The sequence below is a fragment of the Pongo abelii genome, chromosome 6, assembly GCF_028885655.2.
Source record: "Pongo abelii isolate AG06213 chromosome 6, NHGRI_mPonAbe1-v2.0_pri, whole genome shotgun sequence".
Taxonomy (NCBI): Eukaryota; Metazoa; Chordata; class Mammalia; order Primates; family Hominidae; genus Pongo; species Pongo abelii.
Window position 1 is genome coordinate 127,355,822 of NC_071991.2, and position 144,179 is coordinate 127,500,000.

General features: G+C 41.5%; 3 protein-coding genes across 10 annotated transcripts in view; 2 read left to right on the forward strand and 1 right to left on the reverse strand.

Annotated features, from left to right (window-relative positions):
* Positions 1 to 6,463: 6,463 nt before the first annotated feature.
* KLHDC10 (kelch domain containing 10) lies at positions 6,464 to 67,189 on the forward strand. Of its 2 annotated transcripts, XM_002818444.4 has the most exons (10): positions 6,464 to 6,740; positions 28,991 to 29,077; positions 48,633 to 48,854; positions 52,802 to 52,956; positions 54,113 to 54,261; positions 56,509 to 56,593; positions 57,928 to 57,994; positions 59,465 to 59,512; positions 61,457 to 61,596; positions 62,556 to 67,189. In XM_002818444.4, exons 1-10 carry the CDS (start codon positions 6,575 to 6,577, stop codon positions 62,763 to 62,765), a joined length of 1,329 nt encoding a protein of 442 aa, XP_002818490.1. In that variant the 5' UTR covers positions 6,464 to 6,574; the 3' UTR covers positions 62,766 to 67,189. The 2 variants fall into 2 exon arrangements, with proteins under 2 accessions (XP_002818490.1, XP_063582235.1); XM_063726165.1 differs by lacking the exon at positions 28,991 to 29,077 and having other exon boundaries at positions 6,465 to 6,740.
* Positions 67,190 to 97,069: 29,880 nt separating this feature from the next.
* On the reverse strand, positions 97,070 to 138,716 carry TMEM209 (transmembrane protein 209). 7 transcript variants are annotated; one of them, XR_008527585.1, is made up of 15 exons: positions 137,623 to 138,716; positions 136,226 to 136,362; positions 136,041 to 136,099; positions 134,769 to 134,900; positions 134,086 to 134,327; positions 124,853 to 125,054; positions 117,455 to 117,630; positions 116,449 to 116,520; positions 113,879 to 113,975; positions 110,762 to 110,887; positions 107,905 to 108,002; positions 106,210 to 106,324; positions 106,017 to 106,079; positions 102,740 to 102,813; positions 97,070 to 98,910 (listed from the first exon to the last, which is right to left on the reverse strand). XR_008527585.1 is itself a non-coding variant. In XM_024250326.2 (15 exons), exons 1-15 carry the CDS (start codon positions 137,623 to 137,625, stop codon positions 98,856 to 98,858), a joined length of 1,686 nt encoding a protein of 561 aa, XP_024106094.2. In that variant the 5' UTR covers positions 137,626 to 138,716; the 3' UTR covers positions 97,070 to 98,855. The 7 variants fall into 7 exon arrangements, 6 of the variants coding, with proteins under 6 accessions (XP_024106094.2, XP_024106095.2, XP_009241502.3 ...); XM_024250326.2 differs by having other exon boundaries at positions 106,017 to 106,114; XM_024250327.2 differs by having other exon boundaries at positions 106,017 to 106,114; positions 137,332 to 137,657.
* Positions 138,717 to 140,129: 1,413 nt separating this feature from the next.
* The window catches only part of SSMEM1 (serine rich single-pass membrane protein 1), an 8,977-nt gene continuing 4,927 nt past the window's right edge, over positions 140,130 to 144,179 (forward strand). Inside the window, exon 1 of the mRNA XM_002818447.4 lies at positions 140,130 to 140,388. Within this exon, the coding sequence (XP_002818493.2) occupies positions 140,206 to 140,388 (183 nt within the window). The 5' untranslated portion in view covers positions 140,130 to 140,205. The remainder of the gene's footprint in view (positions 140,389 to 144,179) is intronic.

Below are 144,179 nucleotides of genomic sequence, written 5' to 3' on the forward strand. Positions count from 1 at the left end.
ATTTGTTTGAGTTCATTGTAGATTCTGGATATTAGCCCTTTGTCAGATGAGTAGGTTGCGAAAATTTTCTCCCATTTTGTAGGTTGCCTGTTCACTCTGATGGTAGTTTCTTTTGCTGTGCAGAACTCTTTAGTTTAATTAGATCCCATTTGTCAATTTTGGCTTTTGTTGCCATTGCTTTTGGTGTTTTAGACATGAAGTCCTTGCCCATGCCTATGTCCTGAATGGTAATGCCTAGGTTTTCTTCTAGGGTTTTTATGGTTTTAGGTCTAACGTTCAAGTCTTTAATCCATCTTTAATTAATTTTTGTATAAGGTGTAAGGAAGGGATCCAGTTGCAGCTTTCTACATATGGCTAGCCAGTTTTCCCAGCACCATTTATTAAATAGGGAATCCTTTCCCCATTGCTTGTTTTTCTCAGGTTTGTCAAAGATCAGATAGTTGTAGATATGTGGCATTATTTCTGAGGGCTCTGTTCTGTTCCATTGATCTATATCTCTGTTTTGGTACCAGTACCATGCTGTCTTGGTTACTGTAGCCTTGTAGTATAGTTTGAAGTCAGGTAGCATGATGCCTCCAGCTTTGTTCTTTTGGCTTAGGATTGACTTGGCGATGCGGGCTCTTTTTTGGTTCCATATGAACTTTAAAGTAGTTTTTTCCAATTCAGTGAAGAAAGTCATTGGTAGCTTGATGGGGATGGCATTGAATCTATAAATTACCTTGAGCAGTATGGCCATTTTCACAATATTGATTCTTCCTACCCATGAGCATGGAATGTTCTTTCATTTGTTTGTATCCTCTTTTATTTCATTGAGCAGTGGTTTATAGTTCTCTTTGAAGAGGTCCTTCACGTCCCTTGTAAGTTGGATTCCTAAGTATTTTATTCTCTTTGAAGCAATTGTGTGAAAAATGCTTCAATTAAAAGACACAGACTGGCAAATTGGATAAAGAGTCAAGACCCATCAGTGTGCTGTATTCAGGAAACCCATCTCACGTGCAGAGACACACATAGGCTCATCAAGGATATTGGTCTAAAATTCTCTTTTTTGGTTGTGTCTCTGCCAGGCTTTGGTATCAGGATGATGCTGGCCTCATAAAATGAGTTAGGGAGGATTCCCTCTTTTTCTATTGATTGGAATAGTTTCAGAAGGAATGGTACCAGTTCCTCCTTGTACCTCTGGTAGAATTCGGCTGTGAATCCATCTGGTCCTGGACTCTTTTTGGTTGGTAAGCTATTGATTCTTGCCACAATTTCAGATCCTGTTATTGGTCTATTCAGAGATTCAACTTCTTCCTGGTTTAGTCTTGGGAGAGTGTATGTGTCGAGGAATTTATCCATTTCTTCTAGATTTTCTAGTTTATTTGCATAGAGGTGTTTGTAGTATTCTCTGATGGTAGTTTGTATTTCTGTGGGATCAGTGGTGATATCCCCTTTATCATTTTTTATTGCATCTATTTGATTCTTCTCTCTTTTTTTCTTTATTAGTCTTGCTAGCGGTCTATCAATTTGGTTGATCCTTTCAAAAAACCAGCTCCTGGATTCATTAATTTTTTGAAGGTTTTTTTGGTCTCTATTTCCTTCAGTTCTGCTCTGATTTTAGTTATTTGTTGCCTTCTGCTAGCTTTTGAATGTGTTTGCTCTTGCTTTTCTAGTTCTTTTAATTGTGATGTTAGGGTGTCAATTTTGGATCTTTCCTGCTTTCTCTTGTGGGCATTTAGTGCTATAAATTTCCCTCTACACACTGCTTTGAATGTATCACAGAGATTCTGGTACATTGTGTCTTTGTTCTCGTTGGTTTCAAAGAACATCTTTATTTCTGCCTTCATTTCGTTATGTACCCAGTAGTCATTCAGGAGCAGGTTGTTCAGTTTCCATGTAGTTGAGCGGTTTTGAGTGAGTTTCTTAATCCTGAGTTCTAGTTTGATTGCAGTGTGGTCTGAGAGACAGTTTGTTATAATTTCTGTTCTTTTACATTTGCTGAGGAGAGCTTTACTTCCAACTATGTGGTCAATTTTGGAATAGATGTGGTGTGGTGCTGAAAAAAATGTATATTCTGTTGATTTGGGGTGAAGAGTTCTGTAGATGTCTATTAGGTCCGCTTGGTGCAGAGCTGAGTTCAATTCCTGGGTAGCCTTGTTAACTTTCTGTCTCGTTGATCTGTCTAATGTTGACAGTTGGGTGTTAAAGTCTCCCATTATTATTGTGTGGGAGTCTAAATCTCTTTGTAGGTCACTCAAGACTTGCGTTATGAATCTGGGTGCTCCTGTATTGGGTGCATTTATATTTAGGATAGTTAGCTCTTCTTGTTGAATTGATCCCTTTACCATTATGTAATGGCCTTCTTTGTGTCTTTTGATATTTGTTGGTTTAAAGTCTGTTTTATCAGAGTCTAGGATTGCAGCCCCTGCCTTTTTTTTGTTTTCCATTTGCTTGGTAGATCTTCCTCCATCTGTCTCTGCATGTGAGATGGGTTTCCTGAATACAGCACACTGATGGGTCTTGACTCTTTATCCAATTTGCCAGTCTGTGTCTTTTAATTGGAGCATTTTTTTTTTTTGAGACAGGATCTCATTCTGACACCCAGGCTGGAGTGCAGTGGTGTGATCTCGGCTCACTGCAGCCTCGACTTCCTGGGCTCAAGCAATCCTCCTACCTCTGCCTCCTGAGTAGCTGGGACCACAGGCACATGCCACCATGCCTGGCTAACTTTTGTAGAGGTGGGATTTCACTATGTTCCCCAGGCTGGTCTGGAACTCCTGACCTCAAGCGATCTGTCTGCCTCGGCCTCCCAAAGTGCTAGGATTACTGGAATGAGCCACTGAGCCCAGCCATCAAACTGCTAATAGTCTTTCCAAGAGGAGAATAAGACTAGGGGAAGGGTGAAGTGGAAAGTTTCACTTTTTCTCTATATTCCTCTGTTTATTTAAGATTATACAATAAGGATGTACTTTTTTTTTTGAGACAGAGTTTCACTCTTGTTGCCCAGGCTGGAGTGCAATGGAGGGATCTTGGCTTACTGCAACCTCGGCTTCCTGTGTTCAAGCGATTCTCCTGCCTCAGCCTCCTGAGTAGCTGGGATTACAGGTGAGCACCACCATGCCCGGCTAATTTTGTATTTTTAGTAGAGACAGGGTTTCTCCATGTTGGTCAGGCTGGTCTCGAACTCCCGATCTCAGGTGATCCACCCACCTCGGCCTCCCAAAGTGCTGGGATTACAGGTGTGAGCCACCGTGCCTGGCCATTATTTTTAACACTAGGATTAACTTTAAAGACAGTAGAGTTACTGTCTTAGTCCATTTTATGCTGCTATAAGAGAATACCACAGACTGAACAATTTATAATGAACAGAAATTTATTAGGCTCATGGTTCTAGAGGCTTAGAAGTCCAAGATCCCGGAGCCATATCTGGAAAGGGCCTTCTTGCTGCATCTTAACATGGCAGAAAGCATCACACTGGGTGAGAGAGAGTGAAAGGGAAAGGCAGAGAGGAGGAAGAGAGAGAGAGAGAAAGGGAGAGAGAGAGAGAGAGAGCCACCAAAGTTATCCTTTTATTGGGAACCCACTCCTGAGATAACTAAGCCATTCCTGCCATAACAGCATTAATCCATTCATGAGGGCAGAACCCTCGGGTAGTAATCACTCTTAAAGGTTCCACTTCTCCAGATTGTTGCATTGGGGATTAAGTTTCCAACACATGAGCTGTGGGAGACACATTCGAATCATAGCAGTTACCCATATAGCCATTGAGCCAAATCTTGGGACTACTAAAACTTTTTATGTTATGTTATTTTATTTTATTTTTATTTATTTATTTTTTTTGAGATGAGTCTCTCTCTGTTGCCCGGGTCGGAGTGCCGCGGCGCTATCTTGGCTCACTGAACTTCTGCCTCCCAGGTTCAAGTGATTCCTCTGCCTCAGCCTCCAGAGTAGCTGGGCGTGCCACCACGCCAGACTAATTTTTTTTTTTTTTTAATATTTTTAGTAGAGACGGGGTTTCACCGTATTAGCCAGGATGGTCTCCCTCTCCTGACCTCGTGATCCGCCCCCTCGGCCTCCCAAAGTGCTGGGATTACAGGCGTAAGCCTCAGCACCCGGCCCTTTTATGTATGTATGTATGTATGTATGTATGCATGTATGCATGTATGTATGTATGTATGTATTTTATGTATGTATGTATTTTTGAGACGGAGTCTTGCTCTGTCGCCTAGGCTGGAGTGAAAATGGCACGATCTCGGCTCACTGCAACCTCTGCCTCCCCGGTTCAAGCAATTCTCATGCCTCAGCCTCCCGAGTAGCTGGGATTACAGGCACCCACCACCATGCCTGGCTAATTTTTTTGAATTTTTCGTAGAGACCGGGTTTCACCATGTTGGCCAGGCGGTCTTGAACTCCTGACCTCAGGTGATCCACCCACCTCGGCCTCCCAAAGGGTTGGGATTACAAAAAGTGTTAGGATTACAGGCATGAGCCACCGCTCCTGGCCAAAACTTTATATGTTATTTTCTTATTTCATCTCTCCCAGTTGATTAACTAAAAAGTGTTACTTAAGAATCTACTTTGGCTGGGCGTGGTGGCTCATGCCTATAACCCAATGCTTTAGAAGGCCAAGGCAGGAGGATGGCTTGAGGCCAGGAGTTCTAGACTAGCCGGAGCAACAAGGTAAAACCACCCCCTCATCCCCACACACTGCCCTATCTCTACAAATTCTCTTTGCAAATTGGGAAAACAGCATTTCGTAGGATTTCTGTGAGGATTAGACAGGTTAAACATGTAAAATGTGTAAGACTGCATTTTGCCTATATACATAAAAAATTGGCCAGACGCAGCGGCTCACACCTGTAATCCCATCACTTTGGGAGGCCGAGGCGGGTGGATTACCTGAGATCGGGAGTTGGAGATCAGCCTGGCCAACATAGTGAAAACCCATCTCTACTAAAAATATAATTAGCAGAGTGTGGTGGCACATGCCTGTAATCCCAGCTACTTGGGAGGCTGAGGCAGGAGAATTGTTTGAACCTGGGAGGCAGAGGTTGCAGTGAACCGAGATCATGCCTTTGCACTCCAGTTTCGGCGACAGAGTAAGACTCCGTCTCAAAAAAAAAAGAGTTAACATATATTAATTTTGGTTTTTATATTTTAGAACGTAGGCTTTTTTTTTTTCAAGTCGCAAACATTTTCATAAGCAGTGTGCTATGGTGCTAGTGGCTAAAACATTTCTGCCTACAGGGACTGGAAGTAGGAAAACAAGGAGGCAGTGCCAGTGGCGACCAGAAATTTGCACATCAGGTACAAAGGGTATTTGTCCTTAGCTCCGGCAGACTTTCTCTCTTTTTTTCCTTTGCAACCGTGTAAGGTTCTTCTAATGCAAAAGAAAAAAAATCTATCACATCTAAGGACCTTGAAAAGTTTTGTTTCCCTTGAGGAATTTGATATGCTTTTTCCTTATCATTCAGAAACATCAGTGTATAGTCTGTTTTCCCAGTTTGCATCGCGCCCATTAAGTTTCAACCCAAAATTTCTGTTTAATTTTGGAACAATAGAAACTCCTGATCGGCACATCTAAAATTTTCTTTGATCTTGATCTTCCATACCCGTTGCTGCCTTTTATTTAATTTTACATTTCCTTTTGATTATATATCTTCCAAGCTGATTAAAATTTTCTACTAGCCAAAAGGAGTTTGAGCGAACAAAAATATTTACAGAGCCATCAGCCATCTATGAGAATACCTTTTTCTTGGCATTCCACACACTGCCAGGTGTTATTTGAAAAGTCTTTACTGATGTAATAAACCAGAAATGGTTTCTCATTGGGGTTTTATTTTGTATTTCTAAGATTACAGGTGAAAGTGAACATTTTCCCATATTTGTTAACCAGGTTTAAAACTGTTTGATTGGGACGTGGCTTATACAGGGACGAGTGCAGTTAATCCAACTGAAAGACAAATGAAACCCATGAATATCTGGTTCTTACATTTTAGCTTTGACTCCGCCCCTGGGTCCCCTCACCTACCCCGACCCCAAGCAAGCCCTTTGTGTGTTTCAACCGTCAGGGAATGGGATCTCAGTCTGAAAAGCTGGCAGAATACCGTCTTGCCCCCAAATATGTGTATTATGCGTATATCCAGTGTCTGATTGCAATGTTTATCGGAGAGTTCCTGAATCCTAACTAAGCCTGAAGCACTGGCAGTCCCCGGGAGTCTTTCCGCAGGCGCGGCCTCTGACACTCGGCCTTCGACTGGCCCGCCTGGCCCCGCAGGAGTCGGGGTGACGCTGGCCAGCCCAGCGCGGACGATGAGAGCTAGGAGTGGCTGCTTCTGCCTTTCTCTCCCCCCACTTTTTTTTTTAGCCATAGCTATGGTTACCACGTTTCTCTCCGCCTCCCGCCACCTACCAAGAAAACGACTGACCATTGGCTGCCTTTCACCAAGGCGGTAAGTCATTGGTCTCTGGTGGGGCCGGGCGCTGCCCCCTTCCCCTGTCTCCCGGGTCTCTGGAGGAGCCCAGGAAGGAGGCTCCGCTGGTGCCGCTGGGTCAGGCGCTGACGGGACCGGGCTGCGGCAGTCGTTAGCGGGTCATGTCGGCCGCCCAGGGCTGGGACAGGAACCGCCGGAGGGGAGGAGGCGCCGCCGGCGCTGGTGGCGGAGGTAGCGGGGCCGGCGGGGGCAGTGGGGGCAGCGGGGGTCGGGGGACTGGCCAGCTCAACCGCTTCGTGCAACTCTCCGGGCGGCCGCACCTGCCAGGTGAGTCGTGGGACAGGGTCCTGACCGCTTGCGGGCGCGGCGGGCGGGAAGGTGACTGCTACCTTTTCTTTTTCTCCCTGGCTTTCTTTTCCTTGGGAGGAGGAAAGGCAGGCCCCACGCATAGCAGAGGGACTGGGGATCAGAGAAAAGGGAAGGTGTCTTTGAGGTCAGGGAGGGAACGGGAGCACAGGGAAGAAAAGTATCTGTGCTCTGTTGAAAGCTCTGTGCTGAGAGTTGTGTTTTCTTTTCAAAGGAGAGGCCACTGTCTCATTGACATTTCCAAATGTTTCGGTTACTCGATTCCCAATCTCTTCCCCTTCCGCAGTTTGATCTTGTAAATGAAAGACATTGGCGCCTAGCTGTGGGAAATTATTTCAAAAAGGGTGCCAAGTTAAGGAGAGAAGAGGGAAGCGCATTCCGAGGAGTGATTTTGTAAAAACTACGCGGGGTGTGTGTGTTCTGAAACGGAAGAAAGGGGTGGGGGAGTGTTGGCTGGGGAGTGTATGGGAAAGAGAACCTAGAGGATTAGGGAAAACTAGTTGGATTATTAATATTTTGGAATGTTCAGAGACAGAAAGGATAATGGTGCCTAGGTTTTAAGGGGAGAAAGTGAAGATAAAAAATATACTTGGTGACACAATTATGCTGTGTTTACAATATAAAAACAACTGAGAATTGGAAAAATGTAACCAATACAATTATTTGACATTTTGGTCTACAGTGCCCTAGCCTTGAGTTCAGATGCTTTTGAAAACAAAATAAAATCAAGTGGATATGTATGTGTAGACAATTTTAAAGAGGTACGTTTGTAATTGAATATTCAATCTAGTAGAAGGAAGGTAGGGAATTAAATAATGCAGAGAACGTCAAATATCCCACTGGGCAAGCTTATTTTTACTATGAAAAGAACTATCAGGAATGATGTGTTAATTATTCATCGTGTTTTTTGTGAATAGTATTGATTATATTAGTGATATATTTGTTTAGCTGATGAGTTTTGAGAACATGATGAATTGGTTTTTTTGAATTGTGCTTAAGACTGTGCCTTATACTTCTAAGTAGTCAAAAATTATTATTTGATTAAATTGAAGATGACAAAGGGAATTTAGCACATTCAATGAGACAATTGCTTATGTTTGTGATGAGGTTATTGATGTGTGCTGGAAATGTACACTACCCCATTTACATGCATTAAATCGAGGCATTTGTAAGTAGTCATATAATATACCAGAAGTTGGGTTTGAGACGTTAATATCAGACTGGGCATCCTAGAATTGCTAAATATATGATCTTTAACATGAAAAAGAAAAAAGGAGCAATCTTTTTTCTTACTCCCAATTAATAATAAAAACTTAGATTTTTGTGTATTGACAGCTTAGAAGATGAATCTCTTAGCAAACACTGTCACCAGTTTGCCCTCCACTACCGCAATCTTTAGGTCTTTGATCACTGATTAATTATACCATGGGCTTCAAGTAGGCATTCCTAGGTTCCTAGAACCTGCTTGGTGCACTTCCTCACTGCAACCACGTGATGGCGGTGGAAGCCATGATTTCTGCTAAGGGGCTTCAGTGTGGAGCTATTTCTGCATTCCCTTAGCACACAAGACCAAGAACAGCCGTTTATCCAGAGGTAAAGATAAACGTGTCTGAACTGTGAAAATTTGTAAAGCGGGGTCATCAGTCTCTTTTTTCTGCTTCCCTTTTCTCTTGACTGACACTTCATTGCTCCTTTACTCATTCTCAAAGTTGGGACACATCTGATACCTCAATGTATTATGTAGTTTGAAATTCTTTCATACCAATTCTTTATTCTCCTAGGTATTGCATTTTAAGCCTCTCCTTTTTCTTGCATTTTGATAGATTTTAAAAGATTTTAGGTGATGGGGAGGAATAGGATGTCTAGGCTTGGTTGATGGGCCTTGGAGATAAAACCTTTTATTTTAAATGTATTTATTTATTTATTGAGATGGAGTCTCGCTCTGTCCTCCAGGCTGGAGTGCAGTGTTGCGATCTCCGCTCACTGCAACTCCACTTAAGCAATTCTCCTGCCTCAGCCTCCTGAGTAGCTGAAATTAAAGGTGCCCACCACCACGCCCGGCTAGTTTTTGTATTTTTAGTAGAGACAGGATTTTATCATGTTGGCCAGGCTGGTCTTGAACTCCTGATCTCAGGTGATTTGCCTGTCTCAGCTTCCCAAAGTGCTGGGATTACAGGCGTGAGCCACCTCGCCCAGCCAATTTTTTTTTTTTTTTTTTTGAGTATACTATAGTGGCTGGTCGTGGTGGCTCACATCTGTAACCCCAGCACTTTGAAAGTCCAAGGTGGGAGGATCACTTGAGCCTAGGAGTTCAAGGCCAGCCTGGGCAACAAAGCAAGACCATATCTCAAGTTAAAAATTAAAAAAAAAACCACACACACAAAAAAACTATACTATAGCTCACTGTCTCTCTCTTTTGACCTCTAAATCCCATTTGTCTTTTTTTTTTTTTTTTTTTTTTTTTTTTGAGACAGAGCCTCACTCTGTGGCCCAGGCTGGAGTGTGGTGGCATGGTCTTGGCTTACTGCAACCTTTGCCTCCTGAACTCTAGCAATTCCCCTGTCTCAGTCTGCCAAGTAGCTGGGATTAGAGGTGCGGGCCACCACGTCCGGCTAATTTTTTGTATTTTTGGTAGAAATGGGGTTTTGCCATGTTGGCCAGGCTGGGCTCGAACTCCTGGCCTCAAGTGATCCTTCCGCCTCAGCCTCCCAAAGTACTGGGATTACAGGCGTGAGTCACAGCGCCCAGCCAGCCCCATGTTCCATTTTTCATCCTTCTCTACCAAGACTTTCAGTTACTGATACTTAGAACCTTTTCTTACTTTTTACATCTCAACCCTCCATCCAGTCGCCAATGAAACCAAACAAAACAACCTGGTCTTCCTGGAGTGTTCTCATTCTCTTTCAGTGATAGCTTCTTTATCCATCCAGTTATGCAAACTTGAAACTTGGGCATCCTCCTCAATATTTTCTTCTCCCTTGCACTTCAGGTGTAATCATTTACCAGGTCCTGTTTCTTTTACTCCTGCCATAACTCCAATCCACGGTGCCACCATCCCTCACTTAGGTCTCTTGCAGGAGCTTTTTAAGCAGTATTCCTGCTTCTACTCTTGCCCTTCAATTCATATAGCACACCAGTCTTTTTGCAAGCCCAAATACATTCTCATCCCTGCTCACAACCTTTTTATTGCTCTTAGGATAAGGCAAAAATCTTTAACATGGCCTCAAAGGCACTGTGTCCTCTGACTCCTCTCTAACTCTACAGTTAATCTTGTGTTACGTTCTCTTGGTCGTTGATCTTTTTCTGCCCCCTTGGATGTTTCATGCTTCCTCCTGCCCCAGGTCCATTGCATAAGCTTTTCCATCATCCAAGAACCTTCTTACTCCTCATTCCATTCTCTTGTTTTAACTTCTCTTCCATTAGATCTCAGTTTGATCAAAATGTTTTTTACACAGAAGCCTTCCGTGACCTTTCTGACTTGGTCTCTTCTCTCTGTAACACTCATAGCATCATGTGGCTCTCCTTGGGCATACTTTACCATTTGTGTGTGATACCTTGATATGCATGATTTGATACTCTTGAGATGTATGTGCGTATACATATACACACATATATGTATATATATGCCATATACATATACATATATTTTTAAAATTCTAAATTAACGCATTGGCATTATATATAACATGTTAGTATCTAGTGAGTTTGATTAGTGTGGTTCAGTCCTCTAGCCACATTGACTCTGGATAGATGGTTAAAATCAGGTTCTCTCTCTTTTTTTTTTTTCTGAGATGGAATCATGCTCTGTCGCCCAGGCTAGAGTGGAGTGGCGCAATGTCACTGCAACCTCTGCCTCCTGGGTTCAAGCAGTTCTCCTGCCTCAGCCTCCTGAGTAGTTGGGATTATAGGCGTGAGCCATTGTGCTACTTTTTGTATTTTTAGTAGAGACGGGGTTTCATCATGTTGGCCAGGCTGGTCTCGAACTCCTGATCTTGTGATCCACCTGCCTTGGCCTCTCAAAGTGTTGGGATTACAGGCATGAGCCACCGTGCCTGCCCAAAATCAGGTTCTTTAATGTAAAGTAGTGGATTAGAGTCTGCATCCATTGCGACAGCACAAACGATAGTTTGTGAAACCTTTTTTTAAGCACTTGCCTTTCTGCTGTTTTCTAAAGTTCACTAGTGATTATGTGTTTGCCTCATAGGCCAAGAAATTAATAGCTTTTTACTCCTGGATTTTTACTAACTCATAATTTCTATACACCCAGTAACGAACAGGGAATTGTGCTTTTTGTAGAATAAGTATGCAGAGAGAGCTCAGGAGCACGGGGTTCATGGGGCAATGGAATTCAGGTAGCTGTTGTGATTTAACTGTGTGAGTTTGATTAAATACCATGATTAGCTGGGAAAACAGTTAAACATTGTTGCTAACATGGGAACTGGAAAACTGACAAAGAAAAAGAAGGAAAAATGTAACAGTTGGTAAAGCTGGGTAAAAATAATACTGTAGTCTTAACTTAAAATTTTTAAGTAAGTAATGTGTATAAAATCCAAATGGTACAAAAAAGTATATGGTAAAAGACAAGTTTTTCTTCTTCCTTTGACCCCAGCTAATTGACTGCCTTCCCTAGAAGCAACCAATGATACATTTCCTGTATATTTTTTCCAGGTGCAGGGGGGACGGGAGGGACTTTGTGGAGATGGTAGCATTCCTTTGTTTGGGTGGGTATTTAAGATGTTTACAATCTTGCTAATACAAATAGTGATACAATGAATATCCCTATACATATATAATTTTTGCACATGAGAGAGTCTCTCTTCAGGATAAATTTGTAGAAGTACAGTTTCTGGGTCAAAGGATATATGTTTACTGCTTAAACTTTGATAGATACTGTCCAATTTCAAATTTATGTTTCCCTGTTGGTGTTTGAGTGCTGTCTTCCTTGTTCTCTTGGTAATGGAGTGGGTTATCAAACGTTAATTTAAATTGTCAGTTTAATAGGAATATTTTTCTTAAGTATCTTTTCAATAGGTAGATATAAGAGCCATTTATTTGTTTCCTTTATCTATAGACCTGTTTATATTTTTTGTTCATTTTTTGTTCATCCCATATGGGATGGTTCATATTGTTTATAAAGGCGGTCCCCAAGCTTTTTGGCACCAGGGACCAGTTTCGTGGAAGGCAATTTTTCCATGGACGGGGATGGCGGGGTGGAGGAGTGGGGGGAATGGTTTCGGGATGAAACTGTTCCACCTCAGGTCATCAGGCGCTAGAGACTCAAAAGGAGCACACAGCCTAGATCCCTTGCATGCACAGTTCACCGTAGAGTTGGCACTCCTATGAGAATCTAATGCTTCATCTGACAGGAGGCCGAGCTCTGGCGGGAATGCTCACTCACCCACCACTCACCTCCTGCTGTGTGGCCAGGTTCCTAACAGGCCATGGACCGGTACCAGGGGTCCATGGCCTGGGGGTTGCGGACCCCTGGTTTATAGGAACTCTGTATTTTAATGAAATCGGTTCTTAGTCTTTGACATATGTTGCAGATATTTTTCACAGTTTTTCGTTTGCATTTTGACTTTGTTTATGGTCTATTTTTTCATCAGAAATTTAATGTTTTGTTGTTAAATTTATCAGTCTTTTCAGAGTCTAGGTTTTGTGTCATAAGAAAGGCCTTTCCTATTTTATTCTTATTTCTAATTCAAATTAAATATTCTTGTGTTTTCTCCAGGTACTTCTGTAATTTTATTTTTAAGTTAAATGCACTTACCCACACAAAATGTAAGTTAAATAAAGTGTCGAGGTGGGCATCCAACTTTACTTTTCCTCCAGATGGCTGCCCAGTTATGGCAGTGTCCTTAATTTGTTCAGCTTTGCCCTGCTGATTGAAATGTTGTCTATAGGTGTACTTAGTTCTTACAATTTGAGGTTATTACTGGACTTTTACTCTGTTTCATTGATCAGATTACCTTTTTATACCTAATGACTCCATTCCTTGGTTATCATCTTCCCTCATTCTACTTCCCAGAGTTTTCCAGGGAAGTTTTCTTTGTTTATTTTTCTATATGACTTAGAATTAGCTAAGTCAGAAAAATTATTTGTGTGAATTGACCAAGGTATTCTTTTATGATTAAACAATTATTTCCTGGGTTTGCAACTACTCATTATCATTTCTTATTTTGTATTATGTGAGGCTTTGCCCTTTCTTGTTCATAATCGGCTCTTGGATTTTTAAAACTTAGTTCCACTATTTTCTTTTTTTATTAATTTTTTTCTTTCAGTTTTTTTTTTTTTGAGATGGAGTCTCGCTCTGTTGCCCAGGCTGGAGTGCAGTGGCGTGATCTCGGCTCACTGCAAACTCTGCCCCCTGGGTTCACGCCATTCTCCTGCCTCAGCCTCTTGAGTAGCTGGGAATATAGGCGCCCGCCACTACGCCCGGCTAATTTTTTGTATATTTAGTAGAGACGGTGTTTCACTGTGTTAGCCAGGATGGTCTCGATCTCCTGACCTCGTGATCCACCCGCCTCGGCCTCCCAAAGTGCTGGGATTACAGGCGTGAGCCACTGCGCCTGGCCTCTTTTAATTTTTTTTTGTTTTTTATTTTTGAGACAGAGTCTCTGTCTTGTCACCCAGGCTGGAGTGCAGTGGCGTGATCTTGGCTCGCTGCAACCTCTGCCTCCCAGGTTCAAGCGATTCTCCTGTCTCAGCCTCCCTAGTAGCTGGGATTACAGGCGCACGCTGCCACGGCTCGCTAATTTTTTGTATTTTAGTAGAGACAGGGTTTCACCGTGTTGCCCAGGCTGGTCCTGAACTCCTGAGCTCAGGCAGTCCACCTGCCTCGGCCTCCCAAAGTGCTGAGATTACATGCATGAGCCACTGCACCCGGCATTTTGATAATGTTAAATCTTCTAGGTCTGTGAACATGTTGTATTTCCATTTATTTAGATCTTGAATTTATGTCAACAATGTTTTGGGTTTTCACAGGTCATTTATGCTTTGCCTGCCTTTCTCAATTCTGTCATCTATTAATGTGCCCCTTACTATATTTTCAGTAGTCTCTGGTACTCCTTTGTGCTACTTTCAGTGAAGATTTCATTTCTGCGTTGGTTTTATTTTTCCCTTCCATTTCTTTTCTGTTCTCTGTTTATATTTCTTTCTGTTGTCTGCCTTTCTAAAGCTAGAATCTCTTTTCTTTTCTGGACTTGAGACATTAGTTTTTGTAAAACCTGTTGTCTCCCACCCCCTACCACAGCCACTATATAAAAGGAATACAAACTCATTAATTAAAATTTGGATAATGGGCTGGGTGTGGTGGCTCTCACCTATAATCCCAGCACTTTGGAAGGCCGAGGCGGGCAAATGGCTTAAGTCCAGGAGTTTGAGACCAGCATGGGTAACATAGTAAGACCTTGTCTTTACAAAAAATAAACAATATTTGCCAGCTAGTGGGCACATGCTTGTAATCCCAGCTAATCCCAGCTACTTGGGGTGCTGAGGCAGGATTGTCTGAGCCCAAAAGGTTGGGGCTGTAGTGAGCCGAGATCATGCCACTGCACTCTAGCCTGGGCAACAGAGCGAGACCCTGCCTCAAAAAACCCCCCAAAATTGGAAAATGTAGAAAAATTGAGACAAGGAGAAAATCACTTAAAGACAGCTAATCAACATTTTGATATTTTACTTTCCTTTTAGTTCTTTATCAAGTGTTTCATTTAATACTGTATAAATAGTTACTTATCACCTGTAGGAATTTGGGATTCTCTTAAAACTGTTCTGTATTTAAATGTTTTACTCACAAGGCTTGCTTATGTTTTCTGTTGTTTTATTAGGTGGAATCTCTTTCTCCTCAGTTTACCATATGAATAACATTTTAGGTTTTTTCCTAGCTGGTGGCCTATTTTACTTCTCTCTGTTACAGCCAGGCTTTCAGAAAGAATAGACTCTGTTGTTTATATTTTAATTTCTTTTTTTTTCTTCTCTTCAGTCTTTTGCAGTCTCACTTCTGCCTCCATCGTTCTACTCAAGTGCTCTTACTAAGGTAATAACGTCCTAATTGCTAACTCCAGTAGATAGCTCTTAGTTTTCATCCTACCCATCTTCTCTAGAATTTGGTTTTAACTGTCTCCTATGCTAGACCCTAGGAATACCTAATTAACTAAAGTTCCTTTTCCTAAAGAGCTCTTAGTTATTCTTTTATCTCTTGAACTTCCTATTAGTTTTCCTTTATCTGCCACTTAATATTGGTATCCAAGAGTATATCTTTGTTTTTTTCCCCTTCTTACTCTTAGTAAGATATCATTAATGTCCTGACCAAACCTATATCTATGTCTAACCCACATCTCTCTTTCTGGCCTGTTTGTCAACAGCCTCTAGATGTTTCTACCAACTGACTGATGAGTACCTCAAATACAACATTTTCAAAAGACAATTTCATCATTTTTCCTGGCAAACCTGTTACTTCACCCTGTGCTCCTTATCCTGACTAATTTAATGGCTATATTATCAATTTAGTGAGTCAAGCCAGAAATGTGGGAATCATATTAGATTCCTTCCTTTTACTCATTCCTCATAGAATTGGTCACAATTCGATAAGGAATTGTGTTGTTGATTCTTCCTCCTTACCCTCACTCTATTTGTCCCTTTCTACCTCTTTACCCTCCCCATTTATGTCTTTCATTTTATATTTCAGCTATACAGAAGTATTTTCAGTTAGTTGCCTTAAATTCTTGGAACAAGGTAGGTTGAGAGGAGAGATTTTTTAAAAACTTGGAATTTCCTGTGCTACACTGTTTCTTGATTCTGTACATACCATTTCTTCTTTCTAAAGTGCCATTCTCCTAGTCATCTTCTTAGACCCACCCATGTATACTTTAATCTACATAGCATTTTTTCCTATTCTCTCTTTTAATCCCAGCACTTTGGGAGGCCGAGGCAGGAGAATCGCTTGAACCCGGGAGGTGGAGGTTGTAGTGAGCTGAGATTGCGTCACTGCACTCCAGCCTGGGCGACAGTGAGACTCCATCTCAAAAACAAACAAACCCACAAATGACTTATGTGTGTCAAGTCAAAGGGACATTTTAAAATCTCCATCTGCCTTGATCTCCCTTCATTTTTAAACATCCTTTTCCCTTTTGGCTTCCTGGGTGTCAGGTGTCATTTTCCGTTTATGTGTCTGGCCTCATCCTTAGTCGTCTTTGTCAACTCTTTCCCTTTTACCAGGAGTTTATGTATGAGAGTTCTCAATTCTTGGTTCTGTGTCCCCACCCTTCTCTTTTCAACTTACTTGAGGTGTTCTCTTCCAAATCTGTGATTTTCAATATCTATCCATATGCCAATAAGTTACGCCACTTTGTAATTTCAGCCCAAATCTCTTTTGAGGGCAATTTCCTTGCTTTCTCCATATCTACAATTACATGCTTCATATTTCTGAAGCTCAACAAGCCTAAAACTGAATTTGTGATCTTTATTATAAAATTGAAGGGTAACTATTGGGTAATTTTAAGCACAGGAGTGATGTGATATGATTTATTATTTTCTAAAGCTCCCTCTAGCTGCTGGTTGGAGAATGGCTAATGGGATATGGTAACACGGATGCATGGAGGTCATTTAGAAGACTATAGAAGTACTTTCCTAAAAAGATTGTGGTGGCTTGGACTAGGGTATGGTGGTATATCAGTGGTTGGAAGTGGTTGAATATGAAATGTATTTTGAAAGTAGCATTAATAGGATTTGCTGTGAGGTGTGAAGGAGAGAGAAGAATCAAGATGATTGCTAACAAGGTTAGATGCGGTGGTTGACGCCTGTAATCCCAGCACTTTGGGAGGCCAAGGTGGGTGGATCACTTGAGGTCAGGAGTTTGAGGCCAGCCTGGCCAACATGGCGAAAACCCGTCTCTACTAAAAATAAAAAATAAGCGGGCGTGGTGGCGTGTGCCTTTAGTCCCAGCTACTTGGGGGGCTGAGGCACAAGAATTGCTTGAACCCAGGAGGCGGAGGTTGCAGTGAGTCGTGATTGCACCACGGCACTCCAGTCTAGGTGACAGAGCGAGACTCTGAAAAAAAAAAGACTCCTAAGTTTTTGTTTTGAGCAATTGGATAGATGACAGTCTCATCAAATGTGATAGAACAGATCTGAAGCAGCAGGATTGTAGGGGGCAAATCAAGAGTGTTGTTTTGGCAGTGTTAAGCTTGAGATGCCTGTTTGACCTCCAAGTAAGGATATAGAGTAAGTAATATTTACATTAAAAAAATCGAACTCAAGGGAGATGGTGAGGCTCACAATGTTTTTTGGAATTATTAGCAAGCCATTGGACAGGATGAGTTCACCAAAGAATATTTTTAGCCAGGTGCGGTGGCTCATGCCTGTAATCCCAGCACTTTGGGAGGCCGAGACGAGGTTGGGAGTTTGAGACCAGCCTGGCCAACATGGTGAAACCCCGTCTCTACTAAAAATACAAAAATTAGCCGGATGTGGTTGTGGGTGCCTGTAATTCCAGCTACTAGGGAGGCTGAGGCAGGAGAATTGCTTGAACCCAGGAGGTGAAAGTTGCAGTGAGCCGAGATCATGCCACTGCACTCCAGCTTGGAGGACAGAGCAAGACTCCATCTCAGGAAAAAAAAAAAAAAGAATATTTTTAAAAATTGGGCAGAAGACTATATAACTCTTGAAAGTGAGAAGGAAAGGAGAAGCAAGCAAAGGTCAGTGAGGTAGGAGGAAGACCAAGACTGCTTGGTTTCACAAGAGTCAAGAGAAAAACATGTTTCAAGAAGGAGGGAGAGGTTACCTTGTCAGATGTACCTGAGAGCTTGAGTAGGATAAGGTTTTAAAATGGTAGACTCAGCTGGGTGCAGTGGCTCCTGTCTGTAATCCCAGCACTTTGGGAGGCTGCGGTGGGTGGATCACCTGAGGTCAGGAGTTCGAGACCAGCCTGGTCAACATGGCAAAACCCCATCTCTACTAAAAATACAAAAAACAGCTGGGCGTGGTGGCTTGGGCCCGTAGTCCCAGCTACTTGGGAGGCTGAGACATGAGAATCGCTTGAACCCGGGAAGTGAAGGTTGCAGTGAGCCGACATTGCACCACTGCACTCCTGCCTGGATGACAGAGTGAGACTCTTTCTCAAAAAAAAAAAAAAAAAAATTAACAACAACAATAAAATAAAATGGGGGACTTTGTACTACCATTAGTACAGTACTATAAGTAATCTTATAGGTAGGCCTTTGTGGGCTGAGTAGGGACTGACCTATTAACTATTTATAACATTGGAAAATATATTAAGAATTTCAAATGACAAATTGACGTAATTACTTAGAATTTTGAGGTGCAGCCTAATTTTTATTAGCCTGCATATTTTTTAAGGCTTCATTTTCCCCAAATTATTTTTAAGGCCATTCCCTTACATTTTAAAGTAAGCAGTCCTTGTCTTCCTCCTACTTTATTGACCTTCTTTGCTTCTTTCCTTCTCACTTTCAAGAGTTCTATAGTCTTCTGCCCAATTTTTAAGTGGTTTTGAACACTCTGTATCATTAGACTTTTACCAGTATCAGTATTGGGCAAGCTTGTAGAACACATAAAGGTTACGCTTACTTAAAATATGTAAGTATGATTTCCTATGATTGAATGCATACAGCTTTCCTCCTAAAAGTCTTTTTCATTAATTTTTTAAATGGAAAAACATTACATAAACTTGGTAAAATCAAACAGTATGCGAGAAGAGAAAGTGTCCCTTCCACTTGAGATCCCTTGTTTATCAAGTGTCCCTTCCACTTGAGATCCCTCGTTTTGCAGTCTATCTCCCTAGCAGTATCATCTCCCTAGAGTTTCTGGTGTGTCTTTCCAGAAATAGAATTTGCATATATGTGCATATAGGTGTATGTTATCTTTATATTACAACAGAGTGCAACAACAAAGTATTCTTTCTGCATCTGTCTTTTTTTTAACTTAAAAAAGTATTTTGGGGATTGTTCTGTGTTAGCACATTTAGACTTATTTCATGCTTCTTCATGGCTGAAAGTACTGTGTTGTGTGAATGTGCTGTAATTTACCAGCCACCCAATTGATGGATATTTAGCTTGTTTCTGGTTTCTGTTATTTAAGAACATCACTGCAATGCATAGTGATAAATATTGCTAATTTGCCTTTTAATATCTGTGTTTTTAAAGTTTTCCTCAAGTTGTAGAACTTAAAAACTCACACTTATCCCCTTATTTTACTCCACTTTCCCATTCAGCTAGTCTTTTACATCCTTATGTTTTATCCCTATAATAATATTAGCCAGGGATTTATTTAAACATTTACTCATAACCCAGTAAGGGAACAGATACTATTGCTGTCCCCTTTTTTATAGTTAAGGAAGCTGGGGTACCCAGGACAAAACCTTGTCCAAGGACATACAGCTAGCAAGGGACAGAGCTAGGATTTAGACCAGGCAATGTGGTTCTAAAGTCCATGCACCATGCTGCACTCCCCTCTGCTTCCTGTCCTTCCCAGTTCTTTTTGTTACTAGTACTGTAATTGAGGTCCTCACTGCTGTAAACTGGACTACACTAAAAACGTTTTTTTGCTATTCCTAGTCTTACTTTCCTAACCCATTCTCTATATTTAAACAAGATTAATCTTCCTAATGCACAGCTATGGTTGTGTTGCTTGCCAGATCAGAATCCTTCAGTAGCTTCCTGCTGCATTTAGAATCCAGCCCAATCTCATGCTCTTCCCTTTTATATTTGCTATATGTCCCTGAATTTATTCCAAGCTTTATCTAGGATGTGAGCATTAAAGCATCATAAGACATAATAAGACTAGATAGTGAAGTGAAATTAGAAGTATTATGACTCGCAAAAAAATGAGATAAGTGATCTTTGGAGTTGAATGGTGTTTTTTCTTTTGAGTTTTTTCCCTTTTTACCCATAGTAGCTCCTGCCATATGGTTACATCAACAAACTTTCAACTCAATTAATTTCAATCAGATGTGTAATTGATCAAATGCTAACCACAAATATTTTGGTGTCACATAAAACAAATTCCTTAAAACACACACATACGCACAAACCTAAAACAGAAATATGGAATTTCTTTTTTTCTTTTTTTTTTTTGAGATGGAGTCTCGCTCTTGTCGCCCAGGCTGGAGTGCAATGGCACAGTCTCGGCTCACTGCAACCTCCACCTCCCGGGTTCAAGCGATTCTCCTGCCTCAGCCTCCCGAGTAGCTGGGATTACAGGTGCTCGCTACCACGCCTGGCTAATTTTTGTATTTTTAGTAGTGACAGGGTATCACCATGTTGGCCAGGCCTGGTCTCGAACTCCTGACCTCAAGTGATCCACCCGCCTCGGCCTCACAAAGTGCTGGGATTACAGGTGTGAGCCACTGCGCCTGGCCATATTATACTTTTTAAAGTAACTTTAAAAATATCAGATATTAGATATTAAAAATTTGCTAATTAGTGACTATTACTTGCTTTTTGCTGGGTTTAGTCCAATATAAGCTTTTATATCCTTCAGTCAGATCTAGGTATTTTCCTGGAAGGCATTGCATTTGCCAACAGAAAATGACCTGAGAGAAGGGAAAGTGAGTTCATAAAGAAAAGTTGTGTCTTCACTTTTTTTTTTTTTGAGACTTAGTCTGGCTCTGTCCCCAGGCTCGGGTGCAGTGGTGCAATCTTGGCTCATTGCAACCTCTGCCTCCTGGGTTCAAGCAATTCTCCTGCCTCAGCCTCCTGAGTAGCTGGGATTGCAGGCATGCACCACCACACATGGCTAATTTTTGTATTTTTAGTAGAGACGGGGGTTTTACCATGTTGGCCAGGCTGGTCTCGAACTCCTGACCTCAAATGACCCACCTTCCCCAGCTTCCCAAAGTGCTGGGATTACAGGCTTGAGCCACCAGTCCCGGCCGTGTCTTCACTTTCAAAATTGATCACTTCTCTAGTTTGGTTTTTTGTTTGTCTTTTTCTTTCTTTCTTTTTTTTTTTTGAGACAGAGTCTCACTCTGTGACCCAAACTGGAGTGCAGTGGCACAATCTCGGCTCACTGCAACCTCTGCCTCCCAGGTTCAAGCGATTCTCCTGCCTCAGCCTCCCGAGTAGCTGGGATTACAGGGACCCGCCACCACACCCAGCTATTTTAGTAAAGACAGGATTTCACCATGTTGGCCAGGCTGGTCTTGAACTCCTGACCTCAAGTGATCCACCTTCCTCGGCCTCCCAAAATGCTGGCATTACAGGCCTGAGCCACTGCCCCTGGCCTCAATTTATTTTTCTAAGTGAAGTTTTGCTGGAGATAAAAAGGAAGGAGATGATACTCAATTAAGAAAAACAATCTCTGGCTATAGTTAGTATTTCAAGATAGGCACATTCACATCGAGACATATAAAGTACAAACGCAGGCAAGATTTTTGGTAAATCTTACAGAAAAAAACCCATGTACAGTAAAGAAATAAGAGTTTAAAATGAACTTTTATCTTTTAAATTATTCTCCTTGTCTGTAACTTCTTAGAATCATAAAATGTTAAAATTGAAAAAGACTGCTGGGCGTGGTGGCTCATGTCTGTAATCTCAGGAGTTTGAGACTAGCTTGGGTAACATGGTGAAACCCCAGCCGCATCTCTACAAAATAAACAAAAATGAGCCAGGTGTGATGGCACATGCCTGTTGTCTCCCTATTGGGAGACAGAAGCAGGAGGATTTCTTGAGTCCAGGAGTTCAAGACGAGCTTGAGCAACATAGCTAGACCCTGTGTCTACTTCTCCCACGCCCCGCCAAAAAAAAGAGTATTTATAAGTGCTAAGCATAGAGTAGATACTCAGTATATAAAGGTGTTGGGCATAGAGTAGATAGTAAATGTCGATTATCCTAAATTTAAAAGAAAGTCGTTTACTTAACAAGTAGGTCACTGTTAGCTCAAAGTATGCCATTGTGAAATTTTAAAAGGGTTCCTCTTCCAGGTAGACATAGTCCCATGGGTACATTGGAGAATAGAGTGAAGGCTAGATTTAGCCTCCCTTAGACACTTTGCCTGGAGCTCTTATGCAGTAAGCAATCTGTGCAACTGTGCAGTGATTCCAAATACAGTATTAATTTGCTTCTCTTTTGAAATTCTTTATAGATCCTGAATTGTATATAGGAGTAGGACTGTACCACATGTTGTAGCCACCTAAGTCAGAATTCTTGGATCATTTTCTCTGATTCAATAGTTCTAATTTTTTTTTTTTTTTTTGAGATGGAGTTTCGCTCTTGTTGCCCAGGCTGGAGTGCAATGGTGCGATCTTGGCTCACCGCAACCTCTGCCTCCTAGGTTCAAGCAATTCTCCTGCCTCAGCCTCCCGAGTAGCTGGGATTACAGGCATGCACCACCACTCCCGGCTAATTTTGTATTTTTTTTAGTAGAGAAGGAGTTTCTCCATGTTGAGGCTGGTCTCGAACTCCTGACCTCAGGTGATCTGTCCACCTTGGCTTAATAGTTCTAATTGTTAAATATTCATAATTGTTTTAGATATATCATTTTGAATGTAAGCCATATTGGCACCATCTTTTTTTTCTTCCTTTTGGTTTTTATTTAATTTTTATGCCTTTTACTTTGAGAATTGTAGATTCATTTACAGTTTTAAGAAATAATATTGGCTGGGTGCAGTGGCTCACACCTGTGATCCCAGCACTTGGGAGACCGAGGCGGGCGAATCACTGGAGCCCAGGAGTTTGAGACCAGCCTGGGCAACATGGTGAGACCCTATCTCTACAAAAAATACAAAAATTAGCCAGTTGTGGTGGCACATACCTGTAGTCCCAGCTACTTGAGAGGCTGAGGTAGGAGGATCGCTTGAGCCCAGGAGGTGGAGGTTACACTGAGCCAAGATCATGCCACTGCACTCTAGCCTGGGTGACAGAGCAAGACTCTGTCTTAAAGAAAAAAAAAAAAGAGAAGGGAAGGAAATAATATTGAGAGATCCATATACCCTTCCCCAGGCAATTTCTTGGAATGATAACATCCTGTTACTATTGTACGATAACACAACTAGGAAATTGACATTGATACAATCCAGTGACCTTACTCAGATTTCATCAGTTTTACATGTACTTGTGTGTGTGTGTGTGTATCATATTCTGTACAATTTTATTTCATGTTAGATTCTTGTGGCCACCACAGTCAAGATACAGAACAGTTCCATCACAAGGCTCCCTGGTGGTACCCTGATACGGTCACAGCCACCTTCCCTGGCAAACCCCTAGTGACCACTAATCTGTTCTCTAAAATTTTGTCATTTCAAGAATGTTATGTGAGTAAAATCATACAGTATGTAACCTTTTGACACTATTTTTTTTTTCCTATTGGTTGCATGAATAGTTCATGGTTGTACCACAGGTTTAACCGTTCATTTCACTGAAGGATATTGGGATTGTTTCCATGTTTCGGCTATTGTGAATAAAGCTGTTAGGGACGTTTGTGTACAGGTTTTTGTGTGGACATAAGTTTTCATTTCTCTGGGGTAAATGGCCAAGAATGTAATTGTTGAGTTGTACGGTAAGCATATGTTTAGTTTTGTAGGAAACTGCCATACTGTCTCTCAGAGTATGTGTGTATCATTTTACATTCCTTCCAGCAAAGTACAACTCATCCAATTCCTCTGCATCCTTGCCACCATGATCAGTTTTGATAAAACACTTTGGCAACTACTGTTACTAGTCTCTCTCATTTTTAGAAAATTAGAACTGACTTCTTACATGTGTCTTCAGGTTCTCTAGAATGAGACCTTTGGTTACTTATATCAATTTGACTTGGCAATTGGCTCTTAAATGTTTGGAGGAATTCACCAGTGAAGCCAGCTAGTATTCTTAAATCTTTTACACAATACTTCAATTTATATTTTTTCATCAACATCTATGTTAGTCATTTTCTATATCCTTCATCTGAATAAGACATATACTTTAATGTTCTTCTGGTTTTCCTTCTCTCAGCCTCCCTTCCTACCCTTATAAATATTCCTGTTGATAGCATCTGAGATTATAGTTTTGAATGTTAGTAATGTTTTTTTCCCCAGTCAGAGCATATTTAGACTTAAAGGTTTTACTGGTTTCTCTTCTTACTCTTTTCTTTGGCCTTGTTATTCTTGCATTAATTTTTTTAAAAAAACAATCCAGTTATATATCTTTGAGTAATTATTTCATCAGAAGTCTGAAGGAAGCAAACTTTTTGGGTCCTTGCATATAAAAAAATTTCTTTATTTCACTCTCCTTAAGCAAGAGGTGGAGTAGGTATAGAATTCTAAATGTAAAACTATATCCAAGTGTCCCAGTACAATTTGTTGAAAAGACTATTTATTCCCCACTGAATAGTCTTGTCACCCTTGTCAAAAAAATCAATTGACTATGGATGTTAGGATTTACTTTTGGACTCTCAATTTCATTCATTTAATCTGTATGTCCATCCATATACCAGTACCACAGTTTTTGAATACTGTATCTTTGCAGAAAGTTTTGAAATGAGGAAGTATGAGTCTTCTTTCACTTCTTTTTCAAGATTGTTTTGATATTCTGGGTTTCTTGCTTTTTTCCATCTGAAATATAGGATTAGCTTGTTCATTTTGGCAAAACAAACAAAAAGGTAGTTGAAATTTTAATATTGTTCGATTTTCTTTTGTGTCTTAACTTTTTAATATACTTTTCTATAATACTTCTTCATGCTTGGGCCTTAGTTTTATGCTCAATCATCTTTATCTGTGAGTCCTAGTTAGCCTTGCTGTGAGTGTTACATCTATTTATTGCAGCAGGTCTCCACAGATTGTGGATAGGGATGGAATAAGCAATGAGATGAAGTGTACTAGTTGCCAGACTCCTTCAGTGTGACTGTCCCCTCTTCTGCCTGGGTGTTAGTATCCCCACAGGGTTCTACCTTCTCTCTCTGATCCCAGTGTTCACACTCATTGTTGTAGCTGGAGAGTGACACCTTTGTTGTTTTTGCCACTGTTCCCATCTGGGAGCAAATACCTCTATTCTATAATGCTTGACTCAAAGAGGTAAATGGCTGGGAGGGGTTAACCTGCTATGTAACTTCTGTGCTACATTCCAATCACTTAGGCTGTAAATGTTTAAAATGGTTTCACTTCTTCCTGCTGTCTTTTACCTTGGGGCTTAGTTGACCCTGAGAGTTGGTCCCTCCACTTGCCCTGGTCCTCTGCTCTTGGTGTGCAGGACTGTGGTGTCTTCTTTAGTCTGATTCTATCTGCTTTTCATCTTCTAGTGATTCCTCATAGTATTAGTCCACTAAGGGCATTTCTTGTTTTCTTTTAATTATGTCTTTTTTTTTTAATGACTTTTTTTGTTATTTGGGAGATTTTAGGGGAAGGTGAGCTTGCTCACACTGTGCTCAGCCTACCATCTTAATTCAGCCAATGACTGTTATATTTATAGCAAAGTAAACATAGTAAAAAAGAGAAAAAAATTAAAAACTAGCAAAAAAAATTGATGAAATTATTGAAGAAATTATTATTATTATTATTTTTGTGGAGACAGAGTCTTACTCTGTCATCCAGGCTGGAGTGCAGTGGCGTGATCTTGGCTTACTGCAACCTCGGCCTCCTGGGCTCAAGCAGTTCTCCTGCCCTCAAGCAGGTCTCCTGCCTCAGCCTCCTGAGTAGCCAGGACTACAGGTGCATGACACCATGCCCAGCAAATTTTTTTTGTATTTTAGTAGAGATGAGGTTTCGCCATGTTGGCCAGGCTGGTCTCGAACTCCTGGCCTCAGGTGATCTGCCGATCTCAGCCTCCCAAAGTGCTGGGAGTACAGGCGTGAGCCACCACACCCGGCCTATATTTTTGTTTTGAAGAGTCGAAGCTATCACTTAGGAAGGTTGGCACTTTGAATATATAAAAATTAAAACTTCAATGAATAAAAGTTCAGACCAGTAATATATTTATATGAAACTGGAGAGGCATACATTTATTTAAAAATTTAAGAAGTACATTTGTGTTGGTGTCACACTGTTACGTTGCTAGTTTCTCTTTTTTCTGCTGTTTGGATGAAAGAATAAAATGGGTTTTGAAGTCAGTGCCTGCCTTGATTGAATAACCTCCGCAGAGTCAACAGGAGTCTATGCATACAGACTTATGCTGGTTGCTGAGAGAGAGACATGCCAAAGATGTTTGATAGAAGCCCTGAGAAGACATAAAAAGGGTTTTTTATTACAGTTTTGGTTTGTTAATTATTTTTGTTTGTTTTTGTTTTTGAGACAGAGTCTCGCTCTGTCGCCCAGGGTGGAGTTCAGTGGCACGATCTCAGCTCACTGCAACCTCCGCCTCTTGGGTTCCAGTGATTCTCCTGTCTCAGCCTCCTGAGTAGCTGGGTTTACAGGCACCTGCCACCACGCCTGACTAATTTTTATATATTTTTAGTAGAGATGGGGTTTTGGCATGTTGGCCAGGCTGGTCTCAAACTCCTGGCCTCAAGTGATCTGCCCACCTTGGCCTCGTAAAGCGCGGGGATTACAGGCGTGAGCCACCACGCCAGGTCCGGTTTGGTAATTTTTAATGTTATTCCCTCAGTGTTACTCCAAAGTAGTTTTTTATATTTTTCCATTATAAAATCATATATCGTAGAATTTATGGATAACATAAAAGGGATAATAACCTCAAGCCCAATCATAACCAGTATTAAGACTTTGGTATGTTTCTTTCCAGTATTTTTTTCTAATCACTTTTTTAAAAAATTAAAATAATACAGTATTGTTTTTCTTCCAGTCTAAAAGTAATGCCTACTCAGAGAGCTTGGAAAATAAAGACCATCATAAAGGGGAAAAAACAAAAATAATTCATTAGAAACATCCAAAGATAACTACAGTCAAATACATTAATTTGACGTACTCTTTTGTGTATTTTTTCTGAATATATAAAAATAGTTTTTTCTTTACTAAAATGGTATCATACTTTAATACTATTTTGTACATTGTATTTTTCATTTGCAATATATTGTGAATGTTTTGTCATGTTAATAGTTTTGTATATACTCTTCAGTGGTATGTAGAATATGAGCATATTTAAGTATGTTTATTTAGCATACTTAACCATCCCCTATCATTGGACATTGAAAGTGTTTCTAATTTTTTACCATTATAAATAATACCATAGTTAATATCTTTGTCCATACATCTTTCCATGCATCTATGATTGTTTCTTTAGGAATAGATTCCTAGAAGTGGAATAGCTGGGTCAAAGGGTATGTACATTTTAATGCTTTTGATACATAAAAATGTCAAATTTTAAGCTAATCACTTGTTATATTCTGTCTTGTATTGCTAATTGTTTTGTGTGTCTGTCTTGTCTCCCTAATTAGAATGTAAACTTAAGGGCAAGGGAGGTTTCTTATATATTTAATGTATCCTTTGACAGTGTGGTTTACAGTTTTGGACTCTGGAGTCATCTCAACACATACTGTATTGATTTAAAACAATGGTTCTCTAGACTGTTGAATGTCATAAACCTGTACATTAAAAAATATATATATACTTATATTTGTCCATATATGTATATTTATAGTAGATATGGGCTTGCAAATTTTCAGTTTTTCCACGAAAGAATATTAAAAAGAAAACCAACTACCATTTTCTTATCAGCATCATTTCATAAAGTAAAGAATATTTAACAACAAAAAGGTTCTAATCTCTGAAAAAACAGCAGACCTTTAAATGGAACATTTTAGCTTTTTGAAAAACTTATTGCCTTGTCCATATTTTTCTCATTTTGTGTTGGACTGGTGAATCTTCACCTTAGCCTAGCAGTGGTCTGTAGACCAGCATTTGAGAATCATTGATTTAAAATGATTTAAATTGATTTAAAATGATTTAGAATATTAAAAGATAAATCATTTTGCAAAATAAGTAATTCTCCTTTTCCATGAGTCTGTATTCTCTACAAAATTAAGTGCAAATGTGCAGGTGATGCCATTTCATTATACAGAATTTGTATATCTCTATGTACAAGTTCTGTAGTAAGCAAACTAGACCCTGCTGATGGACATCTGAATATATATTTCCAGTTGCCGAAAATAAAAACTGTTCTTTTTCTAGGGAATTTAAGACAGGATAAAATATGGTGTAGTGGGAAGAGGCAAGTTTTTAGAGTCAGAAGGCCTCGCTTGAATCCTGGCTCTGGCATTAAGTCATTTAATTTAATTTTCCTTTAGCTTCCTTGCTTGAAAAATTATGATGATACTATCTTCTTCAAAGTGTTTTGGTAGCTCCTGTTACAGCAGTTCCTTCACTGTAATGTAATTATTTGTTTACACATCTGCCTTCCTCATGAGACCATGGGCTCTGAAGAGCAGGAATCATGTCCTTGTTTTGCAATCTCAGGTCCTAGCATAGGGCTCCAGGCATAGCAGATGCTTAATAAAATGATTGTTGAATCAATACAGGATTGTTGTGAGAATTATATGAGGTAATATATGTGAAAGCTCTTTGTAAACCCTCAACATTATGCAAGTGTTAATTGTTTTTATTGTCAATAAGAGCTATCTTTGGGAGCGATCAAAACTTTGGGAAAAGAGATAATTACCCCATAATAGTTCCATTAATTTAATTAGGTTTTTATTCTATTTTATAAGAAAACATATTTTAATTGGGGTTAACATGGAGGTAATTTGCTTCCTGGGAAGGCAGATGAGCCCCTTCCCTCCCTTCCCCCATGGAAGTGCCAAGATATTAAATGTTTGTTTAATTTGGTTGCTGTTTTAAAATTTAATTATAGTAGAGTCAGCTTATTTCATATTTAAAGAATGGTGCCCATTGCTTTATCTTCTTAACCATATAATTAATATAACCTTGAAGAGAACAGGAGCCTCTGTTATGTCCAATTAGTTTCAGAGCTCCATTTTGAAATTAACTGACTTAAAAATGTCATCGTTTCTAGTCTGTTCATAAAGCTCCTGGTGAATTTTTGCCACAAGATGGCATTGGTGATTATTGAGTGCACATACTATTGAACCAGAATTCCCAAAAACGGTGCACAGAATTGTATTCTTTTGGGGGTAAGAGTTGAAAACCTTCATCACTGCTTATATGTTAATTTAATTTTGACTTCCAAAACAGGGTTAAATGCTACTTTACGTCACTTTCTTTCTGTATTCAAGTATTGTTTTGTTTCCTGTTTTTCTGTCTTTATAACTACAGTAACTATGTATTATTTGCCATGTGTTGTATGTGTCTGACTTATTGCTGATAATTGTGGTAACAGGTAAGAAGAAAATACGATGGGACCCAGTTAGGAGGCGCTTCATTCAGTCCTGTCCCATCATAAGGATCCCTAACAGGTTTTTGAGAGGTGGGTGATAACTAGCAAGAGATCTGTGCTTCGTATGGGTTAAAGGGAACTTTGAATGAATTTTCTAAGCTCAAAACTCTGGTTTTTAAAAATCATCTAAACAGCTAATGAAACAGTTGGAATAAGAAAAATCTAGAACTTAATTTTAAACCTGTTTCTTGTTGGCCACTTTGGGATTGTAATTGTAAGTTTCAGGGAGTCAGAATCACTTAGTGTATTATTAGATCGTAGAGATAAATCATCTCACTGATATAAATGGTATTCTACAGTAGCCATATTAGAAAGAATTTTGAGTGAATAATCTATAAAATATGGATGTGGGAAAGATAAATATGATTCTAAGGAAGAAATAAAAGATTATGTAATGGTATAAAATAAAAAACCTCTTATGTCAAATGTCTTATATTAAAAGATAAAAAAGAGAATTATTTGTAACAAAGGGGTAATATGAATATATAAAGAGTTCTTATAAACCAATAGGTTAAAAACAAATGCCCACTAGAAAAATAGGTAAAAGGATATAGAATTATCAATTTGTTAAAAAGAAGTGCCAATAATTATGAACAGTATTTATTTTTGCTATTATTATAAACACACAACAATTAAAACAATAAGATGTTTTTACCTATTAGATGAGCAAAGACCAAAAATAAGAATACCCAATGTTGGCAAGGGTATGGGCAGATAAAGCTCATATATTGAAGGAAGTGTAAATTTTATACAGCTTTTCTGAAACCAGTTTGGTAATATGTATTAAAAACCTTAGAAATATTCATACCCTTTGACCTAGCAGTTTTTACTTTTAGAAATGTTGCATTCCTTCTACTTTTTATTTTTTCTACTAATACATACTCCATACTGAAAAAAGAAAATCTCAAAAGAGGGTTGAAAACTCTGGTTCACACTATTTTTCTAGATATAACAAATTATCACACAAGCATACTTAATGTTGTAATTTAGACTGTATTAAATTATTTACAACCCAGTGTATCTAATTTTAACTGGAGTTTTTTTTTTTTTTTTTTTTTTTTAACCTAGGAAAAAATCCTGCAACTGCTATAGATGTTTGTATATCTAGTTCCTAACCTATTTTTGGCACCTGAGCTCCAGAGCATGCATAAAATCAACCGTAAAATGGGTCAAGATAAGATTCTTAAGATGGTGTACTACCTTTTAGCATGAGTAAATTTTGTTAGTAAAAATTAAGGGCCAGGCTGGGTGGCTCATACCTGTAATCCCAGCTCTTTGGGAGGCCAAGGTGGGCAGATTGCGTGAGCCCAGGAGTTCAAGAGAAACCTGGACAACACAGTGAAACCCTGTCTCTGTAAAAAATACAAAAATTAGCTGGGCATTGTGGTGCACACTTATAGTCCCAGCTACGTGGGAGGCTGAGGTGGGAGGATCACTTGAGCCCAGGAGGCAGAGGTTGCAGTGAGCCATGATTGCGCCACTGCATTCCAGCCTGAGCGATAGAGTGAGACTTTTCTCAAAAAAAAAAGAAAAAAATCAGATGATTTTAGTATTATATGACAGGAAAGCCATTGTACACACATGGCCAAGCAGGCATGTCTAATTCTATAGCATTTTTTCTTTTTTCTATTTATAAATTAGAATGCTAATTTACCAATTTCCAATGAGAAATCTAACTTGTGCTGAATAAAGCATAAATTAAACTTCATTTTAGTTATATTAATATAATTAATTATACATATTAAATATAAGCATAATTAAGGAATTGTTTAGGATATATAATTCAACATAATAACAATGATATAAAACATATAAACATAAAAAACAAATAGTGACATAACAGGTTGTATCTGTATGATGGGGATTTTATTTTCTTTTGTATGGTGTTTGTTTTTCAATTTTTTGATTGTGGAGAAAAAAGATTGCACAGGTAAGTTTTATACCATTGGTTATTTGTAAGCCCTCAATAGCCTCAATCAGTGGTTGAGAAAGGTGGCCCCTGGCAGTGCTGGAATTGAGGTGGGAGTTAACTCAGCATCAGCAACATCAGGATCACTAGTGGCCTTCTATTAGTTCTCACCTTCTTTAACCTCTATGTAGTGTTTGAGGCTGTTGACTACTTGCCCTTCTTAAATTTTTCTCTTTTTTTGGGTTGCTTTACTGTATAGTTCTAGATGTTTTCTTCCTACCTCTTTGATTGTTCATTCTGTTTCCTTCACTAGCTTCTTTCTTCCTGCCTCCTCAAGGTGGGTATTGTTCCAGTGTTCTGTCCTCTCCATTATCTCCTTTAGTTGTCTCATCAACTTTCACAGGCTTAAGTCTCTTCGTTTGTTCGTTCGTTCATTCTTTCGTTCTTTCAGTATTTCTTGATTGCTTCCTATGTACTGTGCTAGCCTGATGATCTAAGTAATAGAGAATCAGGTAAACAGACGATTACAGAATAATTTGAGTATAATTATTTGTGGTAAGTGTTCTGATGAGGTAGCATGCTATGGGAGCACACAGGAGAGGTATCTGACTCAACTTGGCTGAAGGAGGCTGACAGAGGAGTGGCCATGAGGATGACATCAGAAGGGATGTGCTTAAAGGCTGAGTAGGTGTCAGCAAAGGAGGGTTGGATCCTCTCAAACCATGGGGATCAGGCAGCTTGAGTGAAGGCATTTAGGCAAAACAGGACATGGTGTTTTTAGAGATCTAGAGAAAGTTCAGCACAGTGGGAAAGAAGTGGACAAAAGAGGCTGGAGAGGGCCCAGATCAAGTGGGCACCACCCAAGTGGAGTTTTCAGGATCAGATTTGGTTTTTTAGCTAGTGAAGAAATTTAATTAAAGGCTAATTATGAGATTATTATAGTTGTCAGTGTGCAAAATGATGGAGACTGAAATGAGGGTAGTTGTAATAGGAATGGAGAATAGGGGCCGGGCATGGTGGCCTACACCTGCAATCCTAGCAGAGTGAAACCCTGTCTGTCTACATACACACACATGCACGCATGTACAATTAGCCAGGTGTGGTGGGGGCATGCCTGTAGTCCCAGCTACTTGGGAGGCTGACGCAGGAGGATTGCTTGCAACTAAGAGTTCGAGGCTGCAGTGAGCTATAATCTTGCCACTGCATTCCAGCCTGGGTGAAAGAGTGAGGCCCTGTCTCATTTAAAAAAAAAAAAAAAAAAAAGTAGGGAATCGATTTGACATATAAGGAAGTGGAAGTGAAATTAGATGTAGATTTTAGGCAAAGGATAATAAATTCAGTTTAGTCTCTCCAGAACAACCAATAATAGCATTAATAGCATATCCTTTAACACTCAGTCCAAGAGTATTTCCAGGGAAACTTCCTTGGCAGGCCTCTCCCCTCTTTGTTCTGATGGCACCCTCTGTGTACCTACCTATATCATAGCACTTATTGCACTGAATTGTAGTTGTTTACTTGTCTGTGCCTCCCATTAGACTGTAAGCTCTGTAAGGGCAGGGACAATAGGACAGTGCCTTTCATATTTTTACTCCAGTTTGTAGCATAATGCATGTAGCAGGTATATCATATGTATTTGACCTTGAATTAAAGTATTGTAAAGGCCACTGTCAGGAAATAGGATGGGACTAACATTTTATTACGTTCTCAACTTCTCTCTGGTATTGGTGACAGTGAACTAATGAATTGTTGAGAACATGAAAATGCTATTGTTGAATGCTTCAATAGGTTGTGTGGTTTTGCTTGTTTGTTTTTAACTTATCTATACTTTTGAAATAGCCACTTTCAAGCCTCATATTTTGGAATTCTTTATATCACCTCTCTTGGTTCAGATTGTAGACAGTTTCATAGGGCCCATTTTCTGTCACTAGATTCCTCTTCACTAGGTCCTACATCTTCTCTAAAACATATTTCTACCAACTAAAATTGTGGTGTAGTGAAAACAGTAATGGTGTAATGAAAACAATGGTTCTTATTATAAAATGGCAGACTTGACATACCCATTTACTTTTCCCTACTTCTCAGATGTCATTGAAAATGACAAAACAGACATAAGACAAAGAATAAATCATTGTAATAAAAAAAAAAAACAGAAAAGGGAGACTTTAAAACTAGATTACTTGTGTCTGAATCCAGGCTCTGTCATTTAGCAATTGTATGACCTTGGGCAAGTTGCTTATTCTTTTTTTGCCTCAGTTGCCTCATCTGTAAAATTAGAATGATGATAATAGTATCTACTTCCTAGAGTTACTGTGGAGATCAAGAGAGACAGTATCTACAGAGCACTTAGGAGAGTTTCTTTACGTATAGCAAATGTTGAATTAGTGTTAGCTATCATTATTGTTATTGTTATAATGCCAGAAGTTTTTAGAAAGTTTAGGGTACTAGAAAACAATTGGAATTATAATGATGGAGGAACCAGCACAGAATAAAATGCAACCCAGAATAGATGCTCCTGTTGCATGGTGGAAGTCAGAGAGTGTCTTAGTAGGGCTCTTTTCTTAAACTCTTAAGCATAGAGGCGGCAAGTATAGGAAGATGGAGCAGTTTGGGGGGAAGGTGGAATATCAGGGCAGGTAATGAAAGAATTGCCTTCAAAACAGTTACTTCCCCTACTCCTTCTCTGCCTTCATATAAAGCGCCCTAGCAATGGCATTAGTTCCAGGATAAAGCCATGAGAACATTTCAAGGAAAGTAGAAGATTTGCCTTGGGGAGGATTAGGCAGGCATTGTGAGCATGGATTAAGACTGGAAGAAGAAGGCCGGGCGCAGTGGCTCACGCCTGTAATGCCAGCACTTTGGGAGGCTGAGATGGGCCGATCACGAGGTCAGGAGATCGAGACCATCCTAGCTAACACGGTGAAACCCTGTCTCTACTAAAAATACAAAAAATTAGCCAGGCGTGGTGGCAGGTGCCTGTAGTCCCAGCTACTCGGGAGGCTGAGGCAGGAGAATGGCATGAACCCGGGAGGCAGAGCTTGCAGTGAGCCGAGATCATGCCACTGCACTCCAGTCTGGGCGACAGAGCGAGACTCCCTCTTAAAAAAAAAAAAAAAAGACTGGAGGAAGAGTGCACAAAGCAGAGCCTTAGCGAATGGACTTCTGTAGTAGATGGATGAGGAGAGTGGAATGAGGAGAACAAGAAGAGGAGCTCTATCAAGGATCCATATGCATTAAAGCACAATACCGTCAAAATACAGCCTGCCAATTTGGGCAATAATAAGGTCAGACTGCTTTCTTTTTCTCCACTTGTAAAGGGAAATCTGTCTGTCAGTGTGCCACTTATCTGCAGAGACCCACACTCAGACAGACCTTCCATTTGGGTTTTGGAGGCAGATTAATACAACTTTTGAGGAAACACATATTTCTTATAATAACTAACCAATGTAGCCCTTCATTTATTAATATGAGTAGGTGATAAAGGCTCACCATACATTTGAGGGAAACTAACAAGAGACTAAAATAAACAAAACAGCTGCCTGTGGTAGAAACAGAGATAATGAACAAGTGGAGTGGAACTTAAGGAAGTTCTAATCACAGAATGTATCTTTACAGAGCCAAGAGTGAATTAGATCCATAAATTAAAAAAAAAAACAGCTTCCTGGCAGGGCGTGGTGGCTCACACTTGTAATCCCAGCACTTTGGGAGGCCGAGATAGGTGGATCACTTGAGGCCAGGAGTTCAAGACCAGCCTGGCCAACCAACATGGTGAAGCCCCATCTCTACTAAAAATACTAAAGTTAGCTGGGCATGGTGGCACACGCCTGTAATCCTAGCTATTCGTGAGGCTGAGGCATGGGAATCACTTGAACCTGGGAGGCAAAGGTTGCAGTGAGATGAGATCGCGCCATTGCACTCCAGTCTGGACAACAGAGCGAGACTCTGTCTTAACAAAAACAAAACAAAACAAAACAAAAAATGCTTCCATGGATAAAAAGTAATGATTAATGAATTAGTTTTATATTGAAGAATTGATTGCTGAAATTAAAACTCAGTTGGAGGGTTAAACAATACACTTAAGACCAGTTACTTTTCATAAAAATAAAATAGAGGAAATTTGCAGACTCTAAAGAAGACCTACAGATAGAAAGTACATGAGGAAAATTATCCTTTGAGGATAGATCTGAGTGATCAACTACCCATTTCACAGGAGTTACAGAAGGAAAGATCAGACAATGGAAGGGAGAAAATTTAAAAATCTGAGTTTTGGCCAGGCACGGTAGCTGTAATCCCAGCACTTTGGGAGGCCTGTAATCCCAGCACTTTGGGAGGCCAAGGCGGGTGAACCACGAGGTCAGTTCAAAACCAGCCTGGCCAATATGGTGAAACCCTGTCTCTGCTAAAAATACAAAAAAATTAGCCAGGCGTGGTGGCAGGTGCCTGTAATCCCCGCTACTCGGGAGGCTGAGGCAGGGAATTGCTTGAACCCGGGAGGCAGAGGTTGTCGAGATCATGTCACTGCACTCCAGCCTGGGTTACAGAGCAAGACTCAAAAAAAAAAAAAAAAAAAAAAATCTGAGTTTTCACGTATAAAGGGCACGCCTTTCATGTATAAAGGACCAAACAGGAAAAAATGCAAAAACAAACCAACAAAAAGTACCTCCCTATACGTTACTAAAGTACTTACTATTTCAGAGGTAGAAAACAAGTTACACAGACTCAAAACTGAAAATCAGACTGGCATGGATTTCTCACCTGCAGCATGGTTTGCTAGAAGATAAATGCCTTCAGTGTTCTGAGGGGAAATTATTCTCAAGACAATTCAGTACCCAGCCTCACTAATGTTTAAGTGGGGAGTCAAAATAAGATTTCTGAAAGTTTGTGACATACCTCATTTTGATAAAATTACTTGAAGATATACTCTGGTTAAATGAAAAATCCAGGCCAGGAGTGGTAGCTTACACCTGTAATCCCAGCACTTTGGGAGGCTGAGGCGGGTGGATCACGAGGTCAGGAGTTTGAGACCAGTCTGGCCAACATGATGAAACCCCCCTCTCTACTAAAAATACAAAAATTAGCCGGGCATGGTGGTGGGTGTCTATAATCCCAGCTACTCAAGAGGCTGAGGCAGAAGAATCGCTTAAACCCAGGAAGCAGAGGTTGCAGTGAGCCAAGATCGTGCCACTGCACTCCAGCCTGGGCAACAGAGCAAGACTCCATCTCAAAAAAAAAATTATAAGAAAAATAAAATACACTTACCATTCATCAAGTGGAAGTGGATCATCATAAAGGTCTTCATCCTTACTGTCTTTACATTGAGAAAGCTGAGGAGGAAGAGGAAAAGGAGGACTTGGGCTTGCTGTCTCAGGAATGGCAGAGGCAGAGGAAAATCTGCATATAAATAGACTTGTGCAGTTCAAATTCATTTTGTTCAAGGGTCAACTGTATAACATTCTGTAACTAAAATTAAATTGAGAGTTATACTAAAGGTCCTAGAATTTTTTGTTTTAAAATTTACAGGTGTAATATTATCTACTTACTAAAAGAAAAATTCAAATAATACAGAAATACATAGGGGAAAAGTCAGGATCCTTATTGCAAGCATATATCACATTTCTACAAATTCAGTTCAAAAAAGACAGTTCAGTGAGAGAATGTATGTAAGAGGCTTAAGCAGGTGTTCTTAATCTGTTCTTGCACTGGTATAAATAAATACCTGAGACTGGGTACTTTATAAAGAAGAGGTTTAATTGACTCACAGTTCTGCAGGCTGTATAGGAAGCATGGTAGCATCTGCTTCTGGAGAGGCCTCAGAAAGCTTTTACTCATGGCAAGAGGCAAAGTGGGAGCAGGTGTCTTACATGGCAGGAGCAGGACCAAGAGGAGTTGAGGGGAGGTGCTACGCACTTTTAACCAGATCGCACTTTTAACCAGATCATGTGAGAACTCACTCACTCTACAGTACCAAGGAGGTATGGTGCTAAAGCATTCACGAGAACTTCGCCCCCACGATCCAGTCACCTCCCACCATCTCCAACACTGGAGATTACAATTGAACATGAGATTTGTGTGGGGACACAGATCCAAACCATATCAGCAGGCATTTCCCAAAAGAAAAATTCAAATGGCCAATAAACATGAAAAGGCACTCACCCTCACTGCAATGAGAGAAATGAATATTAAAACCACGAGAGCTCTACAAACTCACAGGAACTGCTAAATTAAAAAGACTGACAATGGCAATACCAAATATTGGCAAGGATGTGGAACAACAGGAATTCTCACATGCTGCCCTTGGATATGTAAAGTGGTATAACCATTTTGAAAACAATTTGGCTTTGCCAAATGAAGGTGAAGATTTACATACATTAAGATTCAGAAATTCCATGTTTAGATTTGTAGCCAACAGAAATGCGAGCCCCTGTGCACTTGCAACATGTGCAAAAATGTTTGTAGCAACATTAAGAACCACAAATTTGAAACAACCCAAAATGCCTCTTCACACAACTTAGACTGGATAAATAGATTGTGATATATATTCATACAAATAAATAATATTTGGCAAGGGAAATGAACAGACCACCTCTTTTCCCCTGGAACAGGGATGAATCTCAAAAACATAATTGTGAATAAAAGAGCCCGGAGAGAAAATATACTATGTTATTCTACATATATTATTCTATTCAAATACACTTTAAAACTAGGCCAAAATAAACAGTATTGTTTAGAGATGCATACCTAGGTATAATAAAGCTATAAAAAGACAACAGATTTTTATGATTGCCCTAAAAATCAGGAAGTAGGATACTCTAGAAGTGAAGGGAGGTTGGAGGGTGTGATCAGGATGGGCAGTCAAAGGGTTTCTGGGTGCTGGCTGTATTCTGTTTCTTGACCTGGATGATGATGATATGATCCTATTTTAATAATTTATTAAGCACTTTATGCAGTATTGTGTTTCTTGAGCTGGATGGTGGTTATGTGTTCTCTTTTTAATAATTTGTACATTTAAGGCCGGGCGCGGTGGCTCACGCCTGTAATCCCAACACTTTGGGAAGCCAAAGTGGGTGGATCACCTGAGTTCAGGAGTTTGAGACTAGCCTGACCAACATGGTGAAATCCCACCTCCCAGGAGGCAGAGGTTGCAGTGAGCCAAGATCGTGCCACTGCACTCCAGCCTGGGCAACAGAGCAAGACTCCATCTCAAAAAAAAAATTATAAGAAAAATAAAATACAAAATTAGCTGGGCGTGGTGGTGCATGCCTGTAATCCCAGCTACTCGGGAGACTGAGGCAGGAGACTCGCTTGAACCCAGGAGGCGGAGGCGGTGAGCCAAGATCATGCCATTGCACTCCAGCCTGGGCAACAAGAGCGAAACTCTGTCTCAAAATAAATAAATAAAATAAATAATAATAATAATTTGTACATTTATATTTATGTAAATTCTAATGCATGCCATATTTAACAATAAAAGGAGTTAAATTTCAAAAGCAAAGATCCTGCCTCACATCTTCACTCAACCACCATTAACAGGCGAGTCTTTCCAGATGTGGTTCTTTCTGAAGAGTGTTAAAAAATAAAAGTTTGTTTTTCAGCAAGTGTTAGGGGTAATAAGATACAGATCTTTGTAGGGGAAAAAAGAAAGCTTATTTCAATAAAATCAGAAAAGTGGGAAAATAAAGCGAGAAAGAGCAGTAAATAAAAAATACATAAGATTGCAGGGACACATCTAAATAAGAAGAAATCAAGATCAAATGGACCTTATCTGTGGAATGTATTTAGTTTACTACTTTAATTGGCTTAAAGAAAAAGTGTGACTTTGCTGTATTAAATAAAGCATTTAATAAAATTTGATATTTAATGTGTTCATTTTGTTACAATGCATCCAGTACCCTTATGACATATGTGCTTTTCTGTATGTTACATTTGAATACAAACTTTGTGTTGGGCGCACAGTGGCTCATGCCTGTAATCCCAGCACTTTGGGAGGCTGAGGTGGGAGGATCTCTTGAGCCTGAGTTGGAGACCAGCCTGGGCAACACTCTGTCTCTAAAAAAAATTTAAAAATTAGCCAGGCGTGGTGGCACACACCTGTGGTCCCAGCTACTTGGGAGGATGAGATGAGAGGATTGCTTGAACCCGGGAGGTCAAGTCTGCAGTGAGCAGTGATTACACTGCTACGTTCCAGCCTGGGCAATAGAGCAAGACCCTGTCTCAAAAATAAATAAATAAACCCCACATCCATTCCTGGTAAGGGAAAACATTCTTACGCATCCAGGGATAAAAGAAGATTTATTTTATGACAGAATACTATAAGAAACCAGTAGTAAATATCATATATGATGTATCATTTATTGATAAGAAACCAGTAGCAAACATAATACATAACGGCAAAACCTTACCAGTATCCTCATTAAAGTAAAAAAACGAGACAAAGATGTCCACTGTCATCTCCACTATTCAACCTTATTCTGGAGTTTTCAGCCAATACAGTAGAAGACCAGAAAAAAGAAAAAAGAGAAGTACACATATTGGAAAAGAAGACTTAAAGTTGGCATTAATAACAGATGATCTGATTGTCTACCTACAAAATTCAAGATAATTCGTGATAACTAATACTAGAGTTCAGAAAATTGGCTGGACAAAATTTAAACTTGCAAAAATAAACCACCTTCCTATATATTAACAGCAACCAATTACAAAATAAAAGAGGTATCTAGTTACAATTGTATGGAAATTTATAAAGTACTTAGAAATAAAGAAACAATAAAACAATGAAACTTGATGAAATACAAAACTAGCTGGGCGAACAGGTGCCATGGTTCATGCCTGTAATCCCAGCGCTTTAGGAGGCCGAGGTGGGCGGTTCACCTGGGGTCAAGAGTTCAAGACCAGCCTGGCCAACATGACGAAACCCAGTCTCTACTAAAAATACAAAAATTAGCCGGGCGTCGTGGCCCACGCCTGTAATCCCAGCTACTCGGGAGGCTGAGGCAGGAGAATTGCTCGAACCCAGGAGGCGGAGGTTGCAGTGAGCCAAGATCGTGCCACTGCACTCTAGCCTGGGCGACAGAGTGAGACTCCGTCTCAAAAAAGAAGAAAAAAAAAAAAGCCGGACACAGTGGCCCGTACCTGTAGTCCCAGCTATTCTGGAGCCTGAGGGTGGAGAATGGCTGGAACCCGGGAGGCGGAGGTTGCAGTGAGGTGAGACCGCGCCATTGCACCCCAGCCTGGGGGACAGAGCAAGACTCCGTCTCCAAAACAAAACAAAAAAAAACCCCTCCCCGGGGAAAAAAAAAAAAAAAAAAAAAAAACTAGCTGATTGAGGTCGTGTGCGCCTGTAGTCCCAGCTACTCCAGACGCTGAGGTGGGAGAATCGCCTGAACCCGGAGGCGGAAGTTGCAGTGAGCCGAGATCGCGCCACTGTACACCAGCCTGGGCGACAGAGCGAGACTCGTCTCAAAAAAAAAAAAAAAAAAAAGAAACTATACTCATGGACATCAAAAAAGACAAGAATAAATGGCTAGGGATTATGTTCCTTAATGGGTTATCCCAGATAAAATCCTCAAGGGACTTTTTAAAAATTGAATTTTAATTCCCTTAGAACTTCCGGTTTAATTGCAAAAATTGCAGAAATGGTAGAAATTCTCCTGTATCCTGGCCCGGCGCGGTGGCTCACGCCTGTAATCCCAGCACTGTGGGAGGCCGAGGTGGGTGGATCGCTTAAACTCAGGAGTTAGCCACCTCAAGACCAGCCTGGGCAACGAGGCGAAACGCCGTCTCTACCAAATATACAAAAAAAAAAAAAAAATAGCTGGGCGTGGTGGTGCGCGCCTGTGGTCCCAGCACTTATCAGGATGCTGAGGTGGAAGGATCGCTTGAGCTCGAGAGGTGGAGGTTGCCGTGAGCCGAGATTGCGCCATTGCACTCCAGCCTGGGTGACGAGCGAGACCCCATCTCAAAAAAAAAAAAAGAAAAAAAAAGAAAAAGAAAAAAGGAAAAAAATTTCTACTGTATCCTTTACCCAGATTCCCCAAATGTTATTTTGTCTTTCACTTTATCCTGCTCCCTCTCCTCTCTCCCTTCCCCGCTTTATACACAATACGTACATACATATTCTTCTGTTTCAACCATTTGAAAATTGCAGACATGATGTCTTGCTCTCTCTCTTTTTTTTTTTTTGAGACAGGCTCTCACCCTGTCGCCCAGGCTGGAGTGCAACAGCGCCATCTCAGCTCACTGCAGCCTCCGCCTCCGGGGTCTAAGTGAGTCTTCCGCCTCAGCCTCCCGAGTAGCTGGGACTGCAGGTGTGTGCCACCACACCCTGTATTTTTTTTAGTAGGGTCAGGGTTTCACCATGTTGACCAGGCTGGTCTCGAACTCCTAACCTCAAGTGATCCACCCGCCTTGGCCTCCCACAGTGCTGGGATTACAGATGTGAGCCACTGAGCCCAGCAGGTCTCTTTTTTTTTTTTTAAATTTTTTAAAATTTATTTTTTTTTGGAGATGAAGTTTTGTTCTATCACCCAGGCTGAAGTGCAGGGGTGCAATCATAGCTTACTGCACTCAAGTGATCCTCCAGCCTACCTCAGCCACCCATATAGCTGGGACTACAGGAATGCACCACCATGCCTGGCTAATTTTTTTTGGCGGGGTCGGTAGAGATAGGGTTTCACTATTTTGCCATATCTCTTTATGTCTATGTACCAAAGTGTTTGCTCCTGAAAAACAGACATTCTCTTCCATAACTGTAGAACCTGTATCAAAATTAGGCATCAACACTGATTATTAACCCTATGAATAATGGGTAAAATTAATACTAGTATATAAGTTAAGACCTTGTTTCAGATTTTGCCATTATTATTTTGCCACTATCCTAATAATGTTCTTTTTGTTTGTTTGTTTGTTTGTTTTGAGATGGAGTCTCACTCTGTTGCCCAGGCTGGAGTGCACTGGTGCAATCTCAGCTCATTGCAACTTCCACCTCTCAGTTTCAAGTGATTCTCATGCCTCAGCCTCCTGAGTAGCTGGGATCACAGGTGCCCACCACCACGCCTGGCTAATTTTTGTATTTTTAGTAGAGATAGGATTTCACCGTGTTAGTCAGGCTGGTCTCAAACTGCTGACCTCAGGCAACCTGCCTGCCTCGGCCTCCCATAGTGCTGGGATTACAGGCATGACCCACCATGCTGGGCCAATAATGTTCTTTAATAGCAGTAGAAAATCTGAGATTATGTGTTGCATTCTGTTGTCATGTATCTTTAGCCTCCTTCAGTGTTGAACAGTTTCTCAGCATTTGTCTTTTTGACATTGATATTTTTGAACAGTTGCAGACTAGGTATATTGTAAAACGTCCCTTTGTTTGGGTTTCTCCCCATTTTCTCATAGTTACATTCAGCTTATATATTTTTGGCAGGACTACCACTGAAATAATATTGTGATCATCTCATTGCACATGATGTTGATTGATTTGCCTCATTACTGGTGATGTTAATTTTGATCACCTGGATAAGATGCTGTCTGTCCATGGGACTTTTTATAGACTTAACAAACTCATTCTAAAATTCATTGCAAAAGTAAATGGAGAAAAATAACTAGAAGTTTTTGGGAAAAAGTAATACAAAAGGGAATTTGTTCTAAATATTGAAAGATAGTTCAAAGCTATAATAATTAAAACAATGTGGTAATGAGGGCCAGGCATGGTGACTCACACCTGTAATCCCAGCACTTTGGGAGGCCCTGTGGTAGGAGATGCTTATGTAACCAACAAGTAATATTGTGGGCTGGTGTGAATGGATTGCTTTGGTCTGAGCAACTTGGGCTCTGGGAATAGTAAAAAGTTCTGCCTGCTGTTTGAGGGATATGGGAGAGCTAACTGGATCAAACTTCTTTGGCTTTCCTTGAGGCTTCTAGGTCCAACAGAAGACCTGTCTTTTGTGGTAGAGGTAATTGTGGCCTTTATATTTGGAAAGAAGTAACCAGTTAAATTGATTAATCATTTAGGCTGTTTGATATTTATAACTAATGAATACTTTTAACAATAAGTTTTTTTTTTTAAATGGCCTCCCCACCAATGTTCATTAGCACATCTGTAGGTGGCTACATCTTGTAAGTAATAGACTTACTAAGCAGTAAATGTTATGTACTACTTTATTTACAAGCTTTTGCATTTAAGCTTCTGTGATGTTCTTTTATATATTTACATATTGTTTATATATATTTACATTCATATATTCTTAAAGAGCAATAAATTTTGTGTCCAAGGGGATTAGACCTGAATATTGGGATTTTCCTAATTCGACTCTAGAACATGTCGATTTAGTATATGATAAAGGTGGCATTTCAAATAAGTATAGGAGGGGTGGCTTTCTTTAACTGGTTTGGGGACAGTAGCCTGTTGATTTTTGGGAGGAAAAATTAGAGCCCTACCTTATACAACACACAAAAATATAAATTTTGATTATTCAAATTCTGAATATAAAAAATCAAAACATGAAATTATTCAAAATAAATGAGAATATCTTAATCATTTTATAATGACGCAGAGGTGAATGAAATATAGAACAAGGGAGCTGTAAAAGACAAGATTGAGAGACTCAACACCTCTGTATGTTAATAGATGCCGTAAACAAAAGACAAGGAGCAGGCTGGAAGAAATACATATAAAATAAAGAATTTGGGGCCGGGCAAGGTGGCTTATGCCTGTAATCCCAGCACTTTGGATGGCTGGGGCAGTAGGATCATTTGAGCTTAGATTAGAAGTTCAAGACCAGCATGGGCAACATAATGATGCTTCATCTCTACAAAAAAAATAAAAGAAGTAGCTAGGTGTGGTGGCTCATGCCTATAGTCCTAACTACTTTAGATGCTGAGGTGGGAGGATCACTTGAGGAAGAGAGGTTGAAGCTGCAGTGTGCTGTGATTATGTTACCACAGGTAGGTCTCACTCAGCCTGAGCGACAGAGTAAGACCTGTCTCAAAGGAAAAAGAAAAAAAAATTACACAATGGTGAGAAGACAACCTAATAGATCTAAAAAGCAGGCAAAGGAGATGATCCGGCAGTTCCAAAAAGAAGAAATACAAATGGGCCAATAAACATGTGAACTAGTAAAATAAGGGAAATGCAGATTAACCTGACACCAGTTTGTACCCATCAGATTGGCACAAATTTGAGAAGGTTAAAGAAAGCATGAAGAAGTAGGTGCTTGCATAACATTGCTGGGAGTAGAAATTGGTCCATTCTGTCTGGAAAGCAGTATGGCCCTATAACAGTATTGTATCTATTAAAAAATTTTTGTTTTGTATTTTTTATTTTTTCTATAAAAATTTTAAATGCATATTCCTTTGACCTAGAAATTTTACCTCCAGAAATTCTCATACATTTGCATACAAATATATGTAGAGGAAGCTTTGTTACAATATTATTTGTAATAGTGAAAACACTGGAAACAACTTAACCTTCTGTCACATTATCTCAGACAGCTAGCTTCTTTCTGCCTTTGGGCTAGAAACTAAAACCCGTTTCCCTGGTTACCGTAAGTTCCTGCTTGCTCCCTGGGTAAAGAGCAAGTCCTTGTGACATGGAAGAGAGGATGGGTCCCACATAACAGGGACATAATCCTTTAGCTTCATGTTCCCTTCTGGATATTAAGTGTTTACCTGTGAATACAGGTTCTGTTTTAATTTTTTGCTTTTACATTTTCCACTGGGAGTTCCTGAATCAGGTAAACCAATTCTATGGTAGATTTTATTAGCAGCAAGTAATTTTTAGGAAAATGGGATTTGCACATGGAGAATTTGGGGGAGAATTTATAGAGCTACTTTAGACCCTGAAACACAATTTCAGTTTTGTCAAGGTTGAGGAGCCTATGCTGTATTTCACCTAATAAAAATTAATGCTTAGTCTCCGTGGCATTAACCCAGACAGACAAATTCCCATGGTTTATCCAAAATGGAATTGCTTTTTTTAATATGTTAGTCACTCTTGGGTTATAAATATGAGAAAGAAATCTGTAGTTGCTGGTGAGAGAGAATGAGGAGTTGCCTTTTTACTCTCAGCTATGAGATTCCTTGACAGGATGTTTAATATTTATCAAATATTGATTAGATACTCCTTACCCAAAAGTGTGATTTGCAGAGATTGTGAAATTATTAACAGAAGCCAACAGTTGGGCTGGATCAGCACTGTGTCAGAAATAGGTGAACCACAAAATTAAATTTTTCCAGTACCCACATTTAAAAAAGTAAAACAGACAGGTAACATTAATTTTAATATTTATATTTAACCCAGTATATTAAAAATATCATTTCAACATACAATCAATATGAAAACTAATAATTTCACATTCATTTTTGGGTACTAAGTTTTTGAAATCCAGTGAGTATTTTACATGTAAAGCACAGCTCAGTTTGGACCACCCACATTTCAAGTGCTCAGGAGCCATATGTTATGGCTCATGGCTACTGACTTGGGCTGTGCAGGCTGGACTGTAAGCTCCCGAGGACAGAGGTAGTCATTGCCTTATCACTGTATCCCCAGCACCTAGCACAGTACATGGTACTTAGCCCATAGCCAGCATCCAATAATAACTTTTTTTTTTGAGACGGAGTTTCGCTCTTGTCACCCAGGCTGGAGTGCAGTGGCACGATCTTGGCTCACTGCAACCTCCACCTCCCAGGTTCAAGCAATTCTTCTGCCTCAGCCTTCCGAGTAGCTGGGATTACACCTGCCTGCCACCACACCTGGCTAGTTTTCATATTGTTAGTAGAGACGGGGTTTCACCATGTTGACCAGGCTGGTCTCAAAATCCGGACCTCAGGTCATCCACCCGCCTTGGCCTCCCAAAGTGCTTGGATTACAGGTGTGAGCCACAGTGCCTGGCCCAATATTTTTGACCTGAGTGAGTGAGTAGAGAAATACGAAACCGTCTTTTCACAGACCCCTGAACTGTGTAATACATGTGAATTGTATTTGTCACAGAGATAGTTGGCAATAAACTTATAACATCACCTTCCCTGCTGTACAGCCATTTAGAGAAAATGTAGAATAGACTGCATTTCTTTTCATATTTGCCCAAAAGCAGCTTTAAAAATTATCTATTGGCTTCAGGTAATACAGCAAATGACAGAGATTTTTAGAGTTCCTGTCTGCTGACCATAGCAACTCTGTTAGATTTCTTCTTTGAATTTGTCTTGCTAATTCTTAGAAAGAAGCATTTGTGTCTTGAGAAGAACATTGCATAATCCAACACCCATTCCTTAAACCATGTATCTGTTAGGCATAATAATACCAAAGTCCACTGAGAGTTAGACACTGTTTTAATCTTCCCTGTCACTGTTTACTTTGGCCTGACGTTAAAGTCAACCAAACTTTTAGTACCTGTTTTAGGTACTAACTGTTTTAGGTGTTGTGGGTGATACAGGATAATTATTATACATGACCTTTGCCCTTGAGGAGCTTATAATCTATTTGGAAAAGAAAAACAAACTGACAAAATGTGTAGAAAAAATTAAATGCCAAATAAGTTGATTCCCCATTTATTTAGTGTTTGTTGTGTGCCCGAGGCTTGGTTATAGAAAGGTAAATACAAATGTATTCCTTTTCCCTCAAATAGCTCAAAGCCTCCTGGAAAGTTACATGTATAAGCCAATAAACATTTCAACATGACAAATCTAACAAATCTTTGAAGTGCAGTAATAATATCCCAATATGCAAATGAGGAAGCTGAGACTAAGTGAGGGTCAGTGACTTGCTCAAAGTAGCAATTAGAAAGATCCTGGATTCAAACTTAGACATTTATAGGAGCTCTTATTTTTTCTTCCACACCACACTTTCTGTTTCAAGAGTCCTAAAAAGAGAAATTGAGTTCTTCATTTAAGGTAAATCATAGCTCAGTAAATTTGCCAACTGATTATAGTTTGCCTGATATTCATGTATTTACATAGTTAAGGTGTGATCTTATTAATTGTACATGTATACGCTAATATATGAGTAGTATGGTACTGAACTGGAAGGGTTCAGTTGATGAAAAGGGTGGTGTACACTAGACTTAGGTATTTCCACAAGTAGGGATTGATGGGTAGGTAGGTAGACTAGGCCAAGGTGTAAGGGAGGAACTCTGGGCTTTCCAAGCAGAGAGAAGTGTGAGAAATTGACAGTAGGACAAGGTTAGTAGGAGAAAAGCTCTAACATGTTGGGCAGGGGACTTGGTGCTTCAGTGGTAAGGAACCATCAAAGACTTTCAAACACGACTAACAGGTTGGACATCAGTGACTCAGTGATTCATTGTTTTTTATTGCTCTCAATCTGTGCACAATTTCAGCTCTTATTTAAAAATATAACCTTAGAAAGTGGGATTTTTAAAAAGTAAATATAGAAGGCTTGTATTAGGTTGGTAATAAATGTATAACATGTTTATTAGGTGTCTAGTGTTGTCCTAAATATTAACTTTATACTAGTATCTATTACCAACATAAAAAAGTATGTTCATCTTTAGGGTCACAACTATAGTAGCTTCTTATTCCATCCAATATGTATTTAAGCATCTTTGGTTCTGAAGTTAGGCAAGGGTTTGTATAGATTGGTATAAACATTTTAAGGATAACAGAAATTACAATAAAGTTTTTTTTTTTTTTTAATCTAAAATAACCTTGAAGTAATTTTTAGTAAACTAGTTGAGGCCGGGCGCAGTAGCTCATGCCTGTAATCCCAGGACGTTGGGAGGCCAAGGCAGGCGGATCACCTGAGGTCAGGAGTTCAAGACCAGCCTGACCAACATGGAGAAACCCTGTCTCTACTAAAAACACAAAATTAGCCGGGCATGGTGGCGGGCACCTATAATCCCAGCTACTTGGGAGGCTGAGGCAGGACAATCGCTTGAACCTGGGAGGCAGAGTTTGCAGTGAGCTGAGATTGCGCCACTGCACTCCAGCCTGGGTGACAGAGTGAGACTTGGTCTCAAAAAAAAAAAATAGTTGATATAATTTAGACTTCAGGACACTTTCAAATTTAAATTGTAGAAATAGCTTTTCTTAGTAAAGCTCTTAATAGGACGAAAGATGCTCTCTGAGATAAATATAAGGAGATTCTTTGTTAACCACCATAATATCCGGGATGTTATTTAAAGTCAAAATTTTACTGTAACTCCTTAACAGCCAGTTTTCATTTTAAGTGTATAATTATATCTTGTGGAAAAATCATAGATTTTATGTGTGTGTATTTTTATTTATACATGACTCATTCATATTCGTGATTATATTTATTTAGTTCTCTAATATTCACAGTTTAATTTAGTTGGCCTGTGTTTTTTTCTCCTCTAAGGAAATAAGAAAACTTGTCCTGTTAGCTTTTGGATTATTAAACCTTTCCTCCTTCTTTTCTTGAAAATTTCAAGTTGTCAGCCATTTTCTTGAATTTATCATGCTTTTTACAGTTATCAAAATCTGAAGGTAGTCATAAAAAATAGAAGTAGAGACTAGCTCCTTAAAATCTTAAGTAGTGTATGTGAATAAGAAGTATTATTAAGAAGTATATACATGTTATAAATCTAAACAAATAAGAAGTATATCCATGTTATAAATCTTTCCTGATCCCCTTTTAAGGCTAAAATGGTTGTTACCTAATTTTGTTTGTGCTTTTAAACTGGTAGGACACCTGTGGAAAACTGTCCTCTTCTCTCCTAGGCCACAGACCTCCACCAGCACGAAGTGGACATCGTTGCGTGGCAGATAATACCAACCTATATGTGTTTGGAGGTTATAACCCAGATTATGATGAATCAGGAGGGCCTGATAATGAAGACTATCCTCTCTTCAGGGAACTCTGGAGGTATCATTTTGCTACAGGAGTATGGCACCAGATGGGCACAGATGGCTACATGCCCCGGGAATTGGCATCTATGTCACGTGAGTGCAAGCAGTTCGTAACTCCTGACTTTATGAAATGTCTGAGAAGCCAGGCTCAATGTCCCATATTCCTCGTTAATAATTTATAACACTATAATGTGATTTCGCCCTGTGGGTGAATAGGCTTTTTACTAGGGTAATAACCTAGCATGGTGATTCCAAATTATTTGGGTCCTGAGTTTGAATTCGGCTTGTCAGGTGAGTTTTAGCTTTAATTTCCTAACTTGTAAAATGGGATTAATAATATCTTAGAGGGTTTAATATAAAGTATCACATATATGCTAGGCAAAATGTAGTAGAAGGTCAACAAATGGGGCTTATGACGATGACAGTTAATAGCTATTGAGCAAAGTACAGGCATACCTCAGAGATGTCCTGGGTTTAGTTCCAAACCACCAAAATAAAGCGAGTCACACGACATTTTTGGTTTCCTAGTGCATATAAAGTTATGTTTACACTATGCACTAGTCTCTTTAGGTGCAATAGCATTATCTCTAAAAAAGTACATACCTTAATTAAAAATACTTTATTGCTAAAAAGTGCTAACAACCATCTGAGCCTTCAGCGAGTTGTAATCTTTTTGCTGGTGGAGGGTTTTGTCTCGATGTTGGTGGCAGCTGACTTATCAGGGTGGTGGTTGCTGAAGGTTGGGGTGATTGTGGCAATTTCTTAAGACAACATTGAAGTTTGCTGCATCAATTGGCTCTTCCTTTCACAAAGGATTTCTCTGTAGCATTTAATGCTGTTTGATAGCATTTTACCCAGAGTAGAACTTCTTTCGAAATTGGAGTCAAATCCTCTCAAACCCTGCCACTGCTTAATCAACTAAGTTTAAGTGATATTCTAAATCCTTTCTTGTCATTTCAACAGCGTTCACAGCATCTTCACTAGGAGTAGATTCTATCTCAAGAAACCACTTTCACTGAGCACAGTGACTCATGCCTGTAATCCCAGCACTTTGGGAGGCCGAGGCAGGAGGATCACTGGAGCCCAGGAGTTGAAGACCAGCTTGGGCAACATAGTGAGACCTTTTCTCTACAAAAAATACAAAAATTAACCAGGCATGGTGTTGCACGACTGTATTCCCAGCTACTTGGGAGGCTGAGGTGGGAGAATGGCTGGAGCCCAGGAGGGTGAGGCTGCAGAAACTGTGATCATGCCACTGCATTCCAGCCTGGGTGACAGAGTAAGACCCTGTCTCAAAAAAAAAAAAAAGAAAAAGAGGCCGGGCATGGTGGCTTAACACCTGTAATCCCAGCACTTTGGGAGGCTGAGGCAGGCGGATCACGAGGTCAGGAGTTTGAGACCCAGCCTGACCGACATGGTGAAACCCTGCCTCTACAAAAAATAAAAATAAAAATAAAAAAAAAATTAGCTGGGCATGGTGGCAGGCACCAGTAATCCCAGCTACTCAGGAGGCTGAGGCAGGAGAATCCCTTGAATCTGGGAAGGTGGGGGTTGCAATAAGCCAAGATTGCCCCACTGCACTCCAGCCTGGGCAATAAGAGTGAGACTCCATTTCAAAAAAAATAAAAATAAAAAAAATTAAAAATCTGTTGTTTAGTGTAGCCACTTAGCTAGATCTTCTGGATAACTTGCTGTAGCTTCTGTATCAGCACTTGCTGCTTCACTTTGTACTTTTATGTTATGGAGATGGCTTCTTTCCTTAAACCTCTTGAACCAACCTCTGCTAGCTTCCAACATTTCTTCTGCAGCTTCCTTACCTCTCCCCACCTTCATAGAATCGAAGAGAGTCAGGGCCTTGCTCTGAATTAGGCTTTGGCCTAAAGGAAATGTTGTAGTTGATCTTCTGTCCAGACCACTTAAACTTTCTGCGTATCAGCAATAAGGCTGTTTTGCTTCCTTATCATTCATGTGTTCACTGGAGTAGTACTTTTAATTTCCATCAAGAACTTTTCCTTTGCATTCACAATTCGGCTAACTGTTGAAAGAGGCCTAGCTTTTGCCTGCCTTTGCTTTCCACATGCCTTCCTCACTAAGCTTAGTCAATTCTAGCTTTTGATTTAAAGTTAGATACGGTAGACCTTTCCTTTCACTTCAATACTCAGAGGCCATTGTAAGGTTATTCACTGGCCTAATTTCAATCTTGTTGTGTCTTAGGGAATAGGGAGGCCTGAGGAGAGGGAAAAAGATGAGGGAATGACTGATTGGTGCAGTCAAAACTCTCACAGCATTTATTGATTAAGTTCACTGTCTTATATGGGCGTGGTTCATGGCACCTCAAAACAGTTACAATAGTAACATCAAAGATCACTGATCAGTGCTGGCGTGGTGGCTCAGGCCTGTAATCCCAGCAATTTAGGAGGCCAAGGCGGAAGGATCACTTGAGGCTAGGAGTTTAAGACCAGCCTGGGCAATGTAGCAAGACCCTGTCTCTTAAAAAAAAAAATTAGCTGGGCATAGTGGCCTGTACATATAGTCCCAGCTACCTGGACATCTGAGGTGGGAGGATCACTTAAGCCCAGGAGTTCAAGGCTGCAGTGAGCCATGTTCATGCCACTGCACTCCAGCTAGGCAACACAGCAAGACTCCGACTCAAAAAAATAATAAATAAAGGCTAGGTGTGGTGCCTCACCCCTATAATCCCAGCACTTTGGGAGGCTGACATGGGTGGATTGCTTGAGCCCAGGAGTTCAAGACTAGCCTGGCCAAGTTAGCAAAACCCCGTCTCTACAAAAAAATACAAAAGTTAGCCAGGCATGGTGGCACACACCTGTAGTCCCAGCTACTTGGGAAATTGAGGCAGGAGGATCACTTGAGTCCTGGAGGTCAAGGCTGCAGTAAGCTGTGATCGTGTCACTGAACTCCAGCCTGGGTGACAGAGTGAGACCCTGCCTCTCAAACAAACAAACAAAAAAAGAGTTTAAAAAAAAAAAAAAAGCCGGCCGAGTGTGGTGGCTCACGCCTATAATCCCAGCTACTAGGGAGGCTGAGGCAGTGAGAATCACTTGAACCCGGGAGGTGGAGGTTGCAGTGAGCTGAGATCACGCCACTACACTCCAGCCCGGGAGACAGAGCAAGACTCCGTCTTAAAAAAAAAAAAAAAAAAAGCCACTGAAATAACATAGGAGCACTATTTTGAGAGAGAGAAAGAGCATATATGAGTGAAGAGAATACATGTGTACAGTGTGCATGTGTATGTTTGTGTGTGTGGTGGCAGGAACAAAAGAGCTACAGGAGGAAGAACACCAAAGTTACCTGCAGGATATTGGTGTGTTTTGTTTTATCTGGTAAAGGATTAAAATAACAGAAACCATAATTGTAAATTTAGAGATCATTCTCCTGGCAAAAACAGAATGTCCCTTTAATCCCTTTATTCTGAGTCCCCTTGGATCTTTGCTAAGGCAAAGATGATGCTCCATTTTTCTCTGCTTTGCTGCATACTTGAACTGTCTTCAGCAGCAGTGGTATACTGGGTAGACTGTAGTTCATAGAACTCAATATTGTTATACACAGTATTTAGTGAATTCCATAAATATGTATTGAATACGTTATATATGCCTAGCAATGAACTATGTGATAGAGCCCATATAGTGGAATTAGATCCTTTTCTGCAGAACTTTTTAGTATAGGCTATGTATCCCTTATCTGAAATGCTTGGGACCAGAAGTGTTTCACATTTCAAAATTTTTTTTGAATATTTGCATTGTACTTAGCATACCAAATCCAAAACTTTGAAATCCAACATGTTCCCGTGAGCATTTCCTTTAAGCATCATTGTTGGTGTGCAAAAAGTTTCGGATTTTGAATTAGATTTCAGATTTTCAGATTTGGTACGCTCAGCTACTAGTTAGATGTCAGTGGTCTGAGCTATCTTATGAGATCATTAAAGCAGATATGTGTAGCTTCTCAGATATTCTGGGTTTATGTGGGAACAAATTGCAGGTAGCCATTTGTGAATGGAACTTGTGCTTCTCCTTCCTCAGTTGTGCTGCATGGAAACAACCTGTTAGTGTTTGGAGGTACGGGCATCCCATTTGGAGAGAGCAACGGCAATGACGTCCATGTGTGTAATGTGAAGTATAAGCGGTGGGCTTTGCTCAGCTGTCGGGGGAAGAAACCCAGTCGTATATATGGACAGGTACCAGTCTGTGGCCAGTCATGGTGTATTTGTTCATATTTTTCTAGTCTGGGGATGGTGTTAGAATATTTGTAATTGTTACCATTTTATTTTAATGGAGAAGAGTTCTTTGTGGTTAGTACTTGATTTTTTGGTTCTGATATGAAATTATAATTTGCAAATCTGGTTACTTGCCATGTTCTTTTCTTTTCCCTTCCTTTCTTTTCTTTTTTTTTTTTTTTCACTTTCTGCTTCTAATTCAATTTAGGTCAGGATATAGACCTGTATGGAAGTTCCTTTAAATGTTAGAACCCCACCTCCACCTCCACCCTCACCCCCTGTGAGAGATTGGGCTTCACTATGGTCTGGGTCCTGGTCATTTTTAGAGTGATTCTTGAGTAGATGAGAAAGCACTTGGTGAAGAAACTTTTACATGGATCTGAGCTAAAACATACATTATGTAGAGATTAATTTAGGTTCCAGTGCTTCAAACCTTAGGTCTGAAAAGTTATATCCAGAAAGATAGGGAGCAACCCACCATACATCAGAGACTCTTTGAGAGTCTAAGCTTAAAACAACCAAGCGTTGACTTCTTTCTTGACTCGCTGGCATTAGTACTGATAAACAGCTTCTGAGCTTAACTTCAGAGGAGCACATACTGGATAACTTTGTTGCTTCCACAGGAGGCATTTAAATTTAAGAAGTGGCCATAACAATAGCTGAAACTTTCATTGAAAAGAGTCCAGTGGAAAACATCAGGTTCCTTGAACTGCTAACTAGGGTTTCTACTTAGCAGATTGTGGTGGCTTATTCTCATATCTGCTGCTTCTTGAGAGCATTTTTCTTCAGACTGCTTATAGAGAGAAGCAGCTTTCAACGGAAATGCTTATGCCCATGGGCTAGAAATTATTTGATCAGCCAGGACCCTTAAGAATCATCTTGGTAGGTAGGACTTGCTTTCCAGTTGAGTAAAGCTTCACCTTTCTAAAGGTGTTTTCCAGGTTCTTAAAATAATCTCTGGGTTCTCTAAAATCTTTATTCTTTTAAGAGTCTGATACATTAAAAGATTAAAATACAAGAGAATTTCATAAAACCTGATTTGGAGGTATCTGGTAAGTTTACATTCTTTAATCAAGTGTTAACAAGTCGATCTTATTCACCTTTCCTTGTTATCCAGGCTATGGCCATCATCAATGGCTCCCTTTATGTCTTTGGAGGTACAACCGGCTATATTTACAGCACAGACCTGCACAAGTTAGATCTCAATACCAGAGAGTGGACACAACTGAAACCAAACAACCTATCCTGTGATCTACCAGAAGAGAGGTGAGGTTCTAGGATTCAAACATATTTATTCTTTCATGCTAACATTTGACCTCTTTCAGAGTGTTGGCAATATGAAGAAAACCCTTTGGCCCCAGTTAGAATAACTAACTGGCTGTTGGATGTTAGATCTCAGGTAAGTAGTAAAGAAAGGTCTATAGTAAAAAAAGTTCTTCTAGTGAGGAAATAATATTTCCTTCTAAACTATAGAATTTTTTTCCATGTCATTTCCTCTTATACTTTAGTCTCTCTGCATTAGGAAGATAGTAACACTTTGAAGAAGAAACCAGTGGTAGCAACTATAACCAAATTTCATATTACAGGCAAAACAGTTACTGTCCAGTTACTTTTTGATTTCCCTTTTTTTGAGAAAGGGTCTCACTCTGTCACCTAGGCTGGAGTACAGTGACATAATCATGGCTCACTGCAACCTTGAGCTCCTGGGCTCAAGGCATTCTCCCATCTCAGCCCTCTGCCCAAGTAGCTGGGAATACAGGCATGTGCCACCACGTCTGGCTAATTTTTTGTACAGATGAGGTTGTACCATGTTGCCCAGGCTACTTCTCAAACTCCTAGGCTCAAGCGATTTGCCTGCCCTTGGCTTCCCAGAGTGTTGGGATTACAGGTGTGAGCCACCATGCTGAGCCCGATTTCCCTTCTTAACTTGCATATTAGAATTCTTTGGCTCATTCTCTCACAGACATATCCTCAGTACAGGGCACAGGGCCATCCCCACAGTGATGCCCAGTGAATGTTGATTGGATAGATGGAAGGAAGCTTGCATGGATGGATGGGTGATGAATGATGAATGGATGGATGGATGGATGGATGGATGGATGGATGGATGGAAAGGTCATTCATTTTAAGTGCTGTGTTAAACACTCAAACATCACATGGTTCCCTCTAGTTGCCTTCTAGTAGCAGATTTATATCTTTCACTTTTCTTTCCTAATAGCAGTTGCCTCTTCATAGAATTAAACTCACTGTGGCTGGGCGTGGCCTGTAATCCCAGCACTTTGGGAGGCTGAGGCGGGCGGATCACGAGGTCAGGAGTTCGAGACCAGCCTGGCCAACATGGTGAAACCCTGTCTCTACTAAAAATACAAAAAAAGTTAGCTGGGTGTGGTGGTGGGCACCTGTAATCCCAGCTACTCGGGAGGCTGAGGCAGGAGAATTGCTTGAACCCGGGAGGCAGAGGTTGCAGTGAGCTGAGATCGCGCCACTGCACTCCAGCCTGGGCGACAGAGCAAGACTCCGTCTCGAAACAAAAAGAAAAAAGAAAAAAGAATTAAACTCACTGAAACACTTGAAGAGATTTTTTTTCCCCTCCAGTTTGAAAGCAAAGACAGTAAACCATTTTTTATTAACTCTATTTAGATGAATCCAGTGTCTCTTTGTTGCCTCTTTAAACAAAATAGCATATAGGTGCTAAGAAAGAATATATCTTAATTGTAGACTGTTAGTGGACTGATCATTATAAAACTACCATGAGAGGACTTGGGAGTTGGCCTCTTACTGGAATGATTTTGATGTAGTTTATTTTATCAGCAATAAGGCCTTCAGGTAAAGATGGAAATAGATTAAGTTTTCAAAGCATTTTCACATGGTTGCTTTCTTTAAGTCATTTTATGGACATATCATAAATTATTTTAGCTTTTAGCTAGACTGCCTGGATGAAAGTTCTGAGGTGTTTTATGTTATATCCACAGTTTTGTGTAGCATAATTTTCTGCTAAATAAGTATCTTAATTTGCAAACTCATAGTCTTAAGTTCTCTAAATGTAGGCAGATCACTTTTTAAAACTATGTAATAATTTCCCCTTTATATAAAGTTATCACAAAAGATTATAGAAAAATCTACAAAATACAAATTAGCAAAATGAAGAAAATAAAAATCCAAGTCTAAACTCAAAGATACCAGGTTTAATGTTTTGGATTATATCCTAATAGCCATTTTCTGTACATATTTATGTATCTATAACTTTTTGATGCAATTGATTAAAAAAATAATGATACAAAAAAGTTCTCAATACATTAACCACCATCTGGTGCCTACTCTGTTACTGGTTGCATACTAATCCATTTTATGTATATTCTGTAAGTCATATAACCAATTCACTATTGTTAAACACTTAGGTTATTTCCAATAATTTATTATTATAAATAATGATGTAATAAAAAACCTTATAGCTAAATCTTAGGTAGGTCATTTTTCACTTAATTATAAATGAATTTTATTGTAAATTTTCAGATACCGACATGAAATTGCACATGACGGGCAGAGGATTTACATCTTGGGAGGTGGTACTTCCTGGACAGCATATTCCTTAAACAAGGTATATTTTTTAAAAAAGAAAAAAAGGGAGAGGGAGAAGAATAGAAACAGGCTTGCATCAACTAAGCAAGATAATTCTGTTACTTTGGATATTTTAATTTTTGAGCACATTCCTCATTAACACCTATTTTGTGTTGGATGCACTTTATAAGGTCGAACCCTGTGCCCCAAAATGCTTTCAGTTGACAGGTGTTATTTATCACACACTGAAAATACTTTATAAAAATTATCCCCTTATGCTGGAAAGGGAAAGTGACTAAAAGGAAGGCACAGTAGCTTGAATGGAGCAACTAATTAGAATTGGAACCAGCATTATCAGAATGTCACATCCACATCATCATCACTGCTGTGTATCTAAAAAGAACGGGCTTGTTTAGGGTTGCACGTCACGAACTTGAGAAAGCTGAGCTCTAAAGGGCTGTTATTCATCCATCCCTGTGGCATTTCTAAAATGTCATAGTCACACATCCCAGGGGAACCTAGATTAGGCTGTAGAGCTCCTGTACTGCTTGGAACCTTAATGGTCTTTTTCAAGTTTTGTCAAAACTGAATTCCCACATTCCCTTACAAACACTTGCTTTTTTCTGTTATAAAAATGATACATGCCCCTTGTAGAAAATGTGGAAGTTGCAGAACAACATATAGAAGAAAATCAAGCATCACATGCACTGCAGCTTCTCATTCCAACCTTTTTCTTCATTTTTTCTGTGAATTTTAAAAAGTGGGCTGGGTGCGGTGGCTCATGCCTGTAATCCCAGCTCTTTGGGAGGCCGAGGCGGGCGGATCACCTGAGGTTGGGAGTTCGAGACCAGCCTGGCCAACATGGTGAAACTCCATCTCTATTAAAAACACAAAAAATTAGCTGGGCGTGTTGGCGGGCACCTGTAGTCTCAGCTACTCGGGAGGCTGAGGCAGGAGAATTGCTTGAACCTGGGAGGTAGAGGCTGCAGTGAGCCAAGATCGTGTCACTATACTCCAGCCTGGGAGACAAAGTAAGTCTCCATCTCAAAAAAAATAAAAAAAATAAAAAAAGTGAAATCATATATGTGTTTAATTTTCAACTGCCTCATTTAATGTTTTCCCTTGTATTTGGAAAGATCAGAAAAAAAGCAAAAGAAAAGAAAGACTTTTCAACTAAGAATATATGTTTACGCAGGCTGCTGCTGTTAAAAGTCCAGTTTTCTATATGGAAAATCACTGTACCTTCTGCTCAGTTTTGCTGTGAACCTAAAACTGCTTTAAAAAACAAAGTCTATTTTTTAAAAAAATCTTTTTTCAGGCAAGCTAAAATTACAATTATTTATGTATGTGTATATGTTCTTTTTTTTCTCCAAGATCCATGCATACAACCTTGAAACAAATGCCTGGGAGGAAATTGCAACAAAACCCCATGAAAAAATAGGTAAATTTAAAGTATTGATTAATTTATCTTTAACAAACATGTATTATACTTTTACTCATTTTGAAAGGAAAAAGTAATTTTACTGAGTTTTATGGCAAGTTAAATACCTGTTGGGCCGGGCACAGTGGCTCACGCCTATAATCTCAGCACTTTGGGAGGCCAAGGCTTGAGCCCAGGAGTTTGAGACCAGCCCGAGCAACATGGTGAGACCCTGTCTCTACAAAAAATACAAAAAAATTTGCTGGGCCTGGTGGTGTACACCTGTAGCCCCAGCTACTCCGGAGGCTGAGGTGGGAGAATCACCTGAGCTTGGGAAATAGAGGCTGTAGTTAGCCATGATTGAGCCACTACACTCCAGCCTGGGCATCAAAGTGAGACCCTATCTCAAAAAAAGAGAAAAATCTGTTGAACTGGTATTAAAAAATACTTGTATTCCTTAGCCCAATTATAATTTTTCCTTATGGCTGGGCGTGGTGGCTCATGCCTATAATCCCAGCACTTTGGGAGGCCGAGGTGGGTGGATCATTTGAGGTCAGGAGTTCGAGACGAGCCTGGCTTACATGGTGAAACCCCATCTCTACTAAAAATGTAAAAATTAGCTGGACCTGGTGGCATGTACCTGTCATCCCAGCTACTTGGGAGGCTGAGGCAGGAGAATTGTTTGAACCTGGGCGGCAGAGATTGCAGTGAGCCAAGATCACGCCATGGCACTCCAGCCTGGGAGGCAGAGCAAGACTCTGTCAAAAAAATAAATAAATAAATAACAAAAACAAAAACAAACAAAAAAACACAGTAATTCTCCTTAGCAATTGAGCAAAGAGACTTTTAATCCTCTTTGTTGAATTCTTTGGCAGAAGTTGGGAAATATGGGTGATATAAGAAATTGGAGCCTAAATAAAGATCTACCAGCTGGGTATGGTGGCTTATGCCTATAATCCCAGCACTTTGGGAGGCTGAGCCCAGGAGTTTGAGACCAGCCTGGGCAACATGGTGAAACCCTGTGTCCACTAAAAATACAAAAAATTAGCTGGGTGTGGTGGTATGCACCTGTAGTCCCAGTTACTGAGGAGGCTGAAGTGGGAGGATCACTTGAGCCCAGGAGGCGGAGGCTGCAGTGAGCCAAGACTGCACTGCTGCATTCCAGCCTGGGCAACAGAGTGAGACCCTGTCTCTAAATTAAATAAATAATAAAGATCTACCTATCTCCTTGTGGGTAAAAGGGCTTGGGAAAGCCACTAGCAACTCCTGTCCTTTCCCTCTGTTTCTGGCACCTTAGCATTGTACTGTTATGATGAGACTCCTGATGGCTTTTGAAATAAGGAGGGAGTGGAAGGACTAGTCAATGTTTGCTTAACATGTGACAAAGGAATTGTTTTGAGTTACACATAGTGTGTCTTTCACTGTGTTATATCAGTGTGGTTCCCAGTCTTTCTGTAAGTAATGGAACTTCTGTGTTTGTGTGTTTGGCAGGCTTTCCTGCAGCCCGAAGGTGTCACAGTTGTGTTCAAATAAAAAATGGTAAGGATTCTAAATAACATTTTGCTTCCATTTCTGTAATTGTATCTTCTGAAAATGTCTTATTTCCTAAGATAGCCCCCTCAAAAAAGGCTCATAACTTTGAGAAAAGTCTATTTCTTGTAAACTTAAAGGGAAATTCATAGTTATGCCTCTGTCAGCCATTTTCATAATGTAAACTAGTATGGTGTTTGGGTTCCTTCAGTTATTAGAGAACTCAAAAAATGGTGATAAATAAGCTTTTATTGTAGCACTTGATCTTTCAGCATCCCACACCTCAACAGATGTCTGTGGTTATGGTGGCTAATACTAATAATCTTGACTGTTTATACTGTAGAGACCTCAGCGAACATTGTATTAAAATTGTAATAACTCCTTCAGAGTGTTATTTCATAAAGTTGATTCTGTTCTCTCTCTGATGCCAAATGGAACTCTTCACTCATTCTTTGGCCATATTACAACAAAGGCATTGTATGGCTTCAGAAAGCAGCTGCAGCTACTTTAACTAAATGTGATAAGTGACTCCTCTCTGGATAACCTTCCTGTCTTTTAATTTACAACTTATTTCATCTTTTGATATAGCTCTTAAATTTTTTCTGGGAGGAGAGCATGTATAAATGAGTTAGATAGCCTGTATGCTTTTAGCAACTTAGTTCAGATACAACTAGGATTATTCTGCCGTCTCTGGTTCAGAGGGATTTTTTATTGTGCTCCTGCTTTCTGGATAAGATTTATAGATAATGACATTGCTCACATTTCTCTCTCTGAGACTGGAACTGTACTCTAAGTTTTCCTTGAATCCTAGCCAAAAAAGTTTCCAGTGCATTTTATAGCTTAAGTATTGGCTTAAACTTGGTCTAGACCTGAGTTAAGAAATTTATTCATTTAATTCTTTGAGGCCAAGCACCATACAAACAGAATTCAACCTTAGTTCTAGGCATTTCATTTGAAGGTTCACATAGCCTTTGTTACAAGTTGTCTAATTAGTTATAACTAACTGATTTTACCAGAAAACCCACACCTTTCATTTTGGGAAAATTATTCCTAATAACTGTACAGATCAAACAGAGCTTCAGTTTGTCCTCTTCTCACTGAAGAAAGCTTGGAAGAGCCTCTTTTGTGTTCCTAAACTGAACATTGCAGTGAACGTTCCTCCTCAGGTTAAATGTCTACATAGAAACTTTAGTCTCTATGAGCAGATAAATGTATATTCTTTCCAGGACATTATTTAAAGAAGAGTTTGCAAACTGGTGGCCTGCAAATGTGTTTTATTTGGCTCATATGTGTATTAAAATTTTTTTTGAGGCCAGGCGTGGTGGCTCATGCCTGTAATCCTAGCACTTTGGGAGGCTGAGGTGGGAGGGTCACTTGAGCCCAGGAGTTCAAGACCAGCCTGGGTAATAGAGTGAGACCTTCTCTCTTAAAAAAAAAAATAGTAGCCAAAACTTAAAAATCGAAATGTTTCATTTTTAAAAACATAACCAGATTTCCAACTTGCCTTGAAAAAAATGTACAATCTGGCAATTGCCAGCCTTAAGTCTGTTATAGTACCAAACAGCTGGGGCTGCATAGCTGTCACCTCTTTTAGAGCATGAGCATTCCTGTCTGTTTTCCTGAGACTTCTGTTTGTTTATGTTCCCTAGACCCCCTTGCTCATTCACTTTCTGTGCCTGGAATCTGTAGGTATGTGTTTGAATTTGGAAACTTTGACATGAAGTCTCCTTAGAGGCTTGCATTCTTAGTCCCAGTGAAGACCCTGACATAGTGTCTCAGTTCTGTTGAGGGACAAGACAACAGCATGAGAGGATGCACAGCAGAAGTCGTCTGTGTCATGGGGCAATCCACTTCACTGGCCACATGTCAGCTGGCTGTGTGACCTACTCTAAAACACTCCATAGCTTTGGCTCTTTTCCTTTGTGTGATCTTGGCTTTCTCTTTTCTTCATAGATGTATTTATTTGTGGGGGCTATAACGGAGAGGTGATCCTGGGAGATATCTGGAAGTTGAATCTGCAGACTTTCCAATGGGTGAAGCTCCCAGCTACCATGCCAGAGCCAGTTTATTTTCACTGTGCAGCTGTTACACCAGTAAGTTTTTATTTTCATATCTTCCTTATGTAGTTACAGATGATAAGGAAATCTTTTAGAGATATTAGCAAGAAAAAAACCCAGATATGGGCAAACCTTAGATGATTAATAACGTATTTTTAAAACTTCCTTCCAAAGCTAGGCCCTCCTCTGAGAAAAGAGGAGAAAAATCATCACACCCAAATTTGAGAGAATAACATAAATGTAAAAGAAATGCTACCTGTGGCATTCCGGCCCTGACTGTGATGTCAAAGCTGTTTCCTGGGAGGGCGGAATAGTTTTACCCCCTTGATACCATATTATTGATACCTGCTCATTTCTTGAAGGCAAAGGCCTTTATTTTCATCTTTGTATTCCCAGTATTTGGCATCTTGGTTACTTAATATAGGTTTAGTTTAATGTTAGTTAATAGTGAAATTGTTGTTGAAGTAAAAAAAATTCATATATATAGGCCGGGCGCGGTGGCTCACGCCTGTAATCCCAGCACTTTGGGAGGCCAAGGTGGGCAGATCATGAGGTCGGGAGATCGAGACCATCCTGGCTAACACGGGTGAAACCCCATCTCTACTAAAAATACAAAAAAAAATTAGTCGGACGTGGTGGCGGGTGCCTGTATTCCCAGCTACTAGGGAGGCTGAAGCAGGAGAATGGCGTGAACTCGGGAGGCAGAGAGCTTGCAGTGAGCTGAAATTTCATCACTGTACTCCAGCCTGGGTGACAGAGCAAGACTCTGTCTCAAAAAAAAAAAAAAAATGTGTGTATATATATATATATATAGTTTTTCCGTTAGTAATTCATGAATTATTTAAACCCTTTTGATCTCCACATGATATTGGGATCAGTGAGGAATTCTTGTTTCATTTCATTTTGATTCCATCTACTATGCTTTTTCCCCACTGAGTCTTCAGCCTTGTGTGTTTCTCTCCCATTTGAATTTGTCCTCTTTTGACTACTCATAGGCTGGTTGCATGTACATTCATGGAGGAGTGGTGAACATCCATGAAAACAAACGAACTGGGTCATTGTTTAAGATCTGGCTGGTGGTACCTAGCCTGCTGGAACTGGCATGGGAGAAGCTGCTTGCGGCCTTCCCTAACCTTGCAAACCTCTCCCGAACACAACTTCTGCACCTTGGACTCACACAGGGACTCATCGAACGCTTGAAATGAGGATTTCTGGACTGTTCATTGATACTGGAAATGTTAATTTAAAGAGACTCCTTTATTTATGGGCAGTGTAGAACGTGCTACAAAGAGGATTGGTTACCCTGATCAAGGCCTTATTTAGAAAATACATCAGATGCCTTTCTGTAAATTGGTTTTTCAGTTTATGGACATGTCACTTTCCCATGTGCTTCCTTCTTTGCTTCTGTTCCTCCTGACCCATTACATGCACATGTACTCACATACTCCCTCTTCCTTCTTGATGGAGTTAAGGGAAAGCCTGAAAGTACCTTAATAATGTTATTAATCAAGACAGATTCCTTTTTAAAGGAATTCTGAACAGTTCCATGTCATACAATGTTCTAGAAATTAAAACATCATCAACATAAAGAAAAATGAAATTAAAAAATTTTTACGTCTAGCAACAGCAACAACCACAAGTTTAGGGGAAGCTGAGAAGGCTAACCTTGGGAATCTTGCAGGTTATACTTAAACCTAGATGTTTAACTTAGTGTTTTCAAGATGTGTCTAATTGAGTAGTAGCTGGGTCTGATGGCAGCAGTGGTTGCTATCTTGTTGCACAGATAACTCAGACCTAGCCTTTGGCTTTGAAGGAAGGTTAAGCAGCCCAGCAACTCTTGGTTAGTGATTTCTTTCTCATCCTCATGGTGCCAGCAGTGGTTAGAGTTGGCTTGTCAAAAGACTTACATGTGTGTCGTGGTCGTGCTCTTTGTAGTTGCTCTTAGAAATTATGGCACCAAGAATGTTTCAAACGGAAAAACTTGTGGTGGCCAAAGTTCTTCATTCTGGCAGTTTTGAAACTCTCTTATGCTTATTAATGGTTTTAAATATCTCTTTGACTTCTTCATGGGGAATTGTAGACCCTAAATATGTGGTGTAAATGCCATGTAACATGAACACAAGCTCCTGAGGGAGGCCAGAGAAGAGCCAGGCAGAGAAAACCTGCATCCTCTGGGCTTGTTAACTTGGCTTCTGTTTGGGCTGTGGTCTTTGGCTATCATCTTGGCCATTTCCTTTTGAGAACTTGTTTCTTTCCTAATCTCTGGGCCAGGTACCTGCCATTTTCTCAGGCAGTTGGTCCTTGATTTTTCCCTTAGCTTGTTGCCTTCTTTTCTGTCTGCTTTAATGTGCATGGTGCTGTGAATAATTGTCTAGTAATTGGATACAAGGTCTTGGGGGTAAAGCCACAGGTCATCCTTCCTGAAGAACCGAGTATCATTTAAAAACTAGCATGAGGAAGGAATGAAACTGAGTAGCATTCATTTTTTATGTGTGAAATTTTAGTTCTGGTTTGTTTGATTTGTTTTTTTTTAATTCTAAAAAGAATGACATAAATTTTCACTCGCTTTGCCATCTGGCTGCTAGGGGAGCTCAGCAAGAGGCTCACCATGCGCATGTGTAAGCCGCAGGTGTACTCAAGGTGCTGAAGGCGTGCAAGGGGCAGCGCTGGTCCTCCCGGGGCCACCTCACAGCAGGAGACTCGCATGGGAGAGTTGGAACACATCTTTCCTTTAAGTGCCTCTTTTTTCACCTAGCTTTTAAAGTTATTCTTTTTCCTTCATCTCAGAAGGGATCTCTTTAGCTTATGTGTGGATTTAAAATGACCTTTGAGCTACGGTTAAAAAGCTACCATCTGGTGTTCAGTTCTGGGAAAGAGAAAACCGCAGCCTCCAGACATGCTCCTGATCTCTAGGCCTTATCATACCATCCCCTCTGTGATGGGTTGAGTTCATGGAGCCTGCATTCTGGGAAGTCTTATAATAACCACGCACCTGTGAACTTGGGTCCTTTCTGGGGAGTGAGGAATGTGGGAGAGAGGCAGGAAAAGGAGCAGCTCCTCTAGGGGCCCATCCTCCCACGTCTTGCCATTACCAGTCTGTGTAGCACTTAACCTCCTGCCACAACTGCCAGGCTTGCTCCTTCGTGCTCTCCCAGAGCAAGTCAGTCTGAGCAGCTCCATTAGTCCAAAACAGAGCTTTGCTGCATGACTCCAGCCTGGCCTCTGGATATTTGGTGGAAATATATTCCAAATTGAACAAGCCAGGCTGTCTAGGGTGGCAAGAGGATTTTTGGCCTGGATTTATACAGGGACCAAAGACTGAATGCTCAGCCTCTGTGCTTAGACTTTCACGGTCCTTAGGATAGAAGTGAGTCTCTAGCTCTGCTACACCGGAGAGCTGAAGAGAGATGTGGTCTGGTTCCATCCACACTTGCTGGCATCCTTTGTTAAGCCTTCTGAGGGCAGTCTTCTTTGAGGTAGACCTTGGAGGCCTGACATTGAAGACCTGTGTGTTTTATTTTCATAAAAGTATATATCCTTGGTCTAAAGTGTCTTCTTTTAATATAACACTAGTAAAATGACGTGGTATGACCAGCACTGAGTGCTATAGAACCACACATGTGCCACATGTTCTGGATGCCAAGTGAGACTGTGTGTGAATGACTAAGTGTAGATAACTAGAAATTAGATAGGGGTCATCAGGCATTTCCGTATACCTATAACCAGCACTTGGAATTCCTGACACTGTTTACTTGATTTAGGAAAGTTTATGCCTGCTGCTTCTCTGCCTCTTTGAGGTACTCCCAGCCGTCTTACTACAGTCCTGTAAATTTAAGTGCAATATATAGAAACATATGGATATATACAGATTATATATAGGGTGTAACTATAAAGCAGGTAGACTACTTTTTTGCATCTTGGGGAAGCGAGCTCATTACTTTAGGGTCAAATTATGCCAAGAATTTTAGATGTGATCAGCTGGCTTAAGCCAACTCATGGTAAAGCTGGATTTTCAAGTCCATGTTTTCTTACTCCAACTCTTAGAGACTCATTGTTCCTTAGGTTTGTTAAGAGTTGAGATTTTTTTTCTCCCTGTCATCTTTGTACTCTCTCATGTTTGCATGTCTTACATTTTGTTGCCCGAGAACAAGGAAGTCCATCTGTAAGGAGTTTCCTAAACGGAGAGTTAAAACCTAGTATTTAACACTATCCATTCTCCTATGTATATACTAATTTATCTGGGAATGTAATACTTTATTAAATGAAGAAAATGATGCTTTCTTCATTTAATATTTTCCACATCCTGGAAAAACTATAAACTGACACAGAATAGATTGAAATCTTAACTATCCTTCAGGGGCTAAACAAAACCCTTTCCATTGGCAGAATCTCCTTTTTCAGGGCCATAATGACATGATGTAAAAATTTGCTTTAAACCGTTCACGCCCTTAAATAGCTAGATTTTAAAGCATAATAAGCATATTAACATTTTTAAGCAAAAGATATGTTAACAGTGACCTTTGGTTATCCACAGTAGCAAGAGTAAAGCACAGATCATTGAACTCCATAGATAATCAGTGAATCAACTTTTCTACGAAACAATAGATTCATTTACATTTCTTTTTCCTCCCTATCCTTTCCTGTAAGCACCTGTTTTTCCATGGAATGGGGCTAATGAGTAGGTAGAAAAGGAAAAGGAACAATCAGTAGGAGCTGACAACCAGTGACCATATAAGCAGCTGATTGCCTGTAATTAGTCAGTCTGAACAATTAGAGTTGAATGCTGAAATTAGGAACCACAGGTGGTAATCCTGAGTAGATGTAACTCTTCAGCGTCATCTCCTGCCCTGAGCTCCAGGCCATCTCTCCTCTAACCACCAAAGAACTCTTAGTACCTACGGGAAGGAAAAGCTGTGTGCGACACAGATGAAACTCCATTATTTGAACACATTTCTTTGGCTCTTGACAAATACTTGCTTTTCCTCTAATCTAACAAGAGCTATGGCTCTTCTATTTTCCAGTCACACAGCTTGGCATGTAGGAAAGGTTGAATGATCCTCTAAGACTGTGTTGGTCTTCATATTCTGTAAAACCTATTTTTTTTTTTTTTTTGTGGTCTTACAGATGTTTAGAAAGTGGCACAGGTTACTGAACTGTCTACCTGCCAGCATTCTGATGTAGCACAAAAAGCTATTTTCCTTTATTTTTTGTATTATTTTTTATTTTTCTGGCATTGAGCTCTAGGGTGGATGAGGGTTTATGGTCCTCTGATCATAAGCTCCATTCTAAAAACTAGTCACTGTTAGCTGAAATTGCTTTGGTTCTCCAAATGCCTTGGAACTCCAGACGCACCCGCAGGGCCTGAGGTAGGCTTCATAGAGTTCTAGGACCTCCGTGTGCGTTGCCACCAGATCCTGCCCAGCAATGGCCTTTCCCTTCTAAGGTCATTAGATTCAGCCAAAAGCGACCTCTTCCCTAGTCTGGTGTTACGAACAGAAGTTCTGAGTTGTGCTACAAAAGTAGTTCCATCTTTTTGGTGTAATTTTCATGTTTTTAATCTGAAAAAAAAAAAAAAAAAAAACAACTCAACTTTTTATAAGTTTTTTAAGGGCCCTGCTTAGTCAGTGTACAGGGTGGAGTCAGAGGCAGTTTTCAGAAAAAAAAAACAAACAAAAAAAAACAATTTCACCAAGCGGTAGTAATTGTTGTTTTACTAGTTATACATTTAGAATATAAAGGAGGCATCAGAAAACACACTCTCTAAAGTCACTTCCTTGTGCACAGAGTCTGCACAGGGAGAGCACAGGCATCTCCCTGGAAAAGCACCTCCCAATGACGAATTTCCTGGAAGAACCTAGGCAAGAAAGGAAGCCTCTTTCTGAGATGCAGTCTCTGAGAGGTGAGCCTAGCTTTGCTCTTCCTACAGGGTATGCTTGGGCCATACACAATGCTCGCCTTACTTTAAAGCTATTTTGCCACAGTCCTGTTAAATAGTGTGGACGTCCTTTTGCAGTCTGGTGTGCATGCCATATGATCAGGACAGCTTTTCCACTTTACTCGGTTTCCTACAAGCAAGTAGGAAATATAGTGAATTTACCCTAAAATGTCCAATCTGTATTTATGTACCTTGTCAGTGTTTTGCTGTTGGTTTTCTAAAACAATCTGATCAATAAATCTTATCCAAATCAGTTTGGTTCAAGGCCACCTTGATTGTCTGATGGTAATTTGTGTTTACGTGAGCGCACCTAGGTGACAGAAGCGTCAGTCCTGCCCACCTCCACCACCCCCACCAGGCTCAGCTTTTCTCTGTAACATCTGTGAGTCATCTGCCTTCCACCCCCACTCCGCTGTGGGTTCTTTATCTGCTCACTATCTGGAGCTCCTGAACACACAAGAGTTCCCTCACCAGCACACTGCTCCCTCCACAAAGACATCAGCAAGGGAGCAACTGTCGGGCAGCCCACACTCCCTCTCACCGCCCCACCCCATGTTCCCCAAACCACTGCTAGACAAGTTTGCATAGGTATATCAAGACTTTTCTGAAGGGTTGGAAGAGCTACAGAGAGTTCAAAGGGAAAATGTGAACCTGTATATATAGTCATATGACTGTCTTCATGATCTGAAGGAAGAGTCCCAGGAGCTGCTGAGCCCTGTGCAGGGGTCCTCTGGGGGTGAAACTACACTTCCTAGCTCTGCCCTTGGTCTTCCAGATGCTTCCCTCACCAAAACAAACCTCTGTTTTGTGATGCTGCGATCTCTAATCCTCTAATCCTTCTCCATGCAGTACTTTTCTCCATGTCTGTTTAGTCCAGAGTAGGTAGGGAAGGATACTCCCAAGTCTGGTCACTTTTAAGGTCTCCCTTCTAGAATTGCACAGATGCCTCTTATTTTTCAGTGTTTCTGTTGGTTAACTATTGGATTGAACACACCTTCCATGGACAAATAATCTTAGATATTATAATATACATCTACAAGGAAGAAGAGAAACAATTTCTACCCATTCATCCACCTTACAGTTAATACTTTATTATGCAGAGCAGTCTTCTTTCCTTGGGTTTATTTCTCCTAACTATACTCCTCTCCAACCTACCAGATATAAGAAATGCACGCTATACCTTTCAGTCTTCAGACCAGCCAGAGCTTTGAAAGGGACTCTTATGTGCATCTGATTTGGTTCTTAGATAAGGCATCTAAGACCCATCTTGGCCTAGTGGGAGGAGTTTCAGTGGCCTAGTTGGTTTGCATGGTTTTGTTCTTCCAGTTTATGTGTATGTAATTCTAGTTTGTTAAAATGATGTTGTTAAGCTACTTTAACAACAACCACATTCTCTTGTAGTTAATCTTCTGCAGTAATTGCTTGAGGGAAGAAAACATTGGTAAAACCATCCAGTTTCCCTACTGCCTTCAAATGAAAGGCCAGGTTCTAGCCCAGTGCTAGAGCAATAGAGCTTTCTGCAATGGTGGAAATGTTCTGTATCTGCACCATCCAATATGGTGGTAGCCATAAGCCACATGGGGCTTTTGAATACTTCAAATGTGGCTAGTATGGCTGAGGAACTGAATTTTTAATTTGATTTAATTTTCATGTATTTATAGGGAAATAACCACACATGGCTAGTGGCTACCTCTTAGTGCAATTCTGGAAAGAGATGACCTGGGGGTTAGGCGACGAGGGCTCTGCTCTTGGCTCAGTCCATAGTAGCCCTGTTCTGTATGCAACTTGCTTTTCTTTGGGTCTTGGTTTACTTATCTGTCAAATGTGAGGAGGTTGGCTAGATAATCCCCAAGATCTAACGTTCTTTATTTAGGATGTTTGGCCAAAAGCCTGCAGCATAATGGTGAGTACCATAGGTGTGCAGTGCTAGGACTAGAGTTACCTCTTAAACTTGATCCTCATCTTAAGATCACTGATCCCACCATGGTGGGAGGTCTGCTGCCCGCTCCAGGTGGTTCCTTAGTGAGTGGCACTGTCAGGATTTCCACTTGCATAGTGCAGGCTCCAGGAAAAAGTATTGAAAATGGAATAGGGACTAGAACACGGCCACTGCCAAGCCACCTGTAACCCACTGGTTTCAAAACCGTGATCCATACTTGTTAACAATACAGATTCCTGGGCCCAAACCCCAAGGATTAGATTTTAATAGGTGTGTAATTTTAATAAACTCTTTCGTTGATTCCAATTCAGCTGGTTTAAGACATTTGGGAACCCCTGTCCCACAGCTGAGCTAACTGGCCAGTGCCGTCCAAGATGAGAGATTTTGTTACCTTACTTTTTATTGTTATATTTCATTGTCCAGCAGAGGACATCACTGCAAAGGCCAGAATTAACGTTTCCCAATCCTTGCCCATTAGAACTCAGTGGCAGACTGAGTACACACGTATTCTCCGCTCCTTCTTGGAGAACCACTAAAATAATAACAAAATGCGGCTAGTTTCCTTTTCTCTGAAATGGGGCTAATAATACTAACCTCTCTCCATACTACTGTGTGGCTGAAATAAGTAGATATGGGTAGAGTGCTTCAAATGACGCCTGGCATATAGTAAGCATTATGGAGATATTGACTGTGATTGCTCTCTAGTTGATGGAATAAATAAAAGTGAAGGCTGGGCATGGTGGCTCACACCTGTAATCCCAGCACTTTGGGAGGCCGAGGTAGGCCGACCACCTGAGGTCAGGAGTTCGAGACCAGCCTGATCAACATGGAGAAATCCCGTCTCTACTAAAAATACAAAATTAGCTGGGCATGGTGGCGCACGCCTGTAATCCCAGCTACTCGGGAGGCTGAGGCAGAAGAATAGTTTGAACCCAGGAGGCGGAGGTTGCAGTGAGTCAAGATCACACCATTGCACTCCAGCCTGGGCAACAAGAGCGAAACTCCAACTCAAAAAAAAAAAAAAAATTTACTAAAAATTACAAAGTTAACCAATAAAGAAGAAACTAAATGTAGGACAAGGGAGGGAGGGTGGTGATGCAAGTGAGCTGAGTCCTGCTCTCCATAGCAGGAAGGGGATAAACAGAATGTCTCAGATTGAAGCAACAGCCAGGTACACGTGTAAATTAGAGAGTAATGGTGGGTATCAGGCCAGGCATGGTGGCTCACACCTGTGATCCCAGCACTTTGAGAGGCTGAGATGGGCAGATCACCTGAGGTCAGGAGTTTGAGACCAGCTTGGCCAACATGGCGAAACCCTGTCTCTACTAAAAATACAAAAATTAGCCGGGCATAGTGGTGGGTGCCTGTAATCCCAGCCACCCGGGAGGTTGAGGCAGGAGAATTGCTTGAACCTGGGAGGCGAAGGTTGCAGTGAGCTGAGATAGTGCCATTGCACTCCAGCCTGGGTGACAGAGCAAGACTCCATCTCAAAAAAAAAAAAAAAAAAAGGTGAGTATCCAAAAAAAAACAGCTGCAAGAGCTCATGGTAGTAAGACAGGTGACGACACAGAGGGGCTGTGGCAGTGACTGCTGGTTTTTGAGTGTGATCCTGATTTTTTGTTTTTTTACTTTTTCCACCTTCCTAAAGCAGAACCTTCTGTAGCTCTTTCAGTCTAGCTCTTCTTCAGAATATGGCGAGTCTGAGTCTCTTCTGACCACATAAGACGGGGCGATTCAAAGCGTGCAGCTAGAGTATTTGTATTTTCAAGTTCTTCCCTGATTCAGCTGTAGCCTCACGGGTACTTGGGAATCTTTGGTTTAAAAGCCAATCCTAGAGGCTAGTGGAAGGAAAAAATGGAAGAGAGGGAGGAGGTTTTTAAAAAATACACACTCTGTCAGTTTTAGGTGTGGGGTTTTTGTTTGTTTTTGTTTTGTTTTATTTGAGACAGGGTCTCGCTGTGCTGCCCAGGCTGAAGTGCAGTGGCTCGATCACAGTTCCCGGGCTCAAGTGATCCTCTTACCTCAGCCTCTCAAGTAGCTTGGACCACAGGCATGTACCACCACACCTGGCTTAGCTGTGATTTATCCTGTTGCCCAAAGCCTATTCCTTACCATCCTGTCCATTCATAAAATCAAGCAAGAACATTATTGTAGAGCAGGGGTTTTTTCTTTCATCCACAGCCAGGTGAGAGGAGGTAGTTTTGAGTGACATACAAAGCCAACCCAGCCAATCTGCTCACCCTGCACTGGCCTTGCAGCCTCAAATGCAAAAGCAAGAGGCTTCTCAGATTCTCCAGCAGACAGCTCAGCAGGGGAGCTCAGCTGCCCATGCAGGAAGGTAGGTGCCACACACCACTCAGGGAGGTCAGGAGCCACCACAGCCCAGCTCCAGGACTTGGGAAGAGAGGGCAGAGACAGCCGGGAGCTCTGGCCACTTACTATTTGGGGGCCCCACAGCAGGCCAGGAGCTTTGGAGTATTGCAAATGACATCCATGAAAAGAGAAAGCAGCTGCCATGCAGCCTGTGTCACCTTAGAGGGGTCAGACTGGTCAGTTTATCCTCCTTGAACCTGCCACCTAGAACCTCGAGGCTCTGGGAGTGGAGGAGGCTCTCACCATGACTGCTAAGTATGTGTTCAAAATCCCCACCCCACTGTCAGGGAGCAAACTTTGTTACTCTCCCAGCCCCAGAAAAATACATCCAGGCCATCCAGGCATCTCCTGCACCTGGGTTATTTACTACCCAAACCTCACCTTGAAACAGCTAAGATCAGGTTATAGTTTGGGATGTCGGCCTCTGCCTGGGCTCACCCTGCACTGCACAGGCTTGCTGCCCACAAAGACGCGGTTTATAAGAACAATAGGCACGGGGGTGTCTCAGAGCTACTTGCATACTAGGACATCCAGGATGAGAACTCAGCTTTACACCGGATCTAACCCCGGACCCCAAACACACATACTACCCCAGAGCCCAGCCTCTGCAGCCCCTGCCATGTCAGCCAAGCATTTTCAGTTCATTTTCTCCTCGGCAAGCCTGTATTGAATCGCAGGGCTAGAAGTTGTATCCCCGTTTCACAGATTGGCAGGCCAAGACAAGACAAATTCAGTAGTTTGCCAAGGGCCAGAGAAGGGAGTCCAAGTCTGCAAGCTTGCAAGGTCGCGTTCATGAGAACTTTCATCCTCCTGGGACCCGGCGGCAGGCACATGGGCCTGGGTAGTTACTGAGAAAATTCTTTCAGAAGGGCTTTCGGGGACGTGAAGTCACCCCTGGCTTCCCGGGGATTCGGGGTGGGGAGCAGCCGCGCAGAGGCGGTGAAGCCAGGGGCCAGGGCGGTCCGTGCTGCGGGTGGCTCCCCAAGGCCCGGTGCGCTGGGCTACCCGCCCGCTGGCCATGGACTTGCCGCCTGCAGCGCACATGGCTGGGGAGGAAGAGCGGTGGATTTCAGTCTGTACACCCAGACGACTAAGAAGCTGCCGCCCGCTAGCGGGGAGGGGACTCGGCCAGGAGGTGGCCCCCGCAGCCCGGCGCCGCCGCGCGTCCCATCCTCGAGGCCACCGTCGCTCACCGAACATCTGGCACGTGCCGTTGGTGCTGGGGTGCTGCGTGAGCGGGCCCTGCCTTCGGGAAGCTTCCATAGGGGAGGAGGCGATCAATCAGACCACAGCAAACGAGCAAGATGACCACAGTGGCCCATGGAGGGAGAATAGGAACTGTGTGGCGTAGAAACAAGGAAAGCCTCCCGCCCGGTGTGCACGGGGAGCTAGAAAGTGTGACCAGAGTGTTCGGGGCAGGGACAAAACCCAGCTTCTGGTGTCTTCTGCAAGGGGAAGAAGCCTTGTGGTGGGAGCCAGGGGAATCCCCGCGAAGAGGCGGCCCCGCACCTATCCCGGGGCTGGGACCGAAGGGTTTGGTTTCTCTAAACGCAGCGGGAAGCTTTAAGCCAGAGCCACACAGACCATCCCTGTAGCTGCCGCAGGAGAGTGCCCGGGGGTCCCAGCAGGGCGAAAGCACCTTTGGGGCCAGGACACTTCTGCTCCTATCACCCCCGCCCCAGCAGGGCGCCCCTGTGCGGGGAACAGCCAGCAATCAGGGAGAGCGCCCCAGGCCCCGCTAGCGCCAGCACTGGCAGGAGGGACGCATGGAGGCCGGACGGAACTGGGGAGGGGGCGCTGGCCAGGGTGGTCTCAGGCCCTCCCCACTAAAGCCAGCTCGGCCCAGGGCCTCCCTGCGCAGCCTAGCGCGCCTTGCCGGAGAGGCTCCTAGGAGCGGAGGGGAAGCCACTCTGAACCGGCATGATCTGGTTTGGAGCGGGTTGGCAACCTCCCTGCTCCCCCGCCCACCTGCTCTCCCTCTCCTTCAGCGACGGGCTGGTTTTTGCCGCAGTCCCTGACCAAGGTAAACAGGAGGGAAGAGGAAAGAAGGTTCTGTTTCCATGGCAACCCAAAGGCTAGGAGCTGTGGCTCTCCGGGATATGCGGGGGTGACTTCGGGGAGAAGAAAAGGCTCCCCGGAAAAGCCACAGGGAGGAAGGACCCTCCCATGCACACGGTGGAGTGCGTTCAGAAGTGGGGGATGGAGGGAAAAGGAGAGGGGTCAGGCACCCTCGGTGAAGTGGAGAATTGAGCAGGGGCCTGGGGACACAGAGACACATAAGGGCCAGGGGTCATACCGAAAATGCAAGCACACACGCTCTTCTGGCCACTCAACCCAGGGAGGAGAAAACAGAGGTGCCAGAGCGCTCAGAGCTTCCGAAATCCACACCTCCCCGGTCCTTTCCAGAAAACCCTTCCGGGGGCAGTTCAGCCTGGGGACAACCACAGAAGTGGGACTTGGGCCCAAAGACAGGTGTCACCTGAAACAGGCCACTGTTGTCCGGCCGCAGTATGCTGGGAGGACCAGCTCCCCCTCCACCCTGCTCCCCCTGGGAGGAAGGCTGACCCCTGCGTGGGAGCGTGACTGCTGGAAAGGCATCCTTGCTGCAGCTGTGAGTGTGATGGGACAGCAGAGTCACTCCTGCATGGGATTCTAGGGCTGGGGGTCCCAGAGGGGTGGCCTCCGCCCCTCCTGGGGTCCAAGGACTGTCACCATGTCACTACGGCACTCTCCAGCTGCTGACCAAAGCCCTTGCTGACCACAGCCCTGCCATACTCCGGGTCTTTCCTCTGGAGCAAGGTGAAGAGACTGCAGCGAGGCGTGGAATCGGGAAGCTCTTCTGGTTTCATTAAAAACTCGTTCCACCACAGGAGTCAGCCTGGCCACTCAGGTGTGGGGCAGGTCTCTCCTCATTTAGCTTTCCTCTGTGTGCCCAGGGATAGGAGAAAAACGGCACAGAGGGAGGTTGTAGGGAGTAATCATCCTGCCCTGGCAAAGCTGAGTGAACGTGGGTAGCTTCAGCCCAGTGAAGCAGTGGCAGGGACGCCTGTGGGAACCTGTGTGGAGGTGCCCTCTGACCTTGGTTTCTCTGGGCCAGGGGGGCGAATGCTTCTGGCAGTGGAGCTTCCAGGCCCAGAAAACCCAGGCCTCTTCTCCTCACGTGGGCCCTCAGGTGCTTGTGGACTGCCCGGAGACAGAAAAGAACTGAGGGTGGGAGGGCCTGCTTTTGCCTGCAGAACACCCTGAAATGTCCCATTTACCCAGCTCTCTCTGGGGCCCGCACAGTCCGAACTTCTCTGGCCTCAACTCCTACTATTGTGCCTTTGCTCACTCTCGACCAGCCACGGTGGCTTCCGTGCTGCTCCTTGAGCGGTCAGGTGTGCTCCCTCTTTCTGGAGGTCTCCTCCTCCAGTATCCACACGGCTCTATGCCTGGCCTCCTTCAGTTTTTTAATGTGGTCTTCTCAATGAGGCAGAGCCAGGGCTAGGGTGAGGTGAGTGAGGCAGCAAGGGCTTTCCTGCCCTCTCTGGTTAAAACTGTATACTCTCCCCTCTGCTCAGGACTCTCCACTCCCTGGTCCTCTTCCCAAAGAATGGAGCACCATCTTGTTTAGTACACACCTTGTTTATTGCCGGACTTTCTCCATTAGAATGGAAGTGCCATGAGGAATGGAATCATCTCTGCCTTGCTCTTGTTCTGTCTGTATTCTTCAGAGCCTAGCACATAGTAGGTGCTCAGGGTACACTGTCAGATGGAGGGGTGGATGGAGGGATAAATGGGGCCATGGGGTCAGTAGGCTGTGTCCTTCCCCAGTTCCACTTCCAACAAGTGGGAAGTGTGCTGCAGCCTTAGAAGAGGCTGGCAGAGTGGCGTAACACACTCCTGGTGAAGCATGCAACGTGAGGCACAGAGGTTACAACTAGAAAGAAAGACAGACTGGCCTTAAAAAAATAACGAGGGTGGATGCTGTTACTTCCGCCAGGCGCAGTAGCCCCAGCCAGGCTTTAAGAGTCCTTCTACGTCGACCAGGTGAGGTGGCTCAGGCCTGTAATCCCAGCACTTTGGGAGGCCGAGGTGGGCGGATCACTTGAGGTCAGGAGTTCAAGACCAGCCTGGCCAACATGACAAAACCCTATCTCTACCAAAACTACAAAAAAAAAAAAAAAACTAGCCAGGTGTGGTGGCACGTGCCTGTAATTCCAGCTACTTGGGAGGCTGAGGCAGGAGAATCGCTTGAACCCGGGAGGTGGAGGTTGCAGTGAGCCGAGATCGGGCCACTGCACTTCAGACTGGGTGACAGAGCGAGACTCTGTCTCAAATAGAAAAAAAAAAAAAGAGTCTTCTTCTACATGCCAACCGCTAGCACAATTGTAGAAATTAAATTCATCCTGAGGCCAAGACTCTGCCCGCTGGGAAAAGCAATAGCCCAGGTGTGCTCCCTGCCCCTACCCCACACCAAGGACTTCTGGGGATTGTGCAGGGGCAGTGGCAATGAGGCAGTTCTTTGTGGGTTCAGCCCAAGTGGGATGTGCTGGAGGCCTCCACCACTACGGATGGGCTCAGCCTGGCAGCGCACTGGGAGGGGTTGGGGGAGAGGAAAGAGGAGAGAAGACCCTCTTAGAACCGCACTAGCCCTTCTCTCAGACAGGCAGCCCTGACACCTGCACCGGGGGCCCCGTGCGCCTTTCTGCTTGCTGTTCCTCGCTGTGTGTAACCAGCAACAACAGGTTTCACAGTCCATCCGTCGAAACCCCCACTTGCAGAGAGAGTCACCTTCAATTTCCTGCCCGTCTGCCTCTTTCCTGATTGACCTGATAAATTCAGGACAGCTTTTATTGCTTTTGGCGAAAAACTGCCATTAAAATTTACAGAGCCGAAAGCTGGTACAATGTAATCTTCAGAGTAATTTACACAGTGAGTTTCAAAAGATGAAAAGTTAGCATTTCAGAGGTAATTTCATAAAAAGGATTATCAGATTAATCACTATGTCAATTTAATAGCGGTGTCTCAAATAATTAATTTGCTTTCTTGAAGTCAGCAATGCAAGAAAGGACTCTAAAAGGAATACAAATGGCTGTGTCAGACAGTAAGTATGTTTTGGGCAATTGATCTTGAGAGAATTCTTCCTGGAATTACACCGGTGGAATGTCAGGCGTGGGCTCATTGGCACAGAGACAAAACCAGAAAGTGAAAAGCTCTTGGTACGCCCAGGTCTCCCGGAGAGCCTTGGGACGTGACTGCTGCGGGCTTGTCTGTACCCACAGAGTGAAAGCTGACCTGCCACGTGTTGAATTGTCCTGTGTCACCTGGAAAATGTGTCTAACCGAGCAAGCCACTGACAGGTTGCTCTAATGGGAGATCCAGGTGTGAATTGCAGCCTGCTTGTGAAATTACCCATGGGTGCTCCGAGGTGGAATATAATCAATGCCTGGGCTGGTTATAAACACAGCCCTCCCTGTTTCATAGCAACACCACTCCAATCAGCTGCCACATGGCAGGGCAGGGCTGTGTCCTTAGTGGATGCTATGGATTGAATTGTGTCCCCCCAATCCCCCCAAAAAATATATATGTTGGAATCCTAGCCTACAGAACCTCAGAATGTAACCTTATTTGGAAATAGGGTCTCTACAGAGGTAAATTAAAATGAGGTTCACGCCTATAATCCCCGCACTTTGGGAAGCCAAGGCGGGTGGATCACCTGAGGTCAGGAGTTCGAGACCAAACTGGCCAACATGGCGAAAACCTGTTTCTACTGAAAATACAAAAATTAGCTGGGCATGGTCGTGCGTGCCTGTAATCCCTGCCACTTGGGAGGCTGAGGCAGGAGAATCACTTGAACCCGGGAGGCATAGGTTGCAGTGAGCTGAGATTGTGCCACTGCACTCCAGCCTGGGCAACAGAGCAAGACTCTGTCTCAAAAAAACAAAAACAAAATGAGGTTATTAGATTGGGCCTTAATCTAATACGACTGGTATCCCTATGAGAAGGGGAAATTTGAACCAAGACACACACACAGAATACCATGTGAAGATGAAGGCAGAGATCTAGCTGACAGGTCTGTCTATAAGCCGAGAAATAGCAAGGCTTGCCACTAGACCACCAGAGCCCGGAGAGAAGCGTGGCAGATTCTCCCTCACAGCCCTCAGAGGAAGCTGACTCTGCTGGCACCTTTACCTCAACGGCCAGGCCCCAGAACTGTGAAATAATACATCTCTCTTGGTTGAGCCACTCAGTGTGCGATACTTTGTTTTTGTAGCCCTAGGGAACTCACACAGTGGGGCCTCGTGGAAAGAGTCGACTTGAGTGTCTTTGTTCTTAATGTTCCTATGTTTCTTTAAACTTGTTTTATACACAGGCTCGGGGCAGAATGTGAAGATATGACACATCTCAGTAGGTACAAGCGTATTCTCTATGTTAATCACTATTTCTTTTTCTTTGTTTTCTTTTTTCTTTTTCTTTCTTTTTTTTTTTTTTTTTTTAATTGAAACAGAGTCTTGCTCTGTCACCCAGGATGGAGTGCAGTGGTGCGATCTCGGCTCACTGCAACCTCACCCTCCTGGGTTCAAGCGATTCTCCTGCCTCAGCCTCCCGAGTAGCTGGGATTACAGGTGCCTGTCACCATGCCTGGCTAATTTTTTTTTTTTTTGTATTTTTAGTAGAGACAGGGTTTCACCATGTTGGCCAAGCTGATCTTGAACTCCTGATCTCTGGTAATCTGCCCAAATCAGCCTCCCAAAGTGCAGAGATTACAGACATGAGCCACTGCACCCTGCCCACTATACTTTTTCCTAAAGAACTGAAAGGGCGTGGTGGCTCACACTCAGCACCTAGGGAGACATGCTGGCGGATCACTTGAGCCCAGGAGTTCGAAGCCAGCCTGGGTAACATGGCGATACCCCATCTCTATAAAAAAAATACAAAAGAGTTTGCTGGGCCTGGTGGTGCACTCCTGTAGTCCCAGCTCCTTGGGAGGCTGAGGTGAGTGAATCACTTGAGCCTGAGAGGTCAAGGCTGCAGTGAGCCAAGATCACTCCACTGCACTCCAGCCTGGGTGACATGAGCAAGACCTAAAGAAAAAAGACTCAGATTCTTTCTCCTGGGGTTGCTGACCTAAAGCTCTGAGCCTGGAGCTGACAGGAGCCCTGTGACCTCTGCCTGGGGACAGCCTGCCCTAAAGAGAACAAGCCAGCAAGGCAGAGTGGACTCTGGCGACACATGCATACCTGGATCCACACACTTGGCCAGGTGTTTTAGCTGCACAAGCTCTGCAGAAAAGCCCCCTTGGCTTTAAACAATACATGGTTTTGGGTCTCAGCAATTCTGCTTAGAAATGTAATATTCTGGCCTGGCGCAGTGACTCACTCCTGTAATCCCAACACTTTGGGAGACTGAGGCAGGTGGATCACTTGAGCCCAGGAGTTCAGGAGCAGCCTGGGCAACATGGCAAAAACCCATCTCTACAAAAAAAATATAAAAATTAGCTGGGTGCAGTGGTATGCTCCTGTACTCCCAGCTGCTAGGGGGCTGAGGCGGGAGGATTGCTTCAGCCTGGGAGGCAGAGGCTGCGGTGAGCCGAGATGGTGCCACTGCACTTCAGCGTGGGCAGCAGAGTGAAACCCTGTCTCAAAAAAAAAAAGAAATATTTTGGTCCTTGCCTTCCTCCTCGCCAAAGAGAAAATCCACACTCAAAAGGTTGTGCTAATCAAGCACAAGGATAAAGTCAGGGTGACCAGGAGGAGAGTGCCAGAGCAATGGCAGGTGTTTGATTAGATACCCCTGGGGCCACTGATGCTACATTTAACAGCCTGAAAGGAGCCGTGGTGCCAGCCTCCTGAGTGGCACCACCCACCCGGGTGCCTCCAGCCCTCTCTGCCATTACAGGGGGCTTTTCCCAGGGTGCTCTTCTCACCCTTCAGGGAGCAGGCTGTCTCCTCAACACCACCTCTTCCCACCAGTTTGGCTTCCGCCGTCTTTGTAGTCTGGAGTGCTCCCTGGGAGGATGACGGTTAGTCCCTTCAGGAAGGGCATCGGTGCCCAAGAGGCTGATGACCCCTGGGGTGTGCGTGTGACACCCAACCGGTACCCAGGGTGAAGCTTCCGTGGCTAGGGAGCTTCCATAGGAGTCTGAGGCGGGCAGCGGGGTGTAAGGGGAGCCAGCCTAGTTGGCTCAAGGCTGCTAGCAAGCCCTTCAGTGGGGAGATCTACCTCCAACAGCTTCCTCCTCAACAGCCCTCTCGGGGAAGAAGAGCCCAGCTGCTCCCTCACTGCACTTCCAAGAGCGGAGCACAAGCCCCAGCTGTGGTTTCCACTCTGCCACCCCATCCAGTCTTCCCGCCTGCCTTGGCCTCTTTTTCACAGGGCCACACCAAATGGGGCAGGAGCCACTCCACCATTGCCAGAGGAGAACGTATGGGAACCTTCCACGGAGGCACTGCCCTCCCGGCTCCAGAAGCCTAGGCTCCCTTGCAGTGGCTCCTTGAAAAAGGGACAGCCAGCACGAGCCCCCAAAGCTCTCTCCTCTGCTTGAATGTCACCGTGGGCAGTGTGCCTCTTCCCCGCCTTTCCACCATAGACTAAGGTTCATGCTCTACCTGGTGAGAGCAAGGTGGCTCCAGGAAGAAGAAGTGTAAATTGTAGACTTGGGCTTGTAGGAAGAATTAGACCTTTTTTTTTTTTTGCCTTTTCCACCAGCGTAATTTATTTCCTGCTCCCAGACTTCTGCACATTTCTGCAATGGGGGCCTCCTGTGGTACCTTGACCTGCCAGCCCTTCCTGAAGATGCTGCGTCGTAACGTTTGGCCTGGAATAGGGGACAGAGGGCTGGCTTGGGGCGGCGGCAGTGGGATGCAGGAAGCAAATGGTATTTTAAACCTAAGCTGCTTAGGGGCATAACTCTTCCTCATTTGGAAAGTCTGTTTTTTGTTTTTGTTTTTGTTTTTGTTTTTAAACTTGGGTCCTCGAATGGTGGAATTGCTCACTCTTCCCTGGGAGGAAAGTCAGGTCCAGATGGTGTCATCCATTTCCCATCCAGTCTGGCAAGATCACAGAAGGGCCAGCTGGTGGCTTCCTTGTTATTGTAAAGGTTATTTAAATTTTTTTTTGAGAAGGAATCTCGCTCTGTCGCCAGGCTGCAGTGCAGTGGCACGATCTTAGCTCATTGCAACCTCTGTCTCCTGGGTTTAAGCAATTCTGCCTCAGCCTCCTGAGTAGCTGAAGTTACAGGCACGCACCAGTGTGCCTGGCTAATTTTTGTATTTTTAGTAGAGAAGGGATTTCACCATGTTGGCCAGGCTGGTCTTGAACTCCTGACCTCAGGTGATCCACCCGCCTCGGCCTCCCAAAGTGTTGGGGTTACAGGCGTGAGCCACTGAGCCCGGCCTAACTTTTTTTAACATTCTACTGATTAAAGTTTTGAAATTTCGAGAGGCCAGATGGGAACCAAATAATATGGCCCTTTTGGTTTTCTTTTAATGAGACCAGGTTTGGGAGAGACCTTGGAGACACCTGAGATGGTGAAGCTGTCTGCTGGGTACCCTGGGACCTATTGCCCAGAGGGCTTGGCAAGCCGTGAGTGCTTTCATCCTCCTTCCTACAGGGAGTATTGCCTCTGTTTTTCCAGAAGATTCTTGTAATGGTTTCTGTAGGACCGTGCACTTCATAGGCTTCAGTTAAAATTGGACTCAGCTTGTGGGTGGAGAGACTAAAGCCTTGTGAAGACGTTTGATCCTGCAAGTCCTCAAAGCTCCTGCTCCCCCAGGGGCGACTGGGCACATGAATATGTAGAGCGGCATTGAAGATGTGCTGTCCCCTTCCCAGATCCTGCTGCCTGGGGACCAGCAGTGAGGCCCTCTTCCTGCAGAAGGGCACTCTCAGTCTTGCTGGGCTAGAGGAGGAAGCCGCGGGGGTGGTGGCTGCAAAGGGCTGGGCACAGAGAGAGACCTGGCGAGGTGACTGGGGGAGGTGACTGGGCTCAGGCTGGCACCTGTCCCACCTCACTGTCAGCCAAGCACATGGAGAGGTGGGTGCTCTGCCCGCTGTAGCCACCTGCCCCGCGGCCTCGGCTGTGCCCGTTTCTACTCTGGGTCTGCCAGCAGGAGCTCAGCCCTCATCCTCATGTTCATCTAGTGAGGCGGGGGTAGGCGGTCACCCCAGGCAGGTGTGGGTGCAGAAGAGGCAGCCGCAGGTGTGGGGCCATTGCAGCGAGGGGCCCTGCCCTGACTCCAGGAACTCCCACGGGCTCTTAGAGTCTCTCTAGGTTGTCGCCATTTCATTTCCGCCTGCAGTTGGGCATGGGCTGTGTACGGAACACACATTAGACTCTGGAGAGCAAAAAGGAAACAAAAACAGGAAATGTGTCTGCTCGCAAGGATATTACTAAAATGGTGAGAGGCCCGGCGTGGTGGCTCACAGCTGTAATCCCAGCACTTTGGGAGGCCGAGGCAGGTGGATCACAAGGTCAGTAGATCGAGACCATCCTGGCTAACACGGTGAAACCCCGTCTCTACTAAAAATATTTTTTAAAAAATTAGCCGGGCGTGGTGGCGGGCGCCTGTAGTCCCAGCTACTTGGGAGGTTGAGGCAGGAGAATGGCGTGAACCCAGGAGGTGGAGCTTGCTGTGAGCCAAGATCGTGCCACTGCACTCCAGCCTGGGAGACAGAGCGAGACTCCGTCTCAAAAAAAAAATAAATAAATAAAATAATAATAAAATAAATAAATAAATAAATAAAATAAAATAAAATGGTGAGAAAACACAAATCTACCCATGAAATGGCCTGAGAACAAAACGCACCCAGTGGCTGTGATATTCATGCTACTTAAACCAGAAGGCTTCGAATGGGCACAGTGCAGTGGGGCTGAGGGGGCTAATCAGAGAGACATTAAATGTTCAAGAACACTAGCGTGCAAGAACAACTGTGACCCAGGGAGACGTTTGCTACTAAGTATACTGCGGGGCCCCACCACCCCGGAAAGGCGCATCAGCAGGTACTAAGGAAGACCGGGCCATGGCTCCCCGAGGTCACGCTGTGTGAACTCACTGGCTGCAGTTACCGGGAAAGCTTGTTAAAAAGGGCAGGTTAGGAGGCCCCAGGCCTACAGGTTCTGATTCAGTAAATCAGCGTGGGCCCAGACCTGCATTTTAAGGAAGGGCCAAGGTGGCTGTGCTGTAAGAGGGGCTGAAACCACACTTTTTTTTTTTTTGAGTCTCGCTCTGTTGCCCAGGCTGGAGTGCAGTGGCGTGATCTCGGCTCACTGCAGCCTCTGCTTCCCGGGTTCAAGTGATTCTCCTGCCTCAGTCTCCCAAGTAGCTGGGATAAGAGGTGCCCACCACCATGCCCAGCTAATTTTGTATTTTTAGTAGAGATGAGATTTCACCATGTTTGCCAGGCTGGTCTCGAACTCCTGGCCTCAAGTGATCTACCTGCCTCAGCCTCCCGCGGGGCTGGGATTACAGGCATGAGCCACCGTGCTCAGCCGAAACCATACTTCTTCTTCTTCTTTTCTTTTTTTTTTTTTGTTGAGACAGTTTCACTCTTGTCACCCAGGCTGGAGTGCAATGGCATGATCTTGGCTCACTGCAACCTCTGGGTTGAAGTGATTCTCCTCTCTCAGCCTCCCTACTAGCTGGGATTATAGGCGCATGCCACCACACTGGGCTAATTTTTGTATTTTTTTTTTAAGACAGAGTCTCGCTCTGTCGCCCAGGCTGGAGTGTAGTGGTGCGATCTCAGCTCACTGCAAGCTCCCCCTCCTGGGTTCAGCCATTCTCCTGCCTCGGCTTCTCCGAGTAGCTGGGACTACAGGCTAATTTTTAAAAATATTTTTAGTAGAGACGGGGTTTCACCGTGGTCTCGATCTCCTGACCTTGTGATCCGCCCGCCTCGGCCTCCCAAAGTGCTGGGATTACAAGCGTGAGCCACCGCGCCCAGCCTAATTTTTGTATTTTTAGTAGAGACGGGGTTTCACCATGTTGGCCAGGCTGGTCTCGAACTCCTGACCTCAGGTGATCTGCCCACCTCGGCATCCCAAAGTAGTGGGATTACAGGCGAGAGCCACCGCGTCGGGCCTGGAAACCACACTTCTAAGAAAATTGCTTTTAGTTGTTCTTAAGAAGGCACCAAGGCCCTTCCCTGCAGCAGCCCTAGGAAGTACTGTACATCAGGTTTCCTTTAGGGAACACCACTCCAGGGCAGTGGAGGCACAAGCCGCATTGCATCATATCACACAAACCGCAGGACACACAAACCACATCACACACGCCACAGGCCACACACACCACATCACACACACACACGCCACAGGCCACACCACATCACACCACAAACCACACACAGCACATCACACACACCACGTCACACACATTACACACACCACAAGCCACACACATTACACACACCACAAGCCACACACATCACACACACAACACCACAAACCACACACACCACAGGCCACACACACATCACACATACCACAAGCCACACACACCACATCACACACACCCCACAGGCCACACACACCACCTCACACAAACATGCCACATCACACACACCATACAAACACTACAAACCACACACCACATCACACACACAAGCCACACACACCACAAGCCCCACACACACATCACACACACAAGCCACACACACATCACACACCACATCACACACACACAAGCCACACACACCTCACACACACCACAGACCGCAAACCACACACAAGCCACACACACATCACACACACCACAAGCCACACACACATACCACATCACACACACACCACAAGCCACACACACATCACACACACACACCATAAGCCACATACACCACATCACACAAACACACACACCACAGGCCACACACACCACAAATAAAAAACCACACACTACAAGCCACACATACCACAAGCCACACACACATCACACACCACAAGCCACCCACATCACAGAAACACACAACACAAACAACATACCACATCACACACACACCACAAGCCGCACACACCACATCACACACACACACCACAAACCACACAAACATACCACAAAACAAACACACGCCACACAAATACACATCACACACCACAAGCCACACACACTGCAGACCACACACATACACCACAAGCCACAGATACCACAAACCACACACACCACACATCACACAAACACCACCCAACACTCACCCATACACCCTGCTAACCCCCACACACCATATACCACGCATACACATTAGAGCTACACATACCATATACACCACAAACCAGAAACACACACACACCATATACACAGCCCCATACATGTATTGCACACACCATATGCACCACACAAATACACCCTCACACCCCTCCACACACCCCACACCTACACAAACCAATACACCCCACACAAACGTAACATGCACCACACACCACACCCACACACTGCACCCACGTTCCCCAGATGCACCAGAGGCCCATGGCCCCCTGCCCTGGGTGGGAGTCTGTGACAGGGACTTAGGAACTGTGACTCCAGGCAGGGCACATTTGCCACGCACGCAGGCAGGCAGCACGGGCAGGAGCAGACAGTGGCTCACTGGGCCCGTTTCCGCCATTGGAGACAAACTGCGTCCCTGCCTCCTGCGGGCCGTGCTGTGCGGAGGAGCAGAGGCCCCTGGTTACGGCCCCCTGACTCAGAGCCGGGGACTATTGATCTCGTTTTGCAGACGGAGAACATGGATGCGGGGAAGAAAAGAGTTCAGCCAGGGGTGGCAGCCACTGGGCCCCGAGCAGACTCTGCCTGCGGTCCCCACTGGGAGTGGCTCCGGCGGGGAAGGGGGCTGGCGCGCTGGCAGCCAGGGTCTTCCTGGGGGGCACTCGGACAGAGGCCGGAGCCGGGCCAGACCACACCGACCCTTCCCTCCCCACCCCAGCCAGGGCAGAGAAGCTGCTGGCAGGAGAACCGCAAACCTAAGTGACCACCACAGGGGTGTGAGCCTCCCCGGCCTCTGGGGCCATAGGCACAGCCGCGGAGAGGCTGGGCCTGGTGCTGGTACCCGGGAACCGCCTGGCTCCAAAGAGCAGCTCAGAAAAGTCAGTGGAGCCAGTACCTGAACAGCCACGGGGACCGGGAGGAGGAAGGAGAGGCCGTTTTTGACCTTTCTCCCTCTCCCTTCCCGGTCCAGGCGCACAACGGCAGCGGCCCGTGTGGAGGGCAGGGTTTAGGCACAGGGCCCCTTACAGGCCTGCGGGTCTCCCTCAGCTCCAGGCAGGCGCTGGCCTCGGCCTGCCATCTTCTCGCGGGTCCCAGGCCCTCTCTCTGCCCACGGCCACCCTGCCTCCCTCCACCTGAGCCCTGTCAGGCCCTCTCTCCAGAGCTCAGGGAGATGCCGTGGGGGAGGAAGGAGAGTGGCAATCAATTCTGCAAAGCATCTTCTAGAAAGGGGCCACAGAGTCCGCCGATCAAGGGCTGTGGGCACCCAGGCACCGTGGGCTGAGGGTCCCTGGCCGCTTGGCAAACACCTCACAGCTCTCGAGCCCACGGGAGCAGGTGAGAAACAGTTGCGTTTCTTTTGCCCACAACTCCGCATGTTACAGGAAACTAGTGATCATCGGCCTCCATGTCCCCAGTGAGGCAGGGACAGCTGTGTTGGTGTGGCCCTGGAGCCTTTGGGACGACCCTAGCAGGGCCACAGTGCTTCAAGGTGAGACAGAAAAAGGTGCCTTCTCACGCCTGGCTTCCAGGTTCTAATGCATACACATTAGAGCTACACATACCACATACACCACAAATCCAGGGTGTGGGTTTGGCCTGGGCTGTGTGCTCCACCTGGGGGCTGTCCCAGGCCGAGGCAGTGCTGCCACGGTGTGAAGGGGACACGGGGCCCGACTGCTTCTGCTTTGCTCACAGCTCTCAGCACCTCAGGAGCCAGAACCCCTCAGTGTGTGGTGGGGACAGGGGGGTGGCGGGGAGGGCCAGGCCTGGTCAGAAGCCAGGAGGCGAGCCAGGCCCAAGGCTGACACCAGCTGGCTCTGGGCTCCAGCCAGGAGCAGGTGGCCATGAGGAGCCAGGCTCCCTGCCCCTTCTCAGGAGGCCCCGCAGGAGCCCTGGCACCTTTCCCAGTGCCAGCTGCACAGCCTGGCCCGGAGTCCGGGCCGAGGAGGGCCCGCAGCGCCTGCAGCTGCCTGGGGACCACATGCGTGACTGGCTGGCCGCGTGCTCATCCCGCCTCTCTCCTCCGCCTGGCTTCGTGCCGCCTGCGTGCCCTCGGGGACAAGCGTGCCCATCTGACACCTCAGCGCCTGCCCATTCCCCGGGACCAGGCCATCTGGCCTCGCTGCTGCCTCTGCTCCGTGCAACCCCCATGCCCCAGCCCGTCGCCTCCTGCTCCAGCCTCCGCCAGGACTGTCCTGTGCGCCCATCAGGGTGTCCTTGGTACCTGGCTGGCAGGCTGTGCCTAGCCAGGAAGTCCTCCTGTAAGCTCTCCACGCATCTCAGTGCCAAGGGGCACAGCCCTCAGCATGGAGGTGGCCGTGGAGGGGATTATCAGAGCGCAGGGGCCCAGCTTTCCCTTGTCAGGCCACCATCAGGCCTTCCTGTTACCCTCCCAATGGCGGGACCTCTTGTCTCCGCTTTGACCAGAGGCTGGAAGAAGAGTCTGACCCAAGCAGGCAACAGGAGGTGCAGGGAGGGTTAGAGGAGCCAGCCTGGGAGGGAAAGCCAGGAGGAAACAAGCCCTCTAGCAGCGCCGCCCACTGCTCCTGTTACAGCAGTGTCCTGAGGCCATGCTTCTAGAAAGGCCTCGGACCCCAGCACCAGCAGGGCCCGAGCACTCACAGGCCCACTCTGGGCTTCCGGGCCATCTGTAAAACAAGACAGTTCAACTGTTTGATCTCCAAGGCCCCTTCTAAGATTTTCTGAGCTGTGACAAGGACAAAATCTCACCGAAAACCTGAAGCAGCTGGAAAAATCAACGCTACTGGCATGGGGTGCTTCATATTATAAACCACACCTATGTGTGTGATGTGGGGCGGGCCGCAGGGCTGGATTCACAGGCCTGCAGCCTGCACTCTCATGGGCCCTTAGGAGGGCTCTGTGCTGGGTGTAATGCCCTGCTGTGGCTGTCTTGAAATTCTTGAACAGAGGGCCCCACATTTTCATTTTGCTCTGGTTCTCTTGCAAATTATGTAGTTGGTGCTGGCTAAAAATACTTGGAATGTTGCTCCAGAAGCACTGTGGACATGTCTACATTGTTTTTGCTCTGCAGGATTTATTGAACATTTCATTTCTAGTGCCTGGGGAAGGGACAGAAGATGAATCAATTGGCTGGGCGCGGCGGCTCACGCCTGTAGTCCCAGCACTTTGGGAGGTCAAGGTGGGCGGATCATGAGGTCAGAAGTTTGAGACCAGCTTGACCAACATAGTGAAACCTCGTCTCTACTAAAAATACAAAAATTAGCCGGGCATGGTGGTGTGCGCCTGTAGTCCCAGCTACTCGGGAGGCTGAGGCAGGAGAATTGCTTGAACCCAGGAGGCAGAGGTTGTAGTGAGCCAAGACTGCTCCACTGCACTCCAGCCTGGGAAACAGAGCGAGACTCCGTCTCAGCAACAGCAACAACAACAACAACAACAAAGATGAACCACTTAAGGAAGCGCTTGGTGAGAGTAAGAGGTTTCAAGGGAACTGATGAGTCTTCCATCCGCAGCAGTGACTATCCCCAGAGTCAGGTGTAGCCAAGGCTCTGTGGGCTTATTTAAACATCTCCTGCAGGGTTGGACTGCTGCTTTTGATTCATAGCCATCCTCTTCTTCCTTTGTGTTAGATTCTTAGCTGGACACAGCCACAGAGAACCAAAATTACTTTGCCCAGGTTCCCTTGCAGCTAGAAGTGTTCATGTGATCAAGTGCTGGCCACACGGGATGTATGTGGAAGCATCTGCCACCACTCAGGAACCTTCCTTCAGAAAGAGCTGGTGTGGGCCTGGCACGGTGGCTCACACCCGTAGTCCCAACATTTTGAGAGGCTGAGGCAGGAGGATTATTTGAGCCTGGGAGTTCAAGATCAGCCTGGGCAGTAAAGTGAGAACCCCATCTTTACAAAAAATACAAAAATTAGCCGGACATGGTGGCATATGCCTGTGGTCCCATCTACTCCAGAGGCTGAGGCAGGAGTATCACCTGAGCTCAGGAGGTTGAGGTTTGCAGTGAGCCGTGATTGTGCCACAGCACTCCAGCCTGGGTGACAGAATGAGACCTCGTCTCAAAAAACAAAACAAAATAAATAAAATTTAAATTTAATTAATTTTTTTTTGAGATGGAATTTCGCTCTTGTTGCCCAGGAGGAGTACAATGGCGTGATCTCGGCTCACTGCAACCTCCACCTCTGGGGTTCAAGCGATTCTCATGCCTCAGCCTCCCAAGTAGCTGGGATTACAGGCGCCCGCCACCACGCCCGGCTAATTTTTGTATTTTTAGTAGAGACGGGGTTTTACCATGTTGGCCAGGCTGGTCTTGAACTCCTGACTTCGGGCGATCCGCCTGCATCGGCCTCCCAAAGTATTGGGATTACAGGTGTGAGCCACTGCGCCAGGCCAAATTTTTTTTTTTTTTAAACAAAGAGCTGGTTTGTATCCTTCCTTCTGAGTTGTATTTTAAACCCTTAAGACTAAAGGAGTCAGAAAAACATGTTATTTGTTGTATCAATTCACAGTAGAAATTTTTGTTAAGAGTGAATTGGTTGCTTTTTACTTTTTTGTTTTTTAATCCTGAATATTCTTTTCTTTTCTTTTTCTTTTTGGGACAGAGTCTTGCTCTGTCACCCAGGCTGGAGTGCAGTGGCACCATCACAGCTCACTGCAGCCTTGACCTCCCAGGCTCAAGCGATCCTCCCACCTCAGCCTCCCTGGTAGCTGGGACTATAGGCACGCACCTTCCCAGCGGCGTCTTCTTGCCATGTTGCCCAGGCTGGTTTCGAATTCCTGGGTGCAAGTGATCCGCCTGCCTCCACCTCCCAAAGTGTTGGGATTACAGGCCTGGGCCACCGTGCCCGGCCTTCATTCTGAATATTCTTGACATGGTTGCCTTTTAATGTTCAGTTTTTCAAACAGGAAGTTGAGACTGGTGTCCCAACTCTAAAGGTGATGCTCGAGGAGGGGAGCAGGTAATAAGCAAAATCTCAGGTAGGTGCAGAGAGGAAGAACTGAGCAGAGCGAGGGCGGTGGTGTGTGTGTGACGGGGCACCATTGTAGGGTGGCAGGAAAGGGCATGAAAGGGTACTTGAGCAGAGACCTTACTGAGGACCGGAAAGGAGACAGCTGAGGGAAAGGCACTCCAGGAAGAGGGGATACATTCCAGTTCTTTTGCCAAAAGTAGAGCTTTCCTCCTTAAGGTTTAGACTCGCATTTCCAACTCTCTGTTGTTATCTCCATGTGGATGTTCCAAAGCTGCTCAAATGCAACCAGTTTAAAATTTCTCTTCTGCTGCAAACCGGTTCCTTTTCCTCATTGCTCTATTGCTGATATTTGTGCCACCCTCTTCCCAGTCACCTAGATACACGTGCACTGAGCTCCCAAGCTGTGACCATTTGTCTTCCACAAATGCTCTCCAGTATTTTTTTTTTTTTTTTTTTTTGCCACCTCTGCAGTCCAGGCCCTGGATGACTGCTGGGACCTCCTCATGGGTCTCCCCAACTGCTCCAGCTCTGCCTCCAACTCCCCAGCTGCTCCACCTCTGCCTTTCTTCAGGACTGCGGTCGGTCATCTCCCTTCAGCACTCTTTCAGTTAATGCTGTGCTCAAAAAGCTCCAGAGTCTCTCAGAGTAAAGTCAGAAATCCTGAATCCAGCACCTGAGGCCCCCTCTTCCTTCCAGTGCTATCTGCCCATGTTCCTCTAACTCATCTCAGTTTGGATTCTTTGCAGTTTTCTAAAGACATCTCTTCCTTTCCTGTCTTGAGCCTGCTTCTTCCTCCTACTGAAATCCAAATATCACCTTTTTATTTTTATTTTTGAGATGGAGTCTCACTCTGTCTCCCAGGCTGGAGTGCAGTGGCGTGATCTCAGCTCACTGCAGCCTCCACCTCCTGAGTTCAAGCGATTCTCCTGCCTCAGCCTCCTGAGTAGTTGTGACTACAGGCGTGAGCCGCTATGCCCAGCTAATTTTTTTGTCTTTTTAGTAGAGACGGGGTTTCACCATGTTGGCTGGCCAGGCTGGTCTCAAACTCCTAACTTCAGGCCTCCCACAGTGCTGGGATTACAGGTGTTTGCCACCAGTGCACCTGGCCCAGATGTCACCTTTTTAATGAAGTCTCTCCTGTCAGCTTCCCACCCAGCAGCACTTTCTCTCCCTTTGACCTATACAATTTAATTTGCACCACAGTATTTTTTCTGGAACTTTTCAATTATAAAAGCAATATAACATTGAAAAGTACTTAAAAAAAAAAAAGAAGAAAAGAAAAGAAAACGTAAGCACATTCATGCATATTCCCACTTCAACAAGTGAGTTCACATTTGGATATTCTCTTCTAGTCCTTGGTGATATGCATGCATATTTTTACATAATTGTAATCACAGTAGACATACAACTTTGATTTGTTTTCACTTCTATCCAACATTTCCCTATCTTTCCACATAGTCTTTTCAAAGCTGCAGAGAGTTTTAAAAGAGGTCAAAATAAAAATCCTTAAGTGATGATAACATCTCAAGATCGTATCTCCTAGAGTTTACATATAATTTATTATTATTTTTTTGAGATGGAGTTTCACTCTTGTTGTCTAGGCTGGAGTGTAATGGTGCGATATTGGCTCACTGCAACCTCTGCCTCCTGGGTTCAAGCGATTCTCCTGCCTCAGCTTCCCGAGTAGCTGGGATTACAGGCGTGCACCACCACACCCGGCTAATTTTTGTATTTTTAGTAGAGATGGGGTTTCACCATATTAGCCAGGCTGGTCTCGAACTCCTGACCTCAGGTGATCCATCCGCCTCGGCCTCCCAAAGTGCTGGGATTACAGGTGTGAGCCACCCTGCCTGGCCTACATAGAATTTATTAAACCATCTTATTACTGGACATTTGGATGGGTTTTATTTTTAGCTATCATAGACTGGAAGCTATTTGAAAGAAAGAAGGATAGATCTTACGTTTTCTTTGTATTCCTAGCATCTGGCAAAATACTTCAATCAGTATTTATTGGATTGACTGGGCGTGGTGGCGGGCACCTGTAATCTCAGCTATTCGGGAGGCTGAGACACGAGAATCGCTTGAACCGAGGAGGAATCGCTTGAACCGAGGAGGCGGAGGTTGCAGTGAGCAGAGATTGTGCCACTGCACTCCAGTCTGGGCAACAGAGCGAGACTCTTGTCTCAAAAAAAAAAATTATTGGATGTATGGGTAAATAATGAATAAGCACTCACGACAGACACCTTTAGGTATAACTATTTTTTTCTGTTGAATATTTTCCTAAGGTAAATTTTCCTGAGATCAATGAGACAAAGAGCATTAGTTTTTTTTTTGGCACTGTACGTTATGGCAGATTGTATTTTCCAAAAATGGTCACACCAATAAATGTTCCATCTGACATGCTGTGATGTCGCACATTCCTCCATTGAGTGGTAGGGGTCTATGTTCCTTCCCCTTGACATTGAGCAGTTCTTTGTAGCTGCCTTGACCAACAGAATGCAGTGAAGAAACATGGTACTTCCAAAGCTAAGTTATGAATACAAGGCAATATGCTTCTGCCTCTCTTTCTCTCACTTTCTCAGGACATTGGCCCTGGGAACTCAGCCACCATGTTATGAGGGAGCCCAGGCCCTGTGTGGAGGCCAAGTGTGGGTGTCCCACCAATATCTCCAGTTAGGCGCCTAGTCAGTAGCCAGCATCAACTGCCAGACACGTGAACCTGCAGACGTTGTGGAGCAGACAGGAGCTGTCCCCACTGTGTCCTGTCTGAATTTCTGGCCCATGGAGAGAGGTACTAAATGGTTATTATGGTTTTGGGGTGCTTTGTTTAAAGAATTCATGTAGACCATTCAACTGGAAGCAGAGTGTCATACTGAATTTAATTTTGAGATGGAAGCCACGTAACACCTTCTCTAACTGCCAGGTTTGCGGCCTGGCAGCTTAGGTTCAGATTTCCATCTGCCAAGTCTGTCCCGAGTCAGGGGACTCCTCAGGCTGTACTGTGGATGACACTCCTCCCCACTAGGAACACAAGGGGCCTTTCTTTGGAGGTGGAGCTCATTAAGCTGGTGCCTGTATTCTGGGCCAAAACTATCACAGAGCTGCCTGATTCCAGTCTCCACACCATGTGTTTGAGAAAGAATCATGCCTGGCTGCTGCTCCTGAGAAAACAAGTTTTGCCCCCAGTGGAGCTGATCACCACCTTCTAACTTTCCTCCTATGGGATGCAGTGCATGAAAGCAGAGTCTTATTCGGGATTGTTATTTTTTCCTTCAAGATTAGAAATGGGAAAGGAAGGAGACTGTGTTTTCTTGGTATACCAGAAAGCCCAGCCTTCAGGCTACAGGGGTGCTACTATCTATGACTGGGGAATGAATGGCCAGGTCTCGGGAAGGGAAGGACAGAGGGAGCAGGAGGCAGACAAAGCTGGACTAGCACAGTTGGGGTGGGTGAGTGTCAAGGCCGTGAAGATCTGTAGCTCAGTGTGATCCAAGGACGAGACAGTTGCTTTACAGTGCCAAAGGGGCCACTTCCTACTTTTATACTAATTTGCTCTTTTTTCCTTCACCTAAAAGCAGTCCATTCATTATTTTCACTTTGAGCTTCTCAATTACCTCTAGGTATGAAGAGTACCTTATCACTTATTATTTTTTTTTTTTTTAAGAGACAGGGTCTCACTATGTTGCCCAGGCTGGTCTCCAACACCTGAGCTTAAGTGATCCTCCTGCCTCAGCCTCCCAAAGTGCTGGGATTATAGGCGTGAACCACCGCATCTAGCCCATCTTATCAGAAATCAGTGTAGGGCTGGGTGTGGTGGCCCATGCTTATAATCCCAGCACGTGGATCGCTTGAGGTTAGGAGTTCGAGACCAGCCTGGCCAACATGGTGAAACCCCGTCTCTATTAAAAAATACAAAATTAGCTGGGTGTGGTGGCAGGCATCTGTAATCCCAGCTACTTGGGAGGCCGAGGCATGAGAATTGCTTGAACCTGGGAGGCAGAGGTTGCAGTGAGACAAGATCACACCACTGCACTCCAGCCTGGGTGACAGAGCGAGACTCCATCTCAAAAAAAAAAAAAAAAAATCAGTGTGAGAGACTAGTTGTCCCGCCCCAATTAATGACAGAGCTTAGTCCTCCCACTGAATGCTCAGTGCATTGAGGCCAGCCGCTCTTCTAGCCAGATTGATTTTGAAATATTCATTTTGGTTTGGGGCAGAAAAGGATTTACATACAAATCTCATCCACAGTAGTGCCTGGGACTGTCTGCATGCAAATTTGCTAAGAAATATCCTCAGGGTCGCTGCTGTCCCCTGCGGGGCGGCAGGGCTGTGGTGCTGTTCTCCACACCCATCCTGCTGTTAGACTCTCCAACTCCCACTGAGGTGCTGCCTCTGTAGAATCCATAACCTGTCCCATCCCAGGTCAATGCAGTTCAGTGTGAAAACGTTATTATTGATGAACATCCAGGGATCAAATTATAATGTGGCTCAGAGCTAACACCTAACAATCCTGCACACCCAGCAGAAAGCTACTGGCATACCCAGTGAGATATGGCAGTGTCACTGGGGTCCAAGAGGCATAGGTACTGATTGTACAAAGCCCTCTCATTCTAACTGGGCAGACAAAGCCTCACATGGGTCCTTCCCTGAAGCCTTCCTGCCAGAGAGCCCAGCCGTGTGCTGCTTATCCTTGAAGACTTTTGACCTCATCCACGGTCCAGGGACAGCTGTGACTAAAGCCACACAGGACAGGTAGGCCAGCCAGCCCCTCCTGGCCCCCGCCCCGGTCCCTGCAGCATTTGGGACAAAGTTGTGCTGTTGCACGAAAGTGCAGTGCCCTCACCCCCAGGTTACTAAGGAAGACCCCCAGAAGCACTGGAATGAGTTTCATCATTTTCCTAACACCTTTACTTTTCAAGCAGTCCCCCTGCTGCAGCTGTCCAGGCCCAGGAGTGCTTCCTCCTTCTTAGGTCTAGCCACAAAAGGAAAGCCAGTGTGCTTGGAGGGATCAAAAGGTGTCCTTTGGAGAACATGAGGCTTTCCCAAAAGGTAGTTTCAGCCATTGACAAGTATACTTGAACAGCAGCACAGCTCAGACTAGTAAGAAACTCAGTTCTTGTGCAAGGATAAGACAAGAGGACCTACTGTTTGACTAAAAGTCACTTCTGAATCCATTCATGTAGCTGTTGAGTGCCAAAGGTGGGGCACAGATCTAGTCACTCAAGGGGAGAAATGACTGCCATCTGGAGTGGTCAGGAGTAGCTCCAAATAGCAGGTTTAATTAGAGTGAAGTCTCAATGCAGGGGAAGACAGTAGATTGGGAGGCGGCATCCCCAGAGAGTGATCAGGATGAGCAGGAGGTAGCATAGAGAGAACCCAGCAAGCAGTGAGCAGCCTGAACTGGCTGGAGCCAAGGCTTTAGGTGCATGAGGCCAGGTTGGGGCCAGATTGTGTGGAGCTTTAAATGTCAGGCTAAGGAATTTATCAGGGGGATGAAATGATCAAACAGGTGTTCTAGGAAGATGAATTTGAAGAGAATGTGCAGGATGAATTGGAAAATCTGGAAGCATGGCAATAATTCGAAGGCTGTGAGATTAATTAGGCTGTTGCAGTAGTCCTGTGTGGGTTGATAAGGGTGTAAATGAGCATAGTGGTGGCAGAAATGGAAGAAGTGCAGCTGCAAGAGACATTGTTAAGAAAGAATGGATGAGGCTTGCTGCCTGATTGGATTGGGGACCCAGGGAGCTCCAGGAATCAAAAGACGACACCAGAATTTTGAGCATGGGTAACTGGTAGTACAATGAACAGAAAAAGGGATGTAAGTAGAGGAAGCTGATTTGAGCAGATGTGAACTCAGTTCCAGACACGGAGTTCACAGAATAGCCAAGCGGAAATGTCTGACAGGTAGATGGAAATCAATACTACAGCTCAGGAGAGATATTATGCTTGATGATGAATTTGGAAGTCAAAGGCAGAGAGGTGATAAATGAAGTGGAATGAATGAGATGTCTAAGGAAAAGCATATACAGTGAATCAGAGGACAGAAGACTGACCTTTGAGGAAGGCGTGCATTTCAATGTGCGCATTTCTATTACAAAGCTGTCTAGAAAGGGCTGGGCGCGGTGGCTCATGCCTGTAATCCCAGCACTTCGGGAGGCCGAGATGGGCGGATCACGAGGTCAGGAGTTCAAGACCAGCCTGGCCAACATGGTGAAACCCCGTCTCTACTAAAAATACAAAAATTTGCCGGGCGTGGTGGCGGGTGCCTGAATCCCAGCTACTTGGGAGGCTGAAGCAGGAGAATCGCTTGAAACCGGAAGGCAGAGGTTGCAGTGAGCTGAGTGTAGTGAGCTGAGATCGATCGCACCACTGCGCTCCAGCCTGGGAAATAAGAGTGAAACTCCATCTCAAAAAAAAAAACAAAAAAAACAAAAAACAAAAAACAAGAAAGTGCCACCCCACATGCTGCATGTCTTTACTGTTAAAATATAAAATATCAGTGCCAAGTATATTTTAGTTTGAGAAAGCCACACAATGTAACATTTGTATGTCTCAGTAGAATCTAAATTATAAACACCTAATATGCCGCTAAAAGAAATCTGGCTTAAGGATGATATTTATAGACAAAGAAAAGGATAAATGATGAAGTGAATGTAATCTAGAAGATTAGTAGATCTGATCCCACAAGAAGTCAAGCAATCAAAGAAAAACTTGTGACATATATCCTGTAAATAACATTTGATCAGAGATATTAGTAGACATTTATTCATTTTAACACAAGGACTAAAAAAATTGCCTTATTTGCAGTGCACTGTCTTCCTGAGGGGTGAATTCAAATGAATCTACCAAAGTATTTTTAATAAAAGCTATATTTAAGTACAAACTGGCTCAAATATTTGGGAAGAAAAGCTAATATAGGAAAGCTACCCAGAGTACAGTAATCCACACTAGACTTATTAATAGTATGCAAACAAAACATCTTTTTAAGTGTGTATCCCTATGTATATATTTACTGTAGAATGTATTTTTTGATAGTCACTTTAAAAATATAATATTAAAGCTTTGAATTTTTAGACTAAAAGCTATCTAAGTCCTATAAAGAAAAAAAGACATTTCATCATATGCATTGTTAAAATTTTTCTCCATAGTGCTTTTAATAAAGTATATGCAACTATATAGTTTAACAGCATAACAAGTGTTATTCCAAGACATCTTCAGTAACTTTTGAAATAGCAAATTTAAATTTTAACATGTTCTTATATTTAACATGTTTGATATTTTCTTCTAGAATATCATAGCAAATAAATATTTAACATACACCAAAAGTACTTAAAAGATAAGAAGCTCCTTTCCTTTGGACATCAACTTTTAAAAACACGAACAACTTTTTGAAAGACAGAATTTACAAAGACAGAACTGTACTGACTTAAATTTGGAATTTACTAATTACTGGGGATACTTTAGTGAGTCTGCATATGTGTATTATTAATACATCTTAAACCATACTGCATATAACCAAAAAAAATACTTATACTTCTCTTCCAGAGAGTAATGACTGTATTCGAAGTCTGAGGGAATGACAAAATTGGATGCAAATCTAATACTGATACACAGTTTTTCAGAAAAGACTAGTTTCAGCTGTTTCCAGGTTTACATAAGATGATGGAAGCAGTCTCTAATATGTTAATCAAGAAAATATATGCAATTGCCAGCTACTACATATATATACAGAAAATAAAGATGGTGAGTCAAACAAAACATACAAACTTGGTAACTTCTCACCCTCCAGATATTTTGAACATATTTAAAAAATTTAAACAGATAGAATAATCACTGTGATCTTAAAAAGAGAACTTTAAAAATAACACATTATGGAATAGTAAAACTGAGCTGCTAAAACCAAAGTGGTAAACAGTTTTCTTGATGTCCTCACACTCTTAACTAAAACCCAAATTAAAACTACCAGCTAAATTTAATCCAAGTGTTGACTTTTTAAATGTCAATACTTTCAAACCTCCTTTAATAATATTTTAAAATATACATAAACTTAATACATTACTTAAGAGCTAATCTCATTTCTTTGAATGTGGGCTTTGGCCTAACTTGCAGAACGCTGAGGAAACATAAAAAAAAAACCAAAAACAACAAAAAAAAACTAAATCAGCAATTTTCTTACTTTCTAAGTACTTACACCATTAAATAAAATAACTGAGGCTGGGCGCAGTGGCTCGCGCCTGTAATCCCAGCACTTTGGGAGGCTGAGGTGGGTGGATAACCTGAGGTCAGGAGTTCGGGACCAGCCTGGCCAACATGGTGAAACCCCGTCTCTACTAAAAATACAAAAATTAGCTGGGCGTGGTGGTGCGTGCCTGTAATCCCAGCTACTCAGGAGGCTGAGGCAGGAGAATCGCTTGAGCCTGGGAGGCAGAAGTTGCAGTGAGCCAAGATCGTGCCACCGCACTCCAGTCTGCGTGACAGAGACCCTCTCTCAAAAAAAAAAAAAAAAAAAAAAAAAAAAAAAAAAAGACTTAAAAAAATTTTTTTGCGATACAAGAATCAGGTAGATGATTCTTATTTGGGGGTTATAATGAAAAAAAGACTCAAAATCTATTTCATTAAGGGGAATGGCACTATTTTGAGTCAATAAAAATCTGAAGGGTTGCAGTTTTGTAGTCAACTGAAATTTCTGAAAAGTGATATAAAATTAAAGGCAATGTCTCGATATAGAAGATACAGGACATATTTTTACAATTACATTTCATAACAGCTACATTTTTTGTTAAATCTAAAGAGTCTGTAACATACACCCATGTGTATTTTATTTCAGAAGAGTCAGTGGCTCAGAGATGTTTAGTTTCGACTTCTGGTTCAGTGAAATAGTCCAAATGTCGGAATTAAATACATGACTTGCTACTCGCCAAAGATCCACAATATATTCACACCAGATAGACCAAGATTAACTCTCCTATAAAGAGCAAAACATTTTTTATTAGAATTGGTTGCCAAGCATTTAAGGTCTTTTTCTAATAACAAAAATCTTTATGATTAATACATGTTTAATTGATATTTAATGTGATTCTGCAATGAATTATGTTATACAAGGTTTATCAGGTGAATTCCAGTAACAGTAATTACTTTCTTAACTATGCTTAAAACCCAAATTTAGAATAAATAGATATATGGAGTGTTGAAAGTTAGTTTTTTGGTAAACAAGAACTATTACACCAGGTAATAGCTAACAGAATAATTTTAACAAGCAAGATTAAAGTGAAAGCATCAATTACATTTAAAAGATGGAAGATATGGAGATGCTAACCTCTCAGAGAACTGTATTACTTGATTTGAATTAGGAATTTACTAACTACTGGGGATACTTTAGTGAGTTTGCATATGTGTATTATTAATACCTTAAATTCTACTGCATATAACAACAACAACAACAAAATACATATACTTCCTTCCAGAGAGTAATATGACTGTATTCAAAGTCTGAGGGAATAAGAGGGCTATAAGAGAAAGAAATTACTCATCTAACAAAATAAAAAAATCAACAGATAATATCTGAAACTGAAGAATCAAGAGAGCTGTATACCTCTATTATTTGGAACTATGAGAGTAATAACAGAAGAAAAAGCCACTTGGGGAATACAGTCTACTTTGGGAAGCAGACTTCGGGAATACAGGGAATTGCTCATTTCTGTCATGAACTTTTAGCCCTCTATGACTTTTAAAATTATAAGAATGTATTAACTTTGGTAAAAAGCTGCCCAAAATGCCTTTCGAAACAGGTAATTTTTATCAACTGTATTTTCCATTTCTTCATACCCTCACCAACACTACAAACGATAAATATCAAATTTGCCAGAAAAAAAAGTTAATTTTGACTTGTTTGTGCATGAGTCTAAGCATCTTTTTGTGTTTAGGAGCTGTTTGCACACTTTACGAAGAAATCTTTCATATCTTTGTCCATTTTTCTAATAAAATCATATATATTCTTTATATATAACAAATATTAGCTTGGATTTGCTATATTTGCAAACCCAATTACTACTGCTCATATTATAGCAGAATAATGCTTTGTTTCAGTTTGTCATTTAACTTTAAACTTTATAGTGTCTTTTCCTGAACAGAACATTTAAGTCACTGTGCAGTCAATTCTGTCTAGATTTTTTTCCTTTTGCAAGTAGAACATTCATCTGATTCCTGTTACTGCACAAATACCTGGCATTAGATTGATAATGTATTTGGATCAATCTGTGGGTTTATGGTCATAAATCCAAATGGACTATATTTGAGCCACTCACTTATTTCTCTTAAGTTATAGGAAAGTTTTTAACTATTTGTTTTAGGATGTATTTAAAAAATTATTCATGTTCGAAAAGTTAATAATTTCCAAGCTTTTCCCCGAGTTTAAAAACACTAGTTTTAGTCTAAAATGCTTAATTTTCCATATATAAGTTGCTCATTAAGAGAAGATAGCACTTTAAAAATTGTATCAATTTCTTTTGGCCTTTCAGTAAATTTCATTACATTTCAGTAAATGAAAAAGTGCTGCTCCACTAAGCACTTTTTCACTTTAATGCATATGACAGACCATATATGGCACTCAAACCTCATGCTATCATGACAAACCATTTATGCATCAAAATATCAATTTGGATCCACAGAGGAAAATATACATTTTCAATTAAAACCAAAAATTAATTGCTTATTTATATTATACAGGTTAAGCACCTATAATCTGAAAATCCGAAATGCTCCAAAACCCAAAACTTTTTGAGTGACATCATGATGCTCAAAGGAAATGCTCACTGTAGCATTTTGGGGATTTTTAGATTAGGGATGCTCAGTAATTATTGCAAATGTTCCAAAATCGGAGAAAATCAAATCCGAAACACTCCTGGTTCCAAGCATTTCAGATAAAGAATACTTGACCTGTATTAACAACATATTTATATCAAATTCCATATTCCATCTAATATATATGTGTAAGTATATTTATAACCAAACATTCCTAGACATTTTTAAGCAAAAGAAACAAAAATAAAGCCAGGTGGAGTGGCTTATGCCTGTAATCCCAGCATGTTAGAAGGCCAAAGCAGGTAGATCACAGCCTGGGCAATATAGTGAGATACTGTCTCTACACATAATTAGAAATTAGTTCTAGTTTATACACTGCTGTGTTATTTAAATACTTGTCTACTGAGCATGCATTATTTTCATAATTTAAAAATAAAAAACCCTGTTAGTTTAGATGCCTCACAAAAGTGAGTTTCCTAATCTTTCTTACATTAAAAAATATATGATAAAAGAAGCTAATAGCTGGGCGTGGTGGCTCACACCTGTAATTACAGCACTTTGGGAGGCCAGGCAGGCAGATCACCTGAGGTTAGGAGTTTGAGACCAGCCTGGCCAACATGGAGAAACCCCGTCTCTACCAAAAATACAAAAAATAGCCGGCATGGTGGCAGGCATCTGTAGTTCCAGCTACTTGGGAGGCAGAGGTTGCAGTGAGCTGAGATGGTGCCACCGTACTCTGGCCTGGGTGACAGAGTGAGACTCCACCTCAAAAAAAAAAAAAAAAAAAAAAGCTAATAAATGTTCATATTTGTTTACAAATTTTTGTTCATGTCTGTTTTAATCTTTACATCTAATATATTTAAAGACAGGAGCTTTGCTTTCTCTAGAGCAGTGCTGTCCAATAAAAATACAATACGATATGAACTGCAAATGCAAGCCACATAATTTTAAATTTTCTAGTAGATACCTAATAAACAGGTGAAATTAATTTTAAGAACATATTCCACTTAACTAAATCTATCCAAACTAGCATTTCAATATGTAACAAATATATACAATTTTTAAGGAGTTATCTTACTTTTTGGGGGCTATGTCTTTGAAATCTGTTACACATTTTACCCTTTAGCGCACCTCAATTTGGTCTAGTCCTGCTTCAAGTGTTCAGTGCCACATGGGGCTGGTGGCTACTGTGCTGGACGGCACAGTTCTAGGACACATATAAACTCTAAATTACAAACAGGATGCTATCTAAAACTTAAAGATGTATGCATATCCGAAGTGGAAATGACCACAATCCCTTCTGCTCCAAGCCCATCCCTTTTTTTTTTTTTTTTTTTTTGCTAGCCTTAGGTTACTTAGTATGGCAGAGCTGGACCCAGAACCCAGGTTTTCCAACTCCCAGATCAGGCACTACAAATATCCCTAGCTTTAGCTGGGGTCTACTTATTTCATGTGTCATTTGATACACTAAAATTTCTAATCATCAAAATGACAATACTAAAATTTTGAATTTCTTGCAGTATGTGAGCTTTGTTACCAAGTATGTAAACGATTTCAACTGACTACTTTTCCACTTTTCCATTCCAGTTAATGATATTATGGAATAGGTACCGACTCAGTCTCTCTGGAAGTGTAAACACTTTGCAGAATGCTTTTGTCTGAAATGAAATGGCTAGGAAAAAAACAGACTCCAGATTTAAAAAAAAAAAGTTTTTAAACGGCAAGAGTCTAATTTTTATCTATCTCTGAATTATTCCTCCAGGGAACACAACTATAATGCTAATGATGTAGTCCACTTGCCTTTTACCAATGGGTTCTGAGGAGTTAGCTAATGGATTGCCCAAAATAGCAGAGGTAGTTTGTGACAGGGCTGAAGCCATTATCTATTGTTCAATCCATAAACCTTCAGTTACATGCTGCTGCCTTCTGCAGAATCTTAACATAGAAGAAAATCAGTAAATAACTACTTATGTTTTTAAAGCATAAGTACCTACCCAAGCATTCCTGACTCTTTGGTCTTTATGATGTAGAGAAACATCAACAATGTATGAAACATATTATTTCTGCCCTGGAACAAAGACAAAAAAGACAAGATTTAAACCAAACAAAAAAGATTCAATCTGGTAGGTAAATATACATCTTATCAATTCATATCCTACTAACTCAGAATTCCATATAATTCAGACTTTCATTTATTCATTAAACAAAGTACCTATGCTTTGTGCTAGAAGTGGGAATACTGCAGTGAGTAAGACAGAAAGGATACATGTCAAGGACATAAGGGCCAGTAGGAAAGGCACACAGTAAACTAAGAATCACAACAAAGCATGAGGAATGCTATGAGAGGAGGTGCCATAGGAACATATGAAGATGGAGTGTCTGATTTAGACTGGTTAGCGACAGAATGCCTCCCTGAGGGAAAGATTTTTTTTTTTTTTTTGAGATGGAGTCTCGCTCTGTCGCGAGTGCCGGCTGGAGTGCAGTGGTGTGATCTCAGCTCACTGCAACCTCCATTTCCCGGGTTCACGTCATTCTCCTGCCTCAGCCTCCCAAGTAGCTGGGACCACAGGCGCCCACCACCACGCCCGGCTAATTTTTTTTTTTTTTTTTTAAGCTGCAACCTGAAAGATGAGCAGAAAGGTAACATACTGGGGGGTGGGGAGCTGGGGGACTGTGTTTCACACATGGGGAGAAACACTAAGGTCTGGAAGAGCCTGGAGAGCTATTCTGAGGTTGGTGACCCTGTACACTACACACACAAAAATGCTCTATAATGGCATAAACAAGTGTTGGGATAAAAAAAGCTTTTAATCATACTTTAAAATATATCAGAATATAACATATAAATAACATATTAAATATAAATTTATTTTATCTGCAAGGGAATACTCTAAAATCAAACTATTATATGTAATTTTTGGTCTGTAAAAACAGCTCCTAATTTAGATTTTCAATTTACAGATTAACTTTTCCCCACTTACTCTAATTTAATGTGTTTTTAACTCAAGAATCTGAGAGAATGTATGATTTTTAAAAGATAATGTTTACACTGTAAGAAAAAGGAAAAAAAAAAACAGATAGTGGTTAAAAAACAAAGATTGGCATGGATATTCACAAGAACTTCAATGGCCCAAAGTATTTACATACAAAGCTAAAATATTAAACTTGAAGAAATGAAATTAACATCTCTTCCTGAGAATCTGATAGCACAATTTATTATTATAGCCAATGTAACATTTCTTAGTAAAGATGCTGGTAACAAAAATAATTGCAAAGGTTATCAACAGAACTGATGCTTGCAATTAAGAGTAAAAAACCAGTGTGGTGGCTCATGCCTGTTATCATCCCAGCACTTTGGGAGGGCAAGGCAGGCGGATCATGAGGTCAGGAGATCAAGACCATCCTGGCTAACATGGTAAAACCCCCATCTCTTACTAAAAATACAAAAAAAATTAGCCAAGCGTGGTGGCACGTGCCTGTAGTCCCAGCTACTCAGGAGGCTGAGGCAGGAAAATCTCTTGAACCTGGGAGGCGGAGGTTGCAGTGAGCCGAGATCACGCCACTGCACTCCAGCCTGGGTGACAGAGCAAGAAGACTCTGTCTTAAAAAAAGAATAAAAAACATGTATGTGCTTGTAATCTTAGCTACTCAAGAGGCTGAGTCAGGAGGATTGCTTGAACCCAGGAATGTGATACCAGCCTAAGCAATACAGCAAGACTACCTCAAAAAAAAGTAAAACACATTAATGGAAGTATAAATTGATACAATAACCTTTATTATAAAGTAACTTGGTAACATGTTATTTTTAAAGTCTTAAAAATATTTTGACCTAGAATTCCACTTTTAGAACTCTGGACTAAAGAAATGCAGATAGCTGTATGCATGAAGATACATTTTCAGCAGTATTTTTATTTTATTTTATTTGTTTTTTTGAGACAGAGTCTTGTTCTGCCACCAAGGCTGGAGTGCAGTGGCGTGATCTCGGCTCACTGCAAGCTCCGCCTCCCAGGTTCACGCCATTCCCCTGCCTCAGCCTCCTCAGCAGCTGGGACTACAGGTGCATGCTGCCACGCCCGGATAATTTTTTTTGTATTTTTAGTAGAGACAGGGTTTCACCGTGTTAGCCAGGATGGTCTCGATCTCCTGACTTCATGATCCACCCGCCTCCACCTTTTCAGCAGTATTTATAATAAAAAATAAGAAATACACAAAATGTACAACAGTAGAGAAATGGTTGAATAAATTATACTAGTGAAGTTTTTTTTTTATAGCCATTAAGAAGTATTTTTAGGCCGGGCATGGTGGCTTATGCCTGTAATCCCAGCACTTTGGGAGGCCGAGGTGGGCAGACTGCCTGAGCTCAGGAGTTTGAGACCAGCCTGGCCAACATGGTGAAACCCCATCTCTACTAAAATACAAAAAAATAGCCGGGCATGGTGGCGGGTGCCTGTAATCCCAGCTACTTGGGAGGCTGAGGCAGGAGAATTGCTGGAACCCGGGAGGCAGAGGTTGCAGTGAGCCGAGATTGCGCCACTGCACTCCAGCCTGGGTAACAGAGTGAGAGTCTATCTCAAAAAAAAAAAAAAAAGATTTTTTATGAAGATTTTTAATAGTATGGAAAATTATGTTATAAAGCTAATATTTAAAAGCAGATATAAAACTACATAAATAATTTTAGCCTATAAAAAATATAAAGAAAGGGCCAGGTGCAGTGGCTCATGCCTGTAATTCCAGCACTTTGGGAGGCCGAGGTGGGAGGACTGCTTAAGGCCAGGGGTACAGGACCAGCTTGAGTAACATGGAGAGACTCTGTCTCTACAAAAAATAAATTGGCCAGGTATACTAGTATGTGCTTGTAGTCCTAGCTACTTGGGAGGCTGAGGTGTAAGGACTTCTTGAGCCCATGTGTTCGAGGCTACAATGAGCTATGATCATGCCACTGCACTCCAGCCTGGGTGACAGAGCTAGACTCTGCCTCTAAAAAGTGACATAAGACCAAAATGAAATTTACCAAAAGGCAATATACCAATCAAAAAATCAACAATGACTACCTCAGGTAATGGCATGAGTGACTTTCCTTCTTTTTCTTTATACTTTCCCCAAATTAAGCACATATTACTTTTATAGTAAGAAATATATATGTATGAAACACATTTCCCCTAATTTAAAAAATTTACTTCTTCTATTAACATGAGATTATAATTTTAAAAACATCATCCAAGCAAATCACCCAAGACATTCTGTAACAGCATCTTCTCTATATAGAAATACCTTTGGCAGGTTGTACACATGACGCTGGTAGATGAGCTCATAATGGGGAGGGTTGATGGCACTCTGATAAATGCAAAAAACATTCTCATTTGTAACATCTGTAAAGGAAGGCAATATGCTGCATTAAAAAACCAAACCCCCAGAGATATTTTGTGTGAAAATCTCAACACATTCTTTTAGGAGAGGTTTATACCTGGTTTATTTGGTGTCTGAACAAAGTGCTGAGAAGTAAAAGTTTTTCCGTCGGGATACTTCGGATGTGGAGGTAATCTGGAATCAAGGTAGGTGCAAAATACATGCATGATGATCTGAGGATGAAGAAATAATTTTTTTTAAGTCAGCATGAAAATCTAGCATGGAGGTAGAACCCTTTAGAAACATCTGTATTTATAACGATTCCAATTAAAAAATTTTTTCTCTAAAGAGTGAATTAGAAAAATGCTGTCAAATGGTTAGATTTACAAGATAAAATCTGTAGAATAAAAAGATAAAAACACATAGTTCAGGTAGTACACCTATTCTTTTAATTGAAAGTATTATTTCCTACAAAGATAAGGAATTCACTAATTCCTCTCTTAAATCATAAAGGAATTCAGTGTGTTTAAGACAGGAAGCTAGGCTTAATTCAAATAATCTACTCAAAATTTAAAACAGAAAAAGATATTTGCCATCAAATCAGTCTATATTTTGATGGGAAGGTTTCCTTTTCAAATTGAAAAAGTTTAAATACTCCAGCCTACAAATTTACCATAATCTGTTGAGGGTAGGGGTGGAGGGTGGGGCTTAAACACCAGACTCCCATTCCCTACATATTTGATCTTCATTTTTAGTTTTCCATAGCAACCCTAGAAAAGCAGGGCATTCTTAGTTTTTTGCTAAGTGGATCATTCATACCAACACAGTTAATAGCAAAACCAAGATAAAATACATTCAATTCTCAATCTGAATCTCAGCATAAAACCTAATTTTCACCCGTAACAGTCACTATAAAAAAAAAACGAACATAATTTTGAAAAACTCGTAAGCACACAAAAACATTTATGTTCTTTGATCTCCTAAATATAATTCTAGGATTCTCTCTTAAAGTGACAATCCCAAGAAAGAAAGCAATGCGCATCACACTATTTGCATGCTGCATTACTCAAGATCAAAAAACAAGTAAAAATTCCTTCTCCACCACAAGTGTCTCAAACTTTTAGGTCCACTATAGGAGAATAGTTAGTTAAATGACAGTGTGTAATAATGAAAAAATATCTAGGTAGGAGGAGGCTGAAGTAAAAAAAACCCTAAATATTACAGAAGTGGAAAAAAAGCAGAATACATAATTTTACATACAGGAGAATTACAAATATGATAAAAACATTAAAAAATAGTAGCAACCAAGTAAAGGGAAAAAAATACACAAGAATATTAACAGTGGTTGGGTGAACATGCTGATACTATTATAAATACCTTATTTTCTAAACTATTTTTAACACTTAATGATAGGCAAACAAAAACAAGTAAATCTAGTAACGGAAACATTAAACTGAAAAAACAAAATAAATCTAAGGGTGAGGCACAGTAGCTCGTGTCTGTAAACCCAGCACTTTGGGAAGCTGAGGCAGGGGGATCACTCGAACCCAGGACTTCGAGACCAGCCTGGGCAAAAAAGTGAGACACCATCTCTACAAAAAATTTAAAAAATTAGCTGGGTGTGGTGGTTCAGGCCTAGTCCCAGCTACTTGGGAGACTGAGCTGGGAGGAGCACTTGAGCCCTGGGAGATCAAAGCTGCAGTGAGATGTGACTGTGCCACTGCACTACAGCCTGGGTGACAGAGTAAGACCCTGTGTCAGTCAGTCAATCAACAGTAAATAAATAAATGAATGAATGAATCTAGGGGCTTACAGCAGAATCGGTGGGCAGGTCTGTATCCCACTTTCGTCCTTTGAAGTCGCCACCTCTGTTCCATCGAAATGAGCTCATACAACCTCCCTGAGAGAGTTCTGTGGCAACAAGGTGAAATTTTTAAAAGCTAAGAGTATGCAAAAAAGAAAAAAAACAAAAAACTAAGGGAATATAATAAGGGAAGCAAATCATTTTAAAAACTTGATCAAAACACCCAAACCTAAAGAAATACAAGATATAAAAAGACAAAAGTTAAACATATCCCTGAAGACATCAGATAAATCCAAAATGTGGGATTTTAGATTTATCTGACTACTATTCTGGCTTCTTAAAAAAAAAGTCAATGGGTAGGGAAAACTTGAATATGGACAATATATTAAATATCAGAAAATTATTATTTTTTAAAGGTATAATTGTATTATGGTTAGGTAGGAGAATGTTCTTACTTTTAGGAGAATGCATGCTAAAAAGTAATGTCTGCAATGGCACAGCAAGAGAAAAAACGTGTGTGTGTATATATATGTAGAAAGAAAGAATCAAATGTCAAAAGGTTTCTAACTATCCAGTCTAGAACAGGACAGTGTTCACTGTATTCTTTTTTTCTTTTTTTTTGAGACCAGGCTGGAGCGCAGTACTGTGATCTCGGCTCACTACAAGCTCCGCCTCCCAGGTTCCCGCCATTCTCCTGCCTCAGCCTCCTGAGTAGCTGGGACGACAGGCGCCCGCCACCACGCCCGGCTAATTTTTTTTTTTTTTTGTATTTTTAGTAGAGATGGGGTTTCACCGTGTTAGCCAGGATGGTCTCAATCTCCTGACCTTGTGATCCATCTGTCTCGGCCTCCCAAAGTGCTGGGATTACAGGCGTGAACCACTGCGCCCGGCCCACTGTATTCTTTTAAGCTTTTTTGTATATTTGATATAAAACCTTTATATACTTTGTATATATGTGTACATACACAGACACTTTCTCTTTTTGGATGTACAAATACCCTGCTAACTACAAGGCAATCTTGCCAAAAAACTCAAACATGAATTTATGGGAAAGAGAAGGGGTTATGTAAAACTACACCATAGGGATGCATTCAGCAAAACCCACACTATGGGAACCACTAAAGACAAACAATCCAGTTCTTCTGACAAATAAATGGCAACGGAAAAAAAAAAGGTGGATGGGAAGCATATAGCTTAAAATAAACTGAAATAACCAATTGCAATGTATTACAATATTTGAATCCCAATTCAAACAAACATTGCCAAAAAATTATGCATTTTTTATAAGATAGCTGGAAACCTGAACACAGACTTAATATCTCATAACACAGGAAATATTAGGGCCAGGCAGCATGGTGGCTCACTCCTATAATCCCAGCACTTTGAGAGGCTGAGGAGAGAGGATTGCCATAGCCAGGAGTTCAAGGCTGCAAGGAGCTATACACTCCTGCACTAGTGCCATTACTGCACTCCAGCCCGGGTGACAGAGAGAGCCGGGTCTCAAAAAAAAAAAAAAAAAAAAAAAAAAAATTAAGAATGATAATTGTGGCCAGGTGCGGTGACTCACGCCTGTAATCTCAGCACTTTAGGAGGCCAAGGTGGGTGGATCATGAGGTCAGGAATTCGAGACCAGCCTGACCAACGTGGTGAAACCCATCTCTACTAAAAATACAAAAATTAGCTGGGCATGGTGGTGTGTGCCTGTTGTAATCCCAGCTACTCAGGAGGCTGAGGCAGAAGAATTGCTTGAACCCGGGAGATGGAGGTTGCAGTGAGCCAAGATTGCGCCACTGCACTCTAGCCTGGCGACAGAGAGAGACTGTCTCAAAAAAAAAAAAAGAATGATAATTGTATTCTGTATTCTGGTTATGTATGTTTGTATTAGTTTTCTAAAGGCTCAGCTGGGCACGGTGGCTCATGTCTATAATCCCGGCACTTGGGGAGGCTGAGGTGGGAGGACTGCTTGGGCCTAGGCAACATAGCAAGACCCTGTCTCAAAAGCAAGGGGTCGCGGGAGGCTTATCTTTTAGTGATATACAAAGAAATATTTACAGATAAACTGATAATGACATGAGGGCTTGCTTCAAATAATACAGGAAAAAAGTGGATGGGGTATGGATAGGGCAAGGGGCTGGCCAGGGACTAGTGATTGTTGAGGCTGGGTGATGTGTACAAGAGGAGTGTGTATACTATTTTGTCTAGTTTTGTGTATGTTTGAAATTCTCCTTATATAAAATGTTTTGAAAAGTCATGAAAATGTTTATTCCTGAACCCTGCTCTAACCTTAGGGGAAAGGGAGAACACCATAATATTTTCAAATTAAGATTTATGATAAATTTGAATACTATTTCTAAAACTTGTCTTAGTGATGAGAACCTTTTAAAAAGTTTATCCAAATTTAAAAAAATTCTAACTTTATGAACTGCTCTGTAAGTAGAGAGGCATAGAGGGTGTATGGGGGTGTCAGGGAGCCTACACTTCCTGATTCTCAAGTCTCTCCTCAGAAGAGCACATCTTCCACCAAATAATAAGAATATAACAGAAATATAAGGAAGCAACTTATTAAATAGGAATTATAAAAATTAAGAGAAATAAGGCTCAGCACACTGGAACTATAAAGAATGTCATAGTGGCACCCATTCTTATGAGTCTAAAAGTAGGAAATGAGTGAAAGAGTCACTGGAGCCCATTTAGCTCATATTTAAGTTTACTACACAAAATAAAATTATTAAGCTATAATTAATACGTATTTATAAGACATAAGTTATATTTTTAATTAAAACAGTTTTTCCTTGTTAATCTTTACTGATAAAATTCCAGCATAGTAAAAAAGCTCTCATTTTTTCCTCTTCAAATCAATAATTACCTTTGATCCTTTCAAACAAGTATTCCTGATTTGGAGTAAGGTCTAGATACTGAACAATTGTGTTCAAAGTCGGAATGAGAGGTGCTTTAACCAGGGCGGCTTGTTTCAAGCTAGTAATACTAGCCTCTGTTAACATAAAACACAGAGAACACTGATTATTCTAAAAGTGAGTTTCCAAAAGAACTTCAATGACGTCTCCCCTGACCACCGTACCTGAAATTTCACCCCTCCTCTCTAAACATTAGTAACGCTACCCTCCTGTGCTTTTTTCCTCCTTAGCACTAACCACTGTCCAATGTACTTTTTTTCTTTTTCTCTTCTTGTTTTTTGAGACAGTGTCTTGCTCTGTCACCCAGGCTGGAGTATAGTGGCACAATCACCACTCACTGCAGCCTCAATCTACTGGGCTCAAGCAATCCTCCTCCCACCTCAGCCTCCTAAGCAGCTGGGACTACAGGCACATGCCACCACACCTGGTTGACTTTTTTTCTATTTAGTAGAGACAAGGTCTCACTATATTGCCTAGGCTGGTCTCAAACTCCTGGGCTCAAGCGATCTACCAACACTGGACTCCCCAAGTGTTAAGATCACAGGTGTGAGCCATCGTGCCTGGCCCAAAGTACTTTATCTTTTTTATTGTCTATCTCATCTACTAGAATGAAAGCTTAATGAAGGCAGGGACTTTGGCCATTTTGCTCACTGCTGTATCCCCCAATGCCTAGAATAGTATTAACACCTGGAACAGACTAGGCATTCAATGTCGAAGGAATAAATGAAAGAAAGCATCTAATTTGCATGATCTACATTACCTAGAACCATTCCCAGCAAGATAGCCAGATTTACACATGCAACACCCCCTCCTCCTCTTCCCCAGAGAAGCAGCCAAATTGATTTTGGCAAATCTATAAACAACTAATATACAGAAAATTTGTATAAGACATGTATAAAAAGACACACAATTGTTTTCAAAATAAGTTGAATTAGAAGTTGCCCATTATGCCAGGACAAGCAGAAGCTTTTTATGGTAGTGATTTCTCTTATCATATCCTGCAAGACAACTATGCATAGAAATGTAAAAAGCAATTAAAAATTTCAAAATATCCAACCTTACTAGCAATATCCAATGTTAGGAAAAGCATTCTTATATGTGTCATGGTTGCTAGAGTACAAACTGGTAAAAACTTTTTGGAGAGATGTGTATCTTCTAAGCCTTAAAATATATCCAGATGCATTGGCTCATGTCTGTAATCCTAGCACTTTGAGAGGCCAAAGTGGAAGGACTGCTTGAGCTCAGGAGTACAAGACCAGCCTGGACACCCCATATCTACAAAAATACAAAAATCAGCCAGGTGTGGTGGTGTGTGCCTGTAGTCCCAGCTACTTGGATGGGGCTGAGGTGGGAGGATCTCTCGAGCCCAGGAGGCTGAGGCTGTAGTGAGCCATAATAGCACCACTGCATTCCCTCTTGGGCAAAAGAGCGAGACTCTTGTCTAGACAACAACAACAACAACAAAAATCTTAAAATATTCATACCTATTGACACATAATTACAAATGTATACAAAGATTTAGGTAAGAGGATATGCACCGTAGCATTATTGGTAAAGGTAATTACTTAATAACTAAGTTATTGTATATATATTTTAGGCAATTTATATGGCACCCTAAAATTTTACCTTTAGCAGATTAAGAGAGTTGAAAATAGGTGATGGAAAATTACTATTATTACAGTCTTTATGCTTTATACAACTTTGTGATTAATATCTGCTAAGAGTCTTGGTCTTATATCTAGAATATATAAAGAAAACATCTACCACTCAACAAAAAGACAAATAACCAAATTTAAAAATGGGTAAAGGAACCAAAAAGACATGTCTTTTTTTTTTTTGAGACAAAGTCTCAAAGTCTCGCTCTTGTCCCCCAGGCGATCTCGCCTTACTGCAACCTCTGCCTCCAGGTTTCAAGCGATTCTCCTGCCTCAGCCTCCCGAGTAGCTGGGATTACAGGTGCCTGCCACCATGCCCGGTTAATTTTGTATTTTTAGTAGAGATGGGGTTTCACCATGTTGGCCAGGCTGGTCTTGAACTCCTGACCTCAGGTGATCCACCCGCCTCTGCCTCCCAAAGTGCTGGGATTATAGGCGTGAGCCACCGTGCCTGGCCAAAAAAGACATTTCTAAAAAGATATACAAATGACTGATAAACACATGAGATGTTCAACATCGGTAGTCATCATGGAAATGCAAATCAAAACCAAAATGAGACACCATTTCACGCCTACTACAGGATGACTATAAAACATATGACAAGTGTTGCAAAGATATGGAGAAAGCAGAACCCCATACACGCTGGTGGGAATGTAAAATGGTGCAGCTAGCTGTTTTAGAAGAGTCTGGCAGTGCCTCAAAAGGTTAGTCAGAGTTACCGTACAGCTCAGCAATTCCACCCGTAGGTATACACCCGGGAGAAATGAAACCATAGGTCCAATATAAACACTTGTATGTGACTGTTCACAGCAGCATTATTCATAGTAGCCAAAAAGTGAAAACCACCTAAATGTCAATCAACTGATGAATGAGTAAGCAAAATGTAGTAGATCTATTTTGAATATTATTCAGCAATAAAGAAAACGATGTAATGATAAATTCTACAACATGGACAAACCTTGAAAGCATTATGCTCAGTGAAAGAAGCCAGTCACAAAGTCATGTTCATATTCTGTGATTCCATTCACATGAAATAGCCACAACAGGCCTATCTATAGAGACAGAAAATAGACTGGCACTTGCAAAGGGCTGGGAGAAATGTATAGAATGGGGGGTGACTGGTAAAAGGTGGAGGGTTTCTTTTTCAGGTGATGAAATGTTTTAAAACTGACTATGGTGATGGTTGCATAACCCAAGACTTTGGACTGTACATTTTAAATGGGTAAATTATATGGTAGCTAAATTACATCTTGATAAAGCTGTCACGTTAAAAAAAAACAAACTAGATTACAGACACTTGGGGTTTTTCACCCCAAGGTAACAAAATAAGTTATGCCGTCCATTACAAGGAGAAGTTTTCCACTTGGTAGATTTACTAATAGAAATCCAACACTGGGGTCTGTTTCCACATACCTCCTATCTGTAGCTCTGGACAACCCATTCGTCTCATCTGTGTGCTGACAGACTCAATCTCTTGAACAAGTGGCACTAATATTGTCTCATTGATCCACTAGAAGAAATAAGGCACAGATTTTGGATACATAATTCCCAAGTAGCTGTCAAATAATTACTTTCTTTTTTACAAGCAACTCTAAGAATTTTTTATACTATCTTATAGTTGAATATTAAAAGAATCATAAAGTATAGTGAAAGAAAATGAAAGTAATAACTACCCGAAATCAAGAGATGGTTAAACAAATATGCCACTGGAGTGTAAATTAACTAACTTACATTCCTTTTTTTTTTTCGAGACGGAGTTTCGCTGTTGTTGCCCAGGCTGGAGTGCAATGGCGCTATCTCAGCTCACTGCAACCTCCACTTCCCGGGTTCAAGGGATTCTCCTGCCTCAGCCTCCTGAATAGCTGGGATTACAGGCACCTGCCACCACGCCCAGTTAATTTTTTGTATTTTTAGTAGAGACGGGGTTTCACCATGTTGGCCAGGCTGGTCTTGAACTCCTGACCTCAGGTGATCCGCCTGCCTCAGCCTCCCAAAGTGTTGGGATTACAGGCGTGAGCCACTGCGCCTGGCAACTAAATTACATTCTTAAATAACATGTTTTTTTCCCTGAAAAAAATATAAAACTTTTAGCTATATGTTAAATTTTTCTTAAAATTTTCTGATTATTATGTTTAGCTAAAAGGATAATCTTCAGTATACATTTGTAGGGTAACTATTCACACATTTATTAATGTAGTGTTTATATTGGTTTGCAATCAGTAAGATAGTTTTTCAAACTAACATAACTACTTAACTCTCAGCAGGCTCACCCAATTCCCTAACCATGTGGAAAAACAGAGACTTATTACATTTGAAACTGGCTTTTGAATATTATAATATTACTTTAGGACTGGGACTTTCAAATGCCTTTTTCATGGCTAATATAAAACTAATGCTGGGATGTGAAAAGACTGTCTAAGGATACATCCCATCTGGTTTGTGTGTTATTATTTTGTGTATGTGTTTGTAGCAACTTCAATTACCATTTCTGTTTCCATACTTTTGTTTATCCATAAAATAAAAGGATGAAAAAATGTTTCCAATGAAATACAATATTATAAACAACTGAAACAAAAACCTTCTGGGAACTTAAAAGATTTCTTGTAATCCATGTAAGGAAGCAAATTTTGATATACTGGCAAGACTTGAACTGAATTCACATGAAGCTATTTATAGGCTTTATCCCACTGAGTGTGACTATTCGTATGTTTTTCTGCAGAAGCATTAATGTGGTTGATTACTGGGTGTTAACTAGACTCTGGTGTTATAAATTATATGGTACAGGTATACATGTATTGCTTAAAAAAACCCCCCAAAACTCTAAATTTTATAGCACATGGTCACCTAGGGACTTCAGATGAGGAAATGTATTTGTATTTCTTCTAAGCAGCTAATACTCCGTCTGACTAAGACTTCATATTTTAAACATGTTAGCATTTTTAGACTAGCCTATAACAGAAACTACAACAAACTCCAGTTTCAGGAGATGATTTGACTCATTCATCCTTCCAACATTTACTACATGCATCTTAATTTGCCAGCTGTGACAAATGGTACAAAAGAGTACAGCCGTACTCTTTGGCTGTAACAAAATTATCTAACGTGTCCCAGAGAGAGGTCTAGGCCCCACCCTTATAAATTCTAATTGAGTAAGTCTAGGATTGGGTTCAGGAATTATCTGTAAAATGCCATCCAGGTTTCTGGTTCAAGAAAGTAGGCTACCATTTTTTGCCCCTCTATTTTGATGCCCTATTTAAATAACAGTAAAAGGATAAAAAATGAGCACAAGTGATTTCAAAATAGTTCTAGAAGATGCAGAGTTGGATGGATGAGTGTTGAAGGATGAAACAAAAGAAGTAGTAGCCCCTTCAGAGCTAAGTGGAGCTCCGTATAGTGGAAGGGGAAGTCCATATGCCTAACAGAACCCAGAACACACAGGTACTAAAGAAGGTGGGAGGAAGACGTGGAGTTGGAAATAGGGAACTCACTCACTCTGTATATGGAAAAGCTGGCCCAAGATTAGAGGGTTCTTCTCTGGAAAAACAGAAATCATAATCTACTTTGAAATAGCTTCAAGCATATGTTGTCTTATCTCTCTAATTCTTTAAGTTTTCTGAGGGCAAGGACCTCGTTTTTGTTTCTCTTCACAATTCTAGGTACATAAAAGGCGCCAACAGAAAAGCTCTTTGGAAAATAAAATTGAGGATCTCAATTTTATTGAAAAGGGAGGATCTCAACAACTAAACATATTATTCCTTTATCTTCTCAAAACATATCGATTCACTAAATATGGAGGAAGAAAAAATCTCATGAAAATAAATACCATATAGTAACAGTCATGTTTATCCTTATATATGTACCATTTATAATGTACCTTTATAACTAATATTCTAATTTATAATGAACTCTAAATGATATTCTAATAACATGCTTTGCATATTAAGAGGCACTAATATTGTCCAAAGAGTAATGTCAGAACTTACATTTCTAAATTTAGCTGTCCATGAATCCATATGATCAAGAAGTTGTCTATTCATAGCCACTCTTGCCCAAACCTATAAAAATTCATGTTTAAAATGAACAATCAGTGAGGAAAAATCTTGCTAGAAATCATCATTCTTTCTGCCATCCTAAAAAATATTTAATGAACTTTGAAAAAAAATTTCCCAAACATCAATATTCATCTAATTAATATTCAGTAATTTTCTTATTACTCACTTATAAATGCTGTTCACACACAGATTTATCTTTAAAAGTTCCTTACATTGGTATGTGTAAAGAACATTTTTCTTGCTTTTTTTTTTTTTTTTGAGATGGAGTCTCAATCTGTTGTTCAGGCTGGAACGCAGTGACGCAGTCTCAGCTCACTGCAATCTCTGCCTCCCAGGTTCAAGCAATCCTCCTGCCTCAGACTCCTGAGTAGCTGGAACCACAGGTGCATGCCACCATGCCGGGCTAATTTTTGTATTTTTAGTAGAGACAGGGTTTCACCATGTTGGCCAGATGGTCTCAATCTCCTGACCTCGTGATCCACCCGCCTCTGCCTCCCCAAGTACTGCGATTACAGGCGTGAGCCACTGTGCCCAGCCCATTTTTCTTGCTTTTAGGAACAAAATAAAAATTCCATATTTGGTATTAAAGTAACGAAATTACTGACAAATATTCTAATCCAAATATATTTTAAAAGCAAGACTTCTGAATGTGTTAAGTACAATTATATACGACAGCCTTTTTATAATCAATGTAAAAATATGTTTCAGGCAGGGCACTAAGGTGAACTGTGTGTCACAGAGTAAAATGTATGATATAATTTAGCTTTTAGTTTTAGGTACACAAAGTAAGACAGGAGCTTTCCCACTGCCTAATGTGTGCCAGATTTATATTTCTGTCCAACAGAATGGAAGATTGCAGAAAAAATGTTCCAGAAGTAGACGACTTTCTAGCAATGCATAAATCATAAATATTAAGTCACTTTTATTTTCCACTTACCTCTTCTGCGGCTTGTTTAGAGCTGAGATCGGCTTCATCTTTGTTAGCACATGGGGCCTGAGACCTACAGGCAAGCTGATACTGAAACTTCTTTAAAGTTTGTGCATAATCCCCCATAGAACGACTGTAGTTCCAGAAAGTAGGACTGCTGGAAGGAGAGGTAGAATCTGGGCTCCCTACAATTAATTGTTAAGATAAACAGTATCAGTGTGTTGTAGCAATTCTGACATCTAAAGTTAACACTTGTATCTAGGCAATGGCAATCCAGGAATCAGAAGACCAACCCTCAAGGAGATTCTCTTCTCCCCAACATAATTTTCTCTTTAGAGAACACAGTCTTCTTGTGATTAAAAATTTAAAATAGTATTTTCTGAGCCATATCAATTTAAGAGTCACAAGAACAATAAGCAGTCAAAGGCATCTGTCTAGTTTTGTTGAAAAGTTAAGCTCGTTTCATTCTCTAAGACTTTTAAATCATTTAGTAAGAAACAAAAGCTATTTCTTTAGGAAATAAATAGGCTAAGCAAGTTCTTTATTTGAAGTTTCTAGAAGCTCTTTCTAAATGGGATAACTATAGCCTCCTACTAAAAGATTACTCTCCTGGTAACAGGCTAAACTTATTTGTCCCTGTACTTTACTGTGTTTTATTTAACAGCCTGTGGTAATTCCTGAGTTGTACTAAAAGACTATCTGATGGTTATCCTTCTAAATTTATAAATTTACTTTTAAGAAATGTAAAAAAAAAGTTCTATTTAGGAATGTACTCCTACAGAGGCCTCTGAACCAGGACACTCATCACACTTCAGGGTTATAGTTTTTGTTTGTTTTCCCAAACAGAATTTGAGCTCCTTGAAAGCAGGGAGCATTTTTTTTTTCCTAGCATCTAGCACAGCGCCCAAATAAATAAGCAAGTTTTCGACAACAATTATATGGTATTTATGAAGGGCTTATATTTTCAGAGTTTAACTGATAAAAAAAAATCAATTGGTACTTTATACCCTCCAACGAAACTCATAAATAGAAACAAGTTTTTTTTTTTAATCTTAGCAGAATTGTAAAAGGAATGACTAGAAAATAATAAAACTCATTTTCCTTATGTTTATGGGCACAAAGAATTAGAAATCATCAAAGGGATATGTAGCAATATTTCAATTCATCAAAATTTTGAAGGTTAGCTAGTCTTGTTAGGAGCATTGGTGAATGTAGTATGTTTCATGCTGGCATGAAAAGTTATATACAGTAAAGAAACATCACACTTTGTATGAAATTCTGGCAAAACTGACTTTAGGAATGAATAAATGACAAGAAAAGCAGTTGTCAACCAACACAAATGATTTAATAAATAGAGAACAGAAATGGAAAGTAAAAACATGGTCATAACAGAGCATAAAGTTATCCTATTTTGATTAATCATTGCGATTATTAACTTTAAGAAACATAAGTTTTCTATGAAAAAACTTGTATTTGAGAAAAATTTCACTGAGGACTGGCTTTAGACAATGAACAGAAATAGGAAGTTCTAGTACCTCTGGGCATTAGTCAAAGCAAAGAAAAAATGTACACAGCAAGTAATGACAAAATAGGGCCCTTCCATGATGACCACCACCACCACAACAGCACACAATCTACAGCTGGAGAACCTCAAAGACCTAAGAGTCAAAGCACATGGAGATCTGGAAATCTGGCAACACAGCAAACCGGACAACCTGAAACATCTCCCACCACAAATATCTAAAAACATTTATTAAATAAAATACATTCTTTAGGCCAGTGCACGGTGGCTCACGCCTGTAATCCCAGCACTTTGGGAGGCCGAGGTGGGCAGATCATTTGAGGTCAGGAGCTCGAGACAAGCCTGGCCAACATGGTGAAACCCTGTCTCTACTAAAAATACAAAAATAAGCCAGGTGTGGTGGCGCATGCCTGTAATCCCAGCTACTCAGGAGGCTAAGGCAGGAGAATTGCTTGAACCCGGGAGGCGGAGGGTTCAGTGAGTGAGGCGAGATCACCCCACTGCACTCTAGCCTGAGCAACAGAGCTAGACTCTATCTCAAAAACAAAAAAAAACTCGATCTCAAAAACAAAACAAAAAAATTATTAAGATGAATAATGGAGCTTGCAAAAAAGTAAGGCTATGAATAGCCAGTGCTTAAAAATGAAAAGAGAATTAAAAATCAAAATAGCCTGTAAGAGGCTGCTGTGGCTGCTCTAGAGAATTTTGTAGGCCTTGAGAAATCTATCAGCTTGGATTCATTGCCCAAGTGGGAAACAGAGATAAGGATTTGGGCCCTTAAGAGGTAGAGAGTTGGGCCGACACCTTTCTCCTACCCTTAGTCCCTGCTCCTGGTAGAGGACCAGGAATCTCAAAGAGCCACATTCTGAGTAGATAAGAAAAAAATCTGTTCAATGGGACCAGGAGATAATGAAAGCTTGTCTGTCATAGGTTGTTGGGAGACTTAAAAAAAAAAAAAAGAAAAACAACACCCTGAGATTTAAAAATTATAGATACATCTTCACATGGGTTTAAAGTGCCCATTTATAGTACCTGTGAGGTCCAGGAATCTCCAAGCTTAGAAATTACTTAAGTTAGCTCAAAGTCAATAATACTCCTAAGGCACCTGACAGAGGCAAATACAAAACAGCTAGGAAGAGACAAAGCTTCCATCCAGCCAAGATAAGCTTACCAGAAACAAACAGAAATTACATCAATCACAAGGAAACAAGACTCCAGTCATAACAACCAACAAGACAAAAATGGTCAGTATTTAACCTCCAAGAACTTTAGATAATTGAACTGTTGGACAAATAACATTAAAAAAGTGTGTTTAAGCAACTGAGATAGAAAAAGGAACTGAAGACGTAAGAATAAAAAATATTCTACAAAAACCTGGCATATTTGAAAGGACCAAATAAAACTATAAAATGAGAACAAATGGCTGAAATTAAAAAACTCAATGGATTAGTTAAATAACAGTTTAGACATTACTAAATAAACAGCTGATGAGTCCACAGTGACTAAACCAAAAAAGCTGGCGTGGGGGTAAAACAGAACGCTCTTCTTTAGAGAAGAATGCCAAACTATGAAATGTAGAAATAAATAATTAGAAAATCTTCACTTTGGCCGGGGGCAGTGACTCACATTTGTAATCCCAGCACTTTGGGAGGCCAAGGCGGGCAGATCACGAGGTCAGGAGATCAAGACCACCCTGGCTAACATGGTGAAACCCCGTCTCTACTAAAAATACAAAAAATTAGCCAGGTGTGGTGGCAGGCATCTGTAGGCCCAGCTGCTTAGGAGGCTGAGGCAGGAGAATGGCGTGAACCCGGGAGGTGGAGCTGGCAGTGAGCCAAGATAGCGCCACTGCACTCCAGCTGCGGTGACAGAGTGAGACTCCGTCTCAAAAAAAAAGAAAGAAAATCTCCACTTTATCAAGGGCAAGGATCATCAATAGATGCTAAAATCACTGGGTAAAAGGCTGTTAGGGAAAGACGACATAAAGGGAAAATCATGAAGAAATCCGGCTGCTATCACCTTAACCAAGTGATCCAATTTTATTATACATTACCGACAAAGAGACAAAGCAGCATCATGCATCTCCTGATGTGATAACACTGAAAAGGACATGCCACCACCTATGTTGTATTCTTGCCAGAAAATAATATTTAAACGGAATCTAATAGTAACAAAATGATCAAACAAATCTGAATTTTCAAATTCAGATTCAAATTCAGCCTCATCTCTTCAAAATGTAAATGTCATAAAACAAAACAAAACAAAAAACCCCACAAAACCCAAACTATCCAAATGGTTTAGATTTAAGGAGACTACAGAAGCACAAGTAAATGCAATATGTGACACCTGATTGGATCCTACATCAAGAAAAGAAAAAAAAGCACTACAAGGGTCAGTATTGGGTCAACTGGGGAAATGTGAATATGAACACCCGTGGTATCTTAAGCATGACAATAATATTGTAGTTATTTATTTATTTATTTTTTCTTTGAGACGGAGTCTTGCTCTGTCACCCAGGCTGGAGTGCAGTGGTCTGATTTTGGTTCACTGCAACCTCTGCCTCCCGGGTTCAAGCGATTCTCCTGCCCCAGCCTCCAGAGTGGCTGGGATTACAGGCTCGCGTCACCAAGCCCGGCTAATTTTTTAGTAGAGGCGGGGTTTCACCATGTTGGTCAGGCTGGTCTCGAAATCCTGACCTCGTGATCCACCCACCTCAGCCTCCCAAAGTGCTGGGATTACAAGCATGAGCCACTGTGCCCAGCCCATATTGTAGTTATAAAGGAAAATGTCTCGTTCTTAGGAGATGCATGTGAAATATTCAGGAATGAAGTGGCATGATGCCTGCAACTTCCTTTCAAATGATTCAGCAAAAAAGTGTGCATGAGAGAGAGAATATGAGGGCCTGGTTTTTCACTACTGGAGAAAGTTACAAATATGAAAAGTGGGGAGGACAGAATAAACTGTATAGCTGGACTTGAATTGGAAGTAACATTATAAACTCCTGGTTTTTTAAAAACATAGAATAACACATATACGTGTGTGTGTACATATATCTGTGTATGTGTCTATATAAATACTTCCTAGAGGACCTGGAGTAATGATACTTCAATAATAACAGTATGCCCAGTGCCCAGATATTAATTTCTAAGTATCATTCTCCATTAAAAGGAATCAGGGCTCTTAGAGAAACAGACTGACTCTGGAGCTAGCCAGGGAAAACACAAAATGAGCCTGACATATTTTGTGGTGCTAGAAAGGTGGTGGGGGCAGGGGGATTAGCTCAAAGAATGATAGTGTCATGTCAAAAGAACAGAGAAGTCAGCTTACAGAGGATCCCACTAGCCCAATCTGAGACAACCAAATCGTCAACATAAGTGACATGATTAGGGAGAAGAAACCTTTATCTTACAGAATACCAACAAATAAATGTAAAAGGTAGCTGCACAATAATGTAAATGTACTTACCACCACTCAATTAAACACTTAAAATGGCTAATATTGGGCCAGGCGCAGTGGCATGGCTGTAATTCCCAGCACTTTGGAGGCTGAGGCAGGCAGATCACCTGAGGTCAGGAGTTTGAGACCAGCCTGGCCAATATGGTGAAACCCCGTCTCTACTAAAAATACAAAAATTAGCCAGGCATGGTGGCAGATGTCTGTAATCCCAGCTACTTGGGAAGCTGAGGCAGGAGAATCGCTTGAACCTGGGAGGCAGAGGTTGCAGTGAGCCGAGTTCGCACCACTGCACTCCAGCCTGGGTGACAGAGCAAGACTCCATCTCAAAAAAAGAAAAAAAAAAGGCTAATATTGTAAATTGTATGTATACTATATTACAGTTAAAAAAAAGGAAAAATGTTAAAGGAATAAACATAGAAGAAATGATGAAATTGGAAAGCTCCATGACAACCAACATAGTAATAATTTTGAAAATAATCATAAAAGGATGTTAGAACTAGTAAGTCAAAGTTTGATGGGGTCAGGCACAGTGGCTTACGCCTATAATCCCAGCACTTTTGGAGGCCAAAGTGGGTGGATTGTGTGAGCTCAGGAGTTTGAGACCAGCCTGGGCAACACGGCAAAACCCTGTCTCTACTAAAAACACAAAAATTAGCACAGCATGGTGGCATGCATCTGTAGTCCCAGCTACTCAGGAGGCTGAGGTGGGAGACGCACCTGAGCTCTGAATTCAAGGCTGCAGAGTGAGCCAAGATTGCACCACTGCAACAGAGTGAGACCTACTCTCAAAAAAAAAAAAAAAAAAAAGTTTGATGGGGACCAAATATCTACATAGTATTAGATAAGTAGCTTCCCAGAAAATACTTATTAATCATTTATTAATTTGCACAAAATACTTAATTTTCGAAAACCCATGGGTACAGAAGGGCTAAAAGTATAGGGATAGAGATAGATATACCAGCCAGATACTAACCAAAAGGAAATTAATATAGATGTGTCAATGTCAGACAAAATAGACTTTAAGGCAAAAAGCCTAAGAGATAAAGTGGCATAATTCACCAGAATGATATTCACAATTCTGAATTTACATGCATTTAACATAATCTCGTATGTATATTTAGCAAATCTGACAGAATTGCGAGAAAACATTTAACGGAAGACAATCAACGGGAGCTTTTGGCACACTTTCTTAATAACCAATAGATAAAGCAGATAAAAATTAGTAAGATAAAGTATTTAAGAATACCATCAAGCAGTGTGACAGTGAACAAATATAGAGCCCCAAATTTAGAGACTCTGGATTCTGTTCAATATACCAAAGCCATTTACAGAAAAGTGATCACATAGTAGACCTAAAAACAAGTCTCAAACAAACAAACACAAAATTGATAGGTACAGATCAGATTATCTAACCACAGTAAAATTAACTTAGGAGAAAAAAAGGTAACCAAGCCTTTTCAGGCTTGAAAATTAAAAGCAACACCAATAACACTTCCAAACAATAATAATATTACTTCTAAATAGCTCCTACTGGGATAAAGAATACAAGTGAAGTCAGAAAATATCTGGGTATTACAAAGATGTGCCAAGGATACATAGGTTCTTTGTATTATACTCTGTATTAAAGTTTTGGTAGACTCAAAATATTTCAAATTTTTTTTAAAAGCATGTATCAAAAAGAAGAAGATAATAGTGACTGGTTTCTGTAACATCTGTGGCACTTTCAGGCAAAATGAAATTAAAAATCACTGGTGAGACTTCAAGCGACACAAAGAGCCATGGTCCAATAACCGGCTTCCTCGCCACAGCTGAGTATTAGCGCCTAATATGCTTTCCATGAAAGTTCCTGATGGGGAAAAATCATTACTCAATTCAATAACCCAATTTGGTTTCAAATAATTGACTCTGTAATAATCAAATCCACCCCAAACAGATTAAGATTTGCTAACACTCTTTCCCAAGGTAAACTATAGGCTTTCAGGAAATACTAAAACGCAAGTTTTAAAATGTTCTGAAAAACAGCAGCGCTTCTCGAGTAAATACATGCTCTCTCTTTCAGCCTGCTCTGCCACACCAACCTTCCAAAAAGACTACCTGAAAAGAGACAGCTATAATTTGAGTAAGTTCACTACGCACTGCTTCAAAACACTATTTTGTAGCATCAACTTAAAATAGAAATTTTAACTTACATTATACAAAAAAGCTTTCAATCTTATTGTAGGTTCTAGATTTCTTAGTTTAGCTATATTTCACTTCTTAAATTTAGTGAACTTAATTCTAACTGCATAAAATAATGTTACATATAAACTAAAACAAAACGTGCTAAGCTAACAAAGTATGTTAGTATGGATATCAAAATAATGAAAGTAGTAGGTTAAAGATTGACACCAAAAATATGTATAGTAGATATAAAGAAAATATATATGTACCCAGCTTAACCCTATGCTGTTTCTCCTCTTCACTTCTAAGAAAAGTATCCAAAGTTCGTAGGTCGGTCATGTAGTCTTCTTTGTCAGTAGGTGAGTTGTAGACGGTAGGTGAAGAACGGTAGCGAGATCTCAATCCACTGCTCTCCACTGGTCCAACAGTGGTAGGGTATGAAGAAGGAGGAGAGGGGCTAAAGCTCGCCAACTATACAAAATAAAAGATTTTTACTTTATTTTTCTTTAATTGAAATTCATTTTGTTTTGGTTTTTAAGTAAAACACCTAGTAGAATGGCAAAAATCCACAATACTGACAACATCAAATGCTGATGAGGTTGTGAAACAACAGAATCTCTCATTCTTTGCTGATGGGAATGCAAAATGATACAGCCACTTTGAAACACAGTCTGGCAGTTTCTTACAAAAGTAAATATCATCGTATCATACGAACTAGTAATTGTGCTCCTTAGTATTACCCAAGGAGTTGAAAACTTATGTCCACACATAAACCTGTATGTTTATGGCAGCTTTATTCCTAATGGCCAAAACTTGGAAGCAACCAAGATGCCCTTCAGTAGGTGAGTGAGTAAATAAACTGGCAAAATTAGGTAATGGAGTATTAGCACTAAAAAGAAGTGAGCTATCGCTGGGCATGGTGGCTCACACCTGTAATCCTAGCACTTTTGGAGGCTGAGGTGGGCGGATCACTTGAGGTCAGTGACCAGCCTGACCAACATAGAGAAACCCATGTCTACTGAAAATACAAAATTAGCTGGGCGTGGTGGCGCATGCCTATAATCGCAGCTACTCGGGAGGCTGAGGCAGGAGAATCGCTTAAACCCGGGAGGCGGAGGTTGTGGTGAGCCAAGATCGCGCGATTGCACTCCAGCCTGGACAACAAAAGCGAAACTCCGTCTCAAAAAAAAAAGAAAAAAAAGAAGTGAGCTATCAAGCTACGAAAAGACACAAAGCAATCTTAAATGCATATTGTTAAGTGAAAGAAGCCAATCCGAAAAGCTACACAGGTATGATTCTAAGTACATGACATTCTAGAAAAGGCAAAACTATGGCGGCAATTAAAAAAAAAAAAAAGCGGTTAACAGGAATCTGGAGGAAAAGAAGAATGAATAAATGGTGCAGATTTTTTATTCTGTATGATACTATTATTGTGAACACGTCATTACACATTTGTCCAAACCCATAGAACGTACAACACAAAGAGTGAACCCTAATGTAAACTATGCACTTTGGGTGATAACGGCGTGTCAATGCAGGTTCATCAGCTTAAGAAATGTACCACTGTGAGGCCAGGCGCGGTGGCTCACGCCTGTAGTCCCAGCACTTTGGGAGGTCGAGGTGGGCGAATCACGAAGTCAGGAGATCGAGACCATCCTGGTTAACATGGTGAAACCCCATCTCTACTAAAAATACAAAAAAATTAGCCGGGTGTGGTGGCGGACGCCTGTAGTCCCAGCTACTCGGGAGGCTGAGGCAGGAGAATGGCGTGAATCCAGGAGGCGGAGCTTGCAGTCAGCCGAGATCGCGCCACCACACTCCAGCCTGGGTGACAGAGGACGACTCTGTCTCCCAAAAAAAAAAAAAAAAAAAAAAAAAAAAAACCACTGTGAGGGGGTATACTGATCGTGGGGGAGGCTATGCATGTTAGGACAGGGGATGTACATGAGATCTCTTGATTTTGCTGTGAACCCAAAACTGCTCTAAAAAATAAAGTCCATCAAAAAAAAAAAAAAAAAAAAGTAACTCATGGAGCCCAGGAGTTAGAGGCTACAGTGAGCCATGACCGTGCCACTGCATTCCAGCCTGGATGATAGAGCAAGACCCTATCTCTTAAAAAAAACAAGTAACACATGCATATTTTTAAAAATAGAAAGTATAAACATCTGTAACTTTGCCACCCAGCGATAATATAATCCTTTTTCATATTTTATGTATTTTAAAATCTCTAAAATATACATAGCTTTGTCAATGTTACGATGAAGACAGCTGTACATAAATCTTTGATTGAATTTCTGATGGCTTCTTTAACAGATTCTTAAAACTGAAATTATTTGGTGAAAGCATATTAACATTTACTTGATATACAAGAATTTTAAAAACTGGGCATTTAATTTGCATTTCCCTATATTTATGACATTAAACACTTAAAAAATACAATTACTGGTCACTTGGATTACTTATTTAAATGTTTACTCAAGTACATTTATAATATTTTTCTATTGGGGTGTTATTATCACTTCATATTAGTTTGCAATAAGTTAAAGATTAACCAGTCTTGTAATTGTTAAAAGCTGTTTGAAAATAAAAATGTTAATCCTTTTCCACACAGATTTCTCTTTTATTTTTAAAATTAACATATTACATCATTTATACACTATATCTGGGCTATTATTGCATTAATTGGCCTATTTTTGCTTACGGGCCATAATATTTTACTTATTAAGTTTTAATGTCTACGGGGAAGTATCCTGTTACTCAAAATTTTCTTGGCTCATTTGTTTTTCTTCATTAACTTTAACAATGAGTAACTTGCATAAATCTATTTTTTAAAAATGGTAGACTGGGACTGATTAGAATTGCATACACCTTATACATTAGCATGTTGGGAGAAAATCTTTATAACAATATCTTTTTATCCAAGAACATTTTCTCTCTCTTCATCTAGTATCTCTTATCATTTCTTGGCAATGTTTTGGCCCCACTTTACTTCTAAAGCTCAATCTTGGGATCTTATGTTTTTTAATCAATTATGAAAGGAATTTTGAAACCCCTATTGGATCTAATTGAATAATGCTGGCATATATATGACTGTAAGCTATTGATTTTGGATATTTACCGTGTATCCAGCCACTTAACCAAAGTTTTTAATATTAAAATGGATGTTTTTAGGAAACAGCTTTTTAAACTTTAGGTTTTAAATGAACTCTTGAATATAATGTATTAATAGATTTCTTGCATTGCTAGGATAAATTTTACCTGGTCATCAATTATTCCTTAAAAGTTATTTTGGGAAAAAAAAAAAAAAAGGTGTTAATTTCTGTGAATTCAAACCATTATTTAATTTACAACTTTCACATTGTCCTATTTGTTTTTAAGTTTTTTTGGTTTCTTTTTTACAGATCCCAGGGAGAACAATTTTGTGCTTTAAGTTTTATTACATTCTATAAAGTGAAACAGGTAGTGGTGTTCTCATCTTTTCTGTAACTGGTAATAATTCATATTGAATACCAAGTATTTAGGCAGTCATTATATATGTCAGGCAATGTGCTAATTATGCTTAATATATACATTGTCTTATTTTATCTTTTCAATAACAGGTACACATGATTACTATATTCACCTTATGAGTTTAGGTAACTTGCTGAAGATCATACCAGGATTTCAATCCTGTTTTCTAACTCAAGTTTATGTTAACATGTTGTTTTACTGGATCAGAATTAGCTGTTCATACCCCAGCAAAATATTACTAACTTTTAGAAGATGGGTAAAAGATACACAGGAGTTCACTATATTAAAACCGGTCTCTTCACTTTTGTGAGTTTGAGATTTTCCATAATAAAAAGTCTATAAAGTAACTGTTTCTTCAAAGTTTGAAAGAACTCAATAATAAAACTTAAGGGCCCTACAGCCTTCTGAGGATGTATTTGATGTATTGTTTTTAAACTTTCTCTCTCATTTTGGTTTTCTACTTCTTAGCCAATTTTTGGCTTTTTTTTTTTTTTTTCCAAGAAAAGTAATGTATTTCATTAACTTTTCTAAGTTATTAGTTTGGTTCAACAGACACTGATGTAGCATCTATATTCCATATACTGTGCTAAGGAAACAAAGACAAATAAAAATACATAACCCTGTGCTCAAGAGGGTTACAGTCTAGAGGAAAAAAAGTGAACATTATTATAGACTGAATGTCTGTGTCTTCCACAAATTCATATGTTGAAGCCCTAACCCCCAGTGTGGCTGTTTTTGAAGTAAGGGGGTAATTAACCTAAGTGAGGTCATTGGAGTGGGGCCTTGTTCTGATAGGCTCAGTGTCCTTATATGAAGATACCAGAAAGGCCATGGCAGGGCAAAGTGGCTGTCCATAAACTACAAAGAGCCCTCACCAGAAACCAAACTAGCAGGGACCTTGATCTTAGACTTCTAGCATTCAGAACTATGAGAAAATAATTTCTGTCAGGCCACAAAGCCTGTGGCATTTTTTAATGGCAGCCCAAGCAGACTAATACAAGCAATTATTTAAAAATACTATGCTTTGTTTGGTATATAATTATGCAAATATTCTAAGGTGGGAATGTAAGATGGCATAGTGGCTACAAACCATGGTATGGGGCCAGGTGTGGTGGCTCATTCCTGTAATCCCAGCACTTTGGGAGGCTGAGGCAGGAAGACTGCTTGAGTCTAGAAGTTTGAGACCAACCCAGGCAACATAGCAAGACCCCATCTCTACCAAAACAAACACACTCCATAGTGTTTCCTCAAAAAATTAAAAATTGATACATAAACTCTACTTCTTGATATATACCCAGAAGAACTGAAAGCAGGGACTCAAACAGATAAGCTGTACAGCCATGTACAGCTTACAGCCATGTACACTTCCACCAAAAGGTGGAAGCCATCAACATATGAGTGGATAAACAAAATGTGGTGTATACATACAATGGAATATTATTCAGCCTTAAAAATGAAGGGAATTATAACACATGCTACAACATGGATGAACCCTGAGGACATTATGCTAGTGAAATAAGCCAGTTAAAGGACAAATACTGTATGATTCCACTTACATGATGTACTTAGAGTATCAAATTCAGAGACAGAATAGTGGTTGCCAGAGACTTAGGGGGTGGAAAAACAGTTAATTGTTCAATGGGCACATTGTTTCAGTGGGGAGATGATAAGTTCTAGAGACGGATGATGGTGACAGCTGCGCAATTTGAACGCATTTAATGCTACTGAACTATGCACTTAAAAATATGTTTTATCACCATTAAACAAAGGATGATATTAAGAGTATTTTCAGCAGAGAGAATAACTTAAAAAGATCAGTAACAACACAGAGACATGAAACGTTATGGTAATAGCTATTCTCTGCTTACCATAAAATGTAAAAATATTCATTTTGGTTTAAATTTCTCTGTATCGTTTTCTAAATCTTCCATTTCAATTTCTCCTTAAGTCTATGTCTTATTTGCTCTGCTGATTTGACAGATTTGTCTATTTTATGGGATTTCCCATGCACACAGAAAAAAGCTCTTAGATAACAGTTCATTAACATTTGCTTTTATCATTTTAAAAATAGCTTTACTGAGATATAAATTCACATACCACACAATTCACTCATGTAAAGTGCACAACTCAATGTGTTTTAGTATATTCACAGGATTATACAGCCATCACAATCAATTTCAGAACATTCTTGTTCTTCCTCCCACTAAAATCAATCCCCCTTTCTCCTTCCTTCCCACACCAACTTTAGATAACCACTAATCTTCCTGTCTTTATAGATTTACCCATTCTGAACATTTCATGTAACTAGAATCATATAATTATATGTGGTCTTTTGTGACTGGCTTCTTTCATTAGCATAGTGTTTTCAGGACTCATCCATGTTGTACCATATATCTATCATTTTTTCTGTATTTTCCTTGTTGTAATCTCTTAATTTTGACCTGAATTCTGAGTATATCTATTTTTATTTTTTAAAACAAAAATGGGTAGGGCGAGGTGGCTCACGCCTGTAATCCCAGCACTTTGGGAGGCCGAGGTGGGTGGATCACTCGAGGTCAAGAGTTGGAGACCAGCCTGGCCAACATGGTGAAACCCCATGTCTACTAAAAATTAAAAAATTAGCTGGGCATGCTGGCAGGCCCCTATAGTCACAGCTACTCAGGAGGCTAAGGCAGGAGAATCCCTTCAACCCGGGAGGTGGAGGCTGCAGTGAGCCGGTATCACCCCACTGCACTCCAGCCTGGGTGATAAGAGTGAAACTCTGTCTCAAAAAACCCCCCCCAAAAAACAAAAATGAAACCATTTAAGGCTAAGAATTTACCACTGCATATAGCTTTTACTATATTCATAAATTCTGATATTGAAGCATTCTTGTTTTCCTAATTTTAATTTAACCTAATAATTTGGTGAGTATTTTTAAACATTTTAGTGGTGTTTTTCAAACCTTTATTTTTAATTTCTAGTTTTATTTTTGTTTTGGTCAGAAAATACAACGTGTACAATTTCAAGAATATCTCAAATGGAAAGGTACAATATTCAATAGTATTCTTATGGAGGTTGTCTTACTAAATTTTACTGCTCCAATCTTTCGTGTCCTTATTTGTTGCCTACTTTATCAGACATTGATAATGCTAAAGTCTTCCAATACAATTGTGTTTATTGATTTCATGTCTCTAAAGGTTTTTGTTTTACATTTTATGATGCTGTATTATTCAATATACAGGGATTGTGATTGTAACTATTATTTCATCTTACGTATTATTTCTTCCATCAACTTAAAATGACCTTTTGTCTCATAATTATTCCTCCTCTGAAGTTACTCATTGTTAATACTACCACCTTATTTTTATGTTTTCCTGATATGCCTTTGTCATCTTTACTTTTTTATTTTTTTATTTTTTTTGAGACGGAGTCTCGCTCTGTCGCCCAGGCTGGAGTGCAGTGGTGCCATCTCGGCTCACTGAAAGCTCCGCCTCCCCGCTTCACGCCATTCTCCTGCCTCAGACTCCTGAGTAACTGGGACTACAGGTGCCTGCCACCACGCCTGGCTAATTTTTTGTATTTTGTTTAGTAGAGACAGGGTTTCACTGTGTTAGCCAGGATGGTCTCGATCTCCTGACCTCATGATCCGCCTGCATCAGCCTCCCAAAGTGCTGGGATTACAGGTGTGAGCCACCGCGCCCAGCCGTCACCTTTACTTTCTTTTGATAATTTCCTGACACATCTTTTAAGATTTAAAAAAAGAAAGATTACTAAGGTAAAAAAATCTCAATTCATTATTTTTTCCCTCTAATTTATAAATATAAAGATGTACAAGGCAGAAGAAATGACTGGAAAAGCGTGGGTACAAAGGGAGAGTTAACATAAGAAAAAAATTATTTCTTTAAAAATAAAAATTATACTTGATATTTTGGTCGTGTCACTTCTTTTGTACAAATAGAACATAACATATGATTTATCTGTTTTTGAAGCAAAAATGCAATAGTATTTAACATTTTTTGTTAACTCTTCTAACAGTCAGTCCACAATGAAACTGCTACACACAGCACTAAAAACATAGCAAGTGAACAGAATCACCCTGGAAAAGACTCTAATACGCAAAATCACATGTAATTCAAAGGAGGCTCCAAGTCAATCAAGGTAAAAATAATTTATGATATTAGGACAACTAGTTATCCATTTTAGCAAAAAACGAAAATGAGAAAATTATCATCTTATACTATGGTGGTGGGGGAGTCAATTCTGAAAGTGAGAAAATTTCTAAATTTAAAAACAGAACAAACCACAAGGAGATAAACAGATAAGACTATTAAACATTTAAAGTTTCTCTCTCTCTCTCTATATATATATATTAAACTCTATAATTAAACAGCAACCCAAGAAAAAAAATCAGAGGATACAGACCCAAAAGATAAGTGAGTAAAGAACGAGAACTTCCTGATTTAGCTATGCGGCTTTGAAATAAATGTTAAAAGTTACAATAGACTATTGTCATGTTTCTTATTAGCAGAGATTTATTTTTTAAAAAAATTAACTTGATGGTCAAGAGTGTGGTAAAACACTCTTCTACATTTCTGTGACAATGTGAATTGGTATAATTCTTTTGGATAGACATTCCCATCCCAAATTTATCAATAATTTTATGTACAGGGCTATTTAGTATACATTAAGTTTTTTTATAAATGAAAATGACTTAAACATTCAAGAGTAAATTATGGTATATCCATTAGATGAGTACTAAATAGCCGCTAAATAGATTATTTTTGTGTGGCAGGACTGTAATAATTTTCCTTCTATTTTACTTTTCCAATTTTCTATAAGGATCATATAGTATCATCTTGTGAAAAATTATTTTTAAAAGTCGCATTTACCTATGAGTTATTAATTTTCACTACCTATATAAAAATTTTACTTGTACAAAATTTTCAAAATTCTATTACCTGCCAAAATTAATTTTAATATTGGATAACCAGTAGTATGGAATTTCATTACAAAGAAATATGTAAATCTTTGGGAGGTCAAGGAGGGCAAATCGCAAGGTCAGGAGATCGAGACCATCCTGGCTAACACAGTGAAACCCCGTCTCTACTGAAAATACAAAAAATTAGCCGAGTGTGGTGGCGGGCGCCTGTAGTCCCAGCTACTCGGGAGGCTGAGGCAGGAGAATGGCGTGAGCCCGGGAGGCGGAGCTTGCAGTGAGCCAAGATCATGCCACTGCACTCCAGCCTGAGCGACAGAGCGAGACTCTGTCTCAAAAAAAAAGAAATATGTAAATGGATATGGGCAGACAGTGTGTCGGTTTCATCTCCAGAGACTCCTCTTTTAACTAGCAGCTAGAGATGTTAGTCCAACACAGTAGCGACAGCATCTGAAATGACCACTCTTCTTTCAATGCCGCTCTTATATTAATAGTTTCATGCTTCAAGAAGGAGTCAAAATTTCAATTTGTCAATCCTGTTTCTATTAATCCTAAAAATTAGAACAAAATTTCACATTACTGTGGGAGTGGAAATGAAGGTTCCTACTATTCCATGGAAAGTGTCCATATTCAAGAATCATTTGTACTCATTGGAAAAAAAAAACTATGTGACAATCCCAGCTTTTAGCTTAGAAGACACTCCAACATGATAAAACACACTAAAACTCTAAAAGGGTATACAAAGGCCTCACACGAAGAAGGAAAGAAAGAGGGAAAACAGGAGTAAAAGCAACTAAAGTAAAAAATTATCCTGGTTTCAACTTGTTTTAAAGACTGCTGAAAGATCGTAGATGGTGAACGTAAAGTTTGTTATCTCTGCAAATGCTAATTTTTTCTCTTTCATTTTAAGATGTTGTGTTTAAGATATTGTGTTCTATTCTTGGTTTTTAAATGGGTGTTCTGGGCAAGTCAAGTCTCAGTTTGCTCACTGATAAGTTTTGACTCATTAGATGATTTTTAGTATACCTCCCAATTCTAAAATAATGTGACTAGACAAGCGAAGAGAGTCATTACCTTATTATAACCACTGACGGGCGAGTAGGTCACTCCAGGGCTATAAGAACCACTGCCACCTGAGGACAGACCTTGCAGCTGAGGGCTGTAACCAGTCATACAGCTGGTGGTGAACTTGGGACTGGTACTGGGTGAACGAGATGGGCTATAACTCAACACACTCTGACCCTGAATTGAAGGGGAAGGTGGAGCGGGAGGGATTTGGGTTGCTGCCAGATCATGTGGAGGCGTAGTCTGTACAACTAGAAGGAAAAAAAAAAGCAACATATGTGTATGTACATTCAAATAAAATTATATGAAAATATATTTAAGCAACTAAGTCTTTTTCTTCAGGGAAAAAAGTTAACAGAGTTACTTGGTTGTTAAATCACAGAATGTATTATTACCAAAGGACACAAATTAGGTGTTTACCATTTCCAGAGTGCAAAATTAGAAACTGGTTTCAACTCAGCAAGTTAGTCATTTAATCTTAATTGCACCTGAACAATGGAACAAACTTACATGAAATAGTTGAATGTATACAAGTAGGAATGATAATCATTGGTCATAAGACAATTTATTGTATCCTGCTTAAGATAGCTGATGTCCCTTCCAGCTTTGAGTCTACGAAATGGGAAAATTAAACTGAGAAAGATTTATTGCCAACCTTTTCCCCACCCTTGCAAGAGATATAAAACACTCACCAGCTGTTTTCAACCCTAAAAGTGTTTGCTGTCCAGGACTAACAACCAGACTTGTTGGTGCCACAGTATATTTGAAATATCTCCAAAAATCAAATAAGGCATTAAGGCTGAAGAGAGATGCAAGGGCAAGCTCTGGAAGAGAACAATTTTTTTTTTTTTAATAAGGGGGGTGAGGAGGGCATCTATTGGAGAACACAAAAACCCTCTACACTTAGCAAACTAAAATTACCTTCTTATTCCTCATAAAAACTATACTTTAATGATTGCTATGTGTAGGGCAGCTGGGCATGGTGGCTCACACCCATAATTCCAGCACTTTGGGAGGCTGAGGCAAGTGGATCACCTGAGGTCAGGAATTCGAGACCAGCCTGGCCAACATAGTGAAACCCCATCTCTACTAAAAATATAAAAATTAGCCAGGTGTGGTGGTGCACACCTGTAGTCTCAGCTACTTGGGAGGCTGAGGCAGGAGAATTGCTTGAACCTGGGAGGTGGAGGTTGCAGTGAGCTGAGATTGTGCCACTGTATTCCAGCCCGGGTGATGGAGTGAGACTCCTTCTCAAAAAAAAAAAAAAATATTATTTGTAGGTCATTTACTAGTGAGTTTCAAAACAGCACTAATCCTAGCAACCCTGTACAATAAATATTTTCACCTTCATTTTAAATATATAAACCAACACTATTCGGAAGCCAAGTGACTCTTACAAGAGTAGAGAGTGAGTTAGTGAAGCCATGATTCTACGTGAGGTCTGCTGATTGCAAATCCCTTGCTCTTCCCACTTGGCACAATATCTCCCTGTGAAAGACTTTGGATTAATGTGTATAGACTATGAAATTTACTTTAACATCCATAAAGACTCTTTATACCCAATGACTATGGAAGAGCAGACAAGAAGAGAGGAAAGAATGTGAAAACTGAGGAAGGCATCAGTGGAGCAGAAATCTGGGCTGGTCTTGAAAGGTAAAAAGGTAGAGACACAGAAAGGGCATTTCAGGAGAGTAATAAAAACAAATCTCACTAACCTCTAAACTTATTTTTCTTCACAGAACTCATAATTAACTGAAGTGTTGTTTATTAATTTGACTGTCTAATAGAATGTTCCTTTCATAATAGCAGGGTTTTACCTTGCTCCCTTTCTGCTGTATTCCCAGTTTTTACAACCCAGCAGGCAATCAAATACTTGTTGAATAAGGAAATGTAATAAGCTGAATTAAACCTGAAAGCAGTTTTTTATTGGTAAATGTAAGTTACAGTGAAAATTAATTACTTACCAATATACCAGAGGGGCCAGTATGTCACATTGTAGTATGAACTAATCAATTTTCCAGTCCTGAAAAAAATTAGAAAGGCTTTCCAGTGAACTTAAAAACACCAAAAATCAAAAACAAACACAAAAACCTGTGGAACCAGCCACTGGCTTCTTAGAGTTTCACTTTTTTTGGACTGATTCACTTACATTTCAGTATATATCATTCCAGCCATAGATACATTTAGGAGTCCCCAGGCTAAGACCACTTTCCTAGCCTCTGTTTCTTTTCTCATCTTGATGGTTCTGTCAATAAGGGAAGCACTAGGGTGTGCCTCCCCCTGCATCTATGAAAAAACAAAAAGCACAGGAATTAACCAAAAGAAACTATTGCTCCATTTAAAAACCAAATTTTGCATCCCTTATAAAGGTAACTGAAACCGCATATACCTTCTCTCATCTTTAAGATGTTTTATCAAAACTTTTTCCATTTTAGTATCAGTATATGGAAAGGGAACCCAAAATTATACGTAACTTAATTGGCATCACAGTGTAATCAAAAGAGAAGTGGCTGGTTATTTATTTATTTATTTATTTTGAGACGGAGTCTTGCTGTCTCCCAGGCTAGAATGCAGTGGCGCGATCTCGACTCACTGCAACCTCCGCCTCCCGGGTTCAAGCGATTCTCCTGCCTCAGACTCCCAAGTAGCTGGGATTACAGACGCCCGCCACCGCGCCCGACTGATTTTTGTATTTTTAGTAGAGACGGGACTTCAACATCTTGGCCAGGCTGGTCTCGAACTCCTGACCTTGTGATCCACCCGCTTCGGCCTCCCAAAGTGTTGGGATTACAGGCGTGAGCCACCCTGCCCAGCCGTGGCCGGTTATTTAAGAACAACTTAATACTTCCAATACATAAAAATGTCATATTTTGTAATTTAAGGGTTATGTCTAGAAATACTTTGTATTTTGTCTTTGGGGTATGTTACAAGGACTAGGCAAAAAGCTAATTTCAGAAACTCAAAATATCAAGTCCTGGGAGACTATATTCCATATCTGCTGTAAGTCATAAAGACTCTTCTACATCCTCATGCAGACGCCATTACTATCTAAACAACTCTGCATTGGGACAGCTATACTCCAGGGCTCTCCCTTTTGTGTGTGGATAAAGGATAAGGATTCAAGTTTTAGAAGGGCACGTAATCATGATGGGGTGCTGAGGGGAGCAAAAGGGTGAGAGGGGAAAACGTGCATTGTTTTGGTCCACATTTGGGATTTATAATTCCTTTCTTCAGCTAGGCTCAACTCTTACAGACCGTGCAAAACTTGTTCCAGCGACAAGCAGTCGTATCCCACAGAGAACAGAGTAATAGCTTTCGCGCCACTCAGGCCCCGTGTCCCAATTTCCCAGTCCAGAGCTTCCCTCCCCGGCTCCTCTGCACGAACTTCAGCAACCCTATTGCTTCTTTCTTCCCTTCCCCTAGAGAGGCGGGACGCCTAGCCACATCCCCCCTTGGCTGAACCCCGGACAGATCAGCAGGCGCGGAACTCCCACAACCCGCGTGGATTCCAAGACAGGAAGTACAAACATGACCCCGAAAACGCACCATGTCCTCCGGCCGGAAAGCGCAGGCTCGCGCCACTCTCTCTGGGCATGCGCGAAGCCAAGCTCAAGAGGGAGGCGACCGGCAGGCGGCTCTAAAGTTACCGGAAGAACTGGGCAGTCTCTTCTCGCGAGAAAGGGAGGGGTCGCAGGCCCAGCCTCTCGGAGCGTTACCAGGGAAACAGGTCTTGGTTTTGTGGCTCCCACTCAGCTGCGTGAGAAAGCTAAGCAGCAAAATTCAGACCAGGCTCTGAACCCGCAGTAAAAAGTAATAATTATAACAAGCTGAATTTTGTATCTATTAATATGATTTTAGCTTCCCTAGGGCATTTGTGGACTCACATGTGTAAACTGATTAAGTAGGGCGGCTCACCGTAGGATAGAGTGGCGTGATAAAGTGGCCAGACACCATCAGTGACAAAGCATTTCTTTCCCCTGTGTTAAAGTATCTATGTCAAGCGTTCTGACCCCATGTCAATTTTTTTTTTTTTTTAGTAGAGACAGGGTGTCGCCATGTTGGCCAGTCGGGTCTCGATTTCCTAACCTCAAGGGATCCGTCCGCCTCAGCCTCCCGAACGCCTGCTGGCCTCCCACCGCCTTTTGGGATTACAGGCGTGGCGTACCGCGCCCGGCCTAAATTCTTAAATAATCTAATAGGGTGCAGCAATAACAAGCACACCCAAAATTTGTTTTATTGAAGTTGCTAGTGTGTTTGAGGTTAAAAATAATAACAACACATTTTCCTATGTATTTTTTAGAAGAGCTGCTCATCTTGAGGAAAAGCTTGAGCTTTGTTTTATTTAGCACAAATACCTACAAGTGTGCCGCTGAGCCAGGCGCACGGATATAGAAAATAAGACCTGTCTGGTTACTACCCAGAGGAGCTCAACCCCAGCGGAGGCCCACAGAGGCATTTCGGCGGCAGGTGCGCCGGAAACGGTGCGACCGTTGCGGTGCGCCCCAAGGAGCCGCGTCCAGCCCAGCCCCAGCTCTCGCGAACTTCGTGGAGGAGATGACACGTTAGAGAGTCAACAGCTAGAAGCCCAGGGCCTGGGGACTTGTTCTGAAGTGTGCCTCCTAATAAAAACATTAAGCCATGTCATAATAAGCTAGTGGATTGTTACATCATGTATGTCCAATGGCCAAAGTTTTCCTAAAATGATCTTAAGATTAATACCACGTGGTATTGTATGTTAATGAAAATCGGCAGGTATGCTGCGCTCTTAAAGAGCTGTTTTTAAGTAAGTTTTATCATTTTTAGATTGCTTTAGCAGCAATGTTGTTTTGCTCTAGTTTTAGATTTAGAGATGAACTAACTTGAAAATTGTTCAAAGTGAAAGGGCTCAAGGTGCAATCAAAATTAGAATACCGGCCGGGCGCGGTGGCTCACGCCTGTAATCCCAACACTTTGGGAGGCCAAGGCAGGCGGATCACAAGGTCAGGAGATGGAGACCAGCCTGGCCAAGACGCTGAAACCCTGTCTCTACTAAAAAGACAAAAAATTAATCGGGCGTGGTGGCACGCGCCTGTAATCCCAACAACTCTGGAGGCTGAGGCAGGAGAATCACTTGAGCCTGGGAAGCCGAGGTTGCGGTGAGCTGAGATGGTGCCACTGCATTCCAGTCTGGGCGACACAGTGAGACCCTGTTAAAAAAAAAAAAAAAAATTAGAATACCGGTTTCCACCCCCTCCATATGTGACTCTTTCCTAAGAAGAAATTGTATGCATTTGATGTAGTTCATAGTATTTCATAACGGGCACATCTGTGTTTTTCCCTCTTAATGTAATCTATAAGCTGTTGTGCATTTATTCAAGGCTTAAAATAGAACACTACTGACCAAATGACAGTGAGCATTATGTATTAGGGCTGCCATAACGCAATATCACAGACAGGTGGCTTAAACAACAGAAATTATTTTTTTTCATAATTTTGGAGGCTGGAAGTCTAAGATCAAATTGTCAGCAGGGTTGGTTTCTCCTGAGGCGGGTCTCCTTGCAGACGGCCACCTTGTATTGTGACCTTGATTTCTGTGCTCGTGAATCCTTGCTGTCTTCTTGTAAGGATACCAATTGTATTGGATTAGGGCCCTACCCTTATGACCTCATTTAACTTTAATTACCTCCTTAAAGGCCCTGTCTCCAAATAGAGTCACACTGGAGGTGAGGGCTTCAACATACGAGTTTTAGGGAACACAGTTCAATCGGTAATACATTAGAACTGTCTATGATAATTTGCAATCGCATGATACATATAAAAGAGACTGAATTAAAATGAGTGGATACATTAAACACTTAGACGTAAAGATAGGAAAATATAGTATATACAAGTTTTAGGAAAAAAAATTAAGGCAGAATGCACCATATTGAGGTATGGGGGAAAATAACATAAACATTCAGAGGAGTAATTTGAATAACCTTCCACAAACTTAGAAATCCAAGAAGCATTTGTCAGTTCCTAGAACAGTTGCTTAAGTATATGTCATAATAGGTTGCCAAAGAAATTGTCATACATCATAGAGGGAGTGAAGTAGTTCCCAGTCATCTTTATCCCTTTAAGCATGGTTTATTTTCTGAGCAAGGAGTCATCATGGGAGACCTTTTTTCCTTATTTTGGGAGGTAGATCCTCCCCCCATACCTTTAAATTGTGCCATTCCAAATCAGGATTATGAATGCTGGAAGGATGACTCTTGTGGGACCATAGGGAGCTTCCTGCTTTGGTATTTTGTTATCGTATTTGTCCTGATGTTCTTCTCTAGGGCTTCTGTCTGGGTAGGATATCTTTTTTTCATTTTAAATAATATATTTACTGTACACTAGGAAAATTTCCATAAAATACATTTACTATACTTTGATGAAACTACTTTTAAAAGTTGTTTAGTTTTAAAAATAATGCAATCTTATTCTGGAGAATCCAGGATTATGGAAAAGGATGAAGAGGAAAATATAAAGCTACAGTTATCCTCTTTCCCAGAGATAACCACTGTTAACATTTTGGAGTATGTTCTTCCAGTTTGGTTTTTTTTCTCTCTCTTTCCCAATATATCTCTCTCCATTTATCTATCTTTGATCTTACATGGTTGGCATTATATTGCATATATTTTCATATCCTGCTTTTTAAGCTTAATAATATATCAGAAATACTTCTTTAAATTATATTCACTCAGCAGCACTTTTAATGACTGCATAATTTTCTATCTTTTGATTGCACCAAAAAATTCTGCAAGTTTGAAACATTCAGATTGTTTACAATTTATCCATCTGCTATGTAATGCTGGCATAAACCTCCCTGCTGGTTAACGACTTCCAAATCCCTTTTCTAGCCATGTGATTCTAATCAAAGATACGAAAGTTGTCATATTGACAGGATACATGCTGTAGGATTTTGGGGTTTTTAGAATGAAGCAATATGCTTTCTGCATAGAATAAGCAGAACTAGACTAAACAGAACTAAAGTCACCACTAAAATACCATCGTCTTAAGAATGAGATATCCCACTTTATCAGGACTGTGATGCTTCCAACATATTATGAGTAACCAAGCTCTTTTTTTTTTTTTTCTTGAGATGGAGTCTTGCTCTGTCACCCAGGCTGGAGTGAAGTGGTGCAATCTTGGCTCACTACAACCTCCGCCTCCCGGATTCAAGTGATTCTCCTGCCTCAGCCTCCCTTGTAGCTGGGACCACAGGCGCAAGCCACCAAGCTCTGCTAACTTCTGTATTTTTAGTACAGATGGGGTTTCACCATGTTGGCCAGGCTGGTCTCAAACTCCTGACTTCAAGTAGTCTGCCCGCTTTGGCCTCCCAAAGTGCTGGGATTACAGGCATGAGCCACCGCGCCCAGCCGTAACCAAGCTCTTATAATTTGCTGACATGATATCCTTGCTGGCCATTAATACCAGGCTGATGATTAAGAAAACCACCATCATTTAGCATTATAGCCAGAGGCCTGGGCTGGCAGTGGTCAGTAAGACTTAATGCTCTATGAGCTCTGGATGGGGTGGAGAAGGTTTGTTATGTCCATGCCAGCTGGATTCCATTCTAATCAAAGACTCTTTGATAACCACCACCTCCTGGTGAAGAACTTTCATCTAAAGTCTAAATGCTTCTTAAGGTAAATACTTTGCCAAAAGGAGATTTAGAATAGTGATAGCTTATATGTGTCTTAGACTCCCTAGCTAAGTATATTGAATTTGGCCTGGCAAGCAAAGCTACTTTAGAAAATTACCAAAAAAATTTCATCATGAATTAAGAGGTCTAAGCTATTTTTTTTATTTTTATTTTTTGAGACGGAGTCTTGCCCTTTCACCCAGGCTGGATCTTGCAATGGCACGATCTTGGCTCACTGCAACCTCCGCCTCCTGGGTTCCAGTGATTCTCCTGCCTCAGCCTCCCGAGTAGCTGGGATTACAGGCGCGCACCTCCACGCCCAGCTGATTTTTGTATTTTTAGTAGAGATGGAGTTTCACCATGTTGGCCAGGCTGGTCTCGAACTCCTGACCTCGTGATCCACCCGCCTCGGCCTCCCAAAGTGCTGGCATTACAGGCATGAGCCACCACGCCCGGCCCAGTCTAAGCTATTTTTCTGCTCCCTTGCTTGCATCAGCTCTTGGGAGTCATACAGCCTTGAGCTTCCAGGACCTCAAGAGAGCATGTGGTCCAGCCTCCTGTTTGTAGGCAAGTAAGTTATCATTATCCCTCCCACACCCATTTTTTTATTGATAAGGCCCAAGGAAGTTAAGTGACTTGTCCAATGTCACAAAAGTGTTAGTGACAGAAGGGGAATATACCCAGATTTCCTGTCAAATTATTTGTTTGCTTCAAAGCATAATTTGAAATGTCCACTTAGATCTACTCAGTCCTGATTAAAACCTTAATTATTTTAGAGGTTTCGTCTTTCACTTTGTACCCTTGTGGCAGCTGCAATTGGCTGGACTGCTTCTTCTGAAGGGTCCCAGATTTGAAATCTGAGAACCATATGAGAGCTAGTAAAGGAGGATGGAATTTTTCCTTCACTTTGAACTTCTTCATTTTCTCTGCTAAACTATGAGGCTTTATTTACAAACCTTGAAGTAATGGTAAAAGCGTGATGGAAATGTGGTGGTAATTATCCTCCAACATGAAGCACGCTGATTTCCTCTGAATTTGCCACTTTTTAAAGTGGCATTTACACTTTTGCTTTCAGACTATAAATACTATATTTAGTTTATATTTTTATTTTGTGTTTATTCAGATTGCTAGTGCTGGTATTTTTCTGGACAATAGTAATCCAAACTCCTTATTTTGCTTATGTGGAAACTGAGCTTAAGAGGTGTTAAGTGGCTTGGAAAAATCAAGAGTTGTTAGTGGCAGAAAGAGAGCCACGGCCCACATTTTCTACTCTGCCCCTCGGGGCAGGTACTCCTGCTGTTTTCACTCACTGAGTCACAAAGACAGTTAATAAAATGCTTTTCGTAACCACAGTTCATATGATCCCACTTAGTTTAATGCAAAATCTTTCTTTTGATTTTGTGGTTATGTTTCGATTTGACATCAAATGTGAGAGCTTTCTGTGGAAATGATATAAGCCTAATAAGTGTTTTTAAACACCTTCTCCCGTCTATTACAAGAGTACACATTATATAGAAAATGTGGAAATTATAGGGCAGAAGACAAAATAAAATAAAAATCACTCCAGATTATGTAGAAATAACCAACTACTGTTAACTTTTAGATTTATAAACTTCCAATTATTTTGCTTTTCTTTACATATATTAAATTTATTTTTTTCCTTTTCTATAACCTAATCTAAGTGATACATATTAAATTTAAAATATTTAAGCCCCTTCCAAAAGCATTTTTTAGAAAGTAATATCTTTTTTTTTTTTTTTTTTTTTTTTTTTTGAGACAGAGTCTCGCTCTGTCGCCCAGGCTAGAGTGCAGTGGTGTGATCTCTGCTCACTGCAAGCTCCACCTCCCGGGTTCACGCCATTCTCCTGCCTCAGCCTCCTGAGTAGCTGGGACTACAGGCACCCACCACCACACCCGGCTAATTTTTTTGTATTTTAAGTAGAGACAGGGTTTCACCATGTTAGCCAGTATGGTCTCGATCTCCTGACCTTGTGATCCACCCGCCTCGGCCTCCCAAAGTGCTGGGATTACAGGTGTGAGCCACCGTGTCTGGCCAGAAAGTGGTATCTTAAAAGAGAACTCCGCTTTCAAGATTTTTGGAGAATGATTGCTGTAACCCAGAAAACAAAAAGGCACCTCATTAAAGATGCTTGCCTACCATTGCAGAGATCAGATATTAAGAAAAGAATGAGCCAAGGATCTTAGATTGCAGTTATAAATACCGAACTATGGCACTTTTCATCCCAAAGAAACTGGACTTCCACATAAATTCATTTTTTTCCTAATTGTAGACAATTTGAAAAAATTAAAAGAGAAAAAGTCCATTTCACCACTTAAAGCCAACCATAGCTATCACTTTTATATGCTCCTTAAACTCTTTTTTTTCATATTTTAAGCTAATTTGTGCTCATGCTGTATATACAAATTTGCATCTTGATGTTTAACCCAGTATGGT

What these genes read in the sequence shown, in the direction of transcription:
- TMEM209 (XM_054560633.2), bottom strand. An exon ending in GGAATGATATATACTGAAAT is followed by an intron (nt 136,100 to 136,225) that starts GTAAGTGAATCA and finishes AATTTTTTTCAG; the next exon opens with GACTGGAAAATTGATTAGTT. An exon ending in GGACAGCTAAATTTAGAAAT is followed by an intron (nt 113,976 to 116,448) that starts GTAAGTTCTGAC and finishes TATTTCTTCTAG; the next exon opens with TGGATCAATGAGACAATATT.
- KLHDC10 (XM_002818444.4), top strand. Translation starts at nt 6,575, where the DNA reads ATGTCGGCCGCCCAGGGCTGGGACAGGAACCGCCGGAGGGGAGGAGGC. An exon ending in CCAGTCGTATATATGGACAG is followed by an intron (nt 52,957 to 54,112) that starts GTACCAGTCTGT and finishes CTTGTTATCCAG; the next exon opens with GCTATGGCCATCATCAATGG. An exon ending in CAGCATATTCCTTAAACAAG is followed by an intron (nt 56,594 to 57,927) that starts GTATATTTTTTA and finishes TTTTTCTCCAAG; the next exon opens with ATCCATGCATACAACCTTGA.